Genomic DNA, 106,719 nt, shown 5'->3' on the forward strand with positions numbered 1-106,719 from the left:
CGAGAAGCTAAAAAGTTCGCGCAAAGGCTACGTGCCGCAAGGCGATATGTGCAAGGACTTGGACGGTAACCTTCTCACGAACGAGTGTGAGTGTGGAAGCAGTACTATGACGAGCACCTCAACGGTGATGCGGCAGAAAACGAAGGTGGCACGGCAACAGACCTTGGAGCACGCGCAGAAGACGACAGGCTACCGGACCCTGATCTTCAAGAAGTTGAGGAGGAGATCGGTCGGCTGAAGAACAACAAAGCAACTGGTGTAGATCAACTATCAAGGGGCCTGTTCATAAACTACGTAGACGGTTTTTTGGGATTCTTGCCCCCCCCCCTCCCCCTGCGTAGACAATTGACCATACAAAAAATTTAAAATTTGTATGGACCGTGGATAATTGTCAACCCCCCCCCCCCCCCACCCCTAAACTGTCTACGTAGTTTATGGACAGCCCCAAGTGAGCTAATAAAATACGGTGGTGAAGCACTGGCTAGAGTGCTGCACTGGGTAGTTGCCAAGATTTGGGAGGAGGATATATTACCGGAGGAGTGGATGGAAGGTGTCGTATGCCCAATCTACAAAAATGGCAACAAGTTTGATTACTGAAACTACCGCGCGATCACACTGCTGAGCGCCGCCTACAAGGTACTCTCCCAAATTCTATGCCGCTGCCTGTCACCATTTGCAAGAGAGTACGTGGGACAAAACCAGGCGGGATTCATGAGTGCCCGCGCTATTACAGACCACATTTTCGCGATTCGGCAGGTTCTGCAGAAATGCCGCGAATACAACGTGCCCACATATAATTTGTTCATCGATTTCAAATCCGCATACGACACAATCGATCGAGATCCGCTATGGCAGATTATGCACGAGTATGGATTTTCGGATAAACTGACGCGATTGGTCCAGGCGACGATGGATCGAGTGATGTGCGTTGTTCGAGTTCGAGTCCCTTTGAATCTCGAAGGGGGTTACGGCAAGGTGATGGACTTTCGTGTCTGCTATTAAACATCGCGTTAGAAGGCACGAGTGGCACGATCTTCAGGAAGTCCATCCAGCTTCTTGGCTTCGCCGATGACATCGACATCATGGCACGGAACTTTGAGACGATGGCGGAAACGTACATCAGACTGAAGGCTGAAGCTAGGCGGATTGGACTTGACATCAACGCATCAAAGACAAAATTTATGTATTAGGAAGAGGTTCTAGGGAAGACAATGTTAGCCTCCCACCCCGAGTTCAGATTGATGGTGACGAAATCGAGGTGGTCGATGAGTTCGTGTATTTGGGCTCACTGGTTACCGCCGAAAATGATACCAGCAGAGAAATTCAAAGACGTATTATGGCAGGGAATCGTGCCTACTTCCCGAATAAAATTCGCCGCCGCACGAAGTTGACTGTCTACAAGACGCTAATTAGACCGGTGGTCCTCTACGGCCACGAGACCTGGACTTTGCTCGTGGTGTTTTCGAACGGAATGTGTTGCGTACCATCTACGGTGGAGTGCAGGTGGATGACGGAACGTGCAGGAGGCAAATGAACCACGAATTGCATCAGCTGCTGGGAGAACCATCCATCGTCCACATGGCAAAAAATGAGAAACTACGGTGGGCTGGGTACGTGGTAAGAATGTCGCACGACGACCCAGTGAAAATATAGTCGCTATATTCATAGTCTGGCGGATAGAATTTCGATTTATCAAAAAGCGGAACAAATTCAATATATTGTAGACCAATAATTGAAAAGGTACTATGAACTTTTATAAACAAAACGTTGATTATTCTTTCCTCGCTAATCGAACGTAAATTACCAGCGTCGTCGGATAGGGGAAACTTTCCTCAACCCAAAGATGGTGTTAGCTTGCGTAGGCGAGCCTTGAGTCACGAGAAAAGGGTTTTCGAAGTTTTGTTGGCAATAGCTGATGTGCACTTTTCTGTTATTGGTCGTGATTTGCTCGATTGGTTCCGCTATTTGACAGCTCAATTGGTTCCCGAGATTCTATCCGCCAGACTATGAATATAGCGACTATAAGTGAAAATGGTTCTAGAAAGCGACCCAACAGGAACAAGAAGAAGAGGCGCGCAGTGGGCAAGGTGGATCGACTAAGTAGAAGGCGACCTGAGGACCCTTCGCAGACTACGATGCTGACGAAGTGCGGCCGTGGATCGAGTAGAGTGGAGACGACTTCTTCGGACAGCAGAGGACAACAAGGCCATAGCCTGATTGGTAAGGTAAGGTATGAATTTGTATATTGTGTGGCCAGCACAATGATACCATAGAGGTAACTCTAAGACTAGAAGGTCCCGAAATAACGTGCTCAACTTTTTGGCTCAGCTCTGGTTCACTCTTCGGTCCCTAGCTAATCGATTTACCCCTCGAAACATAGGAAAAACCAATAACACCTCATTTTATCTGTCAAACTTTCATAGCGAATCAAGTCAAACAGTGCGTAGTACCAGAATTACGACTAGAATGGAGTACGTTAATCGTTTGCTTGGGACCAATAGGCTAGTCAAGTAGTGAGCCAATTTAAAATCGTTAGTTTCGTATTGATTGTTGATGATACTCTATGCCCGGGAAAATCGAGAAAATTTTCAACCCGAAAGATTTCCAAGACCGGACCGGAAATTGAATCCGTCACCTTCGACTTGGCCTACCGACGTTTTAAGCTACCACCCTGATGGTGGTCTAATATTGTTTAAACAATTTTTACAAGTTTTTGACCAATGAAATTGGAAGAGAATTGGCTACTTATGGACCATGCACTTATTGCGTAAGATTTTTCTGTCCCAGCTCCCCCTTAGTAAGATCTAATATTGAACATTGACATGTTCTGTATTCTTCATGATTTCGTAAGGTATTTTCTGAGATTCCCTGCCTCCCTTGTAAGCAAACGTAAGAAAATTTAATTTTTAAATCTTACGTAATAAGTATATGGTCCCCTAAAATGATTCAAAATTATTAAACTAAAAACAAACTTTCCTGGGTGCGTATTAAGATTAAGAAGGTTCTGAAAAAAAACATCTGTCACTATGTTGGTTTGGGAGGGTGGTCGAGTTCAAATAAGGGAGAGTTAACTGTGTTTACAGAAAAATCAGACGAAAGAGTTAGTTATTTGTTCGAAACCATTTATTCTTCTAAAACACCGGCACGTAGCTATCACCTAAATTTAGATAACCTTCACATCTGAAATACTGATTTTTTAGTATTGTGTGCCTGAAGTGATATCCACTAGATTTGTTATAGGTATTTCTAAAACACGAGCTATGGGTGCCAGGGTGGGATGGAAATTAAAAGCTAGTTATTTTCGGTATGCTCCGTTTTAAGATTGTGATGAAATTTATGTAACATAAATTAATACTGAAAGTCGCTTGAAATCGAAATTGTACTCCCTTCACATCTTATATAGCTAAAACACTGATTTTTTTCGGCAAACTACAGCAACCGCATATTGATTGATTGTGTTCCATATTTACACATAGATTATAGACAATTGAAATGAAAAATACGTCATTTTCTTCCTCTACCTTAAAGTGATAAAACATCTACGCTTTACGCTAATCAGGTTTGAACTGCTTATCTATAATCTAAAGGAGTTATGTCGTCTTTTTCGGTGATTCTCAAACTGTTCAATTGCATGTTTTGATCAATCTATTAATTTGTGTTACTGAAAAAAATCGTACAGTACCACTTTCACGTCTACTTTGTACCAATTCGTTTCTGATCTAACATAACTTATACATTCTGTACGAAATACTGTGGGTGAATCCTGCTTTTGTGTTAGTGCTTCTCTCTGGCTCAACCTGAAGTATGGAAATCGAGAAGTTTCCTGAGTGATCAATATATGTGTGATTCTGGAATGATCAATCTGTCCAGACGGTTAGGCTTCTTAAAAGAATAACTAAAACTGCTAATACCTATTATATGCGTCGACTAGAAGAGTCTAGCTTATTGAGTCGCAAGCTAGACCAACTTTGGTCTTAGTTCAGGTAGCTTGTAGTTTGCAAAGTGATACGGTGGTTCCATGGGACTTTCCGACCGACTCCGGTTCTGATGCTGTTGTTGTTGGGAAAATTGAATTGTCGTTTGAGGGCCGGACGATGACGATGAGGCAGCGTGTGAAGCTTGACTCGTACCGGCAATAACGTACGGCAAAATTGCCGTTCGACCTCGTTTGCGTCGCGGCAGGATTCCTTTGCGGGCCATGTAGAATCTGCAATTGTTTCGATTGACAGCTAGCGTAGGTTTACAAATATGGATAAGACCTACCTGATGGTCGAAATCGGAATGCTGAACATATCGCTCACGGTTTGGAATGTTTCTCCGCGCGATACACACTCAGCTGCTTGCCGTAGAATGGCTTCCGACCGTCGGACTCGACGTCCCACCGTGGATCCATCGTTCGCTGGTTGATCGATCTGCAGGCTTCCGTTGCTACCTCTGCTGCCGCTTTGCTGGTTGCTGCTGTCATACTCACAGGTCACGTTTGCCATAGCGAATTCTACGGGTGAAAAACGATGATATGGCTGTTCGTTCCTCTTGCATTTAAACATTAGCAAGAACTCATTATCAGTGGCTTTCACACAATCGATATTGAAACCCGGTTTTGGTTTTTGTTCAAATTACTTTATTGACTTGCACAATTTTTGGTGATGAGAAACGACACTAGAATGGTTCCAAATAAAATAAGTTATTCAAACAAGACTGCCCTCGGGTACAACACTCATCGTTCCGAAAAGCTACCACATTAAGGAATAAGTACTTACTAAAACGGGATGTATAAAATATTGGTGCACAGTTAGTAGAAATCATAGGTACGAAATACACTAATCATATGCCCTCTAAAGATATAAATGGTAAATACCTACTACATTGCAACCGAGCGTGACTATTTGTATATTGATGTAATGCCAATTAAAAACTAGAATCGTATAAAGCCCTTGGGATGAAAAAAGCTAATGGTTTGTGGTTTTACAACATTTGACTAGAAGTAAATGTACTTTTCTACAGTATGAAATCATTCTCACACTAGCAGCGATGTATGACGTTCCACTCTTACCCAGAAGATATTCTACGGTAAGTTAGAATATATTTATACGTAATGAAAAAGTGCTTCACTAAAAAATAATTACATATCAAAAGTTCTAAACTAAAGATAGGAGATTTTCATTTATTTAGCTTTGTGTATGTTTTTTGAAAAACATAAAAAAGAACCTAAACGCTACCGAACTAGATTTCACTTTGAACCATCTTCTTTCCGTTCCTTTTCCTGGGGAAGGTATCCTTACACGTCTAATGGGGTATGACTTAGCGGCTAAAACTCAAGAAATATATACCTATATATTCATAAATTTGTCTCTCTTTGCCATCTGTTTCAAACTGACTATCATTTTCTTATATTTGTTTTACTTCATTCGGGGTTCCCTCGTTCTTTGTGTAAAAACGTATATGTATATTAAGTTTTAGTACATAATAATAATTGGTTTGTTGGTTGGTTGGTTGGTTTGCTACTACTACTACTACTACTACTGCGTCGGTTCGTCACCGATTTGCTGCGCTTGTTCAGTCAGTTCCTTAATGATGCGCTTCTTCTCCGCCGCTTCCTTCAGCTGCCGGGGCATCGGATAAGCGGACTTGATGTCCCACCGTTTCATCCAGTTGCGAAGCGTCTTGCGAGGAACTTTGTGGATTTGTGATGCTCTGTGAGCCCGTTCCCGTGTGAGAGGCGGTGTATGTGAGTTATGGTGTGAAACGTAAAATTGGAAGAAATAAAGAAAATAATGTGAGAAATTGAAAATAACAAACAATTTAAAAAAAAAATCATCGAAATAAATGAAAGATACACATAACGACTGTTGGCAAATGAACCGCAAATACATTAATTGATTAATAATTCGCCCTAACCGCTGATTGCTTGTTATGATTAATGTTGAATGTTGAAGTTTATCAAATCCCTCCTGATTCAAAAGGAGCGTTCATTAATTATGTCACGCATAATTTGCGAAAAATTACCCCCATCCCCTTTAACCCCCTCTGTCATATATTGTCTGCATTTCTTGAACCCTTGAAAATTATGTCACGTTAGCAGCACCGTAATGAACAGCTCTTATGTTCCTGGGACCTCCCATAGCTCAGTCGGTAAAGGCACAGCTACAAAGCAAGACCATGCTGGCTGGGTTCGATTCCCGGTCCGGTCTAGGAATTTTTCGGGTTGGAAAATTTCTCGACTTCCCTGGGCATAGAGTATGATTTTACTTGCCACACAATTATACTAAAGGGCGAACACGAAATTATTGCGACACATTCAACAGGGCATAACTTTTTTACCATTGGGTAAAAATCAACCAAATTTTGCACATTTTCTCATTGATGTGTATTGTGTACATGCTGTCAAACTCGAAGTCGTGTTTTTCGATTCAACGAAAATGGAGGTGAACCAACGCGAGTTGAGAGAACAAATTCTTTCCAAACACCTGGAATTTCCTGATCTGTCGCACCGGCAGTTGGGAAAAATGTTGAACATTCACCATTCAACCGTCTCCAGAGTGTTGAAGCGGTTCCAGGAGCAGTTGACGTTGGACAACGGCAAAGGAGCTGGAAGAAAACCGGGACCGGAGAACAAAAAGGCGGAGGGAAAGGTGAAGCGGATGATTAAAGCAAATCCCAACGTCTCAAGCCGTGATTTGGCTAAAAAGATCGGCATGTCGCAGAGCTACGTTCAGAATGCAAAGAAGAGAGCTGGAAACTCGGGCACGGAAGCTCTACGAGAAGATGCTGACAAAATATGGCTGCTGTGTGATGGACGACGAAACGTATATAAAAGCCGATTTTAAGCAAATTCCGGGGTTGGAGTTTTTCACCGGCAAGAGCAAGTTCGATGTGGACGACAAATTTAAGAAGAAGAAAATGTCGAAGTTCGCCTCCAAATATCTCATTTGGCAGGCCATCTGCTCTTGCGGACTGAGGAGTGAGCCTTTCGTGACAAAGGGCACAGTAAATGGCGAGATCTACAAATCTGAGTGCCTCGAGAAGCGCCTTTTGCCGTTCTTGCAGCAGCACGACGAAGCTCCGCTATTTTGGTCAGATTTGGCATCATGCCACTATTCTAAAAGTGTCCTGGAGTGGTATGAGGCCAATTCTGTCCATTTTGTTCCAAAGGACATGAATCCGCCAAACTGTCGGTGGAGCAGTACTGGGTAATAATGAAGTGGGAACTTCGGAAGAGCAAGAAGACAGTCAAAGACGAGAAGGACATGTTAAGAAAATGGAAAAAAAAACTGAGAAACTGTGTTACGTTTTAGATTTGGGTTGTAATTTTTTCCTGTGTTTGGTAAAAACGAGTAATTTTACACAATTGCTGCTTAAACACATTCGAACGTGCATAAACAAAAGATGCTGCAGAGGTCACATCGCTTGACAAGGAACGAGCAACGCAAATTGTTTTGACGAATAATGATTCAGCATTGAGTCTGCTGACTGTGCTTCCGCACGCACACACACATCCACATCAGCCTGTACCGGATCCGTCGAACACAGCGAAAGGCAGAAGTGAAAAGATTCCCGTGCAAACAGCACGCAAAAGAGCGTGGGTCGGAAAAGAACCCGAAAATATTCGTTTCTTTGGTTGTCGCGAGTGCGAGTAGAGTGCGTGGTGAAAACTGTTCTTCGTCGGCGCGCGGGCTGCAATTTCGGCGGTGAGTGGTGCCAAAACGACCGCCTTTCGATCCGACGGATATCGGAAGATTGCGGCAGTGTCCAAAAGATCCGAAACGAAGAGATCTGCAAACGGCCCGCTTGGAAACGGCGCGGCAATCAAAAGATTTTCGCCACACAAAGCGTACATACCGGCAGCGAGAAGAGGTACCATAATTTCGGTACATAAAATAACCATAATTAAAGTACCATAACCACAGGTGCACGTGGAGAATTGACGACGATCAGCAGCACGAGATCCGATCGCACGGACAGCGCCCGGCCGCGGTGGATCGTGGCATCGAAAGACGAAGCCTTCAAAAGAAGTGAGTGATTTAAGACGAAAGGGTCGTCGCATTGAAGCTAATGGAAGTCGTTCCAGGGCTTTTGTTCCATACTTTCAGCACCTCATTGGATCGGATTGTCTCGTGATCGTGACACGTGGTCAGTGTCGAAGCCCGCATCACCTGCGGAACCCTCAGGCGAGGTTTATTCTCCTCGGAGTGCTTGCGACATCGAAGCGACGGGGCACGCCGCTAGCAACTAGTGGTCTCGACGGAAGCGACGTCCAACGTGGAGGGAAACGAACCCGCGAGCACTTACGTTGATATGATCGACGGTGTTTCGAGGAGTGAATCCCCACCCAGAGCGACGGCAGGAGCGCAGGTGTGTTGTGCGTGTGGAGCCGAACAGACGTGCGAATAGCAGCATCATCGAGACGGCGTTTGTGCGACGGTAAGGGTGCACCCGACCGGCAAAGTGAGTACTCATAAGAAGAAAAATTGACATAGTTGGAAAGATGATAGGAGGCACAAGGTTGCCGGAAAAGTACGAAGGATAGAGAGAGGAAGAAGAGGAAGTAGGAATCAGGAGTAGGAATGTGGGAGAATGGGTGCGAATGAATAAATGTTAAACTGTTATTCGACACTCTTTTGCTTTGGTTGGAGCAAATGCCGATTAGTGTTTGTGTTTTGTTGGCCCTACGGTAGTTCTGCTCTACCGCTACCGGGGAACTTGTAACAACTGGTACCGGATGACACTGTAAAGACTTTGATGGAGGGCATCAAGCGAAAATGCGTTCAATTTTACACTCAAGGCTCCATCGATTAACGTTTCTTTTGATTTTTGAAGTAAATATATGTATAAAACTACCCTAAAATTTTGGTTTGATTCTAAACATTATAAGAAAATTGGCATGACATTTTCGGTGTCGCAATAATTTCGTGTTCGCCCTTTAATGCAAAAATGGTACAGGCATCGAAAGCTCTCAATTAATAACTGTGGAAGTGCATCTAGAACACTAAGTTGAGAACACGCAATAAGCTAATATGCCATACGCAATAAGCTTGAAATGCGAGGAAGAAGAAGAAGAAGATCCTTAAACATCTACAAAGTTCTTTACTTCTTGAAATTTTTTCTCAACTTCCAAGTTACATGTTTTTTTTTTATTCTTTCAATTCGACCAAGACTAAGCTCCCAAAATTTCCAAATCGAACTTTGAAGCTCTAAGAAGTATGCCGAATTTCTACAATAATCAGTAAGCTTCTTCAAAATTTCCTGAACTTCTACAAGCATCTACTATGTTGGCTGAACTCCTATGAAATTCTTTGAATAAAAAAATCCCAACACTTCTATAAGATTTTACGAAGTCCTCGAATTGCTACGTGATTTGCTTGACTTATACAATGTTCTCAGAACACCTACAAAATTCCCTAAACTTTTTAGAATTTCATTGATTTTCTGCAAGATCCCTGAAGTTAAGCAAAGTTTCCTGATCTTTTTACGCCTTAAGAAGTTAAGAAGCTTTAAGAAGTTATTTCAAGTTTTAAGAAGCGCTCTGAAGCTAAAAAAGATCTTTTAGGAATTTTGTTAAAATAACAGGGTGTCAACTCAATGAAGTAAACCAGAATCACTGATATTTCCTGATTTTCCAGCCGTTTTTCGAAAAAAATCCAGGTATAGAAAATTATCCAAATATTTCTTAATTCACAAGTTTTGAACGTGATAAGCAATAAACAAAAACGACTTGCTGAATAACCGTAATGTTTTCATCAAGTTCAAGTTTCTTACCTCAATTTACTCCATGTTACGAAGAGAGATACTTGGCATGGCAATTTTCTCACCACTGGGAGTTACTTTTCTGACTGTTTCCGGACTTTACACTAAAGGCAGAAATTCATCTGAGTTCCCCTCCATCTAGCATTTGAAACACTTGTCTTTAAGCCCGTTTAACATACATTTCTTGAGTACATGTCGAGACCCAGCTCAGCAAGAAAATCCTTCAGGATAATACGCTAGTACGCGATCGGGTTCCGCTGGTTTGAAATCGTACACAATTAATTGCCGAGATTTTCACCGCCAACTGCTCGGCAAAAGATAAGCTTGCTGGGGAGTTCGGTAATCGTAAAGTAAACACTTGTAATTTTTTGCCACAAAATAATGGATTTGGTAATCATTTATTGATTTGCTTCTCTTGACAGACAGACAGCATTCAAAGCTGGTTGAAATTGCAGCTGCGTAAAACAACTTGTTGAATGGCAAGCACGCGATTTTAGAAACGGTGAATCACTTCTTTCTCGCATTTCAAGCTTATTGCTTATCGCATTTTAGCTTAATGCGTGCTCTCAACTTAGTGTTCTAGATGCACTTCCACAGTTAATAATTGAGAGCTTTCGATGCCTGTACCATTTTTGCATTAGTATAATTGTGTATGCCCAAGGAAGTCGAGAAAATTTCCAACCCGAACAATTCCTAGACCGGACTAGGAATCGAACCCAGCCACCTCCAGCATGGTCTTGCTTTGTAGCTGCGCCTTTACCGACTGAGCTAAGGGAGGCTAAGGATCAACTTATTCCGGACAAGCATTAATTCGCCCTCCCAGAGCTCGTCACCTGCCATCACTGTCTGTAAACTAAAAGCATAATAAAAGTTATGTTCATGTAAGAAATGGAACACTCCGGATCTTACATTACCCCATGAAGAGGACTGAGCTTTGTTCTTTATTTTGTATCCGATACAGATCTTATTTTTTTTATTGAAATTTGTTCATAATGGTTTGACCAATCTCAGAAAAACTCTGATGAATTCTGAAATAGCAGCAAAATCATGTGCTTCCGAGTCGAATCAGTATTTTGTTTTGCCGAGCTCGACAATCAGTGTGTACACTCACACGTATTGAACATCCCATAGCATATGTTTTTTTTCGATTTGAACTTTATGAAAAGCGCTTCTACCTCAAATATCTTGTAAGTTACTTCCATTTCAACAGCAATCGCATAATGCTTTCGCAAAGCTGAAAACTTCGGACCAGGTGATTCTCACACTCTCAATGAAAATATGTTAGCAAAGTGTATCCATGATTTCAACACAAACTTCACCAATTTTTTTCTTCAATCGGAGATAAATGGAGAATCTGACGAGTTGTAAAAAACGAAAAATCTCCACAGAAACAATAGCATCGATCGAATTTGATCGACATCGAGAGGAGGTACACTTTGTGTTGCCTTTTCTGACAACCGCTGTCACATCAAAAATTATTAGTATTTTAATACTGATCCACTTATTTGCTTCCCTTCCTCCACTACTCTCAATTTGTAACAATAAATTGTCCTATCTGACCAGCTTAAAGCTCGAATATTTAGAAATTGTAACTGTGACGCATTGTGTATATTTTAGAACAACTTTCAATTAGTTACTCTAGGAGAGAGCAGTAGGCTCTGCCCGCGAACGGTTGGTTTTGTTTTCGCTGGCGCTGATTTCAACAAAATATTAGTTTTCGCGTGTGAATAAGTGTAAATTAAGATCTATAACGTTTTAAGAAACGTTTTAGTGATATTGTAATTAACGTGAAAGCTCTGGGACAAGAATTCTTGGTACTGGCGTTCTGGCTTCCGGAGGATGCACACGAATGAAATGTTAGGCAAAAATTCGGGGCAAATGAAAAACTTCGCATGTGATTCAAATTGGGTTCTTTAATTTTGAAAAATATATCGGTTTTTAAATATTACCAGGAAGAGCTTCGTTTTTTGAGTACAGCTATATTTTTTTCGAACCCACACACTTTCATCTCGATTTTTAAATCAAGATTTAAAGCAAAATAATAACTTCACTGTTTGACACTAAACTGACAAACTGACAGATCGCTCCCATACAAAGTGACACAGAGGGGCGCTAATAAGGTGATTTTTGCAAATGTAATCGTTCTTATTTAAAATAGTTCCAGTGTACCAAAATTGATGAAATTTTGGCTTTGGGTTCCATTTCTAATGCAGATTACGAATATGCATTTACCTCAATACCCTTAAAGAACCCAATTGTTCGGTTGTAAAAACAACGTGGAAGATTTTTTTCGATTACCACGAGTGAACAAACCGGTGCTTTTTCGGAGGAAGACTTTGGTGAGATCCATCTGATTATAAATCAATCATAAATGCATATTTCCATATATTACTAAATACGCGCCATATTTCGAAATCTGGAAGTGTGTTTGCAGTACCATTATTCATATGATAACGGTAGTGTTTACATGCGACGTGAATTACCAAACATTCTGAAATGGGTTGCTGAATCTGCAGTAGAGCTGATCGCTTTCTAACTCCCGGACTAAACTTGCTTTAAATTTATTACCTACATCAAGGATTGTTAGCAATTGTTACAATTGTAAGCAAATTTCTTCCATAATACCACTGCCGACCAGTGGGGGATAGATTGAATACACACACATACACAACTTTCAATTAGTTACTCTAAGAAGTTCAAACTCGTCCATCATAAAAACTTAATTAAATTCAAAAATCATCACAATACAAAAACTTACTAAGAAGCTGATTTTCAGGTCGTAACCAGGCTTTTAGGCAATCAAAGATCTGGAATACTCAATAAGGCCACCCTAGGCGCCTTGACTGCCTTGCTTGTCTACGTATCTTTGAATTATTCAATCGTAACCGTGCAACTCCAAACAATCCAAAATTCATCAACAAGACCATTATCTTAAATTCATATTGCGTTCTTATCAAGCTGTTAATCACACAATGAGAAACTAGCACTACAAGTATTCAAAAAAAGCATCTTTTTCAACCTTTCACCATTCTTGCATTTACTTAACGGCGCTCCAACACGACAAAGGTTTGATGTTTGTTGGACACAACTAAATTCAGTGCCGATCAAGAGACTCACCAATCTACTTGAAGGTTAAATTATGTCAAAGTTAATTAGATATAGCACAACCAACAACGTCTAGCGTACTGAAAGATTTAAATTACTTTTTACCAACCACAGTTCAACTCAGGGATGTGTCAAAACCCAGTGAAAGTTGATTCTTAACAACCACTACTAGGCACTAGGCCGTATTGATAGATTGAGCATATATATAAAACTAGGAGATTCACAATATAACATTGAATTCTCGAACTAAGTTTTTTAAAGATTACATGTGATATTTTTTTAATATAATTTGAGGCTACGCCAGTTTTTCACAATCTTGAAGGAGTGCAGTTTCGAACCCCTTTGGATACGGTTGTGTTTTAAGTTTGCTCTCTGTTTTGTGCGTTCGTTCGCTTTCATAGTTTTCGGCTGCATTTGCCCGATTACGCTGGCACTCTGCCTCCCGGACGGTTATACGTGTGTGATTGGTGGTTTTCTCGAATCGAACAACTTCAGTGGCCAGCAGTGCTCCCATTTTATTTACAACAATCAAATGCTTACGAGACTGTGCCGATGGATGTGCCCAAGCGGTGTCGAATCTAATTTCGGCGCAATGTGCTGAGTGACTTACCCCTTGGGTGAAACCTTTCCATTATCAACATTTTATGTACCATTTAATAGATGACATAATCTGTTAACTTTATTGCTTCCATTTGAATAATGATTTATTGTTGAAATTTGTAATTGATTATGATTCAAATTGAAAAGACATAGAAGTTTTGGGCCTACGGGAGAAGACATAGTAAAATTATTTCCACTTCCGCGGGTTTTCCCATCAATAAATAAAAAAAAATGATAAAATAAAACACAATTCCTCCTTTTTAATTAGCTACGGGTGTGACAACGATGGTGAGTTTACCATGTTATATCTTCATTTTATTTCAGCAACTTTATCTTCCAGCAGACAACTATTTCAAGATTTATTAAAAAAAATCTACATTTGCCAGCAACACTGACTGGGTGCATCCTATGGCTTACCTTCCCTACAAACATAATTCCTAAATTCCCGAGACATTTATGAGGGGTCGTAGAGTTCTCTGCATCGCTCTTAAGTAAATGTTGGACTAACATACCTTTCCTATCCCTACCAGTTGTCAGGACGTGGCCAGGACAATCCACAAGTCGTGGAGGTTAAGATCATGCGGAATTCCAGAAGGATGGAGAACTGTTCGGTGTAGTGTATCTGCGTGGAAATTTGTACCAGCTGTAATTGAATGTCGGTACTATGGGACAGGCCAATATAAGCGTGACCGAGACAAGCAAAGTGCTTTTGTGGAGACGCCTAGGGGCACGCAATAACCTTTAACTCCGACGCAAGCAACGGCTGTAATTAAATAACATTAATTACACAGTGTAGAACATCAACTACTTCTTAAGTCCATTAATTGCAGTCGACTTTTCGTTATTAAAGTACATTAATTACATTTTCAATACTTTTAATTACAATAAGTACGGATAGTAAATTTTAATTACAGTCAGTACTACTTCCAAACGCATTAATTACTTTAAGTACTTTTGATTGCATTTTAACTTCAACGCACCGGTTCTTTGTATTGCGTGCCCCTCGGGAGAAGCTTAATGTGGAGAAGCCAAACAGTGTCGGGAACCATTTAACGGCCGTTTTCTGACACTAGCCGTTACTTTGAGTCGTTCATCGACAACTGGACGCATTTTGCTGTAATCTACCAAACATTCAAACGCAAATCAGAGGTGTTCCACTGTGAGTGTATTACAACTCAATGGCAGCCAAAAATCTTTAAGCTCACTGTGGATCAAAGCCAGGAATTCTTCTCGAATGAACAACGCACTTACTATAAGAAGCGAGGTATTCATGTTCAATATTTTCCATATGCAGAGCAACTCGATTAAGCATCTCAAGTTCTCTTGGTGATCTCCACACTGCATCAAACAACCATGTTGAAGATCTATCGCTGACAAGCGCTTGTGGAAGATCAACAAAAGTTGGCATTCCCAAACTAACTCCCAAGCTGTAAAGACCAAATTTAGAACCTAATAAACGTTATTTGTTATTGTTACGACTGTGTATTTGCCTGTCTGCCCATAGTCCACATAGTCCAAATTAAAATAGATTTTTATAGAAATACGCAGAGAAAATCAAAAAGTTTGGGGGGATTTGGCTGGAGATTTTGAGCATATTTTCAAAGAAGATCTGAGTTGTGTTCCAGGAGATTATGAAGACAAATGTCTAGTCTAAGGGAATTCTAATGAGAGTTTCATAGGAATTCCAAGAGATCCTCCTCAAGAGCAGTTTGAGAAGCATTTCAAAAAAAAAAATCTGAGGAAATTTTCTAAAGAATTCTGATATGAAATCAAAAAGAAAATGGGAATAACATTTTTCTAAATTGTAAATGGTATCCCACGGGATTTCTAGGAATACACCAAGCGATCCTTAAAGAATATAATGGACAGAAATTTAAGTAATTTCTCGCTAGAATTTTGAAGAATACAAAGATAAATATAGATAAATATAATTATATAGAGTTCATTGCAAGAGTTTTCTGGAGGAAATTCCTAAAGTGTTCTTCACAAAAATATACTTTGTTTGGAGAAACGTTCTACGGATTACCAGACAGAATCATAAGATTATTGAGGGGAATCCTGAAACTAAAAATAATGCTGAACACATTTTGAATAATAACTCATAATAACATAATAATTCAAAGGAAACTCTTGAGAAATGTGCAAACATATCCTGAGATAAGTTTAAAAAAATCTAGTTACGTTGTAGATTCCATACACAGAATCTTAAGATCCATGATTAACAAAAATGATCAAAATTCTATGATAAACATCGGACTTTGAATATTTATCAATAAAAATATATATTAAAGTTCCAATCCAATTCACGGTTGTTTTCAATTCCCGGCTCAATGGCTATCCTGGATATATTTTTTTCAAATCCAGGTACTGAAAAAAAATGCAGAAAATTTCAGAAATTATAAACTTTGAAGATTTTTGAGGCTGGATCTGGATTCTGGATCTGGAGCTTCGAAAAATTCTCGAAATTCAGACTTTTTGACCGAGAAAAAATATCAAAATTCTGAAGTTGAAAAAATCTGCGAGATGTGATTTGAACATTTTTCTACAACGCTAAATAAAATATTTTTGTAAGACCCGTAGCCTCCTGTAACTAAAAACCATGAACACTAAGCGCAATAATGGCATTTCAGTGTCAACAGAATCGAGATACCTACTTCTATTTTATTTATTTTTTCGAACCGAAATCGTGTTGGGATCATGTTCAGAGACTCAATTAGTTACAGTTGTATCGTCCAGTGTGTAATTCTGTGGCACGTGTAACTGACATGAGATCAGAGTTTTCCTTCGCATCCGTACAAAATCCTCCCAAAGATTCTTATTATGGAATTCGGTATCCGTTACTAGAACGATCACCATAGCTTTTTTTAGTTCATTTATATAGAACTGCCTGAAGCAAAATAAAACAAAATCACTACATAGGTATTGCAGATTTTTACGATTTTTTTTTAAATCATATGCATGAAAGTAACTAAAATAAATCCGCAAAAAAAAATCATGATCAGCAACAACGAATGGTATTGCAGTGGACGGAAACCGTCCTAAATATCACACATACCTGTATATGCTCTCTCCCGCTTTGACATCCATCAGTGCCGACCAGAGTGCGTCCGTGTTGTACGATCGGGGCTGATTCCCTCGGGGATTCCTGAGCACGAACGCCGACGGTGGAATAACCACCCCGTTCGTCATGGTGATCTTGGCATCCCGAGAACCGGCACTCGCCGACATCATCAGTCTTCCTCCCCGTCCGCTGGAGTGGCGTCGACGCTTCATCGGTGTGAGCAATCTAGACCCACCGTTCGTTCGCATCTTGCCACTGACCGGGATACGGGTAATGCTCGTTTCCAAATTTCCAAACGGTAGCAACGGGGGAGGATACACCAGCTCATCGTCGCCACCGCCTTCGCTTTCGCCGTTCGTCATCGAGTTGTCGTCCGGCAGAATTTGAATGTCGAAATCATCGTCGTAGTCGTCGTCCTGATAGCTGCCCATCGTGCTGCTGCCACCGAGCTGAGGGAAATTCGGCGAGCAGATTATGTTCTCGTAACCGTCGGCAGATATTTCGCTTCCAGCTTCCTCGTACGAGATATCCGGATTGCTAGTAGTGCTGGCGCTGCCACCGTCTCTCTTTGGTTTAACGTAGATATCCATCGTGTTCCGATTGTACACTAGGGAAGAGGGAAGACCGGTTGTGCCGGAATCAGTCCCACAGTCTACACTTTTACTACTAATAATACCACCATCACCACCACCACCACCATCGTCACCATCACCACCACCATCACCGACGGACGAGTACCCGTGTTGTCGTGACGCGGATTTCTTTACGTTTCTGTGCTCTTCTGGTTGTTGCTGTTGTTGTTGTTGTTGTTGATTGTAGTGATCAAAGAGATTTTCGTTCGATTTCACCCGAATCGAGCCACGTGTTAGAATCGACAGCAGCGACGACGATGACGACGGCGGAGGAAGCGAGGAGGAGGTCACTTTTTTCGTTTGGGACGTTTTGGACTCTGCTGGAGAAGGGTTACTAGTACTGTTGTCGTCGGTGATGGTGATAGTGAACTGATTATTATTACTATTGCTATTACTATTGAGTCGTGTTCGTTCATCAAGTGGTTGGAGTTCCTGATCTACTACATCTTCGATAAAACCTTCAATTTCTTCATCCTCGACGACATCGTCGTCCTCTGCTGCAACGAGTATTGGACAGACAAAGTGAACGAAGACAGAGAAATGGTTAGTTAAGGTGACTCCAGGTTTAGAACTAGGTATTGATGCATTGGGGGAGAGGCTTTGCATTAAGAGAAATCACCTATCTTCGAACTTCTCGCTCGTCGTCATCGTGACGTGACTATTTTTTCTGTGTTAACAACGGGCTTTCGAATCGGTTGGAAAATTCTTTAACAACGAGATATGGTCAATGCTTTGCGTTGTCATTGACACCTATTGACTGTTTTGAGAGTGAATGAATTGCAATGGAATGTATATTTGTTTTGCATGTGAATGTAAAAAATATGGTCGGAGGCAGGTGAGTTCTGATAACCGATATCCGTAAGCATGTCATTCAGGCAGTAAGCATTCGTTTGTGTAAACCTAAAAAAAACATAAAATTACTTACCCGCTTGACTTTTGTCGTTTCCTTCCATCTCTATCTCGTCTTCGTCGTCATCCGGTTTCCCTGCGTCCTCATCTAAAATTAAGCGAATTATTAACTACTCTAACACACGGATCGTAACACTATCTCTCCAATACCTATGATTAGATCTTCCGTCTTGATGCACAGCTCGTTCCCGCTGCCACCGTTATCACTGTCGCCATCATCGCCGCTCTGCTGAAGATTATGCTGTTGCAGTTGCTGCTGACTAGATGCCTTCGCTGGCGTCGATGAGGCCACTGATTGCAAATTTAAGCTGTTGAGAAAACTTCCTGCCGCCTTAGTTCCACTGAGGGCACTGTTCTGCTGCCCTTTGACTTGCTCGCTACGATGAGGACCTAAAACAGACAAATATAACCATTTAGATATGCACTTTATATAACAGAAAGATCGACTAAATATACTTACTGCTTCCTCTTTGGCAACTTTGGTTCGTTGAGGACTCTTGCGTCTGCCCCGGAGCGGATGTAACCGTGTTGTTCCCACCGCCGGGACTGGTAATTTGGTTGAGATTAAGCGCTGCATCCGACCCGCACAGGCCACGAATTTTTAGTATTTCGGCGCACTTCATCAGATCTGGCAGTCCGGCCTGAGATACGTTCACTTCTCCTTTGTACATGAAATCGACCAGCGCCTGGATAGCCCACAGTTTGATCTCCCGTGGAAGTATGATGATCGGGTGCTTGCACGGGTTCTCGCCGAGCAGGTTTTCGAAGAACGTAGAGCATGCTGCCAGTACTAGCCGGTGACAGTGTACCTGGTGGCCCTCGCAGGCGAGCGTCACGTCCACGAACCGTTGGCCAGCCAATAGCTGCAAAACAGAAGTTTAAGGAATGTCGGTTATTAAACACGTCTATTAGGTTTTGTATTATACAGTACAGTTGATTAAAAAGGGATATCCGATACCACAACAAGAAACCCATACAAGCTTCGAAAGCTGTGGAATTTTTCACTAAAGAGAATTCTAGATAATGTCATGTTAGAGCACCGCCACGTGAGTCACTATCGATATCACTATTATAATGCTCCTTCTAGGTTGCTATTGCAAGGCTGGTAGCTATCAATGCTGTCAAAAATATTTATTTTAGTAACCATGTTCAAGAAATAAGTGACCAACTAGTGACTTATAGTTGTAAACAAAGTGATTAAAAAGTGGTTGTTCTGATGGCACACCAAATAATGTTTGATGTTTTAGACTTATTCAATTAGTATGTCATGGATATGAACCTTTAAAGCGATAGATTCAATAAAATGTTTATGACTAAACCCAAGGTGTCCTTGACACCACTCATAAGGTTTTGTGCAATGGTGGGCCGACTTCTTTTGATACTCTTACCCACTGTTTCTTCAAATCCAGCTCTTTCTCCAACACCTTAGGTGTTTTACGAAGTCTGGCCTTCATGATGGTCTAAAACTTCTCAATTCGGTGGGTTGAAGTCTTTTGGTACAAAAACAACATTGTTGTCTTTGTACCAGTCTAACACCGGCCGCGCGTAGTGGCAGGATGCCAAATCCGGCCAAAACAGCGTCTCACCTCCGTGAGACCACAGAAAGGGTAATAGGCGCTTCTTGAAGCACTCGTTTCGATAGATTTGCCCGTTGATGGTACCCGTCGTGATGTACGGCTGGCTCATCTTGCCGCACCCACAGATGACCTATCAAACCAAGAACTTTTTAGCGAATTTGTCCACCTTCTTCTTCGGAAAATTGGTTCACTAAACTGTGGTAATGCGAAGACAAAATCGATGAAGAGAATCGATAATCGCAGCTAGGCCCTTATGATTCTGAACGCTGGATATTCATAATTCCCTGACACTTCTGGAGTTTTCGGATCAATCAAATCATATTCTTCGAACATCCCATAATTCCACGGAACTTCTTATAAATCGCTGCAAATTTCCTTAAGTTAATTGGATTGATCTAAAGTCATCTGATCGTCTTCGAAGTACTCGGAACTTCGCTAAATATCATGAAACTATCTAAAAATATCAAAAAAATGTTAAGAAGTTCTCTGGAATTTCACACCGCGGCCGAACGCAGGTCAAGGAAGGAATGGGTAGCAATGTGTTGACGTGATACTCGCTCTGATGGAAGTCGAGAAATCCTCTGTACTTCCACGAGGAATCACTGGGATGTTGGGTAAGAGTACTAAGTACTCATATTAACAAATAAAACGATTGACGAATCTTGAATGTGAATGGACCTGAGATAAGGCTCATGATGTTTTGCTCAGTAAGCAAAAACGGTCGCTATAAAGCCACCGAACCTCTCATATCACATCATACCGTTACTCGAGTTGAAACAAAAAAAATCTTTTTTGTACTCAACATTTCGATATTTTTGTTTTAAAAACCATTCAAACTCGACACCGACGACGACGACGACGACGACGACGACGAAGTTTCGCAAAATACACGATAAACAAGCGATTTGACAAGGACCTGGGACTGCGTTTTTCTGCTCAGTAAACAAGCCACTGCAACCGAGGATCTTTCAAATCCGAAAACTAAAAGCTACGAAAATGTATTTAGGCCTTCATTAAGTTCCACTTTCACGCGACGTTCAATGTTTCAATTTGCTCTTTACGCATTGTTCAAGTTATCATAACAAACTGTGACCGACGGGACGATTGTTTAAGCCCTAGTTAAACAAGCTATTCAAATGAAATTACGTTCTTGAAAGCAGTATCGCTTTTCTTATGTTCTAACTTAAACCGCAAAATAGATCACGGTTCATTAGCGGCGCCGGTGGTGTAGTGGTAAGCGTGATTGCCTCTCACCCCAGCAGGCCTGGGTTCAATCCCAGTCGGTGCCGCCGGGATGTTCTGAGGCATAACATCTCTGATCACGACTTCCTTCGGAAGGGAAGTAAAGCCGTTGGTCCCCGGTTCATGAGTTGATGGGTCGATAGGTAGGGTCCAGGTGTGGGAGCGCTGCCTCCCTGGCGTCGGTAGCATTGGTGCTCAGCACGGAAAACAAGATCGACGAAAAACAAATCAAGGAAAAAAAAAAAAAAGATCACGGTTCATTGGTATAGTTTCATGCATTGGCTTATTACTTATTTTCTTTACACATCAAAATTGTTTGCCTATTGCCTAATTGAGAAATTCGAAACATAAATTTAGACCCCCTCCCCTCCCTCCCAAGATTTTTTCCTTAATTACGCCAATGGTTTTATGCTTGACTGGTTGTGTAGGTATGAGGTTTGATCGATGTTATTTTTTTTTTTGTTAATTACTTTATTTGTACAGGCTCAGGCTGCGTCCTGGTAACCTTGTCCACATTCACAGAGATTACTGTCCCCCAGCCCAACACGGAACAAGTGTGCGGTTAGTGAATAATGATTGGACATGAGGCGAGACATCACGCGAATGAAGTCTCGACCCACCTCCAAACCTTTGAACCAAGGACTCTTCGACACCTTAGGGATAGTTGAATACAACCATCGTCCCAAACTCCATTCACTCCATTTGTTTTGCCAGCTGGCGAGTGACTGTTGACGATAAATGAAGAAAAATTCGTCGTAGGCGATTTGTCGATCGTAAATATCGCCTTCCATAGCGCCCACCTTTGCAAGCGAGTCCGCCTTCTCATTGCCCGCAATCAGCGACTATCCGTAAAAATAAAATAATGATCTGGTGCAAGTGAGGCGATCGTTTCTAGCGTATAATGTATTGCCGCCAGTTCAGCAACATATACGGAACAAGGAGCATGAAGCATTCGAGAGGCGCTATGAAATTCGTTATAAATACCAAAACCTGCGGACGCCTCTATTAGTGATCCATCTGTGAAGAACGATCTTGCGGAATCAACTTGGCCAAACTTTGCAGCGAAAATTGACGGAGCAATCATGGAACGATGATGCTCTGGGATTCCGCGAATCTCTTGCGTCATGGATAAATCAAAATGAACAGAATTGACGAAGTCGGAGAAGCAAACACGATAGGGAGTATGCTGCGAAGGGCTGACATCCTGTGTTATGTACACGCAGTACAATGACATAAAACGAGTTTGAGGGTTCAGCTCAAGAAGCTTTTCAAAGTTTGCAATCACCAGTGGGTTCATAATTTCACAACGGGTGAGGAGCCGGAGGAATAATTCCGAAAACCGATCAGAGAGTGGCAACATGCCCGCTAACACTTCGAGACTCATCGTATGAGTCGAGTGCATGCATCCTAACGCGATACGAAGACAGCGATACTGGATCCGTTCCAGTTTGATGATGTGCCTTTTAGCCGCCGACTGGAAACAAAAACTACCGTATTCTAAAACCGATAAAATCGTTGTCCGGTACAACGTTAGAAGATCTTGCGGATGGGCTCCCCACCACGTTCCGGTAATTGTTCGGAGAAAATTGATCCTTTGTTGGCATTTTCGTCTCAGATACTCAATGTGGGATCTCCAGGTGCATTTTGAATCGAACCAGACCCCAAGATATTTGAAGGACATAGAATGAGTGATCGCTTTACCCAAAAGTTGAAGCTTTGGTTGTGCTGGGCTATGCTTCCTAGAAAAAACGACCAACTCAGTTTTCTCCGTGGAGAATTCGATACCTTGCTGAATAGCCCAAGTAGACAAATTGTCTAAGGTATCCTGTAAGGGTCCTTGCAGGTCGGCCTCTCTGGGCCCTGTCATAGACACTACTCCGTCATCTGCAAGTTGTCTCAACGTGCAGTTGTCACTTAGACAATTGTCAATTTCTCTGACGTAGAAATTATACAGAAGGGGGCTTAAACATGAGCCCTGGGCTAAATCGTGAAGCTGTAGAGTTTCCATGAGAAAAGCTCATATGTTTCTCTGACAGCAAATTGTACAAAAAGTTATTAATTAATGGAGAAAGGCCACAAGCGTGGAGTTTGTCTGAAAGGACTTCAACCGATACTGAATCAAAAGCCCCCTTAATATCCAAGAAGACAGAAGCCATTTGATCTTTTTTTAGCAAAAGTCAACTGAATTTCAGTGGAAAGCAACGCGAGACAGTCGTTCGTTCCCTTGCCCCTACGGAAACCAAATTGAGTATTTGACAGTGGCGTCGCGTCCACATGTGCAACCTGTGCACGACACAGGTGTAAATAATTTTAAAAATGCGATAAGATTTTTATATATTTTAATGGTTACATTATAGCTGTACTTGTTTACTCCAGACCACAAGTGACCATGAATACACTATTTTATAGTGTGGTTCAATTAAATCTTCGACCTTGGTTTGCTACAAAAAGGGTTAAATTCAGTTCGGATGGCCTGCCTAATCCCTAATGCATTGATTTCTAAACATGTCGATAACACTACCGTGGCGGGTGGCAAGTTTGTGAATGGTCAAATGCCTGATGTAAGCCAAGCAGACCTTCTATCACCTCTTGAAGCATACCACAAATTTTAAACAATACATGGCGGTTTGCACCACTGGTTGTAATTGAAGCTTTCAGCAGTTACGCGTCAAACGGAAGCAACACGGAAACAGCAGTCTGGTACGCTTGCAGACCGGTTTGAATGTGTGAGTTTAAATTAGAAGAACATTTCTGATGTATGGGTGCCCAAAGTGTACATTTCTCGTTGTGCACTTGGATATCTGTTTGCAGACAAAGAGAGTAATGGAGAAAGAGAGCGCAAAAGCCGCTCTCACTCTCTTGTCAGTTGTGAATCTCTCAATTACCGATAGTTGCACCGGTGCGCCTGTCAAACTTATGAGCTTCCCCTGGTTCATTCTGATAGTGTTGTTCTGATGAATAAAGAGTTGATTAATTCAAGTTTGCTACCCAGGGGACTATGAATTTTCTCTAGATTTTGACACTGTTTTGTATCAAAAAAATGTTTTCGGAACTGTTTGACGGATATTCTTTATTACACTTCAGTCGAAAGAGTTAGCCTTGTGATAAAAACGAGAATTCAAGCTGAACATTGCATTAGGTCCTAAGTAACATTGACAGATTATCTCCGTCGACTTTCTCTTGTTATCTCCACGGCCATGTAAAGAAATTCCCAGGTATTTTCAGCACACCGATCGATGAAAGACGCTTTTATCTAGCATCTAATACAACAAACACAACAAGAAATGGTTATGTTCTCAAGTTATTAACGAAATAGAAAGTCGACGAAGAGAATCGATCAATATTACTAAGAACCTAATGCAATGTTCAGCTGGAATTAGTTAAGTTTTGCAATTCCTCCTACTTCGGTTAGCGCGAAAAGGGCCATACAAGTTTTGTTTATACAAGATGATAGGCCTTTCAAATGTTACGTTAGGTAGTGATTACCCAAGTGAAATTGCAAGCTTTAAAGAGGTTTTATAGCATTCTACAAACCTAAATCGGAGTCTACAGAACCCTCATAAAACCAAAATTGTTACTTGGGTAATATAGTAATGGAGAATATGTCCCTTGAATTCATGGTGCATTGAAAAATAAAACAAAATCTAATATGTGGTGGAATGCTATAACGAACAAAGCTTGGTGCACAGGTAAACAAATGAGGCACGCAACGCCTCTGATTTTGTTACATGGTATTGTAACTAATCTTATATGTGCTTCATTTTGATTTGGGATAAGTGTTTGAACTATGGCTCGGGATTTCCACTGTGGTGTGCTTCTATTGTGACATACCCATATGTATTTTAGTGGTGCGACATAGTGGAAACGTGAGAGCGTAATTGGAACATATAATATATAATTTAAAAATCAGCTAGGAAACTAACTTCAAAATGAAGCATTTTAGTCACATGAAGGTGTTACCTGGGTCGAACTAAGATATAATAAATTGGTATAGGCTTAAATCAAAAGTACTTGAAACACGTTTAATTTTAGATTACAAGCACAAGTGCAGGTACTTAATAAAGCATGGGTTATGATTGATTAGGTGAATTAGAGCTTTTAATAATTTATTAAATTAGACTAATGAGATATCATAATCATCAAATGAACTTAAATAAGAAACTTCAGAAAGTATAATGACATTAAGTAGATTAACAAAAAAATTAGGATGCGGGGGGTCCGCTTAGGGAGGCAATTAACCTTTAAAGTTGTAGAATAAATCTTCTTATTTAGTCTTGAACTTTAAAAAGAAAACGCAGGCAGACCAATAGCGTTAAGCAGATTTACAAGGAGAGGAATAGTTTAGGACATAAGAAAAGGAAAGGAATGTGACCATTAATAGCTTTTAAACTTTTGGAGGTATTGTATTCCCCTGAGTTTGTTGTACTCGATTACTATATTATTCTCTCAATACGCGAAATCTCTTATATATGCGGTTAAAGCATTTGAGTTAACTTATTTCTTAGTGTTCAAGTACTTACATTTTTAAACAGCAGTCAATGCTAATCTATGAACTAAACCATACGTAAAATCGATCTTTCCTTATGTGGTATTGATGCATGTTTAACTTTTCGCGGCTGTCGGAATCAACGCGCCTACGTCTACGGAGCTTACGCAGAAGTGATACGCAATTCGGTTGTCAAACGCTTTTGAGCTTATAGAATTTGTTCGGTGCGGTCGCGAAATCTTGAAATGAGTGATACGTTCTTTAAATTAACTAATTTGATACAAAGCTCAGTAGTAAATAAGTAGAATATCTAGGGAGGAAACCAAAATTAATCAACTTGCCAAACATAGGCTATCACATTTATTTTGGTGACACTCTTTAAATGATAATAAGCCTTTTTTCTCGCTTCGTTTGTTTCGCACGGCTTTCGGAATTCGCGCGGTTTTCGTAACTTACATAATTTAGATATTTCGTTCGAAACGGATTTACTTATTCAATCGGTTTACTACGCGGATGTATCTACGCGCACACGTCACAGCATTTTTTCTATAACTATCTTGAAACAATACATACGGAATCCAGTGTTCAAGCGGCCAACATAGGCTAGTCCTTCTGCTGTATTGTCAAAGATAGAAGCAACATTTATTCAAATGGGTCAAGTCTTGAAAATTAAGCTGTCACGCAGCTCCAGCTTGATACCCAATAAAAAATATTAATTTGTGTCAAATCAGTTCCTTACGAAGTAAGTCAATATTTTGGGAGGCTAATCAGGACCCAATTTGGAACCGTTTGAGCACTGTAGAGAGAAAATTTCAAATTTTGTATCAGTCTCATGCACGGCGATTCAAATTTTGCATTAGGATACTGTACATAGTATCTTTTTAAAATTGTCTAAGTCTCCTCTCTAGATAAAAACAAAATGCTTTATGCTTCTTAGAATAGATTCAACTGAAGACTTGGGGATTATTGGGTCTGTACCTGTGGTTAACGTTTGTTGATTTCAGTTATTTATAGGCAAGAGTTAAGAAAATTAAAAAACAAAATGTTTTATAAAGTCCTATGAATTTCACGGAATCCTTATAAAATGTATTTCACACTTATTATGGCGTCAATTCCCTTGGTGATATGTTTGAAACCAGTGCAAACTCATGCACATGCTCTGATTTCCCGCTTTTGCCGAATGGGTGGCGATTCTGTGATTATAGTTTCGCACACGAAATCTTTATAGTTTATGAGATTCGTGCCATCAAGTGTTAAGACAAAAAAACAAAAGTAGAGACCATTTATGGATTCCATCAACTATCACCGTAAATTTAAATATCTTTTGTGAAAAAAATATATTTTAATAATGTCAAAACGCGAGAAATACATTAACTTCGATGATTGCTGATTTGCTTCGGCTTTTTTTCTCACCAATTCAGAGTGAAAGTATATTTATTTTATGCTTGTTTTTTGCAGTAGACAGGAACCGGCGGATTGCTTTAGGATATTAAATGTTTAACAATATGGTGTAGGAAGAATAATAAGCAACGTTGTATTGGAGATATAGCAGTTATGTACAATAAAATAAGAACTTGTGGGATTTCATACCCACTAACACGACGCCCAAAAATGTTTCCTTGTCGAGTTCTGATAAACCAAATGCTTCCGTTTTCCATTCCTTCGGCGAAGCACGCCCCGACACTTACAGACTGATAATGCACGTACATATGATGCAAACAAAAACACGCTTTGTACCCCTTGCCCTTACAGTTGAGGTTTATCCTTTTTCGAACCCCACAATCATCCTTCCTCAAAAGTTGCCAGCTATCACATGTCTAAAACGTAAAACGTGTCCAACAAGCGACCCTAGCTCATCATTTCATTATTAAACACTCACACACTGACCCATTCGTTTAAATTACCATCATCATGATCAGTAGAAACCAACAAAGCTTCATCGGATACACCTAGGTATTTATTTCCGATTGGCATCCCTCAACTCAACGCCCTCAACAACAGCAATGAAACGCCGTCATCAATACAATCATCGTCATCAGCGATGATGTATCGTATATCACATCCAGTATCATCGTCAACGCGCGTGGTTACATCAATGACCCTCAGTTTCCAATTATTGTTCGTCTTAATACGTAAAAAAAGCTACGCTACTGCTAATATAGCAAAGCAGCACATCACCCCCTTCGTTCAACATCCGCCGCGAGCCATCATCACCGCCACCACCACCACTACCATGCACCCCATCAAACCTAGAGAATGGCTACTAAATAATATTGTCGCTTCTCCCTTCGATATTCGCCCCTCTGGCACCAACGCCGCCTTGTGTAGTCCAACCGAGGTTCCAAATAATAATGTTTTGGTCACGGGCACAGTGCTGCCGATTTCGCAAACAGTTACTTTATGCACATTATTAATGGGCTCCCTATTTATAATATGCGGACGACCCTCAAACTGAGATCAAGGGTAATCTTATATATCTTGAAGCATGTGCTGGGCCTGTACTTAGTACTTACATTTTGGAAACTGTTATTTGATTTTGCTGAAAGAAATATAGAGGTGTAACGCAGTATACAACACACTTAAATTTCCCTAGTAGTAAAATAATTGTGAAGTCGTGTCTAAATTTGGAAGAACCCTCATCCACGATTTCAACTTATTACTTTAAATATGAATCTACTATGAAGAATGAAGCACTTCTCATACACGCTTATATGCAATTTGTTTTGCTTTAAAATTATCCAGGCTTTAATTAGCATGATAGAGGCTTATGCCTTGTTCAGACTACAGAGTTTATAATATGTTATAGTAATTTTCGACAACAAAAATATCATTATAACCTTATAACTAAGGTTTCAAATACTCATTTCGCATGTTTTTCAGAATAATGAATTCAAAAGATGTTATGATCACATGTTTGGATTTTATGTTAAAATAACAGGATGCAAAGTAAACGGTGTCCACGGTTAAATTGCATCACTTTCGAAAAGCTGTAACATTTTGCCCTTTGGGTTAATTTTAATGAACTTTTGTGTGAGAAGACTTCAGCGTGTATTGTTTACACTGCGTTATAGTACGTTCAGACTACAGAGTTATAACATGTTATAGCACTATCTTGATGGTGGTTTCTGTGTTGCAATTATTTGACAACCGGTATAACATGTTATAACTGCTCAGTCTGGCCAGCGTTTTATAGTACGTTCAGACTAGAGAGTTATAACATGTTATAGCGCTTTCTTGATGGTGGTTTCTGTGTTGCAATTATTTGACAACCGTTATAACATGTTATAACTCTCCAGTCTGGACAGCGTTTTAGTTTCATTGTGAAATTTCTAGTAGTTTTGAAAATGGAGTTAAAGGAACAGCGCATGCACACTCACCTCAACAACCCACGTCTTTCGCACCTAGCCATCGGAAAGATGTTGGGAATCCAACAATCTATTGTTTCTCGTGTCGTAAAACGTTTCGGAGAACGTTTAATACCCCGTTCACATTATAGCCTATATCACGTAATATAGGCTGTCTTGCAATGAGCGCTCATACATAGGATTTCCAATGAAAACTAGATGTATGAGTGTTCATTGCAAGACAGCGTATATCACGTGATATACGCTTTAATGTGAACGGGGTATAACTGTCGATCGGAAGCAAGTGAGTGCAAGAAAAAGTGTTCCGTACTGCGTCGAAGATCACAAGCGAGTGGTTGCTGCCTTCAAGCGCAAACCCAACTATTCTGCACCTGGCAAAAAGTTTCGTGCAGAAAGCCAAGAAACGAGCAGGACTACGTTCATTCAAGGTTCAGAAATCACCAAACTGCAATGTTCGACAGAATAGGACAGCTAGAACACTGGAACGTAAGCTGTACACACAAATGTTGACAAAACCACACTGCTGTACCATGGACGATGAAACATACGTAAAAGCGGACTTACAGCAAATTCCGGGAAATCAGTAAGCGACTGAGAAATACAAATTTGAGTCCCTCAGGAAACAGCAAGTGTCGAAGTTCCCCAAGAAATTCATGATTTGGCAGGCGATTTGTTCATGTGGAAAACGGAGCAAGCCTTTCGTAACAACTACAATCGTAAATGGCCAAGTCTACATGAATGAGTGCCTGAAGAAACGACTGCTTCCTTTTCTCAAATCACACAACGTTCCTACAATTTTTGGGCAGATCTAGCCTCTTGTCTCTATACTCCAAGGATATTCTGGAGTGGTACAAGACGAATGGGGTCAATTGTCAAGTTGTCACTACGGAGCAGTAAATGTTGAAATAATGGTTGAAAGCAGAAAAAATGTCGATTCAACCGTTGTACAAAACATTATGGGTGGGATTAAGATGAAAGTTCGGGTATTTGGATGTGTGAAGAAATAGAGCGAAATAAAGATACGTAAACCAAGCTTATATATAGTATTGCATTCCCTGAAAATGTAATGACAATCGGTTAAGAAACTTATTTTTGGCGAGTACTTCTACGTGATACAATTTAACCATGGACACCCTTTAATCGAGACTTTTTTCTTCAAATATTACATAATTTAAAAGATCTCAGAACTTTAAAAAATATCATAGCTCTGGACGAATGGAACAAAATTTTAATGTTCTGACACTATGAAGCATTAGCCAGAGAATTATGATGAAAATGCCACATGAGTTTGGAGGATAATTGTGAAGAAATTTCAAGGATACTTCTACAGCAATTTTGGGAAGAATTTAAATGGAATTTGACTATAAATTACTAGTAATTTTGAGAAGTATTGTAAAATTTGAAAAAGCAGTAGAGTTGAATTGTAAGATAGGTCTGATGAGACTATCATGGAGGTTATGAGTAGAATTGCAGGAATATCTAAAGCAAATAGGAATGAATTTCAGGGAGCATTCTATGGGAATTCAGAGCATTTTAAATCTCTTAAATGTTGATTAATCAATCAATCAAAGATAAATTCTAATGTGGTGGATGCGCAAACCAATTGAAAAACAGTTTGATTAAGACGCAATCATTTCCGTTAAAAGTGTCGATGCGCAACTTAAACGAAAAACAAACTTGTAAATCAAAATGACATTAATGTATACCAAGCATTTCCACTGGGTCTCAAATAAACATTCCTAAGAAATCCCAAATGCAATAAACATGTTTACTAGGTCAAGCGCAAGGCGATCAACAACGCACGCATGAATGAAATGATTGTTTGCATAGCTTAGCATACTTGCAATAAGCATAATCGATTGCGTGTGACTTTTGCCACATGGTATCGGGTCAATTCGTAAACAACAGGAAGCAACATATCAACATAGGACTTGGGAAAGATTCAGCATAAACAATATTGAATTCTATCTGCGCAATTGGTTAATTAATAAAACTAACTGAAACTGAAATATACATTATTCAAACAATCGCAAGTCAGAGTGTTAGTACCTTCAAATGCCAGTTCACTAAGGAGAGCTGCAAGTAAAGATCAGTGCCAACATTTCAAAAGGGCGATATTGTTTTTTTTATTGAATGCTCACACCGAGGGGGACGACACATCTAAACCTCAATTCTAGATGCTCAACAAATCTCACACTAGCGAATCAATCTTCAAAAAATCTTCTTTCATTTCTCGCATCGCGCATAATCTTTTTGCAGGAAATTATCAGAATCGTCATCAATCTTCTTTTTACCTACTCAGCGTGCGTGCGGCTAACACAATTTTTCCTGCATCGTAGATAGAGTCGCCCCCCTCGGCTCACACATACAAATTAACGATGCCAACTGTTAAGGGCCACCCATATTAGATCCGTTTGCGTTGCGTTGACGTGAATTTGACAGTTAGACAATAGATTTAGCTGTCACTTTGCCGCAACGCGTCCGATCCGGATCTAATGTGCGTGGGCCTTTAGAGGAGACATTGCTTAACCTCATGGTGTCGTTACTTTTCATGTGAAAGCTTTTAATCGTGAGAAATCAACGGCTAAATCCATTTTCCTTTTGAAATGTTGGCCCTGATGTAAATTATAATTCCATGAGAATCTAATTTTTAAAACAGTTCAAAAAAATCTTAGCAAAATTTCTAGTTCAAAGCTAGTTATAGGGTATACGTCCCTAACCTCGGTCTAATATGCAGCCATAGATTACGTTTTTAATCATAACTCATCAATTAATTTACCTGCAAACGATATTCTACTGCTAAATGGTATGCTTAGATATGCTTATCATGTCGTTTGCTATCAGGAACCGCAAAAAGTTGAAAAACTTACTTTTTTTAAGACAAAAACTCACCAGGGAAATGTATGTAATATCGGTCTATTGTCCCCAAATTGGGTCTATTTATGGATGCAACTTCGTCCTATCCTGTTTGATTCTCAAAAAAAACGCTCTTGGTAACGTTTTCTTATGTATTTTTTTTATCACTATCACTGTTAACTTAATACTCTTCATTCCTCAAAACATTTCTTAGAGAAAATTTTACGAAAACTACATTAAATCACTCAAGTTAAAAATTAAAAATTAAAAATTTCGCTTATCGTCTTTCGACCGCAGAATATCTAAATCAAAACATTGTGATGTTCATTATACAGATTTGGCAGAAAAAATCTCCCTTCCTGTTCGTTCCTTATCATCCAAATGCAAACCACATTGTTGACGTTACTCTTATTGCTATATGCTGTCAAATGAATTTCATGGGCCAAAGTTAGGAACATAGAAAAGAAATGTGTCCCTAAAGTTGGGTCCATGATTTACTTGTGAAAACGTTGTTAAACAATTAAAATAAACATAAAATATTCAAACAGTAACTGTGAGTTTTACGTCTAGTGTGTATTATCAGGTAATTCCATTCAATAAATGCCATAATCAGGCCATTTGATGATCGTCAGTGCAACCTTCCCATCTTAACCTTAGAAGTCATGGCGGCTAAAAACTCCGAACAGAGTGATATTCTCAACCAGTTTTATTACTTACGAGAGCTGAAAATGTATTGAAATGTTGTGATATAAATTGATTTGTGTGTGGTACACATTTATCAATCATCAGTGATCAATATTTTCCTTATTTTTTGTGTAATATTCCTTAATTAATTATTTATTTGCGTGATAGGCCGAATGAAAGGACTAGACCCACATTACATACCGTAACCCTAGTTTTTAATAAAATTCATGAGAATTTTGAGGGAATTTTAAGGAGTTTCCGGGAGGGACATTTTGAGAATATTTCTAAAGATACATGAGATGAGTAGTGTTCCAACATATTCTGAAGAAATTTTCAAATGAATACTCATGAGGATTCTAAGTTAAATCCAGCGATTCTCGTAAGGGCTTTTTGAGAAGAATTTTAGGGAAAATCTGATGAAAATTCCCATATAATTCTGAGGGGAAATCCAAGTGAATTTGCTCAATTCTAATAGGCATATCAAGAGATTTCCGATGAATATTCTAAGCGGTTTCTAAATCAAATTAATGGAGATATATTAAACAAATTCTCGATAGAATTTATAAAAATGCGAACCTGAATTAAGAGTGGATTTAAAGAGTCTGCACAGAATTCCGAGACTATTATTGAGGAAAATTTCTAGAGAATACCGGACAGATTCATAAGATTATTTCTTTATTTGGAGCGAAAAGCCCACACAAGTGGGAGTAAAGCTTTATCATTTCAGTACCAACAGATAACATGGAATCCTACAGATACATTTGCTTAAACAAAGTCTTAAACCTATAAAACTATATTAATGATAACATAATTAACATAATTTAAATACAGAAAACACCGCCAGGCAATTAAAAGTGCATTATAGGGTGTCCCAGAAAATATAAGCAAAGTTTATTATTGGAATAAAACAACGTTTAGTTAATGAACTCAAATTTGTATTACATATAAATGTTCTCTATAGTATTCTCTTTCAATTGGGTGAAAATAATCCTTCTTCTTCTTCTTCGCATTTCAAGCTTAATGCTTATTGCATTTTAGCTTAATGCGTGCTCTCAACTTACTGTTCTAGATGCACTTCCCCAGTTATTAATTGAGAGCTTTCGATGCCTGTACCATGTTTGCATTAGTATAATTGTGTGGCAAGTACAATCGTACTCTATGCCCAGGGAAGTCGAACAATTTTCCAACCCGAAAAATTCCTAGACCGGACCGGGAATCGAACCCAGCCACCTCCAGCATGGTCTTGCTTTGTAGCTGCGCCTTTACCGACTGAGCTAAGGGAGGTGGAAATAATCCACAGTTCCTTTAATCGTATGCTCAAGGAGCGAACTTTTGATCTGACGCTGCCGATGAGCTTCAGCACAGATTCCTTGGCGATAATTTTGGCTACTTTTGTCCAGTCTTTTTCAATATCTTCGATAGAATTTGCTGCCTTAAAGTGTTTCCGTAGATATCCCTTGGAAAGGGCCCAAAAAGTTACGATTGACCGGGCCTCCGGATAATTCGGAGGATTCATCTCTTTTGGCACGTATTGCACTTTGATTGCTTTGTACATTGACACCAAATCGGACCAAAATAGTACTGGGCCATCATCATCGTCTCCTTCGTCAGAAATGGCTTTGACAACATGCCGTACTCACACATCGCTTTCCAAATCAAAAACGGTAAAAATTGACTTATTGGCATCGTCAACTTCCTGACTATCATGGACTGCATAATATTGGTCTCCCGGAAGTGTCTTGTAGTCAAAGTTGACGTATCATCGTCCATAATAATACACGCCAATTTTCCTTGGCACGTTGGACGTTAATCTTCGATGTTCTCAGTTTTTTGGCCAAATCTCGAACAGACGCACGAAAGCTTGATCATCTTCTGGTTCACTTTTCGGTCCACCGGTCTCAGCTTACGGCCAGATTTCGATGTGTCCTCTATGGTAACTTCTTCACCGAACTTCCGGATGGCGGTATGGACTGCTTCGATACTCACTTCCTCAATTTTCGCCAACTTCCTTACTGGTAGGTTGGAAATAGTGCACCATTTGTGCACGAACTATTTGCGCTTTTCCGGGGAAATGCCTAGCATTTTTATGATTTTGTAAAAAAATGAACTTTGTGCACACAAATTAGTTGAACAATAAGTTATCAACAACACACATCGATGAACAGCTGATAAATTTCACCGGGGTAGAAATGGCGGCGAGTTGAAAGTTTGCTTATACTTTCTGGGACACCCTATATAAAACAGATTCTTAAGCCTAACACGGGAGATATTAAAATCAAAGCAGGGTAAATGATGGCTTCGGTACCCATTGACTGTTTTCTCACCAAAATACTTCGCGGAATGTATTCAAACGATTCCTTAGTCTTTTAGCTTTAACCTGATTACAGCTAGTTAACACGCAATTCAGATGGAAAGATTGCCGACAATAGTCACACTCAGCTGAGAAGTTTGGAGCGTTGTAAAAACGTTTTCAAACCGTTTTCGACTATTCTTTCCATTGGAATGGATGGAATAGCTAGCAGGAGATAAATGTAAACAAACAAACACATATGTATGACGCTAGTTAACGGCTCATTAGCACCGAAGTTTGTGCGAGAAGCCGGGATGTTAAAAACATAATAAGAACGTAAATTTACTCGTTTGATATTGACATTCAACTGCGGTAGAAGTGAGCAGCAATCAATGTCCGATTGTAAGAGATCAGCGATGAAGGCAGCCTTATAGATGCCACGGTGAACGCTAAGTAATTGTAGGGACATCAAATTACAGCGACTTTTATAACTAAGGAGATTGAATAGATCTTTCCAGGGTAGCCAACGAAGAGCGAAACGTACAAATCTTCGCTGAATGGCTTCGATAAGATTCACACCGTTGCTGTAAACTGGAGCCCATACTACGGAACAGTACTCTAATGTGGAGCGGACTAGCGAACAATAGATTGTTTTTTAAACAAAAAATGCTCCTAAAGTTTTCGACGAAACGAAATATGAAACCAAGTTGAGAAGAGGCCTTAGCGGAAATATAAGTCACATGGTCCTTGAAGGTGAGTTGTGAATCAAGACTGGCGGCTAAGTCTTTTGTGGTAGACTCACAACTTAATGTTTGCTCCTATTGACTAGAGAACGTTATAATGACACATTTAGAAGCATTTAATACCATCCTGTTTTTGTCACACCAAAAAGCAAAAACGTCCAACGTATCATTTCGATCTGAAATCGTCAGCATAAGACAGCTTCAGGCAACGGATAGAAAAGTGAACGTCTTTCAGATACAAACAAACAATATGAACGGTCCCAGATGACTGCCTTGAGGTACACCAAAAGAAACAGCGAACGGTTGAGAAATATGATTTACTCTCTTCACTGACATATGTCAACCGATGAGGTATGAGCGAAGCCAATCAAATAGGGAACCGTGAAAGCCAAGTGGCTCTAGTTTGGCCACTGCAATATCGTGATTAATTTTATCAATGCCACGGTAGTTGGACTGCTTATTGCCTTTTTTGAAGACAGGGAAAGCAAAAGTATCCTTCTAGTAGTCGGGAAAGTTACCAGAATCCAAAAAGAGGTTTAAGATGGATGCTAAATGTGCGGGCAGGACTCCAATCTAGATCTTAATAACCGCAGAAGGGATTCCGTTAGAGTCAACGCTGAAAGAATTTTTCAAACGAAGGCCTGCTATATGAACATTATTACTCGAGATAGGCGGATGAGCTTCAGCAGCAGAATGTACGGGACCTTGCTTACGGAGGCTATGATATGCTTGTTAGGTAAATATTCTATGACGACTACACTGCTGAATTCTGCTATGCTTGACAAAGCTGTACTGTTTGTTCCCAGGGACCAGAAGGTCCCGAAGAAACGTGCTCAGCTTTTTGGCTCAGCAGTGTAGTACTATAATTAAGAATAGAATGGGGTACGTTAATCGATGTACTTTGTACCGATAGGCTAGTCAAGTGTGAGCCAATTTAAAATCGTTAGTTTCCACCGGTTAGTTATACTTGCTCTTCGACACCTCCGTTCGATGTTTACAAAATTTTTTAGAGGCAGCTCGTTAGGATGACTTCAGATGCTTGAGCCGGGGGTCGTTGAAAGTAAAAGTAATTCTTTTAAGACTAAAAGACTTTTTGTAGCGATCCTAAGAAAAAAAATTACAAATTTTTCAGGAAATCATCCAAATTCAAACATTGAACAATTTTTATGATTCCGTGCAGAGAAATTTAAGATGCAACTGAATTCCGGGCATACATTTCTCCAAAGAGAAAGAAATGTCTACATATACCTTATATGGAGAAATTTATTTTTCTTCGATGAAATGTATGTCCGGAATTCTGCTGTAGAATTAGCAAGAATTAAATAAATAAATATTCTGAGACTTGGAACAAATTTCAAGATCCAAGGTTTTTTAAACTGTTTAAGAATTCAAGATTATTAGATTATTTCAGAAAAGAGTAACAGTAAGATATGTGAGATCTCAAACTTGGCAAAAATCCTAAATGGACGTGCATTGAATATCCCAGAAATGATTTTTTTTTCTAAAAACATGAAAAGTTTTCACATTTTATTTGATCGACAATTATCTAGTATTTGCCTTCTCATTTGATGTGTTACATAATGGGTTTTGACACATCTAAATCTCAATCCTAGAAATCGTTTTTGTCACTTCAAGACCGTTCAAAAGTGAGGAGTCGTTTTAGTTCGGTCGAGATAGCTTAAAAGATGTGCAATATTTGTACGCTTCTAAAATCGTCGCGTCAGTCGTAGTTTACTTAGTGAACGATTATTCGAAAATCTGTCTGTCGGATTTGATGGTGGAAACTAGTACTCTATTGAGAGCTTTCGAAGCCTGTACCATTTTTGCATTAGTATAATTGTGTAACAAGTACAATCATACTCTATGCCCAGGGAAGACGAGAAATTTTTGGTCTTGATTTATAGCTGCACCTTTTTCGACTGAGCTAAGGAAGCCCCAGCCGTGAATCAAGCTTAAGTCAAATATTAAAAATGTGTTGTATTTATAATTCAATTCGACAATTCAATGACAGTACACGGGTACCACAAGGAATTCAAAGTTGAATTTTTAAACTTTAAATTTCAATAAAATACCCAAATTTCGTTTTGAGACTTACCCAATGTCGAAATTATGTATGGTCCTGAGGTGTAAACAAATAAATGAAATAAAATAAAGAGTCGTGAATCACAAATCATGTTGAAATTATACATCCTTTTCGTTGTTTTAGCATACAACGTTTCTGAGATAAAGATTTCAGTAGAAGTCTCAAGATATCGTCTGAAACTTTGATGTCATAGATCCAACTATCGCAGCACATCGTTCAAGGCCGATGGAGTTTTAAATGCTAATCAATCAGTAAACTACATAGCTATCCCCATTTCAGAGGAAATCCTGAGCAAGAAAGGACTGGTTGACCAAAATAAACACTCAAATGAAGATTTTTACATAAATAAACAAACCCATACAAATCGCAAATCCCACCTCAACGAATCTGATAGCACTGAATCCCGTCGTCAACATGCACCGTTCTCTTTCTTGCCTTCGCTGCTGCAGCCGCCTGGTGCCTTATGTCGCGAGAACAACCGACTATCAACATTGGATCGAGCGAGAACGACAACGGTGGCACAGGCAGAGCACGGGCGGACGGACGACGGGGTATTTAAACACATCAGTGAGTTAGTAAATGAATGCCTGCTTTAGGACCCTCCTCGATGTAGCTTCTTGCTTGCGTTGTGTAACATGATCGAATGGGTCGCGACACACAAACACACCGCCGAAGAACACCCATACAACTGCTCCCACTGTTCGTTGTTTGCTAGTTTTTTCCACAACTTTACTGATAAGGGGGTGTAAAACAGAATGCCCTCTACAGAAGAAGTGCTTCCATGATGGTTCTGTTTTACTTTTGAGATGATAATTTTAAGATGCAATGTTGGTTCTCTCACCTGTGGAAATGCGGCTCCAATGCTGCCGAGGTGGCTATTCCACCGGACACAGAATTGCTGGGTCTGCCCGGAACTCATCGTCGTGTGTGGAGTTTTTCCTTAAACCTAATCTTTTGCTTTCCAAAAGCGAGCTACCTTGAGCTACTTGAGACTCTTGAAGGACACCTTTGACTTCGACTCGGTGTGTTGTATATCTTTGCTCACTCACATTGACACTAGAAGAGGTAGAGACGGAACACACAGAAGCGCACGGGTTCGGATTAGTCACGAGGGCTCTTCTCCACTGCTTGTGGTCAACGAGTTAAAAACGAACGAACAAAAAAATCGATATTTCCAACCCCTTGCTGCTCGTTTCCAATCCCTTCCGATCTATAGGAGCTTTTTAAAGGGTGTGGGACGAATGGACCTTATGTTCTTCCCCTTGGTCTCGTTGTTGTTTGAAGCACCCACCACACACTTTCATCCGATGTATGTTCCTCGCGCACGACGATACCGACCGACGTCGGTCGCTTCGCTTCTATACTCGGTATGAGGTCAAACGAACACCCGAAAGTTCAAAGATCCCTTGGCACATCGCCCTCTCCCGTACACCGTAGAGGCAGCGATTGCGAAACGAGCACACGAAATTATCGATTTTTGTGCGCTTCCATTTTCTTCTCCCTCAAAACAACTCACTTCGCCTGGCCTGGACACTTCCCACCGCAGCCAAAAAAAAAAACAACGCGCTTCCCCCGGAACTGAGTAATTCGAACTGCAGATGCGTCCTCTTGCTCAATGCTGGTGCTGGCAGCTGAGACCCCGACTGATAGTGCTAGAACCTGCTCCAAGTGGACGCCGCGACGCCATTTTCGTGTATTAGAAACGATAGTGATGCATTGATTTTCCTTTCGTCACTAGAAAAACGACGTCGCTGCCCTCGAATTTGAAGGGGACAACTTTTTTGAGGTCGCAACTATTTTTCGTTCCTCTTGCTTCGACACTCGATTACGCGACAAATTGCGGATGCAATCGTATTTGCACACTTTGACTAGGTGATGTTGTTGGATATTGCACTTTGAAAACCACACGGCGCAACAACTATTTTGTGGAAGAGACTAGGTTGATTTATGATGATTTTCTTGATAAACAATAAACACACACACACAGCGCGCACCACTACGCAACGCATGAATGGTATTTCCACCCGAGTCTCACTGTTTCTGTCCTGTTACTACTGGTACTGTTGCTTTTGCCTCTTCCTTCGCTGATTCGGTTCGGTCTCAGATGAGAGTGAAAACTAGAATGATGGCTGGCACTTCTTGATGGTGTTCTTCTCTGCTTGTGGGTGAGTTTCTTCTCACGCGTCGCCGTCGAATGAAATGGGTAGCGTGAGAAGTGAGAAGATTTATCACACACCGCGACGACATCTGGTCGTTGGAAGCAAAACTAGCGGTTTGTTTACGCTGGAAAAAGCTGATTTCGACGAGCCGGTTGAGAGTGTCATATGGAGTTTAACGGAAGTTTTGCACAGTAAACACGCCAAAATTTAATATTCCCTAACAATGGCTAGAAGGGGTGGAAAACTCAGTGAAAATCCAGTTGACCGGTTGAAGCAGATCAATTATTACGAGGAGCAACGCAATTTGAAACCGGGACAGTGTAATAAGGTGCGTATATTATTGCATTGAGGCAGTCATCAGAGACAATAATCGACATGACTAAAATCGGTTTCAGCCGTGCAACCTGCCTCCCAATAAAGATAAGAGCTGATAAGAGTATATTTTTTATCCACCACTCTTTCACCCAGCTTAGATCCGTCAATTCCGCTTTCACAATTTCTGAATCTGGTCGATATAAATAAATAGGCAAGCAACAGTTTGAGTTACTATTGCCGGCAACAGCTGTTGTACCTCCCGGTGTCACGCGATCGAGGATTTTTAGGGAAACTATAGGGACAAGAGTGCCGCTCTCAATAATGACGAAAATAAAATAATGAATTTTCAATGCTATCTCGCCCATGCATTCAGTCTGCATACGATTAAACGTAAATCAATCCAGTTGCTAATCAAAATACTCGAGTATTTTTGATTTTGTGTGAACTACCTCAGTCTGTTCCATTCCACTCTATCTAAGACTGCAAGTCGCCAGCAATCAGCCATGCTTCCTGTGAAGGCTAAGCGGGTCACCTTCCTCCTGGTTGACCCACCTGCGCGAATCTTCATCTTGTTCCAGTCGGGTCGTCATCGAGAAGTGTACCCCATTATAATGGTTGTCAATGAATTGCAACACAGAAACCATCATCAAGATAGCGCTATAACTGTAGTTTAATATGGAAATGAAAATGAAAGAGCGAGGTTTGGTGAGACCGTGGGAACCAATCCGAAAGGATCATCCCTGATCAAAAAAGCTCTCGCTACACAAGCTACGTGGACTGTACTTACCTTACCAATCAGGCTAAGGCCTTGTTGTCCTCTGCTGTCCGAAGAAGTCGTCTCCACTCTACTCGATCCATGGCCACAGTTCGCCAGCCTCGTAGTCTGCGAAGGGTCCGCAGTTCAGCTTCTACTTGGTTGATCCACCTTGCCCGCTGCGCGCCTCTTCTTCTTGTTCCTGTTGGGTCGCTTTCTAGAACCATTTTCACTGGGTCGTCGTGCGGCATTCTTACGACGTGCCCAGCCCACCGCAGTCGCCCAATTTTTGCAATGTGGACGATGGATGGTTCTCCCAGCAGCTGGTGCAATTCGTGGTTCATTCGCCTCCTCCACGTTCCGTCATCCATCTGCACTCCACCGTAGATGGTACGCAACACCTTCCGTTCGAAAACACCAAGGGCGCGTTGGTCCTCCACGAGCATAGTCCAGGTCTCGTGGCCGTAAAGGACCACCGGTCTAATCAGCGTCTTGTAGAAAGTCAACTTCGTGCGGCGGCGAATTTGATTCGACCGGAGCGTCCTCCGGAGTCCAAAGTAGGCACGATTCCCTGCCATAATGCGTCTTTGAATTTCTCTGCTGGTATCATTTTCGGCGGTCACCAGTGAGCCCAAATACACGAACTCATCGACCACCTCGATTTCATCACCGTCAATCTGAACTCGGGGTGGGAGGCGAATATTATCTTCGCTAGAACTTTTTCCTTTCATGTATTTTGTCTTTGATGCGTTGATGGCAAGTCCAATCCGTCTAGCTTCAGCCTTCAGTCTGATGTACGTTTCCGCCATCATCTCAAAGTTCCGTGCCATAATGTCAATGTCATCGGCGAAGCCAAGGAGCTGGATGGACTTCCTGAATATCGTGCCACTCGTGTCTATCCCAGCTCTTCTGATCACACCTTCTAACGCGATGTTGAACAGCAGACACGAAAGTCCATCACCCTGCCGTAACCCCCTTCGAGATTCAAAGGGACTCGAGAGTGTCCCCGATACTCGAACAACGCACATCACTCGATCCATCGTCGCCTTGACCAATCGCGTCAGTTTATCCGGAAGTCCGTACTCGTGCATAATCTGCCATAGCTAATCTCGATCGATTGTGTCGTATGCGGATTTGAAATCGATGAACAAATGATGTGTGGGCACGTTGTATTCGCGGCATTTCTGCAGAACCTGCCGAATCGCGAAAATTTGGTCCGTGGTAGCGCGGGCACCCATGAATCCCGCCTGGTATTGCCCCACGAACTCTCTTGCATATGGTGACAGACGGCGGCATAGAATTTGGGAGAGTACCTTGTAGGCGGCGCTCAGCAGTGTGATCGCGCGGTAGTTGCAGCAATCCAACTTGTCGCCCTTTTTGTAGATTGGGCATACGACACCTTCCATCCACTCCTCCGGTAATATCTCCTCCTCCCAAATCTTGACAATTACCCAGTGCAGCGCTCTAGCCAGTGCTTCACCACCGTATTTCAATAGCTCACTTGGTAGTTGATCTACACCAGTTGCTTTGTTGTTCTTCAGCCGATCGATCTCCTCCTCAACTTCTTGAAGATCAGGGGCCGGTAGCCTGTCGTCTTCTGCGCGTGCTCCAAGGTCTGTTGCCGTGCCACCTTCGTTTTCTGCTGCTTCACCGTTGAGGTGCTCGTCATAGTACTGCTTCCACCTCTCAATCACCTCACACTCGTTCGTGAGAAGGTTACCGTCCAAGTCCTTGCACATATCGCCTTGCGGCACGTAGTCTTTGCGCGAACTTTTTAGCTTCTCGTAGAACTTCCGTGTGTCGTTTACGCGGTGCAGATTTTCCATCGCCTCGCGATCTCGGTCTGCCTGGTGACGCTTTTTCCTTCGGAAAAACGAGTTTTGTCTGTTCCGCGCATGTCTGTATCGCTCCACATTCAATCTCGTGCGGTGTTGCAGCATTCTCACCCGTGCTGCATTCTTCTCCTCTACTAACAGTTTGCATTCGCCGTCAAACCAGTCATTTCTTCGGTCCGGGATTGCAGTACCTAGTGCCGCTGCAGCAGTACTACCTATGGCTGAACGGATGTCCCGCCAGCCATCTTCAAGAGAAGCTGCGCCAAGCTGCTCTTCCGTGGGTAGTGCAACTTCCAGCTGCTGCGCGTAGTCCTGGGCAACTCCGGCGTCCCGTAGTTGCTCAATGTTGGGTCGCGGCGTTCGACTTCGACGTGTGTTATGCACCGTCGAGAGTTTTGAGCGCATGCATACTGCAACTAGGTAGTGGTCCGAATCTATGTTCGCACTGCGGTACGTGCGGACGTTGATAATGTCGGAGAAGAATTTCCCGTCGATTAGAACGTGATCGATTTGGTTTTCTGTGTGTTGGTCAGGTGATCTCCAGGTGGCTTTGTGGATATCCTTGCGGGGGAAAAAGGTACTTCGAACTACCATACCCCGGGAGGCTGCAAAGTTCACGCATCGTTGGCCGTTGTCGTTCGATACGGCATGCAGGCTGTTGGCCCGATTGCCGGTCTATATATTGCCTCCCGTCCTACCTGAGCGTTCATGTCGCCGATGACGATTTTGACGTCCCGTTGCGAACAGCCGTCGTACACCTGCTCCAACTGCGCATAGAACGCTTCTTTCTCGCCGTCGGGTCTCCCTTCGTGTGGGCAGTGCACGTTGATGATGCTGTAGTTGAAGAAACGGCCCTTAATCCTCAACTTGCACATCCTCGCGTTGATCGGCTGCCAACCAATCACGCGTTGGCGCATCTTACCCAGCACTACAAAGCCGGTTCCCAGCTCGTTGGTGGTGCCACAGCTCTGGTAGAAAGTAGCCGCTCGATGCCCGCTTTTCCATACCTTTTGTCCCGTCCAGCAAAGTTCCTGCAGTGCTACGACTTCGAAGTTGCGTGGTTGAAGTTCGTCATAGATTAATCTATCGCAACCCGGGAAGCCGAGCGATTTGCAGTTCCATGTTCCGAGTTTCCAATCGTAGTCCTTATTTCGTCGCGTAGGTCTGTGCCGATTGTTCCGGTCCGTATTTCTTTCTTCGGTATTTGCAACTTTGTTTTTTTTCCAGGGCGGCTTGTTGGGCCTGCCCCAACCCCCTGTCTCGCCGGGGGACCATCGTGCACAGCTCTGTTTAGAGTCCCACGCTGGCACTAGGACGGTGATCAGCCGCTCCTAACATGGAGAACAGACGCCGTTTTGAGCCGCACCTACATAGTGAACAGACGCTCGGGTTTGGTGAAGCATTTCCTCTATCACCGTACTATGGTTACCGCGCCAGTGTTCGCGTCGCACCTCTTAACTTTGCTATTGCCGGACTGGCAACATTGCCCAGGCTACGCCACCCAGCTGTGTCCATGTTTCAGCTGGTAGTCTTTTGTTATCATATGACTCGAGGAGGCGTGAAGTAGGAACTTGTGAGGACCAGGGCTAGGTATTCCGCTCCTTCCAGGTTGTCAACTCACCATTTTGTAGCCCAACGTGGACTGTCCACCTCGTATAACATGATCAAGTACGATACCTGGTTGTATTCAATTTACCACTGTAGGGTCAAAAACGGAGGGTGGACCCGTAACAGAGACACTTCCGCGTGATCCACGGGAGCAAGAAGAATCTCCTTCCAATGATAAAAATGTTCCAATCTGAAATAGAACAAGCCATCATACGAGGGGATGTCCCAATGAGTGGGGAGAAGAGCCCACTTTCAATTCACGAAATGTTAACACTAGGGAGTTGGCAATTCCACATTCCCCATCTAAATCGCTTCAATCAGGTCCCATCCCTACCCAATGAATTTATATGATTATATGAAAATGTGTATATGTATATGAAATTGATGTGATACGCGATAATTCAAATAGTTTCTGCGGTTGATGGTAAATTTAAAACATACAAATGGTTTGATCTAACGGCATTCAGTCTCTCATCGATAAAAATATCTTTGTGCTCAGAAAACGAAGTCCTTTCAGATGGTGTATAAAAACCGGTATGTCTTTCGAAATTAAACAACCCAATTGGAAAAAATTAATGCGTCTTTGACAAAACTGTATTAATCATCATCGACGCTGAATATTTAAATTGGCCGGCGTTAAGTCAGAGGGGACTAAATACCTTACAAAGGAAAACGGCCAAATGGGTTGTCCCATTAAATAACAATTTATGCAAGGAGAATTTTCGTCTTAAAAAAAATGTTGGACCAAGCAAGCCTGGTCCGGTCTGACTTATCACCGACCTATTGACTTATCACATAAACCTTTGTCCAACAATTTTTTTTTAAGACGAAAATTCTCCTTGCAATGAAACATTTTGTTTCATGAAATAATGCTAACCATGCAGTTGACAAACTAGTTGATTTTGAGTTCCTTTCGATTAGATGTTGATAAAAGCTAGATGGAGTAAGTTTAAAAATGTGCGTTTTGTTGACTTATAGAATATTGCATTCGAAAACTTCATCATACAAGAAAGATGCATCCAAATAGGGGAATGGCTCTAATGTTGGCCTATGGATCTAAGATTGGGCCCATCGCTAAAAATCTACTATTAATCAATTATGATCAATCGATTAGATGAACGCGTCATTTGGACGGTACTAATGGATATTTTTTGGCGCTATTGAAAATTTTGTCGATTGCTGAATTTATGTATGGGCCCAAATTAGGGGCATTTAGGCCGACATTACATCCTTTTCCCCTAATGGCTCAAACTTTTTTTTTCTATTCGTTTATTCGGTTCAAATTTCCTGATCCTACGTTCATTTATTTTCAGTACCTCCATGCGGTCATCGATCCAGATTTTCTACAGGGTCAACATGGGGCCGAAGTACTGTCTAAGCTAAACGAACTGAACCTCAAGTACGAAATCGAACAGCAACTGGCTCCACGTGTCATTACTTTCTACCGCGCTACTCAACAGATTCTCACACAACAAGGAACAATGACAGACAGAACGGCCGACCAAAAGTTCTTCATTCACCTTCTGCTGGGCGAGGAATTCGTACGACACGTCAAGGAGCAAAGTTTACTGTCCACCATCGAGCAGCTGCGGGATCTATACCCAGGGAGAACTATTTCGCTGTTGGTGTTTGGATTGGTTGGCTATTGCCGTGATAATCGGGGATGCGTTGGCCGTAAGGACACGGAAATGGCCCTCACGGAGGTGCAGCTGTTTGCGGGCTGCTCTCATCAGTTGGTCGAAACGGCCGAGGAAGTGGGCAATTTTGTTGCTCAGCTGGGGAAGAGCATAGCGGAGCTACCCTACAAACAGCAACAGCAGAAGAAGTACAGTCAAGAACAGCTATACCTAGGCAACGAGAAGAAGGGTTGCGTCCGAGTGGACGGTACATCCGGTTTGCACCAATTGTACCAGAATCAACTGATAAAGATCCCATCGGTAACGTTGGAAGTAGCGGAGGCCATCATCAGTGTGTACCCGAGTCTGAGTCAATTAATCGATGGGTTTCGGTTTGCTTCCAATGCTCCAAATCTGCTGGCAGATATTCCCATCAGACGAGCGGGTGGACCAATTACGAGTTCGATTCGACGAATAGGACCGGAACTGAGTAAAAAGATCTACCTGCTATACAGCAGTACGGATCCGAAGCAGGAGTTATGAAAAGGTGAGATGGTAGGTTTTCTGATTTCGTTCCTTCGACTGAGAAGATGTGATAAGCATTTACTGTTCAATAAATTTAATGTATAGATGTTTTTTTGCCAAATGATCTTATGTTATTAGAACATACATACTTACAAATTTCCTTACTTCTTCCTTTGTAAATTATTGCTACTAAAGTTAAACATTTTCTGGCTCTGCTTGATTCCCTTCGCTATTCTGCTGTTGGGATGGAGCCTCTTCTCGGCAGCATCAATAGAGCCTTCACCCGTGGAAGCACCGGCACCTTGACCGAATTTCCGTGCAAAGAACTTGCCTTTCTTACCTTTCTGAGGCAGTGGTTTCGATCCTCCTTGGAACTTAGAGTAGTCAGCTTGACTGTAGTCGAAAGGCACCGGTTTGTTTGAAGTTTGCTTGAAATCCTTTTGCGCGGCTTTTCCTGGTTTATTAAACTTTTTCTTCTTGTTTTTACCTTTCTTACCCCCGTTGGCAAAGCTACTGTTCTGACTACTCTGACCCGACACATTCCTGGCATCATAATAATCATCATCATCGTCGTTGTCATTGTCGTTCCCAGCATCAGCATTATCATTTATTTCACCTGGCATTTTAATTGGCATTGGGAACTCCCCTTTGGACAGACGATCTGTCTTTTCCTTCTTCTGCTGAGGTTCATAGTTGCTGAACAGGATCTTGTTGGCCGTTTCCGTTTGAACAAGCTTGCGCTTCGCTTCCCTTTCTTCCTGTCTTTTCTGAGCCTTCAAAGGAAGCTTGGACACTGGTTCTGCCTTAACCACATTGGAAGAAGCAGGCTTTTCACCACGTTCCAGTTTCACCACCGGTTTCTCTTCTAGTTCAGGCTCCTCCTCATTCTGGTAACGATTGCGGCAAGTTTCCAAGTGCCTCTCGTATGGGGTGTTGAATTTACGATCCTGATAGGATAGGTTCAGGGTGCCGTTCAGACTCTGGTCACGGTCTTGCTGCTGTGGAGAGAAATATTCAATCAGTACTAGTTAAACTAACTTTCGCTAATGGTCTAATGGCTCACCTTGTTTTGATAGTGCATTTCGATGAATTTGATCATCTTGGAATCCTCCGATAAGCTATGGTCCAAAATTAGTCTTCCCTTCTCATCCAACGTTCTCATTTTCGACTCCACGAATACTGACGCATCCGGTTGCTCTTTGACTATGCCGGCCACAACCTCCTCGCAAACGCCAATCTTGCTGGATGAACTGAGCAAAGTCGGCATGTTGGTCTCCAGGTGCACCCCATGGCTAGTATCGTGCGGACAAAACAGTGGATTACTCAAGTCGAACGATGATTGCATCTTGTGGCGAGTGTCCTTCTGATGTTCGATCGCTTGCGGAACGGCCTTATTCAACGGGATCTCCCTTGCTTTGAGGATGATCTGATGCAGCGTATGCAAATGTTGCCGTACTAGCGATGGGACCGGCGTGCAGCAAGCGATTATTCCTTGCATCTCGCGGGGCAACTTGGATGCAATGTCCAACACCATGTGCTGAGGTAGAACGTAACCGGGGGATTCGTCTTCCTGGCGGGCGATTTTGTCGCGCCAGTAGAGTATTTCCCGGAAAGCATACATTTGGCGTTGATCGAACACGTGCCTTGACCGACGATAGATGTTCATGACTGCATCTTCGTTGATGACCGGTTTAATGTAACGCTGCTTGCACATGAAGGTAGATTTGTTGTAAACGGTAGGCAAGAAGCTAGCGCCTTTCGCGATCAACTCGTTACGCATTCGATCGTAGATGTATAGCAGATAGTGGGTATCTTTACGAGCATAATCGACGAAATTGTGTGGAATTGGACGAATACGCCAATCGGCTAGCTGGTACGCTTTGTCCGTCTCGATGTTGCAATAATGCTTCAAGAGGAACTGTAAACCAATTCTTGAAAACTCCAAAACCTGTTGATTGAAATTAACAGAAATAAATTCAATAACTTAGCTATGTTCTTACGAATTTCTTCTCACCTTCGCAGCTTCACCAGTATCAAACATATTTACTATGTACAAGGACAAATCCCGCTGAAGCCATTCGATATCGCTTATCGAACCGTGCAATACTTTCACCACCTTTGGATTGGTGAACACTTCGTTCAAAACGTACAATTCTTCGCGAAGAGCCAACGTATCGATGATATAGTCCTTACTTCGTGTAGAAATTTGCATCAGACAGGTGAACCCCTGATATGTCCGATACGAATGGTGTTCCAAATCAATTGCAAGCTCTTTGGCAGCCTTCAATTCCCTCAAAAGCACCGGGAGTTGATTTTCCTTATCGATGATGTCCATGGGGGTGTTTTCTAGCAGCAAAGGTTCCTGTGGCTCTACCGTCTTCAGTGCTTCTTTAGAGGGTTCAAACCTGTCCAACTCAAATTCGTACGGATGCAGATAGCTGACAATATTCCCTGCCTCGTCGTACTCAGGAAGAACAGCCAGCGGCTTCAGAGAATTCGGCTTTTCCTTTATCTTCGGGACGAACGGATTCAACGACGAGTTATCCACCGGAACTTTGAAATTTGCTTGAGGTCGCTGTATGTTCGTTCCAGTAACCAGAGTAGCCTTCATCACTGCAGCAGCTGCGGTAGTCTTAATGGAATTGTTCCAACTGCCACTCAGACGCTGCCGAGGTGTAGCCTGAAGCTGGATTTCGCTCTGCACAAGCACCGTTTCGTGCTTCTTCTTGATTCCCGCCACTTCGTCCAGATTTGAATTGATTCGCTCAAGAATGGAGTCGTTGAACTCCTGCAGTAGTTCAAATTTTTCCTCCCGATCGCGAACGACAATGTTCCCTTTTATTTCATGCATTTTCAGCACGTCAGAAATCATGTGCAGAACATTGTTCGCCTGAGTATCCATGATCCGGACGAACGATGGGTGCGTGTCATACAGATCTCGAGAGTTGCCGGAAGGCAATGCCAGAACAGCTTTCATGGCGTTGAGCATCAATTTTTGGCCTCCCTGTAATTAAATATCATGCTTTTTCATGGCTGGAAATGAAACCAACTTTAAAATACTTACATCGGTATATTTCCGTATCGGACTGGCGTCGATTTCCGGAGCTGGACGAGAGACGGATGCTACAGACGTAGTAGCTGCTGATTTCGATTGGCTCAGAGATTTCGCTGGTTTGCTGGATTGGCCTGGCTTCATGATTGCTGGTTGAAACTATTATCAACCGCAAAACCGAATATTTGTCACAGATCTTTCACCAAAATCGTGCCAAATTATACGAAAAACCTTATTAAAAACGTGAACGTGCCAGAAGTGTAAAACAAAACAAAAGCACACTTTGGTATTTCGAACAATAATGTCATTTTTAATCGTATGTCGACTTTTGCTTCAAAGGTAAAAGTGAATCCCCAAACGCAATAGGAGATGTGAGACGCTATTGCATTATGATTTGTCAACCAATTTGAGTTGATGGTGACTCTGTAGCTCTTTACTCCTATGGTAAAATTCATAAGCAAACGTCAGACTGTGCGTGAAACATGGCGTACTTCGTACTATCCTTTCACACCACCGAAAAATCCCCCAAGAAATTGTCAATCTTTTCTAGAAGAGACAATTTTTCGACGGTGCTGTCAACGCCAATGATGACTGATGATGATACGATGGTTTTGTGGGTTTTGTTCCGTGTTGTACTTTTCTTTTCACCGTCCATAGACCACCTGTAGTGTTGTAGTAATTAATTTCAATATAAATTTATGTGAAACCACAGTTTAAAAGTTCTAAACCCAGTCAGAGAATTCCATCAATCTATCATAGTTCGAAAGCATTCCGTCCGGAAACGATGAGCAGGCTAATTTGTACCATCACGATCGTGTTGCTTGGTGTGACCGGATTCTGGGCTGCTGTTACTGAAGCCGGTATCAAAACCGTCACCGATGATGATCTCGTAAAACTGTTCCACAGTCATTCCAATTTTGTGGTTTTATTCTGTAAGTACATGAGCCCTAAAACATCATATTCAATGAATATTCAGGAATGCAATGCTGGTTTATTTTATTGTTGCATTTATTGAATACTAATGCATTCATAAATAACACCCAACAAAACGGAACAAATCGGCTGATTATTCTTAAATCACGCCATACACTGGTGGAAAAGCGGGTCTGAAATATTAGGTAATGGCTATTTCTAGCGTTCAGAATTATAATGGCCTAACTGCGATGATCGAAGTTCTCTTCGCATCAGGGCGTCACAATATCAGCTTCAATCGACCAAATCGATACGACGAAGAGACTGCTGGCTTTTTTTCTGTTAAAGTCGAACAGCTTCGCAGCATTCTAGAACCTCAGTCGGCGTGCACAAACAAATGTTCAATCGCTTGTCTCTCTTTCTCCCGTCGCTCCATTGGTCTTTCTTTCAAGCTTCTGTGAAACGGATGAGTGAAAGAGCGCTCGACTTTGATAGTTTTCTCTTTCATGAAACACATCAATAGAGGTTTCATGACGTATAAGACGGAAAATGAAATAACACATTTAAAGCATTTCTTACGTCAAAACACTTGAAGATTACACGTCATATTTTTAATTTATCTTCCATCCATATATTTATCTAAAAAAATGATCGAAAACGGGACATAACGCATTTTAAACAAATTGAAAGAGCGATGATAGAGTGTTCGTGAAAGGGGATTGAAAGCCATAATGAGGTTTCGTTTAACTAGAAAATCGACGTTAGTAACATTGAAAGCGATGAGCAAAGCAACGACGAGAAGTTCCACAGCCAGCCTTTCCTTCTAAGCGTCCTGCTTTTTTATTTTCGTTTCTTGCTGATAGTCTAGCTAGGCGTTATAGAAATGAAGCGTCGAACACGTATGTACGAGAGAAACAAAACACGAGTTCATTTTAGAGCTTCGAAATTGTAGAGCCCTGCTTCGCATTACCACAGTTCAGTAAACAAATTTTCCCTCGAATTTTCTGAAATTATCACAATACAATGTAGTGAAAGGTTGTATTAGCTAGCATCATCAAACGCACCGAGAAATGTTAATCCAGACGAGTTATTATCAAAAGAGATAATCGGTGAAGAAAATCGATCATCGCAGATATGTCCTTATGATTCTGAACACTTGATTTCAAATTCATTAATATCAAAACGTGATTTGATCTCAGATTTTATATGATATCAGGCATAACATTTGATAACGGCACAAAAACATGTGTAAACAAACTTTCTAAGGCCCTTTACACGCGAACCAGTACCGCTGGTTCTTCATGTCTTCTGTCACTGTTTGCAAAATATCTAATAGCAATTACCTTTGTTGTAATACTTCCTGTATTGCCATGGTCATCTGGGAGGAGGGTCGCATCCAGTGCTTTCCCCAGGAACCGTTCACGGCCACCAGCTACTGCCCGTCCAGTCTTGGGCGTATCCATCGAGGCGAGGCATCCTTCAGATTACTTACAATCTCCGACACTCAATGCAAATCGCCGGCACACTTACGCTAGTTACAAAAAAAACACACCCGTGCAAAGAAACGCAATAACAGTTTCTCATTACTTGTAGCCAAAAAGAACTGTGACACCTGTGATAAGCTTGAAGCCGTGCTTGGAAATCTCAAACAAGAAATCAAAGACAATCTAGAGGCAGAAATCTTCAAGGCTACCGGAAGCCAGATGGTTCGTCTGTACAGTCCAACGAAGGAACCGGCCGTGGTTTACTTTCGTCACGGTGTTCCTCTGCTATACGATGGGCCAGTTAATGAGGATGCACTGATCGGAAAATTGGTTCAAAACAAGGATCCAAATGTCAAGGAGTTATCCGATGAAAATTTCGAACATCTAACTCAAGCTTCGAGTGGAGCTACTACGGGAGATTGGTTCATCATGTTGTGAGTTTTGAAAGATGGAAGTTTATTTTATTTTGAGTTAAAACATGGGTGGGTATATTTCTAGTTACACATCGAACTGCGTCGATTGTCAACGTTTGACCGCTGTTTGGGAAGCAGTGGCTGGTGATCTCAAAACGCGGATGAATGTCGCTCGAATGCAAAAAGATGGAAAAGGAAGCGCTACAGCAGAACGATTCCGCGTTAACGAAGTACCTGCTTTCATTTTGTAAGAATATGTCTGGTTGGTTTGTCTAGGAACACTTTTGACATTCTCCTTCATTTTCAGCTTGCGCCAAGGAAAATTCTACCGATATGAAATTGGAAAGTATGACATCAAGTCGTTTGTAACTTTTGCACAAGACTGGTACAAAAATACCACCCCGGAGAAAGTCCCTGTACCACAGTCACCATTGTACGTTAATGACATTTGTTTCAATCACTCGTTCAAATAATTAATTTTATTTTTTTTATAAATTTACAGTGATCAATTGGTAGAGCAAGCTGTCTATACTTTGAAGAATCTACCGGAGTTTGTTGACGTTCTCAGGACGGAATTCCCAACCTGGTTCTATATAATGCTTGGTCTGATCGTGTTTGTAGTTTTGGGATTTACGGCAACGATTATTCTTGCAATCATCACTAGATGCAAGGCAGCAGCGAAGAGCAAGAAAACGCGCTCCAAGAAGGCAAAGTAAATTTATGATTATGTGTATACATATCTGTTCGGTAAGAGCATGAGAACCAGAAGAAAAAATGGGTTGTCTATTCTTTTGTTTTTTTTTTAAATTACCCAAACAAGATTTTTATTTACCTTTGACTAACTCTTGATAGGTATAGAAAATCATCCTTCTCTACCTCTTTAATTTCCCACCTTTTAACTATCATCACTGTTACACACAAAGAACATAAATTGTTCCTATAAAAATAAAGCAAGATCAAATTAAAAGTTTCCCAAATTTCGTAGTTTCAACTATGAAATTTTTCAAAATTGTACTTATTTTTTGCATTAACTAATCATGTTTTTATCACTTCATGCGTGAAGTTAACGATTTACATAGTTCGAGATGCTGTGCTTGAAAACGAAAAGGAAAATTTTGTTGAAAAGTTCATAAAAATGCTTTTGGTCCTATTACCCCGCTGGCGCGTTTTACGCCATTTCCCCCTACATATTGACTCACAAAATCAAGAACAGTAAAACTCGAAAGAACTGCTCATGTTTAGAAGAAGTAAAAATCTCCACTGTTTATTTTTATTCAAAATGTTATGCATTATGCCAAACAACTTCGGGCTAATGTTTCTACATAGTCTGTTAGGGGTCGTCCATTAATTATGTCACACATTTAGGGGGGAGAGGGGTTTTTGAAAACTGTGACGAGCCATACAAAAAAAAATTAAGGTTCATACAAAAAATGTGACAAAGGGGGGAGAGGGGGTTGAAAATGGGCCAAATTTGCGTGACATAATTAATGGACCATCCCTTATAAGAAAGTATTATTAAATGGGACCATAAACAGCTGAACTAGGGGTAAGACAACTGTTCTCAGAGTTAATATATTTGCAGTGAGTAAATTTGAGTTACTCAATATTTACTCAAAAACAAACAATGTAGTCTAATATTTTTCATCAAATAATGTTCAAACAATCCCCGTCTGACAGCCCTGCGCTTTGGTCAGAGAGCGTATAGGGCGTCGTTGTGCCAATTTGGTCGTGGTACATTTCGAGTATGAGAGAGTGATTGCAGTTTGCTCAAAAGTGCCTGAGTAAAATGCAAGTATTTTCGTTGATTACCCGTAGTTGTTACAGTGAAGATATACACCCATATTCTCGTTTATGTCTGGACGAGTTTGCCATACAGAAACATTTTTATTTGATTTTGTGTGGTGGATGGGTTTCGGGCGTGGACAGGCATATGGGTGATAATATTAAGTTTACGTTAGGATAACGTTGAAACATTGAGAAATGTATCGCTTCAGTTTAAGAAGCACTTCACTTCGCAACCGATGAACCATTCTGACGGCCTACATTGCCGTGCAGGCGCCGTGTGTTGGCAGGGTCAAATATTGGACAGTTTGACGTTTATAAAGTACACTCAGTTAAAACTGTATTTTTGAACTTTATCTCTATACATTCTTAGATGTTTCTTAGTAGATTATCATGTTGGTGTAAGCTGATTCAAAGAGTAAATGGTATTAACATTGAGCTGTCCATAGTTGGGCGTTGTTGAACTTCTGGTACTTGCACAACATTTCATGTGAATACCAAAGTAACCATAATCACAAAATAGCTTTAGGTGTGGGTTCAGAGTGGTACAATGTCACTGAGATATGGTTAGTTGGGTATTCAGATGAAACTATTACTTTAAAAAACTAATCCTGGTTGTATCTCTTTTTCGTTTTTTCGTTTGCATGTAACACTGTTTGATATTACTAACCGCACCGAGCCTTCATTCCGGGTGGTGAGCGAACCTGAAGAAGAAGAAGAAGACCATAAACCCCTTCTCGGAACGAGTGTTTTGTTAGTGGACCTGGTCTGCGATTCAAGGTTGGACTCTGTGATGATAAATATCACATAACAGGTAAAGTAGGCAGGATCATCTTTATCGAAATGTAAGTATTATTGACAATGATCATAACTAGATTATATGCAAATTTATATGATAGGTACCTGGATCAACGTTGTTTAAACATGCGCATTCAATCGTGACGGCATCTAATTCTGCATTTTAAACCTACCCAACCCTTTTCCTTTCTACAATCCCTGAGCCGCTGGTTCACCATAAGTGTACCTCGCAGAACTTTTTTAACCCCCATGGGTAAAGATGCTGTGTTGCTCACTCCTCTCCCCTTCCCTGGTGTATTATGGATGGTGTGAATATTCACATCGGTGACATGGCCCCTGACCCCCTTGTACATCATAAAATCAAAATCAAAAATCAATCAATCCCCGTCTGACAGAATGTTTTGATTTCAAGATTTAGTTTTCATTCATTAAAAGATCCAAGTTAGATGGCTCTTGTCCAAGCCAAGGGATGTTTAGGTCTCTTTTGCTTTCTAGGATGGATGGCAAAAGTTTAATGTCTTTGAAGTTTTTGGTGATGTGGTGGTGTTAGTGTTTCCATATCCCAGCCATTTATAATTACCCGGGAATCTTAAAATAGCTGAAGACTCTTCCCGGAAATCGGGAAATATTTTCGGTAGTTATTTATTAAAACTTGAACTTCGTCAGGATTTCTCCCGAAAGATTTTTCGGACAATTTTTCCCCTTGAAGATTTCGTCCAGCTTCTTCGGAAGGATTCTTATGATTACTCTGGGAGGTTTTGTCTGACTTTGCACGAAAGTTTCTTCCAACATCCCCTGGAAGTTTTTTTTTTTTAAACTTGCCCTGGTAGAATCTTCCACCTTCGTCCATTGTTCAACGGAAGTTTCATCATCTTTTCATTCCAACAGTATCAGATTATAATCAGAAGTCCTAGATTACAATCAGAAGTCCTACCGCTGGAAGTGGAAACTATTTCCCATTTCATCCGGACTTCCCACGGAAAACTTTTCTGAATTATTCTGAAAGTTTCATCCGGCTGCCTAAATTTGCATGGAAGTCTCTTCTAACTTCGCCCGGGAGTTTCTCACAGTTTGTGTCAGAAGCGGGTACCTGTTTCGATTGAAAGATTCTTCGCCAGGAAGCTTTCCTGACTTCGCACTAAAGATTCGCCAAACTTTCTCCGGAAATGTCTTATCAATTTTCCCCAAAAGTTGTGTGGTCATTTTTAATATAATATATGTTTAACATGGTTTTCGTACAAATCAACTGCTTCTCGGGAAGTCAAACTAGTTTTCTGGGAATCGGGAAATGATAATTCTGGTAAATTGCCCGGGAAGGAAACACTAGATGGTGTGATTTCAAGACTAAGGAAGTAAGAATTTGGCCAAATGTTTTCAGAAGATTAATTTAGCTCATGAAAATTAAAACTCAATCTCTTAAAATCGGTCAAAGAGGTTTCATATTTTGTTGCACTACATGCCTAAAATGAGAAAACTCTTTCGTGATAAGCAACATTTTATTTACCAGCATTCATTAAGGAAAAGGGGTTTAAATCTATGAGAATATTTAGCTAGAAAATGTCAGAGTTAGGGTCAACTCTCTCCAGAAGTGTTCGTTGTTTTCCCTGATACTCCTGCAAAAAGACATCAATAGACACGAGTTGAAAAAGCTTGAACAGGAACAAGTTTAATTTTCATCGTCTGGTGACAGTCGTCCATACTTTTACTGTAGGGCTTTAACCCAAACAAGTATTGCCTGTTGGGCTGAACCTTATATATATAAATCTTGTCCTGAACACAGCTAGTTTTGCTTCATAGGCAAACCAGTCGATATTTAATTTTATCGAGGGATGATTCATGTCCATCTGTCAAAAACAATCGATCGACATCGCGTTGCTCGCCGAGAGCACGGGGAAACGAAAATCAGCGAAAAGAACAGAAAAAAGTTGATGTAACAAACGTGATCGTGGAATAATTTGTGAAATTTTCGAATTACTAGCTCTAAATTACGGTAATTAATCAGATTGTTTACGTGATTAGGCGCCACTGCATGTATTTTTGGATAAATTGAGTGTATTTTAATGAAATTCTTGTGTAAATTTTGGTGTAAAAATTGTGCTCGGCAACTGTCATGGGGTCCTTGAAAAATGACAATTTGCGTAATGATTCGCTATATGCGTATGTTCCCTAAAATTAGAGCCGTGTAGTGAATCTAGCGAAGGATCATTGCTATTAAACAAAGGATCTCTCAATAAATCGAGTGGTTATATAATTTTAATCAAAATTTGTACTACGAATCATATTTTGATTGCTGCTGATATCGTCTGCACTGAGAAGCTTGTAAGGTAGAAGCAGTAAAATTCGCCACTAACCAAAATATTTATAATTTCAGAAAAACGAAACAGCAATAGCAACAAATAATCAGCCATGGAGGAATACGCTCGAGAACCATGTCCGTACCGAATTGTAGACGATTGTGGTGGTGCGTTTGCGATGGGCTGTATAGGTGGTGGCGTGTTCCAGGCAATCAAAGGCTTCCGAAATGCTCCTTCTGGATTCAGTAGACGACTGGTATGGTTTTTAATGCATTTTGGGTTTGAATCTTTTTTGCTAAATTATTTTAAAAAAATAATAGGTTGGCAGCTTAACGGCAATCAAATCCCGCTCTCCGATTATCGCAGGGAATTTCGCTGTCTGGGGTGGCATGTTCAGTACGATTGACTGCACTCTGGTGCATTTCCGTAAGAAGGAAGATCCTTGGAATTCTATCATCAGTGGAGCCGCAACCGGTGGTATTCTGGCGGCACGTAACGGTGTCGGTGCCATGGCAGGAAGTGCAATCATCGGTGGAGTGCTGCTTGCTTTGATTGAAGGCGTAGGAATCCTATTTACGAGAATTTCGGCTGAACAGTTCCGTTCACAACCGATTGTTGAAGACCCTTCGGCGCTTGGCGATCCTTCGCAGAACGCTACGTCGGCGCAGTCCGGCTCGTCCTCATCAATGCCATTTGGTTTCGGTCAGTCAGGTCAAAATTATCAATAAGATTGTCGTCGGCTTTAGTTCTCATAATTTAAAATTTTAAAATTAAAGTTGGACATTTTTTGACTGAAGATTGAGTGCTAGGTAAATGAATGTGTGCGTACACTCACAATTTTGGCTCTCGTGATTATGTGGTCAGTGAGTTGCAGTTAGGATAGGTTTCGAGACGAAAGGCCCATTCTTCTAGTCTAATCGATAGCTAGCCACCAATACCTTCCTGTGATCGTTATCCTGAAAGTGACTCCCTTTTATCTTTTTCCATACATTCCAGGGAAAGAAAAAGGATTCGGTTAGAATGGAAGCTTGATCCTTTCGAAGAATGTGAAAACCCGGGAAGCGTAAGCAAAATGGATGACTGTGCGCGTTCTTGTGACTGTGTAATTGTAGAATCTAGCGAAACTTAAGCAAACATAAATGGGGAAAAAGAATAGTGTTCTGGGAAATGCGCCGATTATCGGCAGCTTTGGATGCCGAAATGAAACTACGAACGAAAAGGTCTAGCTACACCCATCAGGGAGAGGCAGTTTAAGTAAAATTCTGCCTTCTCACTGAGCTCGACTATATGGTATCGTCAACTTTTTTCTGTCTTTTTCTGAACCGGATGAGCAAAATTAGACCTAGTTTTTCTGTATATAAAGCTAAGAGCAAATAAAAATTCGATTATTTCAAACTGACGTACACTGATAGGCAAAATAAAGTGCCCACCCCATCATTTTTGAAATTTCTCTCATTTATTTGGTTCAAATTCAAATAAACACACCGTAGTCTGTTTCGATGTCTTACCTTTATTATTCTTTTAAAGTTACACCTATGGAATACTGAAAATATAAAGTTTTACTTGAAGTAAAAGAAAATCAATTTGGATTGAAAAAGAAAACAGTGACAAAAAAAAGTGCCCACTTCAAAAATCGGTATGTTTTCGATAAGTTTCCATCGGAAAACCCCTCGATTGTTTTTGTTTTGAAAGTTTGACATGTATTGAAGCAAACGGGTGGAACTGGTGCATTTGTACACGTGATCGCATTTGAATCAGTTGAAAAAAATGGAGGACGTAGTGATTTCGAAAGCAATTCCCGTGTGTATCCGAAAATTGGTTGTTCGTGATGTGCAAAACGGTGAATCGCACCGGTCTGTCGCTAGGAAGTACAATATCAGCAAAACAGCGGTCGGGAAAATTCTGCAGAAAATGAAATCGTTCGGATCAGTGGTGGATCGCCCTGGCAGAGGCAGGATGCGCAAAACGGATGCGAGAACGGACACCAAGATCATGCGTGAAGTGAAGAAGAACCCGAAGGTAACTGTCCGCGAGATCCAGGAGGCTCTTCAGCTAACAGTTTCCAGTCGAACTGTTCGTCGCCGTCTCGTAGCACAGGGGTTGAACAGCAAAGTTGCTCGGAAGCGCCCATTTATCAGCAAGGCAAACAAAGTCAAACGGCTTAAGTTTGCTAAGGAGCATGCTGATAAGCCCCTAGAGTTCTGGAAAACGGTTCTCTGGACGGACGAATCAAAATTCGAACTGTTCAACCGGAAGCGACGGGTTCGTGTGTGGTGTAGATCGGGTGAGGAGCTTCAGGAGCGCCACATACAAGGCACGGTGAAGCATGGAGGAGGAAATGTGATGGTCTGGGGGTGCTTTTCGTGGGGTGGAGTGGGAAGCCTGGTGAAAATCGACGGGATAATGACGGCAGATTCCTACATCGACATCCTGCGGGAAAATCTGGAAGTTTCGCTGATCCAGACGGGCCTTGAGGAGAAATTCGTATTCCAGCAGGACAACGATCCGAAGCATACTGCCAAGAAGACTAAGTCTTTCTTCCGGTCATGTCGAATTAAACCACTGGAATGGCCTCCACAAAGCCCGGACCTCAACCCCATCGAGAATTTGTGGGCGATTCTCGATGCCAGGGTTGACAAAACTGGTGTTACCAATAAAAATAACTATTTTGAAGCCCTGGAGCGCGCCTGGGAAGAACTAGATCCACAGCACCTGAAGAATCTAGTGGAGAGCATGCCGAAGCGCCTGCAGCTGGTCCTGAAGGCCAAAGGAGGACACATTAACTATTAGGCTGGTATTCTTTTACTTTATTTTATGTTTTCTGGAGTTAAAATGCAGTGGGCACTTTTTTTTGTCACTGTTCTTTTTTACACCCATTTTGATTTTTTTTTCTTCGAGTCAGTCTCTTCTTTTTATCTGGTATTCTATAAGTGAAACTTAAAAAGAATATAAAGAATAAGATATAAAAAATACTACAGTGTATTTACTTTAATTTGAACCAAATAAATGAGAGAAATTCAAAAAATGATGGGGTGGGCACTTTATTTTGCCTATCAGTGTAGCTTATATGCACTAGTACCGAAAGACTGTAATATCACTCAATACATTATTTGTTTGCATTTTGAGGCAAAATCACTTACCATCTAGATTACCACGGTGAATCGTGGGAGGAAACTCATCGATTCTTCCGGTTCGCCTCCTAGCATCGTGCTATAAGGTACCAGGCGATAACCAGGGTAGTTGATCGATAGCTCGATGACGTCATTTCGTTGGCGTCTGCAATGGGAAATTCTCATAGCAGACGTTGTCGAGTTGTTGAATAGCAACTATCGTGGTAACTCACCGATTACCTGTCGACCTGCCAAATTTGGAAAGACGTCTGCATTGAATTGTCTCATATAATAATATTCCGCCCACTATATCACAAGGAATTGCGAGTAGCTGAGTGGAATGGAGATAAGTTAAGCATTGGGTACAGGACCAAGTCTAGGTCCCTGGGTGGTGCCAGAAGATGAGCGCAATAGAATCATCAAGTTGCCATAAGGCACGGAATGAGACTATTGAATGGCTGGGTAGTCAAAGTCTTCCATTCGTTAGTCATTTCAGGTGGATTAGAACAGGGTTAGGTTTAGGGTGGGCGTTGGCCAGATTTGGATTTTTCAGATATAATCCTAAATAGGACCTAGCTTATTTAATACACTAGTAACCTCAACCTCTGTTACAATGTTTCATTGTGATTAATCAACACTCAATGGGTAAAATATCAAATTTGCGGTAAATTTAAAAAAGGGAACTTGGAGTGTAGAGCGCACTGCCCACTGGACGATCCTGGCCAAGTGAGTGGGTTACGGGTTTATTTGATTGTACGTCATTTCCAAGTTATATATAGATACATTCATACCATTGGCATTTTGTATTTGAGATAAGACAGAGATAGGATGCGGAGGGCCCGCTTAGGGGGAGCGTAACCCATGTTATGGCTTCCATTTATTAAATAGTTCAGATAGGCTTGAAATGATAGGTTCATGGTAAGAAAATGTACCTTATGGTGCCCGTTCACTGATCAAAATTAGATTCAAATCGTCAGGCCCTGCCCTGGAATAAGGGGATTGACGATGATTTGTCAAGTTTCATTTTGCATTTGCATATAATTGTAAGTTTAGGTTTGCTTTTGTAATTGTAAGATAGACAGTTTGCCTCAATTGAAACATTGAGTTGTATAAACTTGACGAATCATACCTCTAAAATAGTAGTAGTTACAGTGCCGCATGATCTAACAACCACTGCCTGCAACTAATGTTGGAGGGGCAGGCAGGGCTGATTACGGATCAAAACTAACATAACTCTAACACTGAAATCATCCCGAAACTAACGCTCATTCATTGCACTTTGAGTCATAAAGTAGTTTTATTTATTTTCCTACTAATCTATCTACACACTTAGTTTTTTCTACCGAGCTCGGCTGTGCGGGTCTCGGCGGGGAGGGTTTCGCTGAGATCTCGGTGGGAGTGACATTTGATTGCTGAGTCTCGGATAATGCCTTTGCTAATAATTACGGTCTAGCATAGGCCTACGGCCAGGTTTCAGTAGGTACACACTCGCTTAACGGCAGAATGGGTTACAGTGGTCGATCAGGGTGTGTGTTGATAAATTACAATTACAATTACAAAATCACTTACCATCTAGATTACCACGGTGAATCGTGATCTTACCCTCTAACTATAATAAAAGCAGCTTATTTATAATGCTGTTCATACAAAATGAGTTCGTCTTTTAACTTTTAAAAGTATCCGGATCTATGGACTAAGTGTAGGGCAAGATGGGTCAGCTAGTACGTTTGTTAATTTACTTGAGCATCGTCGTCAGGCAAGTATGCATACATTAGTTACAGTCATTTGCCTGATCAGTTTCCGTGTTCCAGTGCAACGCTTCATGATGTTTACACGATTTCCAAGAATAATGCTGCTACCTTTATTGCTTCTGGACCATCACCATCACCACCGAGACGCATCGTAGATAGTACTGTGGAAGCCCCTGATTTCTCTGCCTCAGTCACGCTTATTCCAGCCAGCGCTCTGCATAGTCGTCTTGGCCCTGAGTGTAGATGTAGGTCGGGGGTCTTCCAACCAGCTATTACTGGCAAGTATATTGACGATTCAGCTTCTCCTTTGCCTGATACCGCTTCAACTTCTAGCTGTGTTTCCGGTTCTGCGATCTCCACACTAGCCACATCATGTCCATGCATCCGTCCTGCCAACTACCAGCAGGTTTATGCCGCCACCTGCTCTTCCTCGGATCCGGGACACCCTAAAACAGGCACTGAGGAAGCTTCCGAACCTCCCGACCCAGTCGCGCTTGCTGCAGACATCCGCCATCGTCATCGTCCCGGTCCTGTGGTCGGTGATGGTATCGGGGGCTTCCGGCCTGCAACCTCAGGCGAGTATGTTAGTGATTCCGAACTTTCGGTACCTGATGTCCTTTCGATTTCTAGTGCCCGTGATTGCTCCTCGAATGGTCTCCGGATTTACTACCAAAACGTGCGTGGGCTGAGGACTAAAATCGACTCGTTTTTCCTGGCTGTTGCGGAGGCCGAATATGATTTGATTGTGCTGACGGAAACGTGGCTGGACGACCGAATTTACTCATCGCAACTTTTCGGGTCACTTTATTCCGTCTTTAGAACTGACCGGTCTGCCCTAAACAGTCAAAAATCGCGCGGTGGCGGAGTCCTGATTGCAGTATCTACTAGACTAGCCAGCTACGTAAGTACGTCACCCATTTCCAGTCAACTGGAACAGCTGTGGATTGTCGTAGAACTTCCACAAAGCAAGCTTAGTGTAGGCGCAATCTACCTGCCTCCCGACCGCAAAAACGACTGCACGATCATCCGTGAGCATGTGGAATCGTTAGGGTCAATTTCGTCACAATTAAGTCCCTGCTCTCCCGCTTTCGTATTTGGTGACTACAATCAAGCTGGTCTACAGTGGCGCTTTACAGACAGTGGCACACCATTAATTGATCCACTGCTTTCGCATATGCCGGTTGCTTGCTGTGCTCTTTTGGACGGTTTTAACTTTTACGGGTTCACACAAGTGAATACTTTTCCGAACCGAAATGGACGTTTGCTAGATCTTGTCCTGGCAAATGATTCCGCACTACCGGGCACTTCTGTTTCCTTGCCCGTCGAGCCACTGATTGATCTAGATGCCGATCATCCCGCTCTCGTCGTGTCATTTAGTTTACCTGCGCCGATTCTTTTTACGCCGTCATCTGAGTGCTACGCTTTGGACTTTCGCCGGGCCGATTATGTTGCATTGAACAATGCGCTTGCGGAAATTGATTGGCAATTTATCGAAACTGCCGCTAGCGTGAATGATGCAGTGGATTTTTTCAGTGCTGCACTGGAAGATGCTATTTTCCGCATTGTCCCAGCTCGACGACCTCCGCTAAAGCCTGCATGGTCTAACCCACGCCTACGCGTGCTAAAACGTCAACGCTCTGCCGCCCTCCGAAAGTATTGTAACTCTCGCTCGCCGTACTACAAACGACTGTTCAATTTTACGAGTCGTAGTTATCGAAATTACAATCGTTTTCTCTATAATCGACACGTGAGACGCACGGAAGCGAACCTTCGCACGAATCCGAAAAGTTTTTGGTCGTTTGTCAACTCAAAACGGAAGGAATCCGGATTGCCTTGTTCCATGTTTCTCGGGAATGACTCGGCTAATAGTGAAAGAGAAAAATGCGACTTGTTTGCTCGTCATTTCAAGCAAGTGTTCAACGATTTCTCCGCTTCGCCAACACAAGTGCTGGATACTGCTGTTGGGATGCCACGTGATGTGTTTAGTTTCGTTATTCCGCGCATTTCAGAAGACATGGTGATAGCCGCAACACGCAGACTGAAGCTATCGTTCGCCTCCGGACCTGACGGCATTCCGTCATCAGTTCTAAAACGTTGTGTAGCCAATCTCTGCCTTCCACTTGCGAGGCTATTCAATCTCTCGGCACAGCAATGTGAGTTCCCCTGCCGCTGGAAACTTTCTTATCTGTTCCCAGTGCACAAAAAAGGAGATAAACGGAATGTCATAAATTATCGTGGAATCACCTCCCTGTGTGCCTGCTCAAAACTGTTCGAGATTATCATAAATGGTGCTCTGTTCGCACGCTGCAAAAATTATATCGATACAGAACAACACGGTTTCTACCCGAAGCGCTCCGTGTCCACGAACCTGGTGCAGTTCACTTCTAACTGTCTGCGATGCATGGATTCAGGATGGCAAGTCGATACTGCGTATATGGATCTAAAAGCTGCATTTGACACGGTGGACCATAATATCCTGCTGGCCAAGCTGGAGATACTTGGCATCTCGTCAACTGCTGTGGATTGGTTCAGATCTTACTTGGTGAATCGCTATGTACATGTCAAGATTGGCGCGTCGGAATCGGATGTTTTCTCAAACAACTCGGGAGTCCCGCAAGGCAGTAACCTAGGACCGCTACTATTTTCGATCTTTTTAAACGATGTCGCCTTGCTGATACCATTTGGATGCCGCGTTTTCTATGCAGACGATACGAAAATCTACAAAATTATTAAAAGCCTCTCGGACTGCTGGGATCTCCAGAATATGTTAGGTATTTTTGCTGACTGGTGCTCAAGAAATTTGATGAGTCTAAGCATAGAAAAATGTAACATTATTTCATATCACCGAAAAATTGAACCAATCATGTTTGACTATGTTCTCTACGGACGATGTCTTGCTCGTGTAGAGCACATAAAGGATCTCGGCGTTACCTTGGACTGCAGACACACTTTCAGAATCCACTACAATGACATCATCTCCAGAGCTAATCGACAATTGGGCTTTATTTTCAAAATTGCCGACGAGTTTCGTGACCCGCTATGTCTCAGGTCACTTTACTGCTCGCTTGTGCGATCCTTATTGGAGTCAAGTTCAGTTGTTTGGTGCCCTTTCCATGCTAGCTGGATCACTAGAATTGAATCCGTTCAACGCAAGTTTGTGAGATATGCTCTTCGTTTCCTCAACTGGCGTGACCCAACGAACTTGCCACCGTACGAGGAGCGTTGCCGTCTCCTGGGAATCGAGCCATTAGAGGTGAGACGGACGGTCGCTCAAGCTATGTTCGCTGGAAAGCTGCTTACAGGTGACATTGACTGCCCAACACTGCTGTCACAACTAAATATGTATGCCCCTGAGAGGTCTCTTCGTCAACGCGACTTTCTGTTTTTGGAACCATGGAGCCGGAATTATACACAACACGAGCCAATTCGAGCAATCAGCCGGCAATTCAACAACTTTTTTTATATGTTCGACTTCAATGTATCAGCTGATGTGTTTCGTCATCGGCTACTTGGCCTTTTCCGTACCGTTGACCGTAACTATTTAGTTTAAGTTTTATTCATTTAGACAGTATTTGTCAGTTGAATTTTTCAATAAACAATAAACAATATCAACAGGTTCAATACAACCCCAATGATGGTTTGCTTTTCAAACCAGCCTTGGGGCTACATTAAGCCTGTCGATGTTGACTTTCAATTAAATGGATAAATTGGGTAGATGACCCACCCTTGTCCCCCCTTACCCTATTTCACAAATAGTTACTGTTTGCAGGCAAGAAGGGTTAATGTTATGCACGAGCATCGTGCTATTTCCTGCAGTCTAGTAAAATATGCCTAACGTTGATGGCGATGGCGCAGCTTTCACACACAGGTGGGTCTGTTCTTTTGATCAGGAACTCGTGTGTAAGCCCAGTATGTACGATCCTTAACCGGGTTAGGATCAGTTGGCCTACTGGATTTTTGCTGTCATTCCATGGATTAGTGGTAAATTTTATCTCACGGAGCTTAACATCATTTAAGAAGCAGGCAGGTACTTAATCGTGTGCAAAATTAATCAAAATTACTTAGAAGATACAGTAGGTATATAAGTAATGGCAACCCGATTTAAATATGACATCATTTTGTTATGGCTAATGACTTACTGCTGCCTGCGGGTACTAATAGAGATTTAACATTCTTGCAAACGTGAGATATTTTTTCTAGTTTGTTGTTTAATTTATTATTGGTGTTGGTGACTATAAGTGGGATGGAAGAGGTGGCACGAATATTTGAATGATTGAATATTTCCTGTTTTGCATATTGTTTGTGCCACTAAGCAGAAGATTCATTATCTGAGAGACACTCTACTGTCTAGAGCGTAGTTCGAGCAGTCCTCAATTGAGCTGGAATCAAACGAGATCCCATTGTAATTTTCATACACATAAAGGCTATTTTAATAATGTTTGGCACTAAATCGGGTCTCCCGCCAAAATAGACAGTCTCTGGATACTATTAAACAACTACTAAATTATGATAAGTAAAACATACCTGACAACAAATAGATAAGTGATCCATTGTTCCGATCAATCCAGACCAGTGCAGCTACTTCGTGTTATGTGTTTTGTGTATCCGTGAAGAAATGAAGGAACGTCTAGTGTGCGATAACACATATTTCCTGCTTTGCATATTTTAATTTATTAGTTCAATAAAGAAAGCAATGTTTCCCTTTTTAATCAAATATTCAAATTTCCACTTAGTGTCGCCAAATTCACTTATTTGTTTATTTTTTCAACATCAACAGACTGAATGTAGCCCCAATGAGCTTGAGCTTGAGCTGAATGTAGCCCCAATGACAGATTAACTTAAAATTAAAAGTGAAGGCCACAAACAAACAAAAATTGTGGGGTTGTGTACAAGACACGACCGCATGGTTGACGTAGACTACGTTAAGCTGTGTAACTTCTCGTGCATTTTCCTTTATACTGATTTAAAATACAGTATAAGTAGAAGCAGGAGTAGAAGTGACTTTTTTCATTTAATTTCCAATAAATAGGTGCTTAGTACAACATTAATTGAAAATTAGGGGCAATAATAAAATAATTCAAATTCAAAATCAGAGTAAAATCTCGTATACAGGTTCTCCACCTGTTAAATGTTTTGATAGTAAGCATCATAGTCCGAAGTGAAAATGAGCGGAGGCGTGACAGCACAGTTTCAAGCAGAACGATGCGCAACCAAGTGGTACTTGATTATGACGTCTAGCGTCTGGGTTAGTGAAAACGCCAATTTAATGAAAAAACAGGAAAACAGTGACAAAATTATCACTTTTTAATTGTACATTTTTCCAACAATTTTTTTTTTTCATAGAAAATTGGAAATGTATTTATGTCAGCAGATTCGTAGAGTTATTGTCGGTCACGTTGGACATCGGAAACCCCAGATGTATGACATTCGATTTTACTCTCTTTCTGTACGTTAAATATTAAGATGAAGAGGTGACAATTGGCTTCTTCCTCTTTTATTTCTATCTCTATCTTACGCACATGAAATCGGCCAATCAGAAGCTGGTTCACGTTTGACAGAAAAGTGGTTCATTTTCGCCCGCGTATTATCACCTCTCCCTTAGGTTAAACATAACGTCGGACATAGTGCGATGTATAGCGCATCATCGTGTGAATACTACGCACTATGTCCGACGTTATGTTTAACGTACAAAACGAGAGTAAAATCGATTATCGCGTTGGGTTTTCCAATTTTCAACTGGAACGATAATATTTGCTATCGATTGGTGAACTTGGATTTTAATTTCATCAAAAAATGACAAAGTTATAAGCGATCAAAACCTAACACCTTTTCATGGCGGTTGCAATTTTAGATTTTCGATTAGTCCCTGTACCTTGTCTTATATATAAGCCGTAGTCTACACCGAAAATAGTGTTCATGTAGCTTCCATTGGAAACGCACATGATTTTCATCGCACGGTTCACATAGCCTGAAAAAATTAAGAGATACGCTGGGGGTAACCTGCATAAACGCGAACCATCACTTGACCTTACCGATAATGGTTCAATTGTTTATTATCCCTCCAAAACTATAACTGAAATGGTTATGGAACATGAACGTTTGTGTGATAAAGTTCCATAATACCTTATGTATTATGGTTTTTCGGAAGTGGATCTTACAAATAATGGGTTGTTAAGAACCATTACCATTCCAAATTCATGTTTTCTCGAGTAATTTTCAGAAAAAGGACTATATTAGAACCATTTAATTTATGGATTGAGAACTTTAATGGTAATGGTTATGGTAGTCAGTGAGGTCCATGAATGGTTTTGTAACATCGATCAACTTTATGTGGAATATATCGCAAATTGGTTGCCTGTGAATTAATGATTACCAATTCGCGATATATTCCACGTCCACGTCTGGGATGCACGGATAGAAATCTCCTTATACCTTTTGGCAAATTTCTATTGCTGATTATTCATAAAATGTATAAGTCAACTTATAAGCAGACGCCTTGCAAAAAGTTAATGAAGATCATGTGTCAAATGAAATGTCTAAGCGGTCACAAATACCTTTTATGCATTCTCATAGGACCTATGTGGTTTGCCTTATGGAATGTATAAGGCTGATCTTTTGGCAAAAATGTATAAGTGAAACACATGAATAAAATTATTGATTTTCTTTTCGTGTGGATCTCACCAGAATTTGAGAGAAATGATGATGTGAGTACAAACTAGGTCCGTACAGCCATAGACGTTGAAGGAAGTAACAGTAATCAATCTAACAGATCCGCAAGTATATTTTAATATCACCTGCATACAATAGTCGTGGACCTTCGTATTTATACTATTTACCACTTGTGACCGTATCCGAAACGGTATTTTGACAGCTCGCTCTAATTTGAAAATAATCTAATTTTCGACTAGCAAATTCGACCAAAAACATCCAAACCCCCTCGAAGAACGTCAAACAAATCAGTCTGTCAAAATCTGCCGTGCAGTTTCAACACATCGAAAAAAATCTTCTCTTTACTTTTTCGTCACGGATTCGGGTCCGTCGTCGTTGATTGCTTTTTTTCGAGAGTGCGGTCAGGTGCGTGTGTGTCGCGGTGAAAATAGTGCAAATATCCCGCAAAATACCCTGGAAAAAAACACGTAAAAAACAGGAACCATGTATCGATTGCTAGTGCAGAAGACGTTCCTCAACGGATCGAAGGTAGGTGGTGGGTTTTCAGTGCCCCATACGAAATCGGACGGGCTGCAATTCCCTGCTCAAAGCAAAAGAAAGGTGTTATGTCACTCAATATACACGCAAATAGTATCAGCCAGTCTGAGGGAAATGTCATTATCAATGCCAGCTTCTAATAATGTGCACTTTGACTGCCGCGGGGAACGAAAATAAATTCGGTTACCGTCGACGGTGATAATTTGGGACTACGAGTCAGCTTCGGTGATGTCATATTGGAAGACATATTTTGAGAAAAGCATCATCCAGCAGCCAGTCTTGTTTTGTTTGAAAATGCATTGGGTAGTTTGGTGTGTCACATAATAAGTGGGCAACATACATTGGTACCAAAATGAACGCAGCGATCGTAACAGACCGACGAATATACCCAGCTTTCATCTGGACCTAGCACTAGGATTTTCCGCCGACAAACAGAGTTCTTGTGTCTGCATCTGATGCGATATCCCGGTGAATACCAACCGCTTGCACATAACACTGAGTGTGAATCCAGCTCCACTACGCTGCTGAATCGCAGCATTCAAGATCCAGTTTCGAAACCACGAATTATCACCGACACCGATTAACGCAAAGACAGAGTTTATTCTCAAAGTTACACATTAGATACAGGAGGAAAATCGATGCGACACTTCGACAGCAGCAAGAGGATTCTGTGTCGGAAGATATTAGGTCGTATGAATAAAAGCGTTTACTTTACTTTCCCCGTAAGAAAAGCACGGGAAAGTAAAGTAAACTCTTTTTATTCATACGGCTCATTGTGTGGGTCATATTATAAAGCTACGTAGAGCGCTGAAATGTGTTACATCGAAATACGCCATCAAAAATTGGTGCTTATCAGCCGTGAACAGCCAAAAGCTGCATATTTGCATCCATCGATGTGCTGTATATAATTCGGGTTTGGTGGCCTCATCTGGATCTCGAATACTAAGCTCCATCGTCGATGTGATCAGCAGTGGGAGTAGGTCGGCTACAAAGGGTGGAAACCATATCTGCAAGCAAGGCATGTGCGTGCCTAGAAAATTTGTTTATTATCCAGGTCGAAACTAGTTCCAATCCGTGCGAACCCGAGCTTATTGACTGTGCGAACCTAAACCCGAGCCATGTTACAAAATCAAATGTTCACACTGAGGTTTGACAGACAACAAGCAGAACCAAAGTTCCATGTTGGAACTAGAAATACTCTGAAGATTTCTAGTTTTAACTGAATCAAAAACAAACTCGCTATTGGAACTGAGACCTACGGAATCATGGCGACGCAGCCTTAACAGAGAAATGAAACGGATGATGAACATTATACCTGACCGCTGACCGTATCAAATGTATCATGTATCACTTTATAGATCGGTAATGCGTGGATTACCTGAAAATTCGAACACTACTAGGGCTAGTTTCGATGGTTTGCAAAAGAACAGCTGGCTGTTCAATTCTACAGCGAAATCAGAAAGTTTCGAAATGTTACACGAATACCGGACAATAATTGTGCATCAGTGCTTCGAATCCGGGTGGCACAAACCGGTGAGGAGGTGTCCAAAAAAACAAAAAAAAATAGATAGCATGACCGAGAAGGAATAGAAGCAGCAAAACATTGGTCTAATTAGTGAAAGACTATAGATAACTGAATGGAGCAATTAAGAATGGTTAAAGACCCCTTGACCGATACTGATTTGAACACTTGAGCAGGTTATTCAAGTGTCGACAACTAGCCTATTTGTGCTACATTACCCAAAATGTCGTTACTCAGTATGCCCAGTTCCCCCATTAATTCGAATGAGATTCTGTCTTCAACATTCGGAGTAATGCTGTTCGGGGCTATGCAGCACAATAATTGTTATTCATCTTTTATGGTGGTTTAAAAAACAACTGTTGCATGTGTAAAATTGGAGGGACATTTATTGAACAACACATTGGCGTTCGTTATACGTGTTTAATCATTTGACTTTTACCTTCCATATTCAGCGACAAAATGCCCAACTGCTTCGAAGTCTTAGCACTAGAGGAACCTCCAACATCCCACAGTTCCGCGAAGCCGGTTTCGGTAAAGTGCTGTTTGTGCTGTCGCCGTTTCTCGTTGGCGGTGGAGTAGTGACGTATGCCAAGTGCGTTTTCATTGCAATGCTCGTAGTGGCGATAAGATAACATTTAAAATGCATATCATACACCGTTTGCAGATACGACAATGAGTTCAGGAAAACGCTCATCACCAACGTTCCAGCTTTGGAACCAGTACTAAAGGTGCTCCTGCAGGAGGAAAACCCATTGGCAGAGGTGTCGAAGAAATTGGATGAAATTTCCAGCTCCATCAGTGGTTACACCTCCACCGTTACCGGCTTCTTCACGGGTGGCAAGGAAGAGGAGAAGACGACAGAAAAGAGTAAGTTGACTGTAGATTTGTAACGTGTGGACCTTATTGTTTAATTTTACAGAGGTTGATTTACCACCGGTCACTCGTTCGAAATCGGTCCATGTACCTGTTCCATCTCCTCCGCTTTTTAAACCGGAACCTACTACAGAGAAGGTCAAAGCTTCAGAAGCTGTTGCCGTTGCTACAACGAAGCCAGCTGCTGCCGCTCCTATTTCCGCTCCAACCCCGAAACCTGCGCCAGCAAAGGTAGCGGCACCGGCAGTTTCAAAACCAGTTGCCTCTAAAACTGCTGAAGAAGTACCTAGATCGATCAGTGACCTAGAGCGCCAGATCGATGTGGCAGCTGCAACGGCCATCAAGGAATACGGAAAGGCCGTACAGGTGCTGAAAGAGTACACCAATGAAGTCAAAAAGGTGGTCGATGAGTCCGTCGACAAGCTCGATACTTCAAGTTGGGTGCTGTTGCGTAATCGAACCAGCGCAAGAGATACTGCTCTAAAAGCAGCAGAGGATGCCGCCGACGATGCCCGCGAGAATATCGAAAAGCTACATCGCTTGTTGGATAGTCGAGAGATCAAATGTTCCGATGAACTGAAGGGAAAGGCTCGTGAGAACATCGCCGCCTATCTGGAACACCTGAAGAAAGCTAAAGAGGATGTGTACAAGGCACGAAACCTCGCCAACTTAGGAGAAAAATACTGGAAGAAGGTCGAAGCGGCGCGAAACTTCTTCATCGATGAAATCCAGTCCCTTTTCCCGGGCATAAACCTGGCAGAGAAGAAGATGGACATGTCGAAGGAAGATTTGGATTTGTTCATCATACATGCCTTCACTCAGGTGGTAGCTCATCAAAAGGAACTGCAAAAGCTGCAAATCGAGGGAGACCAACAGTTGAAGCGTGCTCTTGAAGCGGTGCGGGGCACCGATCAGAGCGAAGCTGTCAAGGCCCAGTTGGAGTATGAGACTGCTAAGGAAAGACGGGAATTGAACCTGCAGAACCAAAAGAAGGTAAGGATTTCTTACGATGCTTTAGGAAAACGAATTTTAATCAATGCTTGCTGCAGCTTCTTGCTATTCGAGCGGACCTGGAGCGCAACCTGCGCAACCAGATGAAGCGTCAGTCGGAGGCGCACACTGACCACCTCACCGATGCCCTCGCCCAAAAGGAAGTTGAAATGAAGCGAAAGTTCCAACGTGAGTTGGACGAGAAGATAACCACGGAGCAAGCAGCCTACAAACTGCAGCTGGCTGCCATGCTCGGCAAACTCAAAGGAATGGATGCCGCCCTGAAAGGTAACGTCGGTCTTTCTTGATCTTTCATTGTTTGCTTGTACAATCATTGCGGTTACTTGTAAAACATACATGTGTTTGCTACTAATATGTGCTCTTGTCTTTCTTTTGTGTGTTTCCCGTTTCCTTTCACCAAAAAACGACTTTCATCACCAACAAAACCACACTTCCATTTTCCCCTCATCACATGCTAACACAAACTCCAGAGATCGATGATGATATGAAAGGTACTTTGTTTACCATCCTACCGTGTTGTTTTATACAATTATTGAAGTCTGAGCTAAGCTCTTGTTGTTAATACTGTCAATTCATATCCTAACAGGACGCGCAGATGCCGAAAAGAGCGCACACCAGGCACAAGCCCTCTGGGGAGCTTGCCAGTCGCTGTGGTCTTCGATTCGTAGTGGTCAACCGGGAAAATCTTGGCGCGAACAGCTGCGACCTCTGAAGGATGAAATCAGTGCTGTAGCACGTGCTGCCGAAGGTGACGAATTGGTCGGTGTAGTGCTCACAGCACTTCCGGAAGCAGCAAAGAATCGTGGCGTGTATCCAGAGGATGCCTTGCGAGAGCGTTTCATTAAAGTGGAACAAGTATCCCGTCGGCTGGCTCTGGTTCCAGCTGAAGGTGCACGTCTGCCGATGTACTTCCTATCGTTCCTGCAGGGTGCTCTGATTGCCAAACCAGATGTTCCGATTTCCAAAGACGAACTGGAAAACAAGCCATTCGATTTCAGCAAGCTAGACACGTACGATATTCTGAACCGTGCCCGCTACTGGTTGGATCGGGGAGATCTGGTCAAGACGGTGCAGTACATGAACCTACTGCAGGGTGCTTCAAGAAAGGCCGCCATGGATTGGCTAAACGAAGCTCGTTTGCTGTTGGAAACACAACAAGCTGCCAGCACTCTAATGGCTCATGCAGCCTCCAGTGGTGTTCGTTTTCTCTAAAAAAAAAGCCATCCTTTGTGTTATTCTAAGTGTCCACACCCAACCAACACCGTTTCCAGTTCGTGTTGTCGTAAGAATGTAAAGTCTATCAAAAAACCTCGACCCGGTAAGTGACCGCGAAGTCAACGATTATGTTTTAATTTTTCAACGTTTAACGACATTTAGCTGTTGAAGTTCTCCATTCTGTGTAGTCAGAATGGAGCACAAATTCAAGTATTGCGCACCGAAATTTGAAAGTGTTTATTGGCATTTCGAGCAAACGAAACGTATAAGGAACAGCAGATAAAAATGGCTTATTTAGTTTGGTGCTTCTCTGTAGCGAAGAGAGTTCTTGGTGAAAACCGTTAGATTTGGTAAAACAACAGATGTCCAGATGAAATCAACTGAAAGCAATTAATTTCAAAATTTAGAAAGGAAAAATGTACTCTAAGGCAGTTTAAGTTAATACACAACCATAAATCGAAATCCTGCGATGTGTTGTATTATGATTCCATTAATATCACAGAATCACGTCGTTTCCAACTGCTACATAGTTCCTGACACCTTCTCAGTATAGTCATTATATATAGTCTTGCGGATACTAAACCCTGTGAACTGGCAACTTTGCAGGACGTTTTTGTTTTACAAAGCATGATTTTTTATCCTCGCAGTATCAATAGCAATGCTAACAGTTATTTGCGGAATAGTAGGAAATATTTGCAAAGAATATCGATCAACTTGCACTTTTTATCGCATACTTCAGTGCATGCTCCTTATTGCAATTATATCCGCATATAAATTTATCAACAATTATAATGTTTGCCGTTTATTTATGTGGATGTTCCTCGCGACAACAAATATTTCATTCAGAACCGCATTGATAAATTATCAACTATTTTGATTTCATTTTTGTTCGATCTAATTATCGTCACGATTTCAATACTACCACCACAGACAAACAGACATAACTCTCGCAAATAGTTCATCGAACAAGCATTTAACGGACAATATAAAAGTATCGTAGTTGGTAGTACCGCCACCTGTGGCGCGCATAGGCAATTCCCTTGCGTTTGACGTTTAGACACTACCGCCATCTGTTCAGCGCAGTGCCCACCGCAGTGTACTCAACAGATGGCGGTAATGTTTTAGCGACGATGTTTTACAGTGAGAAATATTCAATGCGTTATGTCTGTTTGTCTGTGCTACCACCAACCGGTGAGCACTCGTGTTTATTTCAGTTACCATGGGGACGTAATTTGTGATTAGCCCCGGTCCCTTTCAAATTGTATCATTATTTATTCTTCTTTCCTTTATTTAACGTCGGTCTCTGTTCCGCAATCTAGTGCCAATCACCGACGGACATCGATTTCCATCCATTGACGGCAACCGAATGTGCAGGAAGGCAGCTTCCACACCTGCGTAGGATATCGCACCCATTCACAACACACATGGGCCGGGACCAACGGCTTTACTTCCCTTCCGAAGGAAGACGTGACCAGAGATTTGTATGCCTCAGAAAAATCCCACCGACCTCGGCTGGGATTGAACCCAGACCCATTGGGGTGTTGAAAGCAGTCAAGCTTACCACTACACCACCGGCACCGGCTTATCATTATTTCAGTGCCAACATTTCAAAGGGGCGTAATTGCATTTGTAAACAATGGCTTTAGCCGTTGATTTCTCGCAAATAAAAGCTCACTCATGAAAATTGATTGCACCAACAAGTAGAGGAATGTTTCCTCTTCCAGCTAGCATTGTTAATTTGGAGGAGTGAGCTTTTATTTGCGAGAAATCGACGGCTAAAGCCTTTGTTTACAAAAGCAATTACGCCTCTTTGAAATGTTGGCACTGATTTATGTACCGATGTTGGCACCGATTTTAAAATATTTGTAATCGGTAATGTAAGCATTAACTTCTCCAGAGGATAATCACCAATCGTTTCAAACATATGCTGCACTCTCATTGGTGGAAAAATGACAGCACAGCGAACAAAAAATAATCGATTAGATGTTAATCAAATAATTTAAAAAATGGGACATCTCTGATTTTGGTGTGATTGTTTGATAAAAAAGAGCGCAAAATGTTATCTCTACCGAGGGGGCACCAAAACCACAAAATTACCTTGCATACGGAGGGTATTCATTGGATGAAAGGGACGGTGAAAGAGGACACTAAAATAGAAAGTTTTTCTTCCGACTGTTTCATCTTAGTATTCGTCTTTGGAGGAAGTACACTGATAAATTCTGAATTCTAAATAGTTACCAGTTTAAAGTGTAATGTTTCTAATGAATGTTTTCTTAATAATCATGAATACCATAATTAATCAAAAAGCCTCGCATATAATACAATCAAATCTTAGAATGCAAAAAGCTCATTTGGAAAAGAGTGCCGGTCTTACCCCGTACTGTTAAAGGTACGCCAATTTGTGTCACTTTTTTTTATATATAAACAGTAATTAGCAACATAACCTTCATACCTTGGCGCGACACAATTTCTATTCAAAACTGTATAGACATAGACTCTGCATTGGAAAGATAACCAAATTAGCTCTCTATTATTTTAAAATAGTTTTAAGGCTTAAGGGGCCGAGCACCCGCAGTTTCCCTATACCGACTACAGACCTTTTATAACGGCCCAGTTAGTTAGTTCAGAGTCGCTCCTCACTAACATTGCTGTAGCCGCTGGCATATTCCGAGTCAAATCATAACCACCTTGTTAAAAGATGCCAAAGGACAGGCCCCATCTGCTGCTGTAGTCAAACAGAAGGGGAAAATTAAGGGAAATATTGAAATATGAAATAAAACTTTAAAAAAATTTTGCGTCGATATGCTCATCAATATATTTGTCGTCAATATTTGCATCAATATTAAATTTTGAGTATTGACAATATATTTGCCAGTGTGGTGCCTGCTCGCCAAAATGTTGCAAATCTGCTTGCTCACGCGCTTATGGGCGAGCATGTGTAACGTAAACGGTCTACACTGATTGACGACAAATAAATAAAATAAAAATAAATAAATAAAATAAAAATAAATTTAAAGTATGAACGACTGTCACCCCAAAACTGAAAAAAAAAACTGTTCCAATCAAGGGGGGAGGTGGCTGTCAAATACGAACAATCGTCGCCTACCTCGCATAACTGGTTCCAAACGTAAACAAGCCATAAGAAACCTACAGGGTTTGTTTACGTTTGGAACCAATTTCATACAAGAATGATCAGTAGGCTGATTCGACAGCACGTCCTCCCCAGGCTCCAATCGAGCAAATTTGGTTCGATTGGAACAACTTTTGACAGACGTCCATACTTTTACGCTTTTACTGTACACAGAAGCCGCAAAATACGCAAAAATGACTATAATGGACTCAATTTTGACTATAAAGTATGCATATTCGGCTAAAACGGGACTACACCTAAAATGTGTGTATTTCTAAACCTTCAATGAGTATCTGTTACTCAACAATGACATAAAATTTATTCATTTTTGTACTAGCAATTACTCATAAATGTGTAACATTTTAGTCATTTTAAGGGTAGTCTCGTTTTCTTTCAAAACTGTGTACTTATAGTGGTAAAAGAGTTTTTTTTTTTCGATTACCGTGTATATCCGGAGAACTTTGAGATTTGGACGTAATTGCTTTTGTAAACAAACACGTCTATCGCCGATTAATCGTAAATTGAAACTTATTATCGCGAACAAACCATACTAAATGATAAAGGAATCATTTCTCTACCTGTTTGTGCCGTTAATTTTTTTAGATTGAGCTTTAATTTGCGAGAAATTGGCGATTGACGTGTTTGTTTACAAAAGCAATTACGCCCTAATCTCAAAGTTCTCCGGATATGGCTTTGTCTAACGGGGGGACATCGTTCTGGGATCGGCCTATTTTACCGAATTTACCTGAGTTCGCCATCATTTTAAGTAAAACGTCAAAACCAAAAGTCTGTTGTTTTTGTTCGTTTATACTCACCACAGACTACACGAACTATTTTTTTTTCTCTGTATGCAGACTGCAAATAATCTCTAGTAGAAGGTTACAAGCAAAATTATTTTGCTTAAATTTCCTTATCACTATTGTGATAAGAACCTTGTTTTCTCCCTGTCCATCAGTTCAAGGAGCTTTATTATCATCGCCTGGATAATTTGGTTCACTTCTCAATCAGTATGGACACAGGTGAGTTGGAATTTATTTTTAGCTCACAGTTACAACTATTCACTTAAGTGGGTCAGATTAGAATAAAGAGAAATGTTGCGAGTTTACAAGGCATGTGGAATAACAAATATCAGCCCAAAAAATACAATAATTGTTAGCAAATCACTGTTTCGAGTATCGCTGTACTAACTTTCACTTTTGTCTCCCTCCTTATCGTCCTTATGTGGCGTAACGCAGCCCGTACCCGAGGCGATGGAATGGAAAATGAAGCACTAGCTATTTCAGCGACAGTACAACAACAACAGCGTAAGTCTTCCGATACTCACAGTGTTAGTGGCGAGATAAAGCTACCATCCGACTTCGAACTACAACGATTGCTACCTCATTCCGGTTCGAATCCGGTGTATCGTCCTACGGAACTTGTCGCAGTTGGTAATGCTTCTCTGCCGCCGACTGTTCCGAAGGGAAAAATTTTCAATCTAGTTCCTAAGCTAGTACACACTAATAGAACCAGCAGCGGTTTGAAGAGTAAGGAACCAAAGTTTGTACCCTTTGAGCCATACAAAGGAGCAGTCAATCCCATTATCCCCTTTAAGAATAACGAAAACCGAGTGAAGCTCAGTGATAGAAATAATTTGGATTTGAACGTTTTGGTCTCACAGATGTCCACCATAACGAGCAAAGAGCTAAGAGGGATGGAGGTGGACAAACAGGAATTTGACGCGGAAAAGCAAAAGTATCAGAAGCAGATTGATGAACTGAAGAAGGAGCGAGATTACTATCAGAGTCAGTTAAAGTTTCAAGCTCAAGTGAACTCGGAATTGAAGAACCTTTTAGTTGCCGCTGTGGGAGAAGACCTCCAGACAAAGGTCAACGTTTTGACCGAGGATAAACTGCACTTGGCCAGAAAGTTGCTAAACTCGGCGGAAAACCTGTCGTCCCATACTGAACAAATTGAATTTCTAGCTGGTCAAAGCGAAGTTTGGCGAAGCAAATTTCTGGCTAGCAGTTTGATGGTGGAGGAGCTTGCCCGGTGGAAAACTAGTTTACTGCAGAAAAATCGTATGCTGCTTGCTTCCAACAAAGAAATGCTCGAAACCACTTCCAAGCTGCGTGAGATGCAACTTGATATTCTCGGGAACTTGAAATTCCTTTCGAACCAGAAGGACATCTCGCTACAATCGGCCAACGTGTTGGATCTGACCGCTGAAAGTGTCAACATTTCACAGCAACTAGTGTTGGCCCATTCAGCACTTGGAATGCCTGACTCCCTAGAGCTAACCGGATTGGATCCAGTGTGTCCTGCAGAGAAGTTGGCCGTGCAGGCTTTGCAAAATTCCAACGAGCCATTGATGAACACAGACGAAGCGTTTAGGGCCATCGTCGGACAAGCATTTCCATCGATTCACACGATGAAACAACAGGCGATGGAACCGCCTCAGGCAGGAGATTTTGTGCTGGTCGAGGATGTTGGGACGGAGGAGCAGCAAAAACATAAACATTGAATAAGGTAGGTGCTACAAATGTTATTTCAAACGACGCTGTGTCTATTTTTTACGTTGGTAGATAGACACACTTGTTTGGGCAATACAAGAATAAATCGAACGCATTTGTGAGAGGCAAGACCTAAAATCCATTGCTTTTATCGCATAATAATACAACTTGGATGCAATCAATTTTTAACATAAATTAGTGGAGAATAAACTTGAAGGAGGTTTTTTTACCATCTGTGAGATGGAGTTGGTGCACATTTCGAAAGAACATTCCTTCTGCACTACCTAATGGTATGTATACAAGTAATTTATTGTTACGTTAAACGTAAGCCTGACCTGGCCTGGGGTGAAGGATCCTGTATCAGGAGACACACAACAACAAAGGATGGGGAATTTATGCATGAGGCTGTTTTGTTTGAACATGATATAAAAAGATACGGGCTCAACCGGGATTTGAACCCGGGACCTCTCGCACCCAAAGCGAGAATCATACCCCTAGACCATTGAGCCACATGTTTGAAAGTGAATTCTTTGCTATAATCAATGGTGCATCTATCACGTAAACAAAATCATGGTTATATTTGGAGTCTCAAAACGATATTATTTACAGGAAAACACTTTAACACTCCGAACACGATGCCTCCGGTAAAATATGTAACGGAAAATTTGCTATAATCAAAATCAATAATCATAATTCAGCCATTTATTGACGAATTTCAAATCTATTGATTGCTGAGCAATGACTTTTCAAACAATGCCAATTAACCGTTACACATTTTACCGGAGGCATCGTGTTTGGAGTGTTAGCATACATATTTTTAATTATTTACCCCTGCCAAAAATGGTTCCCTTAGGAATGAGCGTGTAGTGTAGCTTACCGAACACATTTTATCAAAAATGTGTATAGTTTTTGATCGGCAAAGTAAAATATTATTTGTCAGAAGTGGGATTTGAACCCACGCCCTCAGAGAGGACCAGAACGCTCGTGACCTTGTCTAACCTAATTATAGCGCGGTATTTGTGTGTTAAAGATTATCGTTGGAATTGAACTCGCTCACACATAACCGCTTAGGCAAGATTTTACTCTTGAGTCTGGCGCCTTAGACCGCTCGGCCATCCTGACATGTGTTAATCCTACCAACATTCCGTCAATGTTCAACTGTACATAGTCTTGTGACGTGAACACATAGGTATTACGAAAATGTTCATCAAAAGAAAAATGTTAGTTTATAAGCCAAAAAATATACATTTTATTTTAATAAAGACTCAACATAAAGAATTTAATTCCCTCACATATTTTCACCTAAACCTAGTAAATGCGCTTGGAGGTTACCACCTATCCCGCCGAACCGCTTGACCTACTGTCGTCTATAGGACTACAGGTTAGCTTTCATTTCATCTTCAAATACCAACTCATCGCCATCTGGAAGCGGACCAAAGAATCGATCAACCTGTTTATCGGTCACGTCACTCAGCTTCGCTGGATTCCACTTTGGACTCTGATCGCGATCGATCAGCATTGCACGAACACCTTCCTTAAAATCGCTTCCAATGACGCTATGCACTGCCATCCGGAATTCCATCTTCAAACAGCTTCGCAGATCGCAGTTCAGTCCAAGATCCAGTTGCTTCTTGGTGATCTTCATTGAAGTTGGAGACATTTTATTCAGGGTATTCAGCGTGCTGTGAGCCCAATCGCTTCCGTCCTTCTCCAGGTTCGCTATGATCTGTTCAATCGTTGTTGCACTGAAGCACTCGTTGATCTGCTTAATGTTCTTTGCCAGTACAAACTCTGCATTGTCTTTAACGTTAAATTTGCTCAAAACGTTATTGACTTCTGAGCTATTACTGGTAGCAAACAATTCTTTCTCCAGGGCTTCAAGATCTTTACTTTCCACATAGTGAGTTGCAATACCAGCTTTCGTAACATCCTTACCCTTCAAACGGAACCCGGTTAGTCCAAGGTAAAGTCCCAGCTTGCCTTGCAATCTGGGCAAAAAATGTCCACCTCCGACATCCGGGAATAGTCCAATTGCAGTTTCCGGCATGGCAAACATGGTTCGCTCGGTGGCTACTCGGTATTTACCATGGACGGACAACCCGACGCCACCGCCCATAGTAATTCCATCCACAATGGCCACGTAATCCGGCTTGCAGGCACTAATCAATGCATTCAACCTGTACTCTTCCCGGAAAAAGTTCCTCGAAGACTCAATTGGACCATTCTCGACAACCGCTCGTACATCACCACCAGCGCAGAATGATTTCTCCCCGGTTCCTTTGATAACGATCAGACTTTTGTTGTCTTGCCAACCCTTCATCGCTCCGTAGACTTGGCGAACCATATCCAGGTTGATTGCATTCAAGGCCTTCGGCCGACTCAAAGTGATCAGACCGGCGCTTTTGCCGACCTCCTCACAAATGACCGTTCGTTCTGCACCGGTTGAAAACATGGCTCGCACGGCTAGTGGGACGTTTCTCTGGACAGTGCGGAGAAGCTGCAATGAGAGATATGTTAATCAGGCGGCATAAGTTGAAGATATCTTTTCGTGTAAATAAATACCATGGTTCCGATTTTTGTTACGAGCCTTAGGTATGAGGGGTGCAAGTAATGACCGTAGCCCAGATGTTATGCGATTATGCAATCGAACCTGACAGGTAACAAACCTTTACTGCGTTGAACTTGTATTGCTACAGCAGATAGTGAGCACTGAAAGGGAACACTCAACAAGTGCTGATCAGACTTCGTGCTGTTGACAACTAAGACAGATTCGAATTAATTTAATTAAGCTGCTAATCGACTAATAGGTTGCGCGGCCTGCGGATATCACTAAACATTGTATGCTACGGTCAACTGTCAACATTCGATTCGAAGTGTGGTGAATAAGGTGGTGAGTTTCGTTGAGCGGCGCTTTTGGCAACGCATCGTGTTTACCTCCGCCATCGCCTTCAGTATTCAGTCAAAATCGTAAGCAAAACGTTCCCGTTTTACAAACGACGCGCGTGCACTCGGTTTGGATTCCCGATCGTTGAACAATAATTCGAAGAACAATCAGTAACTATTCCATACGTTTCGCACAATGTCCGACGACGAAGAGCTAGTGTATGTAAAGCGACCGAAAACGATCCACTATGGTTCGCTGGAAGATACGGAGCGGATGCGCCAGCTCAAGGACTCCGGCTCCGATCTGTATGGAGGACCCGGCAGTTCCAGCGACATCGGTCAGATTTACACGTCCAGTGAATATTTCGATCTCGAAAACGAAGTATCCAAGGACAAAGCGGCCCTGCTGGAGGAGTTCGAACGGAAGAAAAAAGCCCGTCAGATTCACGTCAGTACGGACGACGCCGAAGTGAAGAAGAACCTTCGGGCGTTAAACGAACCGATATGCTACTTTGGAGAAGGCCCGGCAGAACGGCGAATCCGTTTGAAGGAGCTGCTCTCATCACTTGGCGAAAGTGCCATTCCGCAGAAGAGTGCCAAGGATGAGGATAAAAAACAGCAAGTACAAAAGGAACAGGAATCTACCTGGTATCACGAGGGTCCAGAATCGCTTAGGATCGCAAGAGTATGGTTGGCGAACTACTCTCTCCCACGGGCCAAGAATCGTTTGGAGGAAGCTGGTGAACAGTTGCAGCTTCCGAGTGCCACCAAAGCCGGTCGAATGGTTGAGCTACAGAAGCGGATTCAATCGTTGGCGCCACAGTGCAGCCAAGTTGGTGATGTTCGACCGATCACGAATTGCAGCTTCAATCACGATTCAAGCCTATTGTTGACGTCGAGTTTGAGTTCCATGTGCAAGGTGTGGTCGGTTCCGGATTGTAACCTGGTGCAAACGTTGAGAGGTCATGAGTTCTACGTGAGTGCAATTGCATTCCGGAATGGAATTCCAACTGATTCGAAGGGTGAAGTCGCCATGGCATCCGGTTGTTACGATGGAACTGTTAAGTTATGGTCTTTCGACAGCGAGGAAGCTATAGCGGACATAACCGGTCATGTACCTCATCGGGTGTCACGTTTGGCCTTTCATCCTTCGGGACGATTTTTGGGTACGGCATGTTACGATTCCTCTTGGCGGCTGTGGGACTTGGAGCAGAAGCAAGAAGTATTACATCAAGAAGGGCATGCCAAAGCCGTGCACTGCATTGCATTTCAGGGCGATGGAAGTGTCTGCGTCACAGGCGGCTTGGATGCATTCGGGCGGGTGTGGGATCTTCGAACCGGACGTTGTATCATGTTCCTAGAGGGGCACCTCAGTGCCATCTACGGTGTTGACTTTTCACCCAATGGATATCACATTGCAACGGGAAGTCAGGATAACTCCTGCAAGATCTGGGACCTGAGAAGACGGCATCCGGTATACACGATTCCGGCGCATACGAACCTGATATCTGACGTCAAGTATCAGAAGAACGGAGGGCATTTTTTGGTGACGTCTAGCTATGACAATACGGCCAAGATCTGGTCCAACAAGACGTGGCAACCACTGAAGACCCTTTCCGGACACGACAGCAAGGTGATGAGCGTGGATATTTCGCCGAACTCACAGCACATAGCTACCACCTCGTATGACCGTACGTTCAAGTTGTGGAGCCCTGAATGAGTTATAATTTGGAGAATACATTTTCGTTTGGTAGTTAACATGTTGACTTTACTAATGTAGTGAATATCACTTCCTTCGAGTATCACAGCAATACATTGTAATACACAGTACAAAAGTATTATTACATGTTTCTGAGTAATTCAAAATCTCCAGTAATGCCTAAATTACACTACATCAAACTTAGGAACCAGCTAGAATGTTCAAGAATAATCATAACCATTTAGATTATTTTTCTGGAGTAAATATTTACTGGGTAATTGAACAACTGAAAAGTGGGTATACTATAAATAACAGTTACAAGCTATAAAATAAATAATAATAATCATAATCATCAATCAATTTAAAGAATAACATTTGACATAATTTGTTTGGTTGTAATTAGCTGTTCAAAACCCGATTAAAAATTATCGAACAGGGCAGCGTTGTTTAAGCGTGTAGTTTTTTAGACACTGAGCTTTCTTACGCGGAACGTTTTTAACGTTTTTCCAATCACATACCTATCTGATTTGGGTCAAAACTAATCAAATTGCGTATACACAAAAAATCGTAATTTTAGTATAAATCCAAATTGAAAAAAGTGAATAAAATGAGTTAACAAAATCCAAACATATAAAATGTTTAATCATGTTAATTTATCAATCTATTTATTTATTTATTTGTCGTCAATCAGTGTAGACCTTTGCATTTAGGAATAATTAATTAATTCGAGCAAATTTGTAGTTGTTGAACGGCCTTTAAAGAAGCCATGTTGCATAGTAGTTATTCTGTTTTTAATTTGAAGAAAGAGTTTTTCATTTACAATCGCCTCGAAAAGTTTCGGAATGCAAGAGATAATAGCTATACCACGATAATTACGTATGTCGGATTTTTTACCTGATTTAAAGATGGGCACTAAAAACGAGTTTTTCCATATTTTAGTTAAGTTTCCGGATTCCAGTGATATATTGAAAATCCAAAATAATGGAGCAGTAAGTTCAATTGCTAAAGTTTTCATAAAAACTGGCGGAACACCGTCAGGGCCAGGACCTTTAGATGTATCTAAATTGTTTAAACCCTTTAAGATATCATGAACCTTGATTTCACTTACGCTGATGTCACTTGAAAATTCTGGATAAGATTCAAAATATTCACGGTCACGGTCCTCTTCTGAAAACGTAGTATAGATTTCGGTTGGTTGGTTTTACGCGGTGTATTATTCTTGACACATTTTTACAAAATTAGCTTTTGTGTCTTTTGGCAATTTAATGCTTATTAAATGACACAAAAGCTTCTGATGCTAAACTAAATACAGAAAATAAAGGAACAATGTTCCTTCAACCATGTAACAAAATTCAATTTATTCTTGTTAGTTTTTAAGATATGGGAAGATGCATAAATGGCATTCGGTTTTAGGGTGACCAGCCATGTAGAAAAATACACTACAAGGAAGAGATAAAGACCTCTAGTTAAAGTATGGACGACTGTCACCACAAAACTGAAAAAAGCTGTTCCAATCGAGCAAAGCGGTGCATTTTGACGGTTCGATTGGAACAACTTTTGACAGACGTCCATACTTTTACTGTAGGGCTTTAGGGAGAGAGGGACCAAAGTTGGTGCTTAATTAATCGTACACAAACTTCAACCGTTTCTTTATGTTTTAATGGGCCACCAACTTTGGCACCCCTAGCGTATTTGATTACATGATACTACATGATTGGTCACCATAAAGTGCTACGTCATTAATTTATGCATCTGCAACAGTGATTTGCTTAATGATAAACTTGACATTTTGTCTGCTCTCCAACATTCGTTGCATATTGAACTCAGAACCTGTCACCGAAATCTGTAAAACAGCAGCATCTGTCGGTGTGGAAACGGTTACGATGACATCGATCACGCAGTTTGGCAATGTACGGATAATGACGCCGCCAGAGAGCGACTTTTGAATACCCTCGAGGCCCAAGGAAGACAACCCTATATTCCTATCAGAGACGTGTTGAATACACGCGATCTCTACTATATGCGGTCCATTTATGTGTTTCTGCAAATGTCTAGTATAATAATTTAATTCGTTTGTCTTTTGTATCTCTTTATTAGTTTTTGTTTCTCTCGTCCCCCGTCTCGATGAGTCTCATCGTCGCCCACTGGTCACCATAGCCGGTTGAACTCCAGACGAATCTAGAACCACACTCAGGGCTGGCAAATGTAATTCTCAATGAAAGATCTCACGCGATATTTACAGAGATATTGCGCGTTTCACACCAAAATGGACAAATAAGCGCGTTTTCACTAATTAAAAAGTGTGATAAAACTGAAAGTTTACTTCTAATCGTCTTGGTGTCTTCGGTGCACTTATTCCTTATGATGCAATAAGTGCTCCGAAGACATCAAAACGATTTGACGGAAACGTGCACTTTTATCACACTTTTAGCATTTTTGGGACAGTTCAGTTTCAGATGCAATCAGCAATACTTCTGTCACTATCATTGGATGAGAAAACGATGATAGAGATTTTCTTCAAAATCTCATCGAATTTTTTGTCATGACAGAACGTAACAGTGTAGCTCATTTAATGCTATTAAAGTTACTTGTACCGAGGGAATCTTAATAATATATTCACTCCACCGATTACATACGGATGTTTGCTTAAATTCATCTAAATCAGTTAGAAATGTTGATGGCAAAACCGCATAAGAATTATTCTCATGAGCAGTGTTGGAAAAGTTCGCGATATTTCATGAAGTTCACCAAGGGAAAAGTTCGTGAGTCATAGTGAGTTTTCGCGAACTTTTCCATCACTGCTCATGAGTGCTGACAAGAAAGCTAATGATAAGTATTTTCGTCTCGTGATGGTGAGAGGATCTGTTTTCTCATCGTCACATGACGGTCGTTATATTTACCAGCTCTGACACACTCCACACTACCGTTCATACTGGCGACATCACTCTGATGAGACAACGAAACCCTACCCCAAAGCTCCTCCCCTTTTCCTATCCTTCGACAATGTATCCCTCTTACCTCGGGTAAGCCGCGAGTATTCGGCTTAACTCCTAGACATAGAATTAAGTGAATCCTGTTGCAAACAAAGAACAATGAATTATCGGCTCCGTAAAGCTAAGCGATTGAGCCTTACATATAAACGAACTAGATAAAACAATCTGGAAACATTATTCTAAGTTCCTGCCTGATAAAGATGAACAGGAATAGAACAATATTTATAATAGATTTTTTTATTTTTCAAAATCGTTGCGGTTCGCACTAAATGACATCGTACGCCGTACGATGGGCAGGCATCAGTATAAGTAGCGCTTTCCTCATTTATGCCAAACGGAAGTCATACCGATTGGGCATGATGCCAAAGGGGGTACTAGCGAATTTAATAAGTACTACTATTAAGTATTCCGTTCAAAACGGATTTTTAAGCAACATTTTTTTTTTTGTATTCGAAATCCATTTTGAACGGAATAGAGAATAGGGATAAAAATCTTTTTTTAACTAGTCCGTTTATTTACTAGGCTCAGTCGTGCGTGACACTTTGCGGTAAAAATCTTGCCAGTTGGATTAATTCTTGATATAGAAAGCAAAGAATGTTGAAAGTGTAGGGGTTCGGTCATAATCGACCAACGGCTCCAAACTTGTCATTGGAAGGAACGTAATACTCATATATTCTCATTTTGCTTAAAATTTAATCAATTTGACATTAAACTCAGTTTCATCATATCGAATGATTGAAAATCAATTGTCTCTTGCTAAAAAATAATCATCTGATATTAAAACAAGTTTAATCACGGTTGAATAAATTAAAAGTCATCTTGTTTGAATACATTTTTGAATAATTTGTTTTTTTTTTTTGGTAATCACAGTGGCAGCTACTTGCTAGAACTCTACACTGGATCCCTTTTATTGATAAATTTTGCTTCTATGAGCCTCTATTTTAAATCAACACACAGACGTTCCTAGGCCCGTTTGGTCACTGTTGTTTTTGTGCTGATCCAAATAGTTTTGATAATATAATTGCGCATTCTTGTTTTTTTAAAAGGTTGATTTTCGTCCCAGTCTTGTCTTCTGTCGTCACTTATTTTGTAATTTTGTCTTGTGTATTAACCCCCACTTGTCTTGTTTATTGTGTCAACTTGTGTCTATTGTCCTTCCCCATCTGTTACTCTGTCATGACTAATTTCATTGATATATAAAAATAGTAATATCAATTACAGGATAATATGGTTATTTCTCGATTACTTTTTCAAAGGGAAGCACCAGCTCCTGCAAACAATGCATCCGATCGTCGAATCCAGCTCGCACACGCTTATCAACACCACCAGCAGGTAGAGGAAAATTTCCCCTATCTGATGATAGTGCCAGCCCGCGTGGGCGAGCCACCAGTTAAGCCAAATCGACGACCAAACGCACCGCCTACAAAAGCCGATACGCTCCCTTGAAAAAGTTATCGAGATTTCTACTAATTAATGAATTATTGACAATTACCTCTCATGATCCTTGGCTCTGATTTTAACTTACCACTTTTTGATTATTTATCAAATATCTCTCCCAGAATATATAACTCCCCGATGCCTTGTTGGTCTCTGGTCTCATTTGGATTGGTCCTGAATTTGTTTGATATCCTGTTCGAAGTAATTCTTTGAGTTCCAGCTTGTACGTGTCTCACGTCATATGATTCGCCATTCATAAAGATAATGGGTTAAAAGGGAGTAAAACATACATAAAGGTAGATTAGTATTAGTTGTATTAGTTGATTAACAATAGAAAGAAGCATAGATGAACTAATATATAACTAAAAGTGCAATGGATAAGTGTTAGTTCCGGGATCATTTTAGTGTTAGTAGTTATGTTAGTTTTGATCCGTATTCAGCCCTGCCGGCCCCTCCAGCACTATTTGCAGCAATTGTGATAAGATTATGCGACACTCCTACTACTACTATGTTAGATGTATGACTTGTCAATTTTCGCAACGCAATGTCTTTCAATAAATCACTCAATCAATTTGATGTTTGAAAATTTGCTCAAAAGGGCTTTGTTGACACATCATACCTTACCGAAAACTAAAGCACAACAATCCTAATTCTTATTTCAAACCTATCAACATATTTAACACATCTTTCCTAAAACTTCACTTGTTCGTAAGCGCCTGGTTGAAGATATGACTTTCGCTATTGACATTGTCTGTAATTAACAAATACACTAAATAGGAAGATTTATTATACAACTTCATAGGCTAGTCGCCTCCCTAAGCGGACCCCCCGCGTCCTATCTCTTATGTTAATTAACTTTCTGAATTCTATAATTGAAGTTTATTTAATAAATAACTGAAATCTCTAATCTACCTATACAATCATAACCCATGCTTTTAAACTACAATTTAACGTGTTTCAAGTACTTCTGGCTTTTACATATATTAATAATATCTTTGTTCGTCCCAGATGACACCTTCAAGTGACTAAAATGCTTCACTTTGAAGTTAGTTTCCAAGCTAATTTTAAATTGTATATTGTATAGGGTAAATGTTCCAACTACGCTCTCACGCTTCCACTATGTGGCACCACAAAAATACACATGGGTATGTCACAATAGAAGCACAACACAGTGGAAATCCCGAGCCGCAGTTCAAACACTTATCCCAAATCAAAATGAAGCACATATAAGATTAGTTACAATACCATGTACAAAAATGATGTTTAACATTGTTTCCTGAGTAATACTTCAATGTAAACAACAATGAAAGCTTGTCACGCAAATATAAGGAGCACTGTTGGGCACTTTCTGAAATATTTCAATAGTATAATTCCCTTTCAAACCCAAATGAATCTATCTGCGTAAAAATAAATAAAATAAGAGTGATTTGCGGCAAAACCCGCCAGTATCACACCCAACGTCAGTGCCTATTAGAGTGATGCAAATTTTGAAATTTTCGCTCCACAATACTTAAACGATTCCAAATCGGATCCTGACTAACCTCTCAAAATTTGAACCCATTTGGTGATAAACTGAGATGGCACAAACCATTTGAAGTTTGTATGGGAATTGCTATGGTAAAACCAAGATTTTTGTTCATGTCTATCTAATAATTCACCATATCGGTCTGCTTCAAAAGCTTTCCAGCAACAACTTTCCTCAAGACCACTTTTTGATTAAATGCAAGGATCGAAAGTTATTAATGGTTCAATGCACTAATGTCTTATGATCATGCTCAATCAACTGCTCAGCAGGCAACATTGGTGTTTCTGGGGCGTTAAATAGGACACAAAAATTATGGCTACTATGTCACACTGCAAAATACAGTGTTGCCTACAGATCAGCTGCTTGATCACGTCATAAGTTTACCAATCTCTTAAATAATTAATAACTATTTCCTGTCTCGTTTTACATAGAAACGATCTTCAGCAAAGTTGTAGCTGAGAAAATTTTCTATAAGAATGACTATCAAACTGTTTTGCAGCTTAATATGGAAAAATACTAGAAAGCAACGAACAAAAAGTTGAGATTTCCCATAGTAATTTACATGTAAACTTCAAATGGTTTGTGCGAAGTTTGTTTCTAACCAAATGAGTTGTAACTTTTGGAGGCTAATCACGACCCGATTTGAAACCATTTAAGCACTGTGGAGCGAAAAAGTCAAATTTTGCATCAGTCTAGTGCCTATACGTAAGCGTACTACGACGCGGCTCTCAATTAAAGGAGTAACAAGTGTGATACTATCACTGCTAGACTAGATCTTTGGTTCTCTCATGCAGTGGTTTATCAGAGAGGGGAAGCTTAGTAATCCCCATTGCCTGCCCATGACGTCTCCAACACTCCACTAGCATGAAATTAAGCCCGCCCACCAACAGCAAGGTGCAAAAACTAGCCAAGGGGAGGGATTTTTGAATAATTTGTTATTCTATTTTAATGTGTTTGATTGACTTTTAATATTTTTTGATTATATATTAATATTCTAAAAGAATAAAATTTAATACTGAAAAGATAAATTTTTATCACAAGTGATTATTTCCAATTTAATCATGCATTACTACTGCCGAAGTAATCATGGCTTGGACTCAATAAGGCGAAACGGGAATTTGCATTCTTTTTAAGCTTTTTTGATTTCAGTGTTCAGTATTTTTGAGTGAATTAATGTAGTTGACTTAGTGGTTGAGATGACGCACTGTTCGAATATTTCCCCATACAAAGGCTTTTCAATAAACAGCTGTTTAAGTTTATGCTGCTAACGTGTTATTATTTACTCCGCGCGAGAAAGAACACCAGTTAACGAATGTTGTTTACTAAAAATGTCTAGATTATAACATCCTAGCTAAACTTAAATGTTTAGTCCTGCTGGACTGCAGATGACGTTGGACTCTGAATTCCAAACTGCTACTTTTTCTTTATTGCAAGTAACTTTTTCTCCTGTTGACCATAAATCACTTTTTCACCGCTTCCAGCCCTGCATTTCGGATCATTAAATACACATACTTTCTATGGATTTGTAGTTTTATATCTAAAAATTCTGGAGTTTTTTTTTATTGATTGGTAGATAACGTAATGCCTGATTTTTCCACAAATCTGATCTGTTTTGTAGCCCTTGAAGATATCCTTATCTCTCAGCACTTCAGCTTGGCTGTGAGTTACTCTCGTTATAGGTATGTCTTTTTCATGAAAGGTGTTACAGTTTGGAAGTATGTAAACTAAATGCCAACAACTATTCATTTGGGGGAGGCAGAACAAATACATAATTGTGAATACAAAATAAAACAAAGTACACCACAAGTAAGTCGAAAAAAGTATAATAAACAAACGGTAAAAGAGGGCTCAATATTCTTAGCTATGGTTCTCTGAGAAGTGTTTTCCAGATTCAAATTTGACGATGTAAAAACTCATCTGACTTCGGCTTCTGCTCGTTGACCGTCCGATGCTATGCACTTGTGTATTGTTATGTGTGTATGTGTGTCTGTGTGAATGGTTGACGTCTGGTTGTCGGTGTGAACCAGCCAGTAGTAGAAGATGCTCAATTGGTTTCAACTATTTTCTTTTATTAAATATCACGCGTCCCTAAATACTTCTTAACCCCATCGCCCGAAAAACTCCCACATTTGCCCTAAATTCTGTAGCAACAAAGTAGTTTGTTACTGTACTGCATGCGCATTTGCTGTATGTGTGTAGAATGTGTAGTTCACCGCCGATCGTTGTTGCCGCTCTGCTGCTATTGTTCCTATCTGTTTGTCAATGTATGATCAACCTAGCGCACAAATTCAGCTCTCCATTATTAGTCGATGTACTGAGCGAGCCAGCGGAAACCCTCTCCGTAGCCCTGTCGTTTCAGCACTGAACACATAAACAGCTCCAGGGGACGTCCAGGAAGTTCGTTACGTGCTACTTTACCCTGTGAAACCCAAGAAAATTATCCTTCTACCGTCAAACACACAGATTCTTCTTTGAAAACTTACCTTTCCGGTGGTCAACTGGTACAGGGCGAAGTGATTCCTAAGTTCGTCCTCGCTAGCTGCACCTGGTTTGTCGATTTTGTTTCCCAGAATGAGCACTGGACAGTTGGACAGGGCTTCGTCGGTTAGCAATGAATCCAGTTCGTTTTTACTCTCGGAGAAACGGCTACGGTCCCAGGCATCGATCAGGAATACGATCGCATCCACCGCCGGGAAGTAATCCTTCCAAACGCGACGGGCTGCCGAAATGGTAGTACAAAAACGTGATGAGTAACAACCGAAATGCTAGAAATTGTACTTGTCTTACCTTGCGTGTGTCCACCCAGATCGAATGTGGTGAACCGCATGTTTCCGATGGACAGTTCCTCGGATGCTATAATGTAGAATGTGAGTTGTTAGAATTTAGCTTTCACATTGCGCAAAATAGCATGCAACTTACTGGGATGTAACGTCGGTACGTGCTGTGCCAGTCTGTCGTCCTTGAGCATGTGCAGCAGCGTCGTTTTACCGGCATTATCCAGACCTAGGAATAGCAGTTTGCCAGACTTCTTCCATAGGCCTAGGGTTCGATATAGAATGGTTCATTAGATATATAGTGCACTACGTATTTGATGGCTTCATTTTGACTTACCTAAGTAACCCAGAACACCGGTGAACCAATCCCAAATGAACATGATGTTTGCGTAGCTGATTCGATTCCAAAATCTGCTAAAAAATTAAGCTCAAGGCAAGCACTAGCAGAGAAACGCGACGCAACAGGAATGGGCGACGCGTGAACTATAGGGGAAAAATAAAAATAGGATAACATGTTAGTAAAGTTAATTGTTTTAGTTAGGTTGCAGCATTCCAGTCCCATTAGATTTCTGTTCCGGTCGAGCATCTTTTCGTTGTTGGAGAAAACTCACAGTAAATCATATGTCAAGCGAGTTGGTACTACTGTATGTATCTAAGCCCAGCCCACTGAGCGTCTGTCTACAATGTATGTGGGCGCGGTTCAAATAACGTCTGACTTGCATCCAGCGGCTGAATAAGAAACGCTTATCCTTGGAAGCTACACCTAAGATGGCCGCTTCATCACGGTAATATGAGACTTTAAGCCAACATTATACTGTCTTCGAAAATGATAACCGTTATAGAAGCCAACAACGGAAGATTACGAACTTCGAGACAGGTTCTGTTATGCTCTCGTATTCGAGGTGAAAACGTTCCCCAGGTACCGCGGCGTTGGTTTCATGTTTGGCGTTCAAGTGGGAGCCTATTAATGAATGGATAAAATTTGCCAGATTTAGAACACGGATCCAAAACCTTACTATATTCCAATGTTATACGCCAACCGATGCTGCCGAGCTACAGGCCAAGGAGAATGTTGATAGTCAACGGAATTATGAAATCATTTGATGTTATAAGTTACAAGAAGAGGTCGTGAAATATGTGTTTGACTAGGGGGCTGGCAACCCTATATCAATCCTTTACGTTTGACAGTAGGCAACATCACCCCAACAAACAATTCACAGTCACAAATAACCATACACATTGAATAAATGCTGTATAAAGGGTGATACGGTCAAAATTTGGTCAATATCAACTTGACGTATTTCTTTCAATTTTGCATTTAAAAGACCTGAACACCCCTCATTTTGAAGGTGTGTGTGTGTGTGTAGAATGTTGCTCCTATTTTGATTTTGGAATTCACTCTTCAGTTGTTAAAATGCCGTCCAAGCAAGAAGAGCAGCGTATCAAAATTTTGCTCGCGCATCGCGAAAATCCGAGCTACTCGCACGCAAAGTTGGCAAAATCGCTAAAAGTTGCCAAATCAACCGTTACAAATGTAATTAAAGTGTTTGGGGAACGTTTGTCGACAGCCAGGAAGTCTGGATCGGGGGGAAATCGAAAACCGGAAGCCGCTGAGACGACAAAGAGAGTTGCCGGTAGTTTCAAGCGAAACCCCTAACCTCTCTCTCCGAGATGCCGCAAATAAGCTGGGTGTATCGTCTACAACCGTGCATCGAGCCAAAAAACGAGCCGGACTATCGACTTACAAGAAGGTAGTGACTCCAAATCACGATGATAAACAAAATACGACGGCCAAAGCGCGATCCCGGAGGCTGTACACGACGATGCTGACGAAGTTTGACTGCGTGGTAATGGACGACGAAACCTACGTCAAAGCCGACTACAAGCAGCTTCCGGGACAGGAGTTTTATACGGCAAAAGGAAGGGGAAAGGTAGCAGATGTTTTCAAGCACATGAAACTGTCAAAGTTCGCAAAGAAATAACTGGTTTGGCAAGCCATCTGTACCTGTGGCTTGAAAAGCAGCATTTTCATAGCTTCCGGGACTGTCAACCAAGAAATTTACGTGAAAGAGTGTTTGAATAAACGTCTGCTGCCTTTCCTGAAGAAACACGGTTGTTCCGTACTGTTTTGGCCGGATTTGGCATCTTGCCATTACGGTAAAAAGGCCATGGAGTGGTACGCCGCCAACAACGTGCAGGTGGTTCCCAAGGACAAGAACCCTCCCAACACGCCCAATTGAGAAATACTGGGCTATTGTCAAGCGGAACCTAAAGACCAAAAAAACTGCTAAGGTCGAGCAGCAGTTCAAGGCAAACTGGCTTTCTGCGGCGAAGAAGGTGGACAAGGTGGCTGTACAAAATCTGATGGCAGGGGTCAAGCGTAAGACCCGGCAATTCGGATTTGGAAAAGCGGAAGCCTAACTGAATATTTTTCCTGAATTTTATACTAATTGAACTTGAAAAAGAAATTTAATTTGATTTTTTAAATAAACGATTTCACCGATTTACACGCGTTTTCCCTTGACCAAATTTTGACCGTATCACCCTTTATAAAGTAAAGGTTATGTGAAAATGCAAACAAATATAAATTAATACAAAAAGAAAGATCTCACCAAAATTATCTGCTATAAGCCTGTCTTTCCATGTTTTCGAAGCTGTTTCATGCATCATCCTTGCCAATACTCTCCAGCAAGCGTTTTTTTTTTCACACCAAAGAATTGAGACCATTCATCACTCTTTCGCCTGCGCTACTATATTGGAAGCAAACCGCAGGAGTCACAACAGAATGCGCAGACCCTTCAGTGTTTGGAGTACATCACCAACACCATCATAGAACTATTAGAAAACCTAACACCTCCGACGCAGCCATCGATCGCTTCACTATGCCACACATTTCTGATCCGGGAGCACACGCGAAGAAAATAAAACAAATTTGCAGATAGTGACATCTCTTCTGATGCTTGCAAACACGATGAATCACGTTTCCTTCGCGATTCAAAAACTTCCCAGAAAGCGAGAAAACCACCACAATCACACACGCATAACCGTCCGGGAGGCAGATGTCTTACTACTCCTCGATCATTATTAACAGGTAAATATTAATTTTATTCAATTAGTATATTATACTGTCATTACTGTTCATACTATCATTGGAACTAATTCATTTAGGCATATTCAATTGACCTGCATTGGGTTATTATTTTGCATGCAATGATATAGGAAAAGGAGGGACTGGCGATTCAGCATGGAGAGTGTATGGGAGTCGTTCTAGGGGTTGTTTGGGGCATGTGGTTCATTTTAGACATTATAGTTTGAAGTGATCACCATGATCCACTCACGTCCCGGAATGTGGCCTTTAGACTTGAGATTTGGCCTTCATAAGACCCCCTTCTGTCTCGCAAAATCAAAATAAAGAAAATCAAAAATAATAAGTGGTACTTCGGAGTCCAGTGAATGACTCATGAAAAAAGATATTTCGGAAAACGTATCATTCCGGGAAATGTGATACCACCGTTTGTCTTAATGATTAAAAAATAAGAAAGCTTATTTAGATGCCAAATAGAGTTAAGATTTCAGGAAAATTTACTGTTATTGTTGTCTTCTTCTTCTACTTGACTTTTAAAACCTCCCTACTGAGACTGTACGCCGACTCTCAACTTAGTGTTCTTCCACAGTTGTTAAGTGAGAGCTTTGTAAGCCGAATACCATTTTTGCAACAGTATTATTGTGTGGCATGTACTATCAGTTACTCTATGTACATGTAAGTCGAGAAATTCTAAGCCTAGACCGCGAATCGAACTCAGCCGCCTCCAGCATGGTCTTGCTTTATAGCTGCGCCTTTACTAAACACCCTGTTGTTGTATTTTGAGGATGGTAAATATTTAAGTAAAAGATGGCTGAGCGTTGAGGAAATTTGTTTGATCGATCGACATGGATCAGAAAACGACGCAAACGAAGTTCCTGAGAGCGTAATGCTCCAGACTGTTCCGTGCAGTTTTCAACATAACGTTGAGGCGGGTCGTAAGGATCGTCCGTGATGGACATATTAATCGAATTTGATCATCGACTAAATATTGAGGTGAGGCAATATCAACGAGAATTTTCCTACTGGATTCCATGAACTTGACTGCAAAGCAACCCATTTGCAAGCACTTGCATTCAAGCAGAGAAAAGGCATAAATGCAACAGGGTTGTGGGTAATCAAGATGGCTTTCGTTACGAAGAAAATATACATGTGAGATTTTTCTATCTGTGCAGGGACTGCCTACACGTGGACAGTTCAAGGAAGGGTTGACGAGTTTCCACGGTTCATAGAAATGTTTAGAAGTACGTCGTGGTTTCTGAACAGTCTCTTATTGGGAAAGTTTTGGTGAACACTAGTGATAAACCACCCCCACCAAGAAAAAAAAATTGTTGAATCCGGTACACAGCGGAAACCTTTCATCACCGGATTCAACGCAGTCTGCTGGATAGGCGGACAGTACGGTTCGACACATGCAACTGCTTTTCATCAGCGAATTCTTGCAAGACGGACGAGATCATTTTTATTTTTATTATTATTTGGTTTTCGTTATTTATTATAATAATTATTGTTCGTTTTCTTGTTGCCTTTTTGATATTGTACTTCATACTTGCATTTCAAAAATATATGTGTTTTTTACACCTATTTAAGGTAACTCCTGCGAACTAACAATGCCAGCTGATAGAGGAAACATCCCTCTAGCTGATGGTGTCGTTATTTTGCATGTGTAAGCTTTTATTCGCTAGAAACCACCCTTTTGAAATGTTGATGAAGAGTTGATCGTCCTGTTACTTCAAGGACATATTCACATTAGAATCCTTTAAAAAATGAAAATACAGGTAATCACTGTTAAAAATTGTTAGCATTTAGTTTTAGGTACTTATGCTTTTTGCTGTTGCGAAAAATCCGTTGTTGTTCGTTGTAATAAAACAAAATTGAATGTACGTACGTACGTTAAATAACATGAAATCACTTTGATTTTGCGCATACTAATGTGTACATCGTTCTGGTTTTGCGATTCATTTTTAATATACAGAGAGGTATCGTTGTTTGCGGATGGAGTTTTCACCTCTATACATTTTTCACAATTCCTAGCTGCCTGATCTTTGGAAGCAAAAATACTGACTGCAAATGGTATCTATATTATCAAAACCAGGTATCGAGGAATCCAGAAAAAAATAATACCGACAAAAACTCCATCCGCAAACAACGGTACCTCTCTGTAGCTACACAGACAAGGACTTGCAACCCATCTTTCGTTATTCAAACCGATGAAGTGAAGAGAAGGATGAGACAGCTGAACGAATTTCTTCTTGTTTGCTATACCTGACCTTTACCCCATCTCGCAGAGACGCGTCATTGATAAATAGCTGCAGAACATATCAAGAGGCACACACGATTGCGTCGTGGTCAGTGCCTAGCCTAACCGTAAATCCTATAAATAAATAATTCAAAACACTACGACAGCCGTCCCTTTTTTCCCCATTGAGTTTCACTAAATTGCAACTCATCATTCTTACCTTCGGTCCTCGATAATTACCGACTAATATGTATTATGAGCTTTTTGATAAGCTTTACACAAAGGCAGGTTGGTTGTAGTCATAGCCATATACCAACTACGCGATGTGAGAGTCTTAGGCTCGGCTGTAAACCCTTTCCAACCCATTGGCATGTTTTATCACAAACTACCTGCAAGTTTTGAACTATCTTCAGCACAAATTTCGGTCCATCTTGCGACAACGCAGCATTAATTCGTTGCGAAATTAGCCATCTCTATCATTAGCCACAGAGCCAACACCATACAAATTTCAGGCAACCACTGACAAGAGCCTTGATGGAAGCACTCGGTCTTGGAATTTCGATACTAATTTGAGTCCTGATTTTCCGCACAATCCTTGCACCGCATTGGTACCTACCTAGTGTAAAATGAAGCACGCAACGGGTAGTTTCGGTTCACGATGGAATTTCTGGGCTGGAACGCGGATTAAACTAGGATTTTCACTGAAATATCTATCACCCTGAAGTTCCTGGTGATGATGGAGAGCACTCTTCTTCACACACTTTTTTTTGCTTTTTGATTGGCCGTCGTCGTCGTCGTCGTCAGTTTTCTCAGCTCTCTTTCTCCGTAGTTTTATGAAAGAAATTTGACGTTTTGACAGCAAACGGGAGAGAATTTTCACACGCGTGCACTCTCGTGAGAGAGTTTGACGTGGAAGCCACAAACAAGCTAGCGCAGTCTGCTGGTGGTCGAGTGAACTAGGCAAGTAGAGGGGTCATCAGATGTGAAGTTCACAGGGAAGTTCAATAGATTTTGGTTCGTCAGTGATGATAGTATCAATGTTGACGTCAATGGCGTTGTTAATTCTGGAGTGCTTTTTGAATAGTATATAGAAAAAAAATATGTGCATGCACCGAAAAAAAAAGTAATTGAATAGTACATCCAAACAGCTGCACAGAGGTCTTCTACTCCCGCATAAACGCAAACCATCACTTGACCTTACCGATAATGGTTATAAATTGTTTATAATCCCTCCTAAACTTTAACTGAAATGGTTTTGGAACCTTACATGAACGTTTGTGATAAAGTTTTAACCTTATGTATTATGGTTTTAAGGAAGCGGACCTTACAAATAATGGGTCGTTAAGAACCATTACCATTCCAAATTCTTGTTTTCTCCATACATTTTCGGAAAGAGAACTATATTAGAACGTTTTTACTTATGGTTTGAGAACATTAATGATGGTAGTCAGTAAGGTCCATTAATCGTTTTGTATTATCGCTCAACTTTACGTGGAATATATCGCGAACTGATAATTATTAATTTACAGGCAACCAATTCGCGATATATTCCACATAAAGTTGATCGATGTCACAAAACCATTCATGGGCCTTACTGACTACCATAACCATAACCATAACCATCAATGTTCTCAAACCATAAGTAAAAACGTTCTAATATAGTTCTCTTTCCGAAAATTATACTCGCTCACACCTGGTGGGGGAAGTCCGATGGCGGGCACAGGCGGCTAGCCAAAGTCAGTCAGGAGCAAGGGGGGGGGGGGGAAGTGGCTGTCAAATACGAACAATCGTCGCCTACCTCGCATGCCTCGCATAACTGGTTCCAAAGGTAAACAAGCCATAAGAAACCTACAGCGATTGTTTACGTTTGGAGCCAGTTTCATACAAGAATGATCAGTAGGCTGATTTGACAGCACGTCCCCCCCCAGGTCAGGAGGTGCAAATGACTTTTTCGTGTTGCCCAGAATCTTGTGATCTTTTGACATTTGTCGCTGTACACCGGTAATTGGCTAGTACCGGGCCGATTTCGACATGTTAGTCGTTTGCGAGATTGTAGATATCGCTTTCAAAAGAACTGACCTTAGCCAAACGCTCTATCACCGACAAACCGACATGACACTTAATTCTGACTTATGCCCGAAAATCGTAAACGGCCGATTTAAATGTGCAGTGATCCGAACTGTCAAAACCATAGGATTTTTTGATCTAGATAAAAATAATTTGTCCAGAATAGATCAGACACAAACCAATTCATAACTTTTGTATACAGGTTTATGGCTTAGCTAAATATTTCCCGTGAATACGGAGCCAGATGTCAGTAGTGTGCTTTGGCCAGAAATTTTATTGTTTTTGCTATGGTCATTCACGTCGGTTTGTCGGTGGCTCTATTTCGGGAACACCGAGCATTAACTGTTTACAATTATGTTTTTAATAAGGACGACTACGAGCACGACTACAAAAGTAGGACTTAACAAAATAATATGCATTTTTTAAATTAATTTATTTGCACAGGCTCAATCAAATAAACTTTACAGAGCCAAGTTATCATTTGCGTTTTACGTAATTAATGTCTTAAATCTAGAGTTAAAGGAATTGAATCGATTACTCACGGTCGTCTCGAGGTTAGTAGAGATTTACAGTTTTATGAATGGAGAGAGGGAGAAGGAGGTTTGAGATATGATTTACACTACAAATATTTCATTATTCCTAAAACATGAATTTATTACTATTCTATTTGGTATCAGCAGCAAACATTAAAACAAAAACACACACACACGAACAAAATACAAAATAAACACAAGGTTAATCAAACTTACAATCCAAGGTTAATATTCTTAAAGAAAACATATATGAGTTGCGTCTACCCAAAATATCCCATACTGGAACATTAGGTTGTCTACCTCGAGCCCGAAGGGAATCGTACAACTCGGATCTGATTCCACGGTGCTCAGCACATGACCAAATAATGTGATCTGCGTCCTGGTAACCTAGTCCACATTCACAGAGATTGCTGTCCTCCAGCCCAACGCGGAACAAGTGAGTGTTTAACGAGTAGTGATTGGACATGAGGCGATACATCATTCGTATGAAGTCACGACCCACTTTAAGAGATGAACTAGCCTCAGGCTAAAAATCTCTAAAATAAAGACAAAAAAAAAAAAAAAAAAAAAAGTCACGGCCCACATTCAACCCTTTGAACCAAGGACCCTTCGACAAAGGGGATTTATGACAGTCCCAGTAGAGATTCCGAACAAGCCTAGGGGGAATTTCAGACAATCCTGTCGTGACCGGACCGAGGTTTCCAGCCTTGGTCACGGCTACCCGAATTAGCGATGCAGCTCCCACGGGTCATTTGTTTATGCTGCTGCTGCTGTTTCTGTTGCTGCTTTTTCTTTTGCTGCTTTTTTTGCTGCTGCTGCTGTTTCTGTTGCTGCTGTTTCTGCTGCTGGTGGTGGTCCGCCACCTCCAAAATTTCTTTTGCTGCTGTTTCTGTTGCAGCTGTTTCTGTTGCTGCTGTTTCTGTTGCTGCTGTTTCTGCTGCTGGTGGTGGTCCGTCACCTCCAAAATTTCTTTTGCTGCTGTTTCTGTTGCTGCTGTTTCTGCTGCTGGTGGTGGTCCGTCACCTCCAAAATTCGTTACAAGAATGACCTCAACGAGTTTATTTTTTTGTTTAAATGATCTTTATTTTAGTTTAACTTGGACGATTACCATATAAATTTTTTACTAAGTGATTTAATTGCTTTCTTCATCTTTAGGTATGGGCAAAATTTAAAATTTGTTTTACAGGATTAGTCCTAGACTCAGTACACGGTCGACCACCTTGGTGGGATTGGTTTGTTTTGTTTTTAGAATTTGAAGAGTAACTACTTAATACTACTATTTACAGCTTAAAATTAACCTACTCTACTATATACACTTAACCTACTATGTACAAATTGCTTATTAAAGCATGTTCAGAAAGACTGCATTTTTGAATAAATTTAGTTGTCATATCATCAATTTTGGAATCTACTTTGGGAATTTCTGCCTCTTGATGGAGGTCTACTATTCTTGTGTCGAATGGACGATCTAGGATCATCCTCAACACTCTATTCTGTGCAACCTGGATTTTGTTCCTGTGGGTCTGAGCGCACGATTCCCACACCGGGGCGGCATATAAGATCGCGGGGGCTATGATCTGTTTGTAAACAGCCAGTTTGTTTTGCCTTGAGAGGCGGGATCTGCGGCAAATGAGCGGATACAAACACCTAACCAAGGCGGAGCACTTAACTAGGGTTTTCTCTATGTGCGAGCGGAACAGGAGCTTCTCATCGAACAACATCCCGAGATAAGTAACATCAGTGGACCACTCGACCCTTGTACCATCCATTATTACGGTACAGGAGGGAGACGGTTTAAGTTTTGGTGATTGTCTGTGAAGGAACATGATCGCTTGGGTTTTCGAGGCGTTGATTTTGATTTTCCACGAGGTGGCATAATCAGTAAAGGTGTCAAGGCATCGTTGCAGCTTGTTCATAATTTCACGAGGCATCCTACCCTTGACGGCTATCGCGGTGTCATCTGCGAACAGAAAGAACACGCAACCGTCTCCTAGAGGAGGGATGTCCGACGTGTAGATGCTGTAAAGCAGTGGTCCCAGCAGACTCCCTTGCGGAACACCTGCTGGGATCGGAAATTGTCCCGAAAGGGAACTATTCAACGACACCCTGAACGACCTTTGCTGGAGATAGTTACGGGTGATTTTCACAAGGTATGGTGGAAAGTTGGAGTTACAAAGCTTGTATATAAGTCCGTCGTGCCAGACATTGTCAAACGCCTTTTCGACGTCTAACAAGGCCATGGCTGTGGACTTGGATACAGCTTTGTTACTTCGGATGTTATTCATCACCCGCACTAGCTGATGATTGGTGGAATGCCCCTTGCGGAACCCGAACTGTTCCGGAAGAAGAATGTCATGTTCCTCCACAAACTTGTTTAGTCGGCTGAGGATCAATTTTTCGAACAGCTTGCTCAGCGCTGAGAGCAGGCTAATCGGTCTGTAGCTTGACGGTAGTGAAGGGTCTTTCCCAGGTTTGCGGATCGGGATGATTTTTGCCACCTTCCAGATGCTTGGAAAGTAGTGCAGCTCCAAGCATCTGTTGAGGATGGCAGCCAGCAGCGAGTGGACCCTCGGGCTGAGATTTTTCAACGCTAGGTTGAATATTCCGTCAAACCCGGGAGCCTTCATGTTTTTGCTATATTTCAGCGCTGAGCAAATTTGTTCCTCTGTAATCCGTTCTTCTGGAGGGACGGCACAAGGGGAGGTATCTAACGTCTGGACGCACTGCACAACCTGGTTCTCGAGTGGACTTGGGATTGTAGAGCCAAGCAAATGCGATTGGGCAATGTGCTCCCCAATTGCATTGGCCTTCTCTTCGTTGGTGATAAGCCGTTCGTCATTGACTCTAAGTGGTGGAATGGGCTTGGGGTGAGACTTCAGCACCTTGGCAACCTTCCAGAATGGTTTGGAACGGTCGTCCAGGTTCTGAACGAGCCGCCCGAAACTCTCGTTCCGGATTGAGACCATTCTGGAAGCGATCTGCCGATTCAGATCGACCATTTCGTATTTACGCTGCAGATCCCCAGTCCGCTGAAACTGGCGTCTACGAACATTTCTGAGCCGAATCAAGAGTTTGGTGTGGGAATCAATTGCTTGAAACTTACCCCTCACAGGAACTCGTCGAACGCACTCTTCGTCAGCCACGGATATGGCTTGATGGAGACCCTCCAGGGCCCGGTCGATGTCCTCCACTGTGTCGAGTGGTGGGTTGTCGTCGATGTGGCGGTCGACCACGCGTCGAAACTGGACCCAGTTGACTCGATGGTAGTCCTTCCGCTGGCACGGTGCAGGGGCCACGTTGTAGCCCAGCTCGGTCAGCACCGGTTGGTGGTCCGAACTCAGGTCGTTGACGGCAACCGGCTTGGCTAATCTGGTGTTTGCCAAGAACAGGTCCAGCGTCGATGGGTTGCCCGCCGGTGATGTGAAGGTTGGTTCGTCCGGAAACCAGACGGAATAGAGACCATGCTGGGAATGGTCGAATAGCAGGCGGCCGTTCTGGTTCTGCTGGTAGTTCCGCCAGGCCTCGTGCCGGGCGTTCAGGTCCCCTCCGATTACAAAGCGGGCATTGGTATGGGTTATGATGGCAAGGTCGTTCTTGAACTGCTGTGCTGTACCATTGCTAACGGTACATTGCCGGGGGCAGTAGACAACGATGAACCGGACTTTTCCGGTCGATGTTTCCACCTCAACGCCGACGGCCTCGATGATGGAAGTGCGGTAGTGGGGTAGGGTGCAGTACTTGATGCCTTTCTTGATGATGACCGCGACACCGCCCCCCCTGGAGCTGGTGCGATCAAGCCGGACAATGCTGTGGTCGGGCAGCCAGAAGCTGTCACCGGTCTTGAGGTGGGTCTCGGTGAGAAGGCCCACGTCGATGTCGTGCTTGCGGAGGAAGTCTGCAAGCTCAATGTTTTTCGCCCCTACGGAGCGAGCGTTCCAGTTGGCGATCTTTATGGGTTCACGGTCCATAATTAGCGACGAAGGAGATGATAGCTTGGAGCTGTTGTGTTCTTGTTGCGCAGGTGCGCTTGATGATGATGGCCTGGGCCAACAGTGTGACGATCTCATCCGTTGACAGCGGAGAATCGTCTGTAGCTTCACCGGTTGTACCGGCCAATCCCGGAGCAGGGGGATCCGTCGATGGGCCGGAGGCTTGACTGGGTACTGCAGCGGCAGCCGACTGGGCAGCAGCCAACTGTTGGTTGAGCGGGAGCGGCGCCAACACTGGAATTGGCCGTGGTTGGACCGGTGATAACGGAGGAAAGTTCTGCGCGTTGTTTTCCGGGACCTTCTTGCGACCGGGCTGGTTGTTGGACGAGGCCTTCTTCCGGATCTCGGCGTATTCGGCCCGCTTCGGACAGGCCTTACTCGTGGCCTTGTGGGCAGCACCGCAGTTGGCGCATGTGGGAGCGGCTTCCTCGATGCTGTCGCAGTTGTCGATCTTGTGGTTTTTGCCGCATTTGATGCAGCGGCTGGCCATGCGGCAGTTCCTGGTGCCGTGCCCGAACAATAGGCAGTTCGAGCACTGAGTGACGCCACGGTGGGTTGGCTTATACCGCTCCCACTTCACTACGATGTGGAACAGTGTGCGTGTCGTATGGAGATCCTTCACGGTTGTGGAGTTCTTCTGCAGATGGACCAAGTAGAGCTGGTCACGATACTTGATGGCCTTGCTGCGGGTCATCTTGTGGATTTCGACCGGCTTGAGGCCGTTCGCCTTAATCTCGTTCATTAAGGTGGTGGTGTCCATGTCGTGGAGCCCGCGCAGCACCACTTTCAGCGGCTTGGTGGCCTCGACGTCGTGGGAGAAGTACTCCAGCTTCATCCTGTCCAAGAGGGCCTGGACTGCGTTGTAGTGATTTTCGGCCGATACCATCAGTTTGTAGCCTTCCGTGCACCGTTGAATGGTGCAGCGAAGGCCCTGCTTAATGTAGAAATCCAGCTGCTCCCATAGCCCGGGAGGGAAGCCCTTCACATAGAAGGGTGGCAACTTAACTTTTTTCGGCACCGTCTCAGGGTCCGACTGCGGCTGGGCTCCGTTCTGCAGGGCGGAGAACGGATTGTTGCTCAGCAGCTTTTTTGCTGCTGATGCGGTGGCGCTGCTGTCTTCAGGTCTGGGTCGTTTAGTTCCGGGAGGCCCCGGCTGCGGGTCCGCAATGCCTGTCGGGATGGGCAATGGGGTTTTCTTCTGCTTCTTCTGGGCTGGCTCGGTGGTCGCGCCATCTCCTGGGAGAGTCTGTTTTCCCGGTAAACCGGCACTCGCGTTACCGCGCGATTTCTTACCCATGGCTGGGTCAGCGAGAGCGTCACTACACAACGCGGAGCTAATTCGACTTGCGAACGAACGAACGAAACTAGAGAGAATTCAAATCGACTGAACTGCTCAACAGTCTGGCAGCGAATGATGTGCATCCAGAGATGCCAGGCTTATTTTGAAAAAATCTGGCAAAACCCGAAAAAAAAGTCTGGCAAAAATCTGGCACAGCAAATTAACATAGGAAGCTGCCAGATTTCTCAAAAAATCTGTCTGGCAGAGCTTAAATTTCTCTGGCTGTGCCAGATAAATCTGGCAACCTGGCAACGCTGTGTGCATCCATGACCTCAACGAGCTTAGGTACACGCTCATTCATTTTTACTCTAAAGTGAGTAGAAATCCACTCACTTTCGGTAAAAGTGGAACTACTCTAAAGAGAGTAAACCCAAGTTACTCACTTTTGAGTAATGGATGCATTTGTCAAATTCAGAGTAACTTCTACTCAGTTCCGGTTTTTGGGAAATTAGCAAAACTGAGTGAATGATACTCAGTTCTTGTAAAATATATCGGTATATAAAATGAATAATTTGAATTGACATTTAGAGAATGAGAAAAGTAAACAACATATTTATTAAAAGATAAAATAATAACATTAAGGTTACATCATTGGTACATCAGTCCTCTTGCCGACAGGGAATTTTTCGTACTCCTGAAATGAAAGTTAATTCGAACTTTCTACATATCATCGATAACAAAATCAGTCTAAAGAAATCTACCTTCTTGCTTGTTGATATGAAGTCGAGTATGAAGTGTAATGTAGTGCTGGTGATTGAATTGCTCCAGACATTGAGAGCCTTCGAACGTCTCCCGACCCAACACAATAGTTGATTGGCATCTTGCCTAATGTTCCTCTTTCGCCAGGTCCAAAATTTCCTTCTGCTGCAAAATCCACACATCCTCTTTGTTCTGCAATGGTTCCTGTTTGGTTTCGAAATAGTTG

General features: G+C 41.6%; 10 protein-coding genes and 2 non-coding genes across 20 annotated transcripts; 6 read left to right on the forward strand and 6 right to left on the reverse strand.

Moving 5' to 3' along the window:
• Positions 1-4,651: 4,651 nt before the first annotated feature.
• Positions 4,652-39,481, reverse strand: LOC135699793 (longitudinals lacking protein, isoforms H/M/V). Of its 6 annotated transcripts, none has more exons than XM_065220130.1 (7): positions 38,894-39,481; positions 38,219-38,433; positions 18,512-18,914; positions 18,202-18,441; positions 18,068-18,139; positions 16,505-17,639; positions 4,652-5,694 (listed from the first exon to the last, which is right to left on the reverse strand). In XM_065220130.1, exons 2-7 carry the CDS (start codon positions 38,294-38,296, stop codon positions 5,520-5,522), a joined length of 2,103 nt encoding a protein of 700 aa, XP_065076202.1. In that variant the 5' UTR covers positions 38,297-38,433; positions 38,894-39,481; the 3' UTR covers positions 4,652-5,519. The 6 variants fall into 6 exon arrangements, with proteins under 6 accessions (XP_065076202.1, XP_065076206.1, XP_065076204.1 ...); XM_065220134.1 differs by lacking the exon at positions 38,894-39,481 and having other exon boundaries at positions 16,505-17,117; positions 17,538-17,636; positions 38,219-38,883; XM_065220132.1 differs by lacking the exon at positions 38,894-39,481 and having other exon boundaries at positions 16,505-17,117; positions 17,538-17,639; positions 38,219-38,883.
• A 238-nt stretch (positions 39,482-39,719) lies between these two features.
• Positions 39,720-46,269, forward strand: mms4 (Methyl methanesulfonate sensitivity 4). Its single transcript, XM_065220148.1, has 2 exons — positions 39,720-39,864; positions 45,362-46,269. The coding sequence occupies exons 1-2, from the start codon at positions 39,760-39,762 to the stop codon at positions 46,205-46,207; spliced, it is 951 nt and encodes a 316-aa protein (XP_065076220.1). The 5' UTR covers positions 39,720-39,759; the 3' UTR covers positions 46,208-46,269.
• A 25-nt stretch (positions 46,270-46,294) lies between these two features.
• Positions 46,295-49,512, reverse strand: Rrp6 (exosome component Rrp6). Of its 2 annotated transcripts, none has more exons than XM_065220126.1 (4): positions 49,254-49,512; positions 48,204-49,193; positions 47,253-48,137; positions 46,295-47,184 (listed from the first exon to the last, which is right to left on the reverse strand). In XM_065220126.1, the coding sequence occupies exons 1-4, from the start codon at positions 49,383-49,385 to the stop codon at positions 46,351-46,353; spliced, it is 2,841 nt and encodes a 946-aa protein (XP_065076198.1). In that variant the 5' UTR covers positions 49,386-49,512; the 3' UTR covers positions 46,295-46,350. The 2 variants fall into 2 exon arrangements, with proteins under 2 accessions (XP_065076198.1, XP_065076197.1); XM_065220125.1 differs by having other exon boundaries at positions 46,295-47,187.
• A 396-nt stretch (positions 49,513-49,908) lies between these two features.
• On the forward strand, positions 49,909-52,957 carry LOC135699772 (thioredoxin domain-containing protein). Its single transcript, XM_065220088.1, has 5 exons — positions 49,909-50,173; positions 51,747-52,071; positions 52,136-52,297; positions 52,358-52,483; positions 52,553-52,957. The coding sequence occupies exons 1-5, from the start codon at positions 50,026-50,028 to the stop codon at positions 52,764-52,766; spliced, it is 975 nt and encodes a 324-aa protein (XP_065076160.1). The 5' UTR covers positions 49,909-50,025; the 3' UTR covers positions 52,767-52,957.
• A 3,555-nt stretch (positions 52,958-56,512) lies between these two features.
• On the forward strand, positions 56,513-58,319 carry LOC135699774 (mitochondrial import inner membrane translocase subunit Tim17-A-like). Of its 2 annotated transcripts, XM_065220090.1 has the most exons (4): positions 56,513-56,620; positions 57,002-57,180; positions 57,245-57,626; positions 57,921-58,319. In XM_065220090.1, exons 2-4 carry the CDS (start codon positions 57,037-57,039, stop codon positions 57,941-57,943), a joined length of 549 nt encoding a protein of 182 aa, XP_065076162.1. In that variant the 5' UTR covers positions 56,513-56,620; positions 57,002-57,036; the 3' UTR covers positions 57,944-58,319. The 2 variants fall into 2 exon arrangements, with proteins under 2 accessions (XP_065076162.1, XP_065076161.1); XM_065220089.1 differs by having other exon boundaries at positions 57,245-58,319.
• A 1,449-nt stretch (positions 58,320-59,768) lies between these two features.
• Mitofilin (mitofilin) lies at positions 59,769-74,074 on the forward strand. Of its 2 annotated transcripts, XM_065220127.1 has the most exons (7): positions 59,769-59,783; positions 68,849-68,982; positions 70,966-71,105; positions 71,178-71,380; positions 71,433-72,379; positions 72,436-72,664; positions 72,984-74,074. In XM_065220127.1, exons 2-7 carry the CDS (start codon positions 68,938-68,940, stop codon positions 73,607-73,609), a joined length of 2,190 nt encoding a protein of 729 aa, XP_065076199.1. In that variant the 5' UTR covers positions 59,769-59,783; positions 68,849-68,937; the 3' UTR covers positions 73,610-74,074. The 2 variants fall into 2 exon arrangements, with proteins under 2 accessions (XP_065076199.1, XP_065076200.1); XM_065220128.1 differs by lacking the exon at positions 59,769-59,783 and having other exon boundaries at positions 68,799-68,982; positions 71,520-72,379.
• Positions 74,075-77,611: 3,537 nt separating this feature from the next.
• On the forward strand, positions 77,612-79,450 carry LOC135699775 (golgin-45). Its single transcript, XM_065220091.1, has 2 exons — positions 77,612-77,761; positions 77,978-79,450. Exons 1-2 carry the CDS (start codon positions 77,752-77,754, stop codon positions 79,243-79,245), a joined length of 1,278 nt encoding a protein of 425 aa, XP_065076163.1. The 5' UTR covers positions 77,612-77,751; the 3' UTR covers positions 79,246-79,450.
• Positions 79,451-79,671: 221 nt separating this feature from the next.
• Positions 79,672-79,743, reverse strand: TRNAP-UGG (transfer RNA proline (anticodon UGG)). The gene has a single exon. It is a non-coding gene; the product is annotated as a tRNA-Pro (tRNA).
• Positions 79,744-80,168: 425 nt separating this feature from the next.
• Positions 80,169-80,356, reverse strand: TRNAL-CAA (transfer RNA leucine (anticodon CAA)). The gene is made up of 2 exons: positions 80,319-80,356; positions 80,169-80,213 (listed from the first exon to the last, which is right to left on the reverse strand). It is a non-coding gene; the product is annotated as a tRNA-Leu (tRNA).
• Positions 80,357-80,481: 125 nt separating this feature from the next.
• Hibch (3-hydroxyisobutyryl-CoA hydrolase) lies at positions 80,482-81,999 on the reverse strand. Its single transcript, XM_065220093.1, has 2 exons — positions 81,797-81,999; positions 80,482-81,731 (listed from the first exon to the last, which is right to left on the reverse strand). The coding sequence occupies exons 1-2, from the start codon at positions 81,797-81,799 to the stop codon at positions 80,610-80,612; spliced, it is 1,125 nt and encodes a 374-aa protein (XP_065076165.1). The 5' UTR covers positions 81,800-81,999; the 3' UTR covers positions 80,482-80,609.
• Positions 82,000-82,211: 212 nt separating this feature from the next.
• U4-U6-60K (U4-U6 small nuclear riboprotein factor 60K) lies at positions 82,212-83,875 on the forward strand. The gene has a single exon (XM_065220094.1). The coding sequence runs from the start codon at positions 82,314-82,316 to the stop codon at positions 83,835-83,837; it is 1,524 nt and encodes a 507-aa protein (XP_065076166.1). The 5' UTR covers positions 82,212-82,313; the 3' UTR covers positions 83,838-83,875.
• A 7,418-nt stretch (positions 83,876-91,293) lies between these two features.
• Positions 91,294-98,668, reverse strand: Sar1 (Secretion-associated Ras-related 1). Its single transcript, XM_065220102.1, has 6 exons — positions 98,483-98,668; positions 92,883-93,028; positions 92,691-92,810; positions 92,559-92,624; positions 92,255-92,490; positions 91,294-92,190 (listed from the first exon to the last, which is right to left on the reverse strand). The coding sequence occupies exons 2-6, from the start codon at positions 92,923-92,925 to the stop codon at positions 92,074-92,076; spliced, it is 582 nt and encodes a 193-aa protein (XP_065076174.1). The 5' UTR covers positions 92,926-93,028; positions 98,483-98,668; the 3' UTR covers positions 91,294-92,073.
• Between the last annotated feature and the right edge of the window lie 8,051 nt (positions 98,669-106,719).

Source organism: Ochlerotatus camptorhynchus, unplaced genomic scaffold (assembly GCF_037179485.1).
Source record: "Ochlerotatus camptorhynchus isolate MF236.1 unplaced genomic scaffold, CSIRO-AGI_Acam_v1.1 ptg000116l, whole genome shotgun sequence".
NCBI classification, from domain to species: Eukaryota; Metazoa; Arthropoda; class Insecta; order Diptera; family Culicidae; genus Ochlerotatus; species Ochlerotatus camptorhynchus.

Coding starts and splice junctions, on each gene's coding strand:
- Sar1 (XM_065220102.1), bottom strand. CDS start 92,925: ATGTTCATTTGGGATTGGTTCACCGGTGTTCTGGGTTACTTAG. Junction 92,811..92,882: donor CGGTGTTCTGGGTTACTTAG/GTAAGTCAAAAT, acceptor ATCGAACCCTAG/GCCTATGGAAGAAGTCTGGC. Junction 92,491..92,558: donor TCTGGGTGGACACACGCAAG/GTAAGACAAGTA, acceptor CCATTTCGGCAG/CCCGTCGCGTTTGGAAGGAT.
- LOC135699774 (XM_065220089.1), top strand. CDS start 57,037: ATGGAGGAATACGCTCGAGAACCATGTCCGTACCGAATTGTAGACGAT. Junction 57,181..57,244: donor CTGGATTCAGTAGACGACTG/GTATGGTTTTTA, acceptor AAAAAATAATAG/GTTGGCAGCTTAACGGCAAT.
- Mitofilin (XM_065220127.1), top strand. CDS start 68,938: ATGTATCGATTGCTAGTGCAGAAGACGTTCCTCAACGGATCGAAG. Junction 71,106..71,177: donor GGAGTAGTGACGTATGCCAA/GTGCGTTTTCAT, acceptor CACCGTTTGCAG/ATACGACAATGAGTTCAGGA. Junction 72,665..72,983: donor AATGGATGCCGCCCTGAAAG/GTAACGTCGGTC, acceptor ATATCCTAACAG/GACGCGCAGATGCCGAAAAG.
- Rrp6 (XM_065220125.1), bottom strand. CDS start 49,385: ATGAAGCCAGGCCAATCCAGCAAACCAGCGAAATCTCTGAGCCAATCG. Junction 49,194..49,253: donor CGATACGGAAATATACCGAT/GTAAGTATTTTA, acceptor ATTTAATTACAG/GGAGGCCAAAAATTGATGCT. Junction 47,188..47,252: donor AAATGCACTATCAAAACAAG/GTGAGCCATTAG, acceptor TTCTCTCCACAG/CAGCAAGACCGTGACCAGAG.
- mms4 (XM_065220148.1), top strand. CDS start 39,760: ATGGCTAGAAGGGGTGGAAAACTCAGTGAAAATCCAGTTGACCGGTTG. Junction 39,865..45,361: donor AACCGGGACAGTGTAATAAG/GTGCGTATATTA, acceptor ATTTATTTTCAG/TACCTCCATGCGGTCATCGA.
- LOC135699772 (XM_065220088.1), top strand. CDS start 50,026: ATGAGCAGGCTAATTTGTACCATCACGATCGTGTTGCTTGGTGTGACC. Junction 52,072..52,135: donor GGAGATTGGTTCATCATGTT/GTGAGTTTTGAA, acceptor GTATATTTCTAG/TTACACATCGAACTGCGTCG. Junction 52,484..52,552: donor CCTGTACCACAGTCACCATT/GTACGTTAATGA, acceptor ATAAATTTACAG/TGATCAATTGGTAGAGCAAG.
- U4-U6-60K (XM_065220094.1), top strand. CDS start 82,314: ATGTCCGACGACGAAGAGCTAGTGTATGTAAAGCGACCGAAAACGATC.
- LOC135699793 (XM_065220130.1), bottom strand. CDS start 38,296: ATGAGTTCCGGGCAGACCCAGCAATTCTGTGTCCGGTGGAATAGCCAC. Junction 18,915..38,218: donor TTGGAGCCGCATTTCCACAG/GTGAGAGAACCA, acceptor TCTGTTTTGCAG/CTATTGGCTGGCCAACGGTT. Junction 5,695..16,504: donor GCGGGAGAGAGCATATACAG/GTATGTGTGATA, acceptor ACGGGCTCACAG/AGCATCACAAATCCACAAAG.